Raw genomic sequence first — 144,179 nt, 5'->3', positions numbered from 1 at the left:
ACCTGTGGTATATTTCTTTGAATGCATTCTTGTTAGCCAGTATGGGCTCAGTCCTGTATTCAGGGACCATGCAGGAAGAGAAAAAGGGGTCAGGAGAGTGGAGCCTAGCTCAGTGGTAGAATGCTTGCCTGGGACACACAAGAAAACAATCCTTAGCACACACATAAATGCACACATGTGCACACACATGGACCGGCCTTATTCCCCCTGATCAGACACAGAATTGAAAATATGCCTTGCTCAAGATCATTTTGGCCCTGATAAAGATCTTTATTGAAAGCCAGCTCATGTACTCTAGCTGTTTATCACCATTTCCAGAACCCCCAAATATGTACTAATAACAAAAAAGAAGACCACAGGCCACTACGAACTTCCAAGTCTGAAGTATAAATGATTCAGCTCCATTAGCCTCAGTTTACATTCCTATGAGGTCAGCTTTACGAGAGTGTCTGTCCTCCAGCAATGGCCTATGAAACCCTGCCTCCCACAGACTGTCTAGCTGAGGGCCTCTGCTTCAGTCCTGACTGCATTCCCTGGATCACATCCTTGTTCATTAGGTGGTTCATTCACGCCTACTTATTATGTTCTAGGCTTAGTCACAGTGCTCTCTCTCTCTCTCTCTCTCTCTCTCTCTCTGTGTGTGTGCGTGTGTGTGTGTGTGTGTGTGTGTGTGTGTGTGCACATGCATGCATGGGTAGAGGCCAGATGTGGAAGTCAGGTGTTTTTTTTTTGTTTTGTTTTGTTTTGTTTTGTTTTGAGATGGGGTCTTCTCTTGAATGTGAAGCTTACCGATTCTATCAGACCAGCTGTCCAGCAAGCTCCAGGATCAGCATGCATCACTCCACCTGGCTTTTTGTGGGGAACTGGGGATCCACCTCAGGTCCTCACTCTTGCATGATAAGCATTTAGCCAACTGAGTCGTCTCCTCAGCCTAGTCAAGATTTTTTTTTTAATTAGAAGTCCAGTCTCATCTGATAATCTAAACTTCAAACGAGTGTGCTGGAGAACTCTGCTGGCCCATTTTTAAAGACCCTTCCAGCTTTTCAGTTTATAGTCATCAGACATCTCAGTTGCAGATGCTGTTTTCAGTGGTAAATACACAAAGGATTTGCTGCCCTTGAGGCATAAGCAGTTCAAGGCAGACATGGGGACAGTTCCAAAATAGTATGACAAGTACCCAAGCCCTGTTCTGTCATAAATGAAGGGGACACCAATATGGCTATCAGAGAAGATGGGCCCCAGTGGAGCAGGGCTACACCAAAGAACCCAACTTCCAGATTTCTTTTGGGAGCACATTCTTGTTTCTCTAGAGGCCACCAGAGAGAAAAAGAACAAACAGTTCTGCAGGTTTGTGGAGAGCCAGTGGCTCCTCAAATTAGCTGACCACAGGAGATCTCTATCAGAACAACTGATCTGAGGACACCTTATCTCTCTTTTTCTTATACAACATACTATTTTTTCAGCTTGCCTTTAATCAAAAGACCCCGAAGTCTTAAACATGCAGAACATATTACCTAATGATAAAAGGTTCAGATAAAACCTTAGAATCAAAAGTTCATGGGGAAGATTCCATAGCAAGTCATGTGACTTCTACAAGGCTGAGTCATCATGTAATCCTTGCCCATGGACCATGGAATAGCTGTTCTTCCTGACTTTTCATAGCTAAAACTTTCCAAACCTTCTAAGTACATTTCCACTGGGATAGAGACTTAACCTTTGAAGGAAGAGCATTGTAGCTCTCATTCTCTTGAGAGATCAAGACTGGGAGTGGGGATAGCAAAAAGCTCAGTGGTGTCCCTTCAGGCATAGCCAGGCCTGACAATGGTCACTTTTTATGCAGTGGCCACCATGCCTCAAAGGGACTAAAATGTGACAAGAGATGTGTTTAAGGATTCTTGGTATCACATCTAGAAGTCTAGACAGACATCTCCATTAAGCTGGGCCTTTCAAAGAATGGGTAATTATGCATTCTGTTGGTTTGTTAACAGAAGGTCTTGGGGGAACAAGGACTATTTCTGACATGAACTCAATGGCATAACTCTTTGACCTCCCCCCAACCCCTGAGGGTGGAGCAGCCTTACTAGGCCACAGAGGAGGGCATTGCAGCCAGTCCTGAAGAGACCTGATAAGCTAGGATCAGATGGAAGGGGAGGAGGACCTCCCCATCAGTGGACTTGGAAAGGGACAAGGAGGAGATGAAGGAGGGAGGGTGGGGTTGAGAGGGAATGAGGCAGGGGGCTATGGCTGGGATACAAAGTAAATAACCTGTTTAATATAAAAAATAAAAATTACATATAATATATATACATATATATATATACATGTATATATATGTATATATCAGAAGGAAGGTCTGGGCTCTGCTTTGTAATATGACAAAACAGTGGGCCTGACCTCAGCTTCGGTACTTGGAGATAAAGTAATCTGGTAAAAGTCTCAATAGTCACAATATCCAAAGATACAACACTGAAGAGTAAGAACATTGGTGGAAGGAGGCAAGAAACTTGTTTTTAGTGAGATTTTTCTTTTCTATAAAAAAGGACAGCAGCATTTCTGTGACATGTTATTACCCATCATGGTCCAGATGCTGTTATAAAAATGGCCACACGGACATCTGGTCGGGGAGCACAGGAAAATTAGAGGACCCATCCCAAAGGAGTGCCTGTCCTGAGGAGAGCGTGAAAGAGGAGCAGAGAGAGAAGAATGCGCTGAGAACTTTGTTGAGGCTGGGGGCGGGGGTGGAAGGTGGGGGTGGGGGATGGGCGCGGTAAAAGTTGGCCAAAGTAGAAGCTACAGAAGGGAACTCCAGGAGGCTGCATAGGCTGTTTTCCTGGATGTCCCAGCATCCCAGCCCAGGCTCCTCACCTCTGCCTTAGGCTTAGGCAGAGACTCTTGGGTTGGAAGCAACCTTTGCTCCCTGGGCGCTGGTACTGATTAAGGTGGTTGAGGTGTCCATTCAGGAAGTCCGGTGGGGACTGGCTAGGGAGAGACAGAGTTTGTTCATGTGGATGGCTGGGCACCAATAGGGAGACAAGGGGAGTATGCACCTCTCTTCCACGTTAGTAGCTTCTTCAGATAACGATTTTTTTTCTTTCTTTCTTTCTTTCTTTCTTTCTTTCTTTCTTTCTTTCTTTCTTTCTTTCTTTCTTTCTTTCTTTCTTTCTTCCTTCCTTCCTTCCTTCCTTCCTTCCTTCCTTCCTTCCTTCCTTCCTTCCTTCCTTTCTTTCTTTCTTTCTTTCTTTCTTTCTTTCCTTCTTTCTTTTTTTTGAGACAGGCCTCAAACTCCCTATGAAGCTAAGGCTGGCTTTGAACTGCTTGGAAATCCACCTCCCAAGTACTAGGATTACAGGCCCACACCGTGCTCCTCCTTCTCTGATTTTTGTTGCTTTGTTTTAAAAACGTTAGTTAAAATATGCCCCGGTGCCTGCCTCTCTTTGCGAACCCACTTAGAGGCTTTACTAGGTCTTAACCATCAGTGTGCAGCTGGGATGCAGGGGTGAGCATGGAGGATCCGCCCACCCCTCCCCTCCAAGTCGGCGTCATCGCCCCCTTCCCCTCCCATCTCCAGCCACCCAGAGCAGCAGCCCCACTCTTGCCTGGTCCTGGGACCTCGGGAGAGCTCCGCTGAGAGTACCCTGCACTCTGCTGCCCACTAGGTTCCTGGTACCTTCTCTAGACAGCGCCTGCAGCTACCCGGATCCTTTGGTAGGCAGCGCCCCTGGGACTGGAGGACGCGGCAAGCTTCACAGGTAAGGATGAACTGCCCAGACAGGAGGGCACCCCATAGCCTGGACCACTCCTGAACAAGGCGGGACCCACAGGAGGGGTATAGAAAGGCGCTGAAGAAGGGTTCCCGCTTAAGCTGCCTGTCTTCCTTTCTGAATGAGTGCTGGCCACGGCAAGGTTAATTATCAGAGGAGTGATGTTTGCATTGGAACACAAATGGAATGCTTTCTGCTTAAACAGTTCCAGAGGGGACCCTCTTTATTTTTATGATTATTAACAGATGTCATTGGAAAAGGTGTAAAAACCTTTCCTGGAAGCAAGTTTGTCTCTTTGCAAAGTTACTGTCAAAGTCAGTGCCTCTCTGTGCCTCTGTCTGCCTCATTCTTCCTCTGTCTCCCTCTCTTTCCTCTCCTCTCTGCCTGGGTAGCAAAATGAACAGCAGAAGAAGGACCCTTGGAGCAAGGAGGTAAAATGAAGTGGAAATCTGGGGCTTGCATTCAAGTACCAGTCCCTCCAGGGAGGGGTGAGTGGATTTAAAAAAAAAAATACCAAGTATTGAGAATTACCAAAACTGAGTGAGAGGCACATGGAGACTAAATTTTTCTCTTGACTCTGTGCATGCATGTGTGTGTGTGTGTGTGTGTGTGTATGTGTGTGATCTTGAGACTTTCTATAATAAGTTTTTGCAAAGCTGCAGCAACTCCCCAGCCTGATTAATCTGACTCTTTCACACTGTCTTAAATTTGGGAAGTAGTTGCTTGGGGCAGGAAGATGGTTCAACATGGAAAAGGCATGTCTCACGAGCATGAAGACCTGAGTTCAGATCCCCAGAACCCACATAGAGCCAGAGGGGACAGGAACATCCATAATTCCTACAGGAGATAGGGGGAGAACCCAGGAGACTCCATCGAAGTTTCTAGTGGGCTAGCCTGGCATATGACCACACTTAAAGTTGTCCTCTAGCTTCCTTAGGGCATCTCCACTCACATGAACCAAGGCATGCAGACTCACAGAAGGATGTTGCCTGGTATATGAACTTCCCCTCTCCCCAGCTTTATTATCCTTTCTGGCTTCTGAGCTCCCTGGGCCCCACCCCTGCTCCTCACTTTATGCCCAAGTCTATTTGTGTCTACAGAGGATTATAAAAGTCATAGCTTGCTGACTGGAGAATTGTGTTTAAGATCTGGTTCATGATTTAGAGGAGAGAATGTTAAAACCCTAGCCAAGTAAGAGAGCCAGGCTAGAGACTGCCAATCAAACGGTGCGTGGAATTTCATTTTAGAGAAGAGTCTTCCGTGTGAGAAGGCTGTGTGCACGTTTCCTTCCCACTTTTCTTGCAGATATTTTCAAACGGGAGACTGCTCAGTATGTGCTTGGCTCATCACTTGCGGAGTTGCTAGCGTGGGTCAACTCTCTCTACTGAAGAGATTGCTTTTCTTTCTGTGCCCAGTTCTCAAATATCCAACAAATGCGTTGCTTTTTAACCGTAGGATCAGACCCGGGAATTCTGATGCTAAAGCTCCTTCACCTTAGACATTATAGATGGAAAAGCTGAGGTGGGAACATTAGCAAAGACCAGCCCCAAGTTAGCAATTTACCAATCAGTACAAGTTAAACATTAAAAATATATAGGATTTCCTACAAGTAAAACCGATGTGCAATTAGAGAAATATACGGTGATTACTAAATATAATGCATTTATTAACTCTGCTGAAAATCCAACCTGAAAAATAGAGAGTAGTCAAGAGCCATGCACAGCACAGCTTACATACCAGCAAATGAAAGAGCCAGCAGAGAATTCCATTGGGGCTACCTTAGTCCCATTCACCCCACATTTGATTTACACACAGCAATGTGTTCTATAAATTGAGATGTACCTATCCTGGAAAAAAATAGCAGGAAAAAGAAAAAGAAGGGGAGGTTTTAGTTTTTATTGTGATGAGAAACAGAAGTTGTGGGTTACTGTAAAATAATCAACTGTGTGTAACTTTACCATCTTCCTTTCCCTCAAGGACTGCCAAACTTTTAAAGCAGACATTACTGTCTCCATTCCTGAAGCTGAACTCGAAAAGAGTGCTATGGTATGTGATATTTGGAATAGCAATTGGCACGTTGTCAATGAACTCTCTAACCGTTTATTCTCAGCGTAGAACTGGTGGAGAGCTTACCCTTAGTAATGGATTGTAAAGTATTTGATAAACATATGGAAATATTTGGCAGGTTCATGGCTTTCTTCCGTGTTGAAATGAATCCCAGCCCTCTTGGTGGACGGTTCGCGGTGCTGTAGGCCACGCTGGGCGTGTACCGGCACCATGGCTGTACTTTCGGAAAAACACCTGCCAGAAATGTGTCTGGCTGTGGACAGTATGATCAGGCCGCAGTTCATCAGGATGGGCTCTGGGACCTGGAGGTGGGTCTTCAAACCGCGATAAATTCCATATATGACAACTATTTAGCATACGGTGCACCAGCTGCCCCTCCCCCCTCTTCCACTCTGATTCACAGCTGAATGATGTCATCAGTGCAGCCTCCAGACTTGCTCTGGGCAGGCTTGCTTTGCCATCTAGTGGCAGCAACGTAGACAGCCCACAAGCGCCTGCTTCCCAGGACTATGAAGGGGTCTTCTGAGGAGATCACTGAGTCAGTCACTTGTGTTGCTTGAGAGAATGACTAGATCTTAGGAACTCAGTAGCCAAGGAGAACTATCAGAGACTACGGGTAAAGAAAAAAAAAAGGCTTTAAAATTATACCCAGCACGGTTGACACTGCCTTTGCTAAAAAATAATTAGATAATTTTTACTGATAATCTGTACTGTTCAGATTCTTGTATGCAGCAAAACAAGTCAATACTATCATAAATTTTTTTATGAAATTATCTTTTTATCTCTAAAATTGAACTTCTGTTATTTTTATAAATTTTATAATTGATGTTTAGGGTCTTTGAAATGAACCCACCTGTTAAAATTCAATTTGTCTACATTCTCCAACTTCATACTGCTTCTACTAGTTTCTAAACATCCAGGGAAGACAATTTTAGAAAGTGTGTTCTCATCTTCATCTATGTATTAAGTTCTTGTTTCTTTTTTTTCTCATTTATTTATTTTATTCACTTTACATCCTTGTAAAACTTTCCCTCCTCCTCTCCCAGCCCCCCTCCCTTCCATTCCACTCCTCTTTTCTGTCCCCTTTCCTCAGAAAAGGGGAGCTCCTTTTCCCATCCACTTCTGCTCATCAAGGTGCATCAGGACGGAGCATGTCCTCTTCCTCTGTGGCCTGGTAAGGCAGTCCCACTACGGGGAAGCAATCAAAAAGCTGGCAAGGGAGTACATGTTTGATGCAGTCCTCACTTCCCTTACTAGAGGACCCACCTGAAGCCTAAGCTGCCCATCTGCTACACCGTTGTAAGGCGCTTGGGTCCAGTTCATGCATGGTCCTTGGTTGGTGCTTCAGTCTCAGCAAACCCCTCTGGGCCCTGGTTGGTTGGCTCTGTCGTTTTTCTTGTGTAACTCCTGTTATTTCTGGGTCCTTTTCTCTTTTCTCCCATTATTCCCCAAGACTCCCTACACATTGACCAATGTTTGGCTATTAGTCTCAGCATCTGTTTTGAGGCACTGCCGAGTAGAGACTCTCAGAGATAACTCTGACAGGCTCAGGTCTGCAGGCTTTGCAGAGTATCATTCATAGGGTCAGGGGTTGGACTCTCCCATAGGGTGGGTCTCAGGTTGGTTGGGCATTGGTTGGGCATTCCCTCAATCTCTGCTCTATCTTTATTCCTGCACATCTTGTAGGCAGGGTGAATTTTGGGTTGAAGTTTTTGTGGTTGGATTGGTGCTCCCCTCCCTTTACTAGAAGACTAGTCTAGTTAGAGGATGTCCTCTCCAGAAAATTAGAAATAACCTTACCTCAAGACCCAGCTGTTACCTCTCCTGGGCATACCGGAAAGATGCTTCACTTTACAACTAGGGCACTTGCTCAACTATATTCATAGCAGCTTTATTTGTAATAGCCAGAATCTGCAAACAGCCTAGATGTCCCTCAGTGGAGGAATGGATAAAGAAACTGTGGCACATTTACACAATGGACTACTACTCAGCTATTAAAAACAAAGAAATCATGAAAATTTCAGGCAAATGGTGGGAACTAGAAAAGATCATCCTGAGTGAGGTAACCCAGAGGCAGAAAGATACACATGGTATATAGTCACGTGTAAGTGGATTTTAGCCATATAGTACTAGGTAAGCATACTACGAGGCATAAACACACAGAAGATAATAAGGAGGACCCAAAGGAGAATGCATAAGTCTCACTCAGAAGGGGAGAAAGAACAGACAGAGGTAATGTTTGAAGACAGGGAACAAGGTAGGAGAGGGGGTACAGAGAGTTAAGAGGGCAGACGTCAGACCTGGGGAAAGCAAGGACAGAAAGCCTGTAGAGAAAAGAGAACCTGAGGGTGGGGACATCTCTGTGACAAGCTGGAGACCTAAGTCAGGGTAGGCTCCTGGAAGGACATGAGGGGGACTAAAGCAAAGACTCCTAGTAGCAGAGACCATAAAGACTGAAGAGGACATCCTCTCAAAAGACTAGTCTTGTTTCTTTTTTAGTGGGGTGGAAGAGTGTTTCTGTGTGCCAGTATAAATGTGTTTGCGGGTGTGTGTACTCATGCGTGCTTGTGGAGACAGAGGTCAGTCTTGGATGTTGTTCCTCAAAAGCCATTGAAATGTATGTTTGTTTGTTTGTTTGTTTGTTTGTTTGGTGTGTGTGTGTGTGTGTCTTATGATGTGTTCTGCAGAGGCCCTTAGAAGCTGGAGTTACAAGCAGCTGTGAGCTGCCAGATGTGGGTGCTGGGATTGAACCCAGGTCTTTTACAAGAGCAGCAAGCATGCTTAACCACTGAGCCATCACTATAGCACCAAGTGATTTTTTTGTTTGAATTTTATTTTCCTTTATTTTTTTATTTTTATTTTTATTTTTGGGGGCAGGGTCTCAAGTCAATAGCTCTGGCTGGTCCAGATCTCTCAGAGAGCCCCCTGCCCCTACCTCTTGAGTGCTTAGATTAAAGATGTGTATCACCATACCCACCCCAGGAGCTGTTCTGTTTTTGTTTGAGTCAGATCTCTCACTAGGATCAGGGCACAGCTGGCTGGTCTCCATCTCCCCCAGCACTCAGATCACACGTGTGTATACCCAGTACTCAGCCTTTTTTAATGGGTACTGGGGACCAAACTCAGATCCTCATGCTTACACTTCGATGAGAGCTATGGTCCAAGCCCTCTGATTTTCTATTTCTGTTCTAGTAAACTGCCCAAGCCTTACAGAGTTAAAGATCACACAGAATTATTAATCTTGCCTGCCTGGAGCTCAGAAGTCTGGAGATCAGCAGGAGTTTGCTCCTGTTAAGTTCTTCTGCTTGCTTACCCTTGGCATCTTCTAGAGGCTACCGTCATCCTCAGGGTCCTCACTTCAGTCTCTGCAACCATCTCTACAGCTCTGCCCTGCCTCCTCTTTATAGGGTCCCGTGATTGCAGTGGATTCACGAGATATCCAGGCTAATGACCTCACCTGAAAACCTTCAGCTTAGGCACAGTCCTAGCATTCCTTTAACCGTGTAAGGAGTATAGTCCCAGGTCATCAGGATGAGGCTGCAGCTCACTGCAGAGACCAGGGCTTGACTACCACGGGGAATGCCCTTGATGAGAGGTGTGGGAAAAAGACTTTATAACCCCCTGCCAAAGTTTTCCTTTTGCTCTCATAGAAGAGCGGATATCTCTGTTGCCCAGGCTGGTCTGGAGCTTTTGAGCTTCAGTGAGTCTCCTACTTCCGCCTCCCCAGTAGCTGAGATTAAATGTGTGTACCCCCTCAAGCTTTCTATTGTGACCCCCCCCACATGTCACACACTCAGCTGAGACAGTCTCACCGTGCAGGCTAGCCCAGAACTGGTGATCCTCTCGCCTTTGCCTTGCAAGGGCTGAGATTACAGGTGTGCACTATCAGGCCCAGCTCCTTCAGTTTTTTTCCTTCACCTGCTGGGCAACCATGATAATAGCTTCTGCCATTTGCTGGGTGCTCACTATGGGTGCACATGTACCTACACATATGCACCGGTTTCTCACAAAAAAAAATGATGTATGCCACTATCATTCTTTAACACACGTGAAAATCACCCTGATGATCAAAGGGAAGCCTACGTCAATGTAGTTCTAAATTCCACTGTCTCTATGGTCATTAAAACCCCAGTCTCCTCTGTCCATCTTGTTCTGCCACTGTTATTTTCGCACCACCGTGACATTATCTACTTCTTGTAAATATTGCATCACTTGGTGCTCTAGCCAGTCAGTGACACCTCTAAATGACTGTGGTGGCCTACAGTGAAACTTCGTAGAGTCACCATGATTCTTCCCTGCATCCTGACAAACTCAAAAATGACGCTGTGAGTTTGTAGAGGTTTTCTCCAAAGTACATCCCATTTCCAGGATACTTCTTTATATTCTGTTATCACTGGCGAAGCTCTTCTGCTTCCCCTGTGGCCTTTGGCCTAAGCGTCTCTTCCATCTGCAGTTGTTGGGAATGCAGAGGCCAGGCAGGCCTCAGAGGCTCTGGCTGTGTCAATCCTTACCACACAGGCGAAGGAGAAAAGCAGAAGAGGAAACAAGGGCATGTCTTCACATACCCTTGTGTATAAAAGCAGGCAGTGGTATTGAGAAAGGCGGGGATCATTAATGGTTTTAAAAAAAGAACAACCAGGTTTTTTGTTGTTGTTGTTGTTTTAGGTGATTGTGCATTCACTTGTGTGCCCTGATATACTTGGTAAGGTGACATTACAGTGTCACTGATCTGATTGAATAGGCCCTAACATTAAAAAAAAAAAAAAGAAAGAAAGATTGATAGCCTGATGCCCAAGTATATCCTGTGCTATGATCATGAACGAGGCCAGCTTACTTACTCTATATTAGGCAGGTAATACTTAAGTTTAATAGTGATAAAAAAAATACACTGTAAAGCCACAGATACTCGTGGGAATGAGCAACTAGAAAAACATTGATTTGGCCATTCTTGAAGAAATATAACAAAATGAAAGGAATTGGCAAGTGAATTGGAAACTATTAAGAAATAAAAGAAATTGTAAATTAGACTCTCTAGGAACTAGTGTTTTGGGAGCCTAGCACACATGAAGCCCTGGGTTTGATCCTTGGCACCTAATGAACCCAGTGTGGTGACACATTACCTATGATCCCACCACTCAGAAGGTGGAAGAAAGAGGATCAGAAGTTCAAAGTCACCCTCCCTCAGTTTTGAGGCCAACCTGGGCTACAGGAGACCCTGTCTCAAAAGAAAAAAACGATGAGTCCTTTAACTTCGGCACATAGTTAATTTTAGAGTAGAATAAGAATTTTTAAATAACACATGTATCGCCTGTTTACCATGCTCCGAGCTGAGCGGAATCCTTTGCACACGTCACCTCGTTTAGTTCTGAAACAGCATTACTATGACTGCCACCATGCACAGGAGGAACATGAAACCCAGAGAGTTCATGAACTACCTCAGCTCATATGCCTAGCAGAAGAAAAGGTAGATAATTGCTGACCGGAACATACGCCCGTATGCACAAGTGTTCTAACCCCCCCCCGCCCCCACTTCTAAGGACAACAGGTAATAAATGGCGGTAATAGGAAGTCATCTCTTGTCACGGTGTGTGGCCATCTCTATCGGGGAACTAGGTACATCGTCCCGTGCTAGATTCCTACCCAACTCCTTCCTGCTGTCCTGACTCCAGCATCCAACCCATGATCAGTCACTGACTCCCAGTGGAGGGCAACGATGGCAGTCTCCGTTTTATCATCCAAACCTGGATTCTGAAGCCACAACCCAAGCCAGCCACCGGGAAGCTGACAGTTTTATGTCACTATTATAGTAGGAGCTAGGGAAAAGAAAGGTGTGGGCACAGACATGGGCAAGTGCTGCCTTTCCAGCGGGGACTGTGTCTTCTAGGTTAGTGAGTTTGGCTTTCTGGATGATGGGTGTGTGTAGTCCTGTCCACCAGCCTGCGGGTTGCTTCATCGATCAGAGCTATCATTTCCCTTGACATTTTACCATAAGGAAAACTTAGATTTTCCAAAAGGAAGTATTCCTAGACATCTGTCCAATTTGAAATTACAGACCAAATTAGACGGGCTAACTAAAGCAAAGGCCCTCTTATTACTGTGATTTAGAGGTCATATTACAAGGCTCTGCCCTTGTTCATGGCCAAGGATAGACACGGGCATGGCTTTTATTCCAGTGGGTGCGCTCCAGAGATACTCCCAACAGGACTGGAGAAGCGATGCCATCATATGATTCACAGTGTTGGATGTAGGCGGCATTCATACAAGCCTAGCAAACTGGCTGTCTCAGACAGGTGACACCATTTACATTATGTAAGTATAAATAAGCTGTGTTTCTTCTTTATTAAATCTCAACCACTTGATATTAGTGGCTGCTGATTCGGTAAAAGAATGGAGTCAAAATTAAGTTTGTGTCGCACACAAAGATAGAGTGGAAGCTATCTGGAGCCCAACTAAGCAATCATCACTGGAAAGATAGTCTTTGATGCCAGGGTCCCAGCTGCTTCGGTGTCGCTCAAACTTCACTGAGTCTCTAATGCATCTGGAAGTCTGGTTGCAGCATAGTTAGCCAAGACACCACAACCCTTCCATGGGAACTTCTTTTCAGATTTATTTATTTAGCTTTTTGTGTGGGAGGGTTCAGTCTGTATGTGTACCACACGCATGCCTAGTAACTGAAAAAGTCGGAAGAGGGCATCCGATCCCCTGGAACTGGAGTTATAGGTTGTTGTGATCTACCTGTGGGTTCTGGGAACTCCGCCTGGGTCCTCCAACACTTGCTCTAGCTATTGAACCATCTCTGTAGTACCTCTAGGAGACATTCTAACAGGAGCTGTGAGATAGGCTCTGATAATTAGCTTGTGTTTTGTTTTTGTTTTTGTAAGGAGTAGAGAAAGACTCATTAGCTACATTTGGGCAAGGACACTGGATTTGATTCCAAAGCAATGCACTCCTCAAACAAAAGAAGCACCGTTATTTTATTAGTGGATCCTGTAAATATTCATATCAAAAGCACTTCAGTGGCAAACGCATTACTGATCAGTTTAAGATAACAGTTTAAGAAGGAGAGATAGAAGACATGTTTTGGGGTGTGCTCAGGTTAAAGGTCATGGAGCACATGTTTGAAAAGGTAAAATGGCGGACAAGAGCTCTCCTGGGCATACTCAGCTTGCACCATAAAGACAGAAGACAGGAACATCAAGATAACTTTGTTTCTGTTTGGATTTTCACAGAAGATGGCCAACAGGAGAGCTTGCTTTTTCATTTTTTTCCCCTCTTGTTCAGCCACATCTCTTGTTGAAAACTTTGTTTCAGAAAATATTTACTTTTGATTCTGTGTATGCCAGTGTTTGTGTGGGCTGTGAGTTTGAGAGAGAGTTCAGTGTCCATGCAGGCCAAGCATGCCAGATACCTCCGGGGCTGGAGTTACAGGCGGTTGTGAGCTGCCTGAATTAAGTGTTGGCAACTGAACGTGGGTTCTCTTCGAGCACAGTATGAGCACCTAATGGCTGAGCTGTCTCTTCAGTTCCCCTTGAAGACAGAGAAAATCTTGAAGACAATCTCCAGGTTAGGTAACGATTGCACCAGAGTTACTTCTAAATAAACGTTCTCCTTCAGCATTCAGGATTCCATTAACAAGTTCCCAGGTGTCACCGTGTTGGCCCTCGGAATGCTGTCTGACGTAACGCGCCCTTCTGGTGAGCAACCATGACAGTGGCTCCAACACCATTACTGGTGGTTCAGAACATGATTATCTAAGCATCCGCGCACTGGGGAACACATGCCTACAGGTTCCTGGCTGTGTGTGTTAAAGTGTGGTTTAGAAGTGACCGACATGACTGAAAATTTCAGAAGTGTTGGCTGTGACGTTTGATTCAGATAACAGCGTTAAAAGTCAGTGGGACAAAGAAGCCAATAAATTAAACTTGAATACAATTGAATTCTCATAGCCCTCTCTTAAAAGTCTGGCCGGGAGACAAAGGGAACATGAAACTTGATATCTGAGTTCAGTAACTGGCGTGGTAAAATCTGCCTTGTCAGTTATCACCTGACAAGGCGATATTTGTATTATTATATTGTATTATAATAATATTTGTATTATTCCATCTCTCTAACCTCCAGTTAGCTTGAGAGTTGTAAGACTAAAGGCACTGGAAAACTAGCTGGGAAACAATTCCATAGGATGGGTGGAGAGTTAGCCTGGATTTTGCCCAAGAATGACTGCTACTTGGCTGTTATTGAATAGAGAATCACACGTAAAAATATGCAGAGTCTGTGTACCTTGATGTGGCTACTTGGTGACTTTCAGTCTTTGAGGTAATCATATATTAAGTGCAGAATGGATAGTTATCATAAAGGGCTTACTTTAAAAAGTAACTTTATAGAAATTTGTAGTTAGGACTGATGGCGCATGTCTATGATCCCAGTCTTTTGGTTGAAACAGAAAGTTTATGGCTTTAAAATAATTCTGGGTTACACAGTGAGACCTTTTATTGAGTATAATGTAATTTTATTTTATGTTTTTAAAGATTTATTTATTTATTTATTTATTTATTTATTTATTTATTATGTATACAATGTTCTGCCTGCATGTATGGCAGCATGTCAGAAGAGGGCATCAGGTCTCATTATAGATGGTTGTGAGCCACCATGTGGTTGCTGGGAATTGAACTCAGGACCTTTAAAAGAGCAGCCAATGTTCTTAATCTCTGAGCCATCTCTCTAGCCCCTGAATATAATTTTAAATGGGCTCAGAGGTAGTGTTTGCTTTGCATGTGCCACGATCTGCGTTCAGTTTCTGGAACCATCAAAATGTAAAAACAAATTGTATCTCAAATCTTAAAACTCTCTTGAGCTGAGCATGGTAGGGCACAACTTTCATCTCAGCATTTGGGAGGCAGAGGCAGGCAGATCTCAGTGAGTTTAAGACCAGCCTGGTCTACAGAGGGAGTTCCAGGCATCCAAGGTGGTTACAGAGAGAAACCCTGTCTCAAAAACAAGCAAGCACACAAGCTAGTAAGCAAGCAAGCAAACAGCCCCAAGGCCCGCCTTGAGAGTGTATTTAGTTCTCAGTGCCCATGTTAGGAGAGGGATTCAAAGCCACCTGTAACTTCAGCTGCAGGGGATTCTCTGATTTGAACAATGTAAAAACCATTTGCTAAACCATGCTTTTTAAGCTATTAGTTACAGATTGCCTGAACGCTAGGTTATGGATAACAGAAAGAGGTCCTGAACTGTGCTTGTAGCAGTAGCATGTGAATGTCAACCCACTAAGTGCACACATTTACATGCTTACATGTCTTTGCGCCTGGAGAAGAGGAAACAGTGCAAACAACAGAAGGCTATCCTATTACCCCTATGAGGGACCACCTGGGAATGAGAAAAACCAACTGTGATTCTTTGAATTGAAGCCAGGTGCAGAGAGCTCTTGAAGGGCGGGGTGAACTGTTCTGAGAAACAACCAGCTGTAAACTATCTACAACGAGCTGTAAACGATAGAGCAAAGTGATCTGATTTTCAGGTATAAAAACCCTGTGCTTTGCATGTTCGGGGTCGCGTCTCCTGTCTTTGGAGGGGCGACCCTATCGCGATAGCAATAAAGCCTCTTGCTTTTGTGCATCGAGCTGTGGTCTGTGAGAGTTCCTGGGAAGGGCGCCATCCTGAGCAGTGAGACTCCAGGTCTTACACCTACCTACCACACATTGGTACCTTTATATTTAATATCAGGAAAGCCTAGCCGATGAGCGCCATGATGGAAAGAGACGGAAGCGTATTACGGCCACATTCTCCGAGTGGTAAATCAAGAACCGTGCTCTGTGCTCCACAAATGCTTAAACTAATTTTCTTACCAAATTCCACTGTGAAAGCTCTGTTACGTAAATGGTGGTCCCACCCCCCACCCCCCAAAAAACCTTTATTTTTATAGGACATGTTTCTTATTTCAGCATAATGGCGGTCTGTACTGTGTATTTTCTTTTCATGGCAAAGGAGTCTGTAATGATCAGGGGGAACCCAGCGCGGCTGTGGTTACCCATCCAGGAGCTGCAAAAGATCAGGCAACGAAGCCCTAGGTTCACTCTCACCATCACCACTTCCCTCTCTGTGTGTGAATGTGTGTGTGTGTGTGTGTGTGGTGTGTCCTATGCATATATGATATCAGAGCAGGCGACCAGCAGATGGGCTCACCTCTTCCTAAACTCCATCATCGGATGCACATCTCCACACCCAGCTCCTCCGGTAAGCCCTCTCCGAACTCTAGGGAGGGTTTCCCAACCGACAGTCATATGCATTGTAGACTATGCAAATGAAGGCTATGCTCCTGCTCAGGAGCTGAGCACCCAGGGAGGAAGTGCTGGATGCCTGCTTCTGTCTCTACTCACACCGCCGGGGCAGTAAGCACCTGGAGATGCTGTGGAAGTGAGACACGCCAGCAGGGACCCACTCTCTGTCCCCCACTCTGCTGCCTGGGGAGCTAGGTGGGCAGGGGAAGAGGGAGAGAGCTCCGCGAGGAACTACTTGGCAATTTCGGATGCCTGTGACAGGTCCACTTAGCATCAGCGTAGAACAAAGATCTGTGAAAGATGGAGGCACTCTGAGGACCCAAAGCATACACGGAAAGGTAAGTAACACTTGACAACCAAGAGGCCATCAAACCACTCTTTCATTTATTTATTTTTTCTTCTTTCTATTTTCAAAGGGCGAAACAGAAGATCAAGATGAAAAACATGTTATTTTGGCTGATGGTTTTCGTCCCTGGATGGGCCCTCTCTGACGGGTCTGAAACGGAAGCAGATCTCACGTGGCACTTGAGCAGAATACCCCAGGTTGTGACGGAGAGGACTGTCCGTCTGGCCAGCCCCGCCTTCCAGGCAGACGCTGAGGCAGTGCTGGCCGCAGCGTGCGGCATCGAATGTCAGGAAGAGCTTCCAGCTCCCAGCCTCTCCCAGCTCGAAGACTCCCTTTCCTATGAGACAGTCTTCGAGAACGGCACCCGGACCCTAACCAGGGTGAAAGTTCAAGGTCTGGTCCAGGAGCCCTCTCAAAACAGCACCATAGAAGGAGCACGCCCTAGGAGGAGGAGGCAGGTGTACGGTACGGACAGCAGGTTCAGCATCCTAGACAAAAGGTTCTTGACCAATTTCCCCTTTAATACAGCGGTGAAGCTGTCCACAGGCTGCAGCGGCGCCCTCGTCTCCCCGAACCACGTGCTCACGGCCGCTCACTGCATCCACGACGGGAAGGACTACGTCAAGGGCAGTAAAAAGCTTCGGGTGGGAGTGCTGAAGATGAGAAACAAAGGAGGCCGCAAGAGACGCAGGGGCTCCAGGAAGAGCCGGAGGGAGGCGGCGGAGGGTGGTGGCCTTGGTGGTCGGGAGCATCCTCGGGACAGCGCCACCCAAAGACGGGGAAAAGAACCCAGGCGGGGCCCGAGAGCCACCCAGGGGAGGCCTTCCTTCCAGTGGACGCGCGTCAAGAGCACCCACCTCCCCAAAGGCTGGGCCAGAGGCGAGAGCGGGCAGCCGGCCCTGGACTACGACTACGCGCTCCTGGAGCTGAAGCGCGCGCACAAGCAGCAGCCCCTGGAGCTGGGGGTCAGCCCCGCCATCACCAAGCTGCCCGGAGGCCGGATCCACTTCTCGGGATTTGACAGCGACAGGGACGATCAGCTGGTCTATCGCTTTTGCAGCGTTTCCGAGGAATCCGACGACCTCCTGTACCAGTACTGCGATGCCGAGACGGGCTCCACCGGCTCCGGGATCTACCTGAGGCTCAAGGAGCCGGGCCAAAACCGCTGGAAGCGCAAGGTGGTCGCGGTCTACTCGGGCCACCAGTGGGTTGACGTGCACGGGGTCGAGAAGGACTACAACGTGGCCGTGCGCATCACTCCGCTCAAGTACGCCCAGATTTGCCTCTGGATCCACGGAAACGCAGCCAACTGCGCCTACGGCTGAGGGGAAAGTGAGGCAAGGTCCTGGGCAGACGGCATCCCAGAGGAAGCCCCCGGCTCGCTTTGTGACACCACTCACAGGCCGGGCCCCGATTTGGACTGTCAGTGGCAGGCCAGCGTTTTGGATTTTTGTTTTTGTTTTGTTTTTAACAGACTTCCTTTATTGAAATTAGGTTACCTTTAGAGAGAGGCTACATGAAATTAGGATGTTTAGGGACAGATACTGAAACCAGACGGCATTTCAGCGACAAGTCTATCCTCTTGACGTGGTGGCTAAATTTCGTTTGCGAGGAAACCGTCCGTTTACGTGGGTTTTTCTTGGTAAACCAGACACTCTTTAAGACGTCCAACCAGAACCGTAACGGCTCGCTCTGGAGAGCCCTACTCCGAGAAGAACCTAGGAGGATGTAGTTATGCGTTCAACCTGAACGGAAAACACAGTGATTTACAGGAACACGATCAGCGTCCGGGAAGGCGAGGTTTCCTTTGTGGGGCCATGCAGATGCGCGATGCAGCCATTCCATCCCCGCCCTCACTGCTTGACGCGTTTTCTCTTGGTACTTGCTTTAAGAGCCACAGGTCCAAACATATAAAAATTACAAATCAAACGAACCAGTAAGCTTTATAAACAAAACTATTAATGGTGGCTTAAAAAAAAAAACAACCCAACATCTAAAAACCGGGGAAACGCTTTGTTCTGCGCAGCGAACCAAGTTTCGAGGCATTGAAAACTGAAGACACTTTCAGAGCTTAAAGTTTTTATTTAAATCTCAGAATATGAAGTTTTCAAGGAACACCGAGAAGCCATTTCACAAGCTGCCATCCCCGGCTGGAAGCCACACCCTTCCGTGTTATACTTTCTACTGTGTGTGAGGTGCTGTACTTTTAATGTGAGAGACTTTGAAGTCTCATTCCAAAGAGAACCCACCCACCCCATCGCTGAGATAGCAAAAAAAGGTTCTGACAGTTCTCATCAGGGACCAACATGGCATCTTCATTCTGCCTCCCAAGGAGCATTAAGCAGCTAGCGTGTACCACCCTAAGGCAAAAAGCAGAGTTAGGCAGTCAGGAGCATCTCAGCAAGGAACAAGTGCCGTGAATGGCTCTCAACAGGGGTTAGGTCAGGGAATATGCTTACACACTTGATGATATAATCAAATACACTCTAAAATTTAGTAATCAAGGGCTCAATCTTTGGTCTATTTTTTTCTGTCAGTTTCTAAGGCCACATATTTTTCCTTTCGTGACACACTCAATTCACTGCCAGGGTAAAACTTTTTTTTTTTCTTTTAGACGTGTCCTAATAAAGACTACAACTTAAGAAATTATAATGTTTCCTATTTTTGTTTTCTTATAGTCTTGATTAGTATACAAAGAAGTTATCATGATGATTTTTGTAAATGGTGCTCAAAATGTCTGCCATTCTTTTGCAATGTGAGTTGTTAAAATAATTCAACATTAAAAATAAATAAATGAAATGTATGACTTACTGTGTTTGCAAACGTGCTTCAAAGGGTTTTTAGAAAGTGCTCAAAAAAAAAAAAAAAACCAAAACAGAAAGTACTCAATTAACTATCATTCAACTAAAATGTATTGTCTTTAGTGCTCATCTTCCTGAGAGGCATTTAGTCATGGCTTCCACTTGAAGAGGAACACATACCGAGAAGCGGACCCAGTTTCTTTGGGGTCGGGTAATATGTATACAGTCTCAGGGTTAGTTACTTTTCCTTGTGATAAAACACCCGACAAAAGCAACATAAGGAAAGAATGGCTTATTTTTGTTTTCTGCTTTTCTCAAAATTTGGGGCTTTCCCGAGAGGTTCAGCGTGATTAGCACATGATTCTAGAGATAATCATCACAGTTGTAAACAGTAAACGGACTGTGCTCTGTTTCACCTCATATTCATAAAGGCGGACCGAAGAGTTCCCAGCGGGCTGGCAGCCGCGTTTCCCTGAAGAGCTAGTGCAGACGTGGGGGAACAGGCATGTGTGTGCTGGTTCGTGAGCCAGGAAGGCCAGTGTGATGTTGTCTCTCTCTAAAGGCAGATCTCCTCCCTTCTATGCCATTCTTAAACTTCCAGCTTTCAAGGTCAGGATGTGCTCAGAGCCAAGATCCTATCACAAACTAGAACTGGCACTTTATCCAGCAATGGGCTGAAAAATGAAAGCTGGTATTTTGAAGACGGAGCTGAATTTAGTATTCTGCCATTGCACTTGGAACATTTACACCAGAAGGCTGTGGCTTGGGGAAGTGACACCATTGCACCCATCAAATAGCCAGTTGTGTCACTCCGTGTCATCCAGGATGTGACTGATGTGGCTCCTTAAATGGATGTCTTGAGCAGTCACTCACCCACAGATCACAGCATCCCTATACCTAAATTAAAGCTTGGTTTCAGCAGAGACACATAGGCCATCATGTGATATGAATCACCTTTCCAGGCCTAGTAACTAAATTTCTCCATTCTTAGGCTGGAGGAAACAAGGGCTCTGGCCTTCCTATTCTAAGATACTTAGAAAATTTCTTTTGTTAGAACCATCTATCATATTCAACCCGAGTCTCAGACTGGGAGTCCGTGGATTTGAGATAGTGCAGCGTTTTCCCTCAGTTAGAGGCTTCCGTGTTTGGTTAATAGTAACAATGACCTAGGGAATTACCTAAAAAATACCGTGGCCAGGGCTCCATGGAGACCCACGCTGAACTCCCAAGACGGAGTCCAGCATTCCAGATCCTACTAAGCTCTGGATTGGCATCCAGTCCTGGCCATAGGCTCTCTCACAAATGGAAGGCTCCCCTGCCTCTTGCAGCTCCCAAACATGCTCAGTAGGACTTTTGTCTTTCTTCTGGGTTAGGTGTTTTCTCCGGTTTTCCTGTCTTGTGGTTTGTTTATTTTTTTATTTTAATTTTTATTAATTACACTTTATTCACTTTGTATCCCCTGTTTTTTGTTTTTTTACCCTTTTCACGATACTTTGGTGAGGAAAGCGTTAGTGTGAACGACCACACACATAGACGGCACTCTTCATGTTTTTACAGAATGAAAATGCATTTTAGGAATAGACTTGCCCTAACACCGTATTTCTACGGATAAGAAACAAATCAAGTTTGCAAAATTCTGAAGTGTCTATAATCAGTTTCCAATAAAAGACAAAATCCAGTTTTATTCATTTCCCAGAAATCAGATGCTAGATTTTATTATTTTTTGTCTTCAGAATTCATCTTATACTTTAGGTGAGATCAATGTAGCCCAAGGAGCTTTCACTGAGTTAAATCTGAGGCTCTTGGGATGTGGAGTTAAGTTTTAGATTTTTACCTTCCCTTTAAGAGTGCGCAGTCTAGTGAGGATTGGATTTACACACCAGGAAGGCAGGAAGTACCTCACTGAAGAAGCACATTTCGAAGCAGGCTCTGCTAGAGCAGCCAGGCGGGATAAAGGGGGCCAGTTCCTGGAAGTAGTGACAACCCTGACTAGCTAGTTTATGAATGGCACACCGAAGGTGTGGGGGCAGCCTGGGGCAGACAGCTTCCGGAAGCAGTGACAGGGCCTCCCCAGGGCCTAATGCCCTTTGAGACTGCTGCCCGTTAGCGCCTCCAAGTGGTGAGCGACAGTAGGAAACGAGGCTTCCTGGTTAGACTAGAGAGTGAAAGGCTTGGAATGGAATCCTTAAAATGCTTGCACCTTGATCACCAAGAATCACTGCAGATCTTCAAGCCTGAGGAATGGTTTCAGAGGGGAACGGGGGGAAGGAAACCCTCTGGCAGCACTTTTTGGGCTGGAGTGGGTGAGTCTGAGCAGAGTTTAGCCAAAGACCCAAAAAGCGCAGAAGGAAGTGGTGATGATGAGAAGGTGGGAGAGGCCAGGGAAGGCTATACAGTGAGACTGCCTCAGGAAGAAAAGGAAGGAGGGAGGGTGGGAGGGAGGGAGGGGAGGAAGGAAAAGAGGGGGGAAGGGAGGGGCTGTGGGGCTGCTGCATCTGGAGGGGAATCTAGTATTAGAGGTTGGTTTAGCAGCAGAGCATATGACTACACAGAAGATTCTTCTTCTCAAGGGGACACTTCCTGGCTCCGTGCCTGTGCAGGGCTGTCCTCCACAAGCCTGCTTGCTGCATTATATTATAGTCACCTGTAGCACAGTCTTCTTCCAAAACGTATCTTCCTCCTCCAGCTCTGAGGGCTGCAGCAATCAGCCCCACTCTCATATTCACACAGGGTAGCGTCTCCCATCTCCACATTATTTCTTCTTGATTAAAAGATCCCTGTCGGCACACGTGGTTTATTAAACTTCTTGATCTCCGAGAAGAAACGCTCAAGGCCCCTGGCCCGTAGCAACCGTTAGCAGCACTGACGCTTGCCCTTAGTGACTTTAGCTACAGAGAGCCCTAAGAAGAGCTCCCGAAGATACGCGTTTGAATTTTGCATTAGATGCTGCAAGTGCCTGGCTGGGCACTGCCTTCCAGCTGGTTTACATCTACAGGCCAGTGTTGTATGTAGCTGTGTTATCATGTGGGACAGGTACCTACCTACATGTACTGACTTTAAAACACATACTTCTGTGGATATACTTTATTATGGAGCCTTACTACCTCCACCATTTAAATGTTTTATTATTGTTTACCATTCTTACAATGGAAAAATGAAATCTAGAGCAAACATAATTATAGCAGTTAAGACTCTACCCAGCAGGGTATCAAAGCAGATGCTGAGACTCACAGCCAAACTTTGGGCAGAGTGCAGGAAATATGAAAGAAGGGGGAGATAGAAAGACCTGGAGGGGACAGGAGCTCCACAAGGAGAGCAACAGAACCAAAAATATCTGGGCCCAGGAGTCTTTTCTGAGACTGATACTCCAACCAAGGACCATGCATGGAGATAATCTAGAACACCTGCACAGATGCAGCCCATGGCAGCTCAGTTTCTAAATGGGTTCCCTAGTAATGGGAACAGAGTCTCTCTCTGACATGAACTCAGTGGCTGGCTCTTTGCTCACCTCCCCCTGAGGGGGGGGGCAGCCTTACCAGGCCACAAAGGGAGACAAAACAGCTAGTCCTGATGAGACCTGATAGGCTAGGGTCAGAGGAAGGGGAGGAGGGGCATGGGAGGAGATGAGGGAGGGAGGTGAGATTGGGAAGGGATGGGGGAGGGGGCTACAGCTGGGGTACAAAGTGAATAAACTGTGATTTCTAAAAAAATAAATTTTAAAAAAGAAAAAAATAATTAAAATTTAAATTTTCTGTGTTTAAATTTTCTGTGCTCTGTCTACATGTCTGTGTCAGGCAGTATGCCTGATGCCAGAGAAGAGGGCCTTGGACCCTTGGAATGAGTTACAAACAGTTGTGAGCTGCTACTTTTAACTGCTGAGCCATCTTTTCAGCCCACACAGTAATTTTTAAAAGTAACAACAGCAGTATTTACTGAGTGTTACATTGTGCCAAATGTTTTCCAGTCATTACCTCATACAATATGTACACAAGTAGAAGAAGCCTCATTCCACAGAAGAGAGAAGGAAAGCTTAAACAAGTTAAGCAATTTGCCTGAGGCAACAGTGGGTGGCTGAGCTGGGAATTCCCTTCCCTGCAGTCAGACGCTCACATTCCTGCACGAGCTCCAACACCACTAAAAAAAGTAATGTGGGGACTGTGAGGGGGGCATCTGAAAAGTCACAACTAATGGTGGAGGTTAGCTCCCACCCCCCAACACACACACACACACACACACACACACACACACACACACACACACGTCTGCGCAGTAGTACATTTTTCAAGTCTTCTAGATTTAAAACAATGGTTCTCTCAGCACAGCGGGTGGCTTCCTGAGGATCCCTGAAAACCTCTCAGGGGCCTGTCAGATCAAAACTGTTCCTCTAGCACCACTGTGCATCCTTTCTCTAACACTGCGTTCATCTTCTCCTGCTGTCACACAGTGGACTTCCCCAGCCAACTGCCTGGCAACCACCTTTGTCACAGACGGAATGCGGCAGTGGAAACGGGAGCATGGCTACCTTTTGCTAAGTCTAATTTAAAAAAAAAACAAAAACAAAAAACAAAAAACAAACAAACAAACAAAAAAACCCAGGCAACTAAGAAGTACTAAGAGCCTGAAAAGTCTTCCCCAGGGAAAAGTACTCCAACTGGTTATCCAATACCAGTCAGTCCTGAAAACGTACATACAAGTAACATTATATAGAGCAAGCAAGTTATATTTAGGAATATCATGTATGTGTGTATGTATGTATGTATACATACATACATATACATATACATGTAATAACAATCAACAACAAAGAGGCTATGAATTTGAAAGAGAAAAAAGTGTGGAGGGAGGAAAGGAAAAGGAAATGATGCAATTACAACCTCAACAAAAATGATGGCAAAATAGCACTGCTCTTCCAAATATCTTTGCAGAAATTTTAATTTTCACAAAACATTATTAAGCTGGGGCAACATTTTAACACTTCTGCTGTAAAATGAATTAAGTGGAAATTTAAAATTTTCTCAGCTTTATTCTCTATATGTTAAACACTGACAGGCACGGCTCGCATAAACAAAAGATTTTACAGGTCCTCAGTACCTTTTCGGAGCCAAAGGGGCCTGAGATTAAGGAATCTGAAAACATCTGCTCTGAAAATCAGTTAAGACAGGCTTTTATAGTAAAAAATTAAGCCTGCCTGTCAGATGCAGAAATGGACTTAGAAGATCACACACCGGAGCTTTGAGAGATGAGCTAGGTATGACTGCTGTTTCTCTAAAGCCCAGACAGAAAGGCCTCCCCTTGTGTGCACAGCTCTACCTTCACACAGAGGAGTCTGAGGAATGTATCGGGATGAGCTAAGCTGCCAGCTACAGCAGGTTTAACATACAGACATACATACACCATACAAATACACACACACACACACGCATATGTGTGTGCTTGCATCAGTTTATGGGCATCATGTACACACAGGCACCCCCAGAGGCCAGGAGAGGGCAATAAATCCCCTGAAATTAAATTTGCAATTAAAGCAAAAGGTTGGTGGTTGTGAGCTCCCATGTGCGTGCTGGGAATCAAACCAGGATCTTCTGCAAAAGCAGCGAACGCTCTTAACCACTAAGCCATCTCTCCCAGCTCCATAAACAGACATTTCTTTGAAGCCCAAGGTAATTAACCACAAAGTGCCACAAAACAGGTTGTTTAAAAAATATAGAAAATGTGCATCTTCAACCTAACACCATGGTAAACCAGATGTCCCATAGAGCATATCAAACGACTTGAGTCTTCAGTACCCAGAAGACTTCACGCAGGACTTCATCTCTAGACCACTCTCTCACAAGGACATCAAGAGTCTCTGTACTCTGTATAGCCAAGATCTATTCTGCTCTTATAGTTTGCCTACTAATTTTTTTTTTTTTACCACATGAGACAGTCAACGGTGGTGGGTGGGAACATGCAAAAATTAAAATATTTTATAATATAAAAGGCATCTTTATTATATGGCAACTAAATAATATATGGTTAACTATAAAAAAAAAAAAACCAATCACCTGAAGGATTGAAAAGATTGGAAAGGGGACTGAAAAGATGGCTCTACAGTTAAGAGCACTTGCTACTCTTGCAGAGAGAGGATCCAGGTTCAATTTCCAGAACTCACATGGTGGCTCACAACCACTGGTGGCTCCAGACCCAAGAGATATGATGCCTTTTTCCTATCCCCATTGGAACCAGGCATACGCATGGAGTAAATGTTTTAAAAAATCACCTGATATGATCTGATGCTAGCTTCTGAGTACGTTCTTAAGCTATAAACCCTACGTAACCGAAGGAGATGAATTTTAAGATAGCCTCCTGACATTCTATGTGTGACGCTTAGGATCAAACCCAGGGCCTGGTCCTATTAGTGGAGTGCTTCATTACTAAGCTACACTCCAGTCCCAAGGCTAGAGGACATTTGGGGAGATTTCACAGCCACCTCGCTGTAGGCACAGTCACCCAGGTCTGTTACAGCACATCAGGAGACGTTTTATGTGATAGCAGTCTATTCAACTGTGTGTACAAATTGGGACTCAGAACTTATTCAAGTTCCATGGAATTCTCACAGTTTAAAAAAACTTTATTTACATGTTTAAAAAGTTCACCTAAAAGTAAACACATTTTTCTCAATATAGAACTTAAGGTATTTGCTAGGCATGATGGAACCCCCAGTTTAATGACGGTTCATAAAAATTGATTTGCTTAGTCATCTTATAAAATGAAACTAAAAAAAAAATTTATGTAGGATTGCCACAAATAAAATTTCTTGAGTATTTAAATTATTAAAATCTTATTTTATTTTGTGTATTTGACTGAGGGGGCAGTGGGCGGGGAGGAGCTATATGTACACATGAGTGAGTGTGTCCACAAACGTTGGCGGCTTTGGCTCTCTCTCAAGCTAGAGCTGCAGGCAGTTGTAAGCCACCCAGTGCGGTCCAAACTCGGAACCAGACCCTGATCCTCTTAAAGAGCAGTAGATACTTAACCTCTGAGCCGTCTCTCCAGTACTCTCATATTTTGTATATGTTACCTATGTCATCTGACACACCTCTTTTCCTTGAGAAGCAACCAAAGAAAGATTATGTTTGCGTTTTCTTTGTTCAAGGTGTTTATTGCATCTCAGAGGGCAGACATGCACTGGGTTTTTAAACCAAAATACAAAGAAAAGCCATTTTGAAATTGGTATTAGGTAATTTTTCCCCCATTACAGTGTAGGTTATCCCCACAGCAGATTCAGATACAACCACTTTAAAGGGTACCATACATCTATTAAATAATTTGAAAAATAGGCAAATGCCTTTCCAACCCAATATGCTTTTACAAAGAGCTGCCAAGCCACTAAACAACACTGATCAACAGTGACCTTGTATACGCATCAAAATCTTCAGCCAAGCCATCAGCACAGACAGTGTGACAACAAATTAAAAATCAAAGAATACAGTATGTACATTGAAAGATACAATTCACTGAATCAGTTTCAGTCTTAATCACAAAGGTACAACAGAAGTCACTTTGAGCTCAATCGAAGGATGGAGAAACACTAGTCTATAGAACACACAAAGAAATACCAACTGAACAGATGTACGTAAACCCACAGTGAAATAAAAATATTTGCAGTTATCTTTAAAGTACAGATGTCTCTTGGGGCACGTTCATAGTCACATAACAGCACATCTCAAATTGCATTTTCACAGACACGATAGAAACAAACTCCACTTTTCAGTGCCTTTGATCAAGAATGAATAAATAGGTCAATTTAGATGCACAACCTGCAAATATAATTAAAATATATATCTTAATATAGCAGTGATAAATATGGACTTCTCATATGATTTTTCTCATTCTCGATAAGGTAGCTTCATCAAGGAGAAGTTTTATTATGGACATTAAACTTCATATTTTTTTAAAATAAAATTTCTTAACATATACAGTGCACAAAAATAAACATTTCTCACAACAGTTGAAGTTTCTGTGATTGGAAAAATGTACTCCACACCGAAAAAGTTTTCATATATTTAAGAGTGTTTTCCTCACTAGCTGATAGTATCACATTACGCTTGTAACAGAGGTACAGAAGAGAGTTCATGGGAGGACTCGAGGGTTTGTCCAAAAGTTATAGATATATACATTGAAACCTTCAAAAACACAGACACACCTTTCCAAATGGCTCACCGCACATTAGCTGCATCACCCGTCCATGGGCAACGTCCAGAAAAGCACTAAAGGCATTGGAAACGTCCATTCATTGTTTACGCCGTACAACACACGAATAACCCGAAGAGCTACGAGGCGGAGAGTAGGGGTAACAGCTAAGGTAGTACACATTCCTAATGTTCACGGTCACAGCCGCGCTGTGTGTTCGGAAGAGAGAGTTACAAGTCAGCGCTGGGTTTGGTACTGGTGGCTCACTTTGAAACTCTGAGCGTTGATCTTATCTGAAGTTTCCAAACTCAGGTTTGTTTTTTTTTTTTTCCTATTCAGTCACAAAAATTGCAGCTGTAAGGAAAAAAAAAAGCATTTGGATTAGAAAACACAGCGCACACAACCCTCAAACATTGTATCTCCCTTACAGTTTTCTCTTTACCATGCAAAACACTGGTACACAGAAAGGGTCCAACATTAACAAAACTCACATTTACAGTGTTCTAAACTCTTTAAGAAATGCCTAAAAATTCACTCAGGAAACTTAATTCGATGTGTAGTTCCATTTTAGAAAAAACAGTATCAATGACCTTTAAAACGCTGACACTAGCAATCTTAGTCGTGACACATTTCAGTCTCAACTAAGAGCTGATCTGTAAATATGGGTGGTGACAAAAATAGATGGAAAGGCAGTGACTTCAGTGAGACACTTAGCAGTTGGACAAGTCTGGACTGGAAAAGATGGTGAGCCCTGGGGGGCCCATGCCTTCTCTCCTACCTTTTGTTTATTTTATTCACGTGCTGTTTTCTTGGAAAATTCTCTCTAGTGTCAGAGATTGGAATCTCTTCTTCATAAATTGTTTGTCTGTCTGCCCGGGGTGTGAATCCTGGAGACAGGAACTGTCTCAAGCCTCTGTGTCACTTACCAAGGCTTTTAGCATGCGATGGGAGCAAGAGTTTCTGAGTGCTCTAAGCAGTTCTCAAACCAACTGCTGAGACTGAAGTGAGGTCTTATGTGCCTACCTTGTCTTGATCCAAGAGGAACAGACAGAAGGAAAAAAAAAATCTCTTGACTGAGATGGCAGGGTATTAAAATGGTACATCAACAGTTTCATTTAAAACAGATTGTTACTACGTGGCCCAGGCTGGCCATGAATTCTTAGTCCTCCTGTTGCAACCTCCAGTGTGCTGGAGTTAAAAAGCTTGGGTCACCATCCCTGGCTACTGTTAATCTTATCTAAAAAAAAAAAAAAAAAACAAGACAGGATTCCACACATATATAAAAAAAGGCAGCATTTAATAAATGTAAGCAGTGTATGTATAATAGAAATCACACTGCACTGTGGTCCAAAGTTCCCACATTCTTACTGCTCCTCTGGCCAGAGCTTGAAAATCAGTCCATGCTCAAGGATTAGTTCTTTCAGATATAAAACAGAGCAAAAATCTGACATGGAAAATATTAAGTAAATATGTAAAGTAATGTTGAGCATATGTGTAAGCAGCTACTATGTCAGGTGCTGAGGCTGAGAGCAAGCATTCCCCACCATCCAGTTCCTCTCTCATGTTCATTGTGAACCATTTAGAAAATTAAATTTATGAAATATAAAACTAGATTGCCAGAAATTTAAAATTCAGCTTGAATAAACACAAAGGGTAGGAATCTTAAGGTTTACCTCAAGCTGAGAAATAGGACAATGGAAAGATGTGGTTACGTAGCCAAATGTATTTTTAAATGACTTCTAAATCCAGTACTGTAAATGCTGGTGTCTTATGAAGTCTAGTCATCAGGGATACAGTGGCATCTCACAGTTAATTTAGTAGCCTGGGAGACTAATGCCTCTTGGTATGATTTTTATGCTTTTCAAGATAAAAACAAATGACAGGGTTTTCTTCCCATAGTTTAACAAATTAAGATTTTAAAATTTCACTGATAAGGACTTTTGTTGTCAACTTTTGTTTTAAACATTCCATCTCTCTATCTCTCTATCTATCCATCCATTCATCTATCCATCCATCATCTATAACAGAGAAGTAACAAATCTCATACCTGGACCAGTTAAACACTGCACAAGCTCACTTTTACAAGCTCAGAGGAAAAACTCAATACCAGATACCTTAAATTGTTTACAAGAAATCCTTGATGTTAAGATCCGCTAATGGGTCCTTGGCTGGAGGTTTCTTGGGGCTCTGAGTGGCAGGTGTAGGGCTTGGAGAAAGCTAATGGGGAAAAGGCCAGTCCCAAAGAGCAGAAACAGAAAGCACAAGAGAGACAGGTGAGCGTTAGGCAGAACATATATCAGAGAAAACAAACAGAAGAACAGATGGCTAAAAGTTAATACAGCTGTTTTGTTCTACTTAATCTGGGCTGTGCTTAACTGGGGTGGAAACACACCAGAATGATGTTTGCATTTCTTGAAATTCTTTGACATCAGATTCAGCCAAGGTGAAATATGGGGACTCTGGGAGAACAGTTTGAGTTAGAAAGATGTGAGAATATACAGTAACACACACACACACACACACACACACACACACACACACACACACACACGAGAGGGTACAAGGTAAGGAAGAGAGAGAGAAAGGGAATATAGTAATTTTTTTTTTATGCAAAGAGGATTCTTACTTTGAATCATGAGAAACATCAAACTAAGAAAACAATTTTATGGCTTTTCTTATAGTAAGAGTAAGTTGCAGGAGGAAACTGTGACATAACGCTGCAGATAGTATGGTAAGAGATTAAATTATTAGCTAACTACACTAGTGCATGATATAAATTATTTTAAAAGAAACAGAGCTTTTGGGCAGTGTGTTTATCAGATGAACAAGTCATTTCCAGCCTCATGTCCTGCCCACTTAGGTTTGAAGCAAAGGCAAACACACGGATCTTATCCTGTGTGTTTATCCAATACTGTAATTACCAACTGCAGAAGAAACTTCTGGGGCCCTGCTTTTCAGGACTGGCACGAAGAGCCTTACACAGTCCACGGGCGGCCTGCCTCGAGCAATGGTTGACATCTACGTCCTGAAGCCAAGTCATCTCAAGATGAGCAGTATGAAATCTGGAACTATGGGGCAGAGTGTTTGTGTGTGTGGTTTGGGAAGGAGAGCTCCAGAAGCCAGGATCCCAAATCTGTTCCTATACCCATCCAATGGACTAAATGCATATCTACCAATCCGGTGTGTAAAACCGAGGTAACTTTTCACAGAAATGTCAGGAAAATTAATGCTAAAGCATGAATGTACTTGGCAGAAAACGAAGGCTTTATCTATGGGACAATCAACTAAAATAATTCTGAGATAGCCTAGGCACTGGTAAAAACAACAACAAAAGGCCTTCAACCAGAAAGCCATAAACGCAGGTTTGCTTATTCTATTGGCCATTTAAGCTTTCTCTTTGACAGGGGAAATATAATCTAAATATCAGGCCAGGCATGGTAGTGCACACCTTTGATCCTAGCACGTGGGAGGCAAGGGCAGATGAACCTGTTTAGGCCAACTGATCTATACAGTTAAGTTCCTGGCCAGCCAGGGCCCTACAGTATGAACTTGACACAAAAAGATACTTAAATAAATATTATAGATATTGTATACTCTTCCTTGACTTGCTTTAACATCAATTATTGATAAAATTGTATTTCATCCTATGATGTTTTACAATTTTTATTCTTCAAATCAAGTAGTAACTGGAGGTATTATAAAAAAACAATTACCTTAAATAATTAAATTATATTAAGGCTTTCTCGCACTAAGAATAATAATATTTAAACATTTTGAGTAAGACACCAGGCGTGGTGGCACACGTCTTTAATCTCAGCACTCAGAGAGGCAGAGGCAGGCAGATCTCTGTGAGTTCCAGGACAGCCTGGTCTACAAAGAAAGTCCACGACAGCCAGGGCTGCACCGAGAAACCCTGTCTCAAAACAAACAAACAAACAAACAAACAAAAAAGTATCCTATTGCTAAGACGATATAAATACCCTTTGGTACAACTGAAATGCCACAAGAGTGAAGCCATCTTCTGACATCATTAAATTCAGCTCGAACTGTTCAGTTTAGTTTTGCTCAGCAAGTTGCTACTCAAGTTATAATTTTGGGTTCTCACTCTGTCCAGGCCAGTTGCTCTGGGAGAAAAAGTTCAATGGTTCCACACATTCTTTTTTATTTTTCCAGATACTTTAAAAGAGGAATCAAGTTCTCCAACTCCAGGGTTTTTTCTGTTTGTGTTTTCTTTATTAGCCATATAATATAGGATAAACATACTAAAATCTATAGTCTTAAAGAAGCTAAACAACAAGGAGGACCCTGGGGAAGATGCTTAATCCTCATTCAGAAGGGCAAACAGGATAAACATCGGACATGGGAGGAGACAGGGAATGGGACAGGAGCCTAACATAAAGGGCCTCTGAAAGGCTCTACCCAGCAGGGTATCAAAGCAGATGCTGAGCCTCATAGCCAAACTTTGGGCAGAGTGCAGGTAATCTTATGGAAGAAGGGGAAAGACCTGGAGGGGACAGGAGCTCCACAAGGAGACCAACGGAGCCAAAAAATCTGGGCCCAGGGGATCCTGCAGAGACTGATGAATTAACCGTGGACATGCATGGGAGGACTTGGACTCCTTGTTCAGATGTAACTGATGGGCAGCTCAGTCTCCATGTGGGTTCCCTTGTAAAAGGAGCAGGGGCAGTCTCTGGCATGGACTGGGTTGGCTGTTTTTTTGATCACCTCCCACTGGCAAGGTGGCTTTATTAGGCCATAGAGAAAGAGAATCCAGACAGTCCTGATAAGCCCTGATGGACTAGGGTCAGATAGGAGAAGAGGACCTCCCCTATCAGTAGACTAGGGAAGGGACATGGTGAGGGTAGGGAAGAGGGAGGGAGGGTGGGACTGGGAGGAGATGAGGGAGGGGGCTATAGCCAGGATACAAAGTGAATGAATTATAATAAATAACAATAACAACAATAAAAAAGAATCAAGAGCCGGTGGCTTCCTGCATCGCCAGTATTAGCAGCAAAACAGCATCATGCATTTCTGTAGGTAGAGTAGGGAATTCAGCCTCCCCCAAAACAGGTTTGTCCTTCATTCTGGATTCTGCTGGATAAACTCTAAACCCTAGTACTGTCCTGAGTGATGGACATGACTTTGCTACTCATGGTTGCTTCTGGAAGGCCCCTGTACAGGTTAGGTTTTTGGTTTTTTTTGCTTTTTGATTTTTTCCTACCAACTTGATTCAAGTTGGAGTCGTCTGGGAAGAAGGAACCATCAGCTTGGTGGGCAAGCCTGTGGGGCATGTTCTTCATTAATGACTGATGTGCGAAGGCCTGAGCTACTGTGCGTAGTGCCTTCTTCAGACACGTAGCCCTGGACTGTGTAAGGAAGCAAAATGAACCAGCCATGGAGAGCAAGCCGTTAAGCAGCATCTCACCGTGGTCTCTGCCCGGTCTCCAGGCTCCTGCCCTAACCCTTCGTGATGGACTATAAACTGTAAGCTGAAACAAACCCTTTTCTCCTAGGCTCCTTTTTGGTCATGGTGTGCATCACGGCGGTAGAAAGCAAACTAGGACACTTATGCTAACAAGGCAACTCATGGAAGCTCTTCCCTATGAGCGCGATGACACGGAGTAGACGGAGGCTGGCCATACCAGAAAGGGTAATCGGTTATTATGCTGTGAGTCTTTGGGGCACATAGTAGCAAGAATGGCCTCCAGTGTGGGTGAGGGTTTGGAGACTGAGTCCAACTCATACATAATAATTCAATCATTACTGTGCAGTGGAACCTCACAATGCCACACTGAACCTCAGTGATCTCCTGCAGTAGGCAGTACTGTCACACCTGACGCTTAAGGCAGTTTCATGCCTGGATTCTGCCAGATGTTCCTGTCATCTCTCCTCCATCTAGCCGTAACTCCTTCTCTAATTTGTATCCATTCACATCAACAGAACCATAACCATAAATTTTGTACTTTACTGAATCCCGTGAGGTATCATGTGAAATCCAAGCACAGGGAAGTCATAGAGAACCTCAGGTTTGTGTGTAGGTGGTCTGAAGTGAGGGTGGCCCTAGGGAACCCAAACTTGTGTCTGGTGTTGGAAGAGAAGTTATTTTTATGGTGACTCTGGAGTTTGGAAACTCAGTGTTGTTGTCTGTCAGAAGTACTGGCTGGGTAGACCCTCCAGCCCGGAAAACTGTGACTTCTTACTTGGTTGGGTGTGGTGGTAAGCACTTGTAATCCAGCAGTTGGCAAGTGGATACAGGCAGAGAGTGGGGCCACTCTTGGCTACATAATGAATCTGACATCAGCCTGGCTGCATGAAACCATCTTAAAACAAACAAACACAGCTCCCAAACCTGAACTTGTATAATGGTGACACATGTATCAGGTACCCCAAATGAACCTTATGAATTAGGGAGAGGAGAAAGAGAAGGACTCTGAGATGGTTAGTAATTTGTCTTGGTGTCCACACTCCATACTGCTTCCACGTCCATTTTCTCCTGAAGCAACAGCTATGAGAGGGCCATTAGGTAAGATCACCTTTGAACAGACACACTGAGACAGGATAGAGAGACAGGGAAAATTACAGGTCCATGAGGCAGAAAAGGAGCCCTTCACCCTGGAGTCTGATTGAAGCAAGAATTCCAGCCCAACAAACATTTGCTGTGAAGGCTAACAGGAGAAATAACATTCCTTTCATACACAGATATTTTATGTTAAAACTAACAATGGACCATGCTTATGCCTAAACCTTGGGTACAGTTTTCTAACTATCCTGGGGAATCTCAAACAGAACTGTTAACACTGTTTACAATATGGATACCCTACCTTCTGGCCACCTGAGAACCACCCAGTGACCTAATCTCTCTAAAGGCCCTTAGCACTCTTCCAAGATAGTGTTTTCACACCTACCCAAACTGTATATCTGGCAGTGAAACGTGACAGTTTTAGAGACATCTACACCTATGCTCTAAGCTGTGGCTTTCTTTCTGAGCAGTTTTCTTTCAATCTTCCTGTTAAATCACTATTAACCATCATTCTGTTTTACACTGGCTAGTCCAGAAATATTTTTTTTTCAAGCCATAAAACCCAGTCTGGCCTGAATCCCTAAAAGCCTAGGACAACTCCTCAGGCTGCTGCTGGTGGAACACTGGAGCTGTGTCTCCTGTCTCTGTTCCTTACCACTACTAACGGCATGAAAGTTTTATGTTTAGGAGTAAATGCATGGTACCGTGAATTCTAAGGGACTGACCTGTGTGCCAGGTACAGCTGCAGCTCCAAAGGGTGGCCTCATCATGGGCTGTGCAAACATGACTGGCTGCTGAGGCATCATGGGCATGCCTGTCCCCGCAGGAGGCTACAAAGAAAGGAAGGCTTAGAGCAGGTCTGGTACCCACAAGAGCAAAACCCCACATGCACACCTTTTTCATGCTTTAGACAATTTCTGCGAAAAGCACACAGGTAGAAAGTGTAATTGATTATTTAACTTTGAACTCCAGGTGTTGAGGCTGCCAGACAGGGGAAATGTCCCTGAGCTGTGTACCAGCCTGCCTAGCCATGTGGCATTCTCACTCCGATGAGGAGCTGTGTATTCATCTCCAGTTAGAGTAATTCTTGAGGAGACAGAAGCTAATGCTCTTAAAGCGGGATGGCCCTAAAACATGCCGTGACAGAAGTGCAGAGTGAAAAGCCCCAGTCCAGAAAGGGTTGACTTTGATAAATGAGCTAAAATATATAGTAAATATCACTCCCAAAACGATGGCAACAATCAACTGTAATTTGATGGCAATATATTTATGCACATTGTAACTTCCCCATTTCCCGGCGAGGCTTGTCGAGGCCCAAAGCAGGTGATTTAAGTTGAGGTTTCCTTTTCTGTGTCTCCTGTAGGAGTGCCCGCTCATTTGAGAATTTGTGAAGATGTCAGGAATGTCAACTACAGGCTTTTGGCACAGGCCATCACTCACCATTCCAAATCCTGCTCCAGGTTGCCCAACAGATGGGGCCCCGGCACCCGGAGGAACTGAGCTGGTTGGAGGAACAGTGCCCTGCTGTACACACATGCCCACAGAACCACACAGAACAAACCGAGAGAGAGACAACATAACATGGTTTTAAAATGATAAGCTGTCATTTTGAAATGTGTGCATTTCAAGTTTGTGTGTGTGGAGATACAAAACATCCTCAGACTCCACTTCTACATTTTAAAGGCTGACTGGCCCCATAAGAGTGGTCTGAGGTATACTTTTGCAGTGTTGATCATTCTCAAGGGCTTGCAGCTTCTTAACCCCCTCTCTGCCCAAACCACACCATGAAAGAGCTGGACCTCAGTGAGCCTGCTCTTCCATCATTCTATCCTCTGATATGTAGCAGAGGGTTAGACATTGGAGCAACAGACTTTGAAAGGTAGGGGTGTCCCCAAGGGTGGAAAACTCCAAGCGGGCTTGAGAAAAGCTGCTTACTTAGTTTTGTTAAAGAATGAAAGATACAGGGATTTAAAATATAAACACGAGTATCTTTTAAACCTTACAGAAAGGATGATGGTCTTGTTTCAAGTTTAAAATTGGTGGGCTGAAAAAATATGGTCTTAAAATAAAATCTCACACAATAAAAAACAATGACCCATCTTGGTTAGGTTCCAATTGCCATGATAAACCCTACGACAAAAAGCAACTTGGGGAGGAAAGTTTACAGCTGATGGTCCAACCTGAAGTGAAGTCAGGGCAGGAACTGATGAGGAGGCCATGGAGGGGTGCTGCTCATCAGCTTGCTCTCGTGGCTTGCTCAGCCTGCTTTCCCATACCACTGAGGACCACTAGCCCAGAAGTAGCACTGTGCACCTGGCCCTTCCCATATAAATCAGCAACCAAGAAAATGCACCACGTTTTGGTCTTGTGAGGGCATTTTGTCAACTGCAATTCTATCTTTTAAAAAAAGACTGTAGTTGACAAAACTAGTGAGCACATTAACCATCCTTTTATTTTCATTACCTACTTAAGACCATCAGGAGATTTTGGCAAGAAGTATGATAAAATGATATTATAAGCCACGACAGGCAATGTGCTGGAAAATCGTTTCTGCAATTTTACAAATAAATCAGAAACATAAATACTATCATTAACTGTTTTATGCACTCACAAGGTATTCGAACATAGATTGCAATCATTATTCCCTGCAAAGTTAATGGACTTTGCATTTTACTCAATTTTGCATCTTGTTTATGTCACTTCAGCGTGAACAGAGTGTACAAACGTGAACAGTCAAGCCAGGCAGAACGCACTTGCTCTGTATACTTGAAAGCTGGCAACCTGCCCACACCACCCTGGCCTTGACGTCACGTACCGGTGGAACGCCCGCTGCCCATGTGGCTGGAGTGACTTTTGGTTGCCAGTTGGCTCCACCAGTCAACTTTTTCTCCCCAGCATTCCACTGGAGATCTCCCCTAGAGGGAAGGCGCAAAAAACAAACAGATCACAACACTGAGAAGAAAAAAAATGGCAGGTGGCTTCTTGGACTCTTTTACCTGGGTTTAGGAGTCGTCTGTTTGAACCCGGTAATGATAAAGAGTATAAATTAAATTTGCAGAGGAGTCTTACCATACTGTGTTTTTATGACAGCAAATAAAAACATTCGAATTCGAAATAAAACAAGTAAGAGTTTTGGATTCAGCAACAATAGGAATTTTATGTTACTTACAACAGAAAAATATGACAGAAAAATCCAACTAAATTCTTTATGCATAATTAAAACTCCAAATAATACATCATCAGTCTGGACACATATCTTGTTGAATTACTTGTCATTTTTAGTTAATGTATACATTTCTGTGTGTGGGTATACACATGTACTGGAGGCCAGAGGTGTCGGATTCCCTGGAGTTGGGGGTTATAGGGAGTTGTGAGCTATGTGACATGGATGCTGGGACCAGAACTCACATCTTCTATTAGAATAATCTTTGCTCTTAACCACTGAGCTCTCTCTCCAGCCCTCTATCTTCTTGAATGTAAAATGCACTGATGACAGTCTTTTCTCATTCTTAAATGGTTCAAGAGAGGGTTTCACACAACTGTATCATGCCTAAAATGTGACTTGTAATCGTATAGCTGTAACATGCATCCCAGTTTCAAACACAAAACATACATCTGAGAAGAGGATATGATGTTTATCATTCTTGTGGCCCAGAAAAGACATCTTAAAATCTGTATTAGCCAGAAATTACTGTGCTAGATCTCAAACTTAAAGCAATTAAAATACTCAAAACTACACAGTGAAAAACCCTGTCTCAAAAAACCAACTAACTAAACACTCAAAATTCCACCTTAAAACATTTCCAGAGGTAACAGTGGCAATCCTAGCCTCAAATAGAGTTTTCCTTTTCAAAGCAGAGCAATAACTTGGAGATTTCAATAGACTAAGAACAAAAAATATAGGTTGAAACAAACAAAAAACAAACACACAACTCAAATTACCTAGCTTAAAACTGGGAATTATGGGGTGGTGGTGGCAGTGTACACTTTTAATCTCAGCACTCGGGAGGCAGAGGAAGGTGGATCTTTGTGAGTTCGAGGCCAGCCTGGTCTATGGAGCTAATTTCAGGATAGCTGAAATTAGGATACAGAGTGAAAACTTGTGGGGGGGGGGAGGAGGGAACTAACATACTTCAGTGAATGAAATGTTTGACAGTCTTGAATAAACACACACAAACACATTGTCAAAAGAAGAGCAGATTAAATTGAAAAACACTTACTTTTTTGATGTGGTACCAGAAATTCCAAGATCTAAAAGTGGATAAAAGAAAAAGAATTTAAATCTTTATATTCAGCTTAAATATAACAGTTCTTGAGAAATCCAGGACTCACAGGCCTAGAAAAGTTCTACATTGTTGCCTAGCAGTGACTGTATCCAGTTGGATGAAAAAGAAACTGTGCTAGTAAACAAAGCTGGAATTTTTAGTTTTCTTCTACTTCACAACAGACTTAAGGATCATGTTTAGTATGGACTTGCCTGGAAGGTCTGGGATTGCTATCTGAAAAAGCCCTGTTAGGCTCAGGGTCTGGGAATTTGACCAGCCGACAGTTATTTCCGTGATACAAAGCTGTCTCTAATGACAGCTGATAACGACTAAATGACTAACCGGCTCACCGTGCCCAGACGGTTTACACCAGCACTGCTGATTAGCTAACTACCGCCTTCCTTCTGCAAGTCCAGACCTTGGTTAGGTGCCAGGCAGTGTGTACCACACCATCAAGGAAACACCTGTCTGGTGACACCCTAAGGGGCTTCCTTGGGCTGGAACATCTCACCCAGCTGTGTGCCCTTCTCTCCCTGCTGTGGTGGAGATCAGATGTTAGCTGAACCATGTGTGGGGCCCTGGGAGCCCCACTAGTGATCTTGGGGCTACCTGGTCTAATCATCCCCATCTCCCCTACATTCACCCCCACCCCACTGCACTTTGTTTACCAACCTGGCCAAGATGTACTGACCCTTAGCTGAATCAGGCATTATTCTAGCCTTCAGAAAGCCCCACCCTGAAGGAACCTGCACTCTAATGGTGACTCAGGTGAGAAATGAGGATGTAGCAGAAGTCAATAATAAAGGATGCTAGGAGGGGAGAATGAGGGTGAGAAGGCAGACAGGGGGCGGGGGGAGAAGGCCTCCTGGAGAAGGTGAGGCTTTCCCAAAGCTGAGCTCTCCAGGCTGTGGGAGCAGCCAGCACAAAGCCCCCAGTCAGCTGTGTAGCCGATTTGTTACATGATGATTTTTATATATATTCCTCACATTTAGTTTCTTAGCATTACGAAGTAGGCTACACATATTAACTAAAGCAAATACAGAAATCGTTACACATAATTTTGATCACTTTTAAAAAGACTGTATTTTGTTGTTGCCCCAGGATAGCCTCTTAGGTTTCAAGAATTCCTCTTGCTTCAGCCTTCCAAATAGCTGAGCTCATAGATAGGTATGTGCTACCACTCCTGGCTAGTCATCTTTATTTTTGGAAGACAGGGAAGTCTCACTTCTAAAAAGCTTATTTTCAATTAGATTACACAATTTAATCTCTACAGCGAGTAGTTACAAAGCCAACCAAATATTTATACTGATCATGTGAAGAGGCAAAAATAGGCAGGCGCTCCACGCACATGCATGCACGAATCCCTTTGTGGCAGCTGGGAATGCTATGAGGAGGTGTGGGCCTGGCTGCGGATGAGGCCTCTTGGGAAGAAGGCCTTGAGTGAGTAGCATCCAAGAGGCTTACTATTGGCATGAAGAGAATGGACAAGTTTGAGTGGACAGGTCTGCAGTGCTATCTCCGTGGGAGGTTGTGCTATCACTGGGAAGTGTATTTAAAACACCTTTTGTGAGACTCAATTTACACACCAGAAAGTCCGTCCTCACAGTGTGTATACAGTTACCATTTGTGGCACATTTTTGTTGTCACAATTGAAATCTTGTGCCTGTTAGCAGCTATTCCTTTTCCTTCCTACTTACCTAAGACCCTACAGCCTCTAATCTAGTCCCTGGCTCTTTAAATTGCCTAGCCTATACATTTCAGACCTTTATTGTATGTGTGTGGTCTTTGTACAGGACTAAATCTTTCACTTAGCCTTATATATTCATGGCATATATCATGTTGTCATATGCGCCAGTATATCACTTTTTCAGTCCAACTAATAGTTTATTATAAATAATAATTATGAAAGTGAACTACTATATATTTATATATAATATACATATTTATAATGTACATATATATGTATACACATACCACTTTTCATTAACTAGTGAATCATATGACTGTTTCCACCACGAGGCCTTTATAAATGATAATTCTAAGAACGTCTGTACATGCTTTTGTGCAGACATACATCCTCATTTACTCCATGTGCCTCAAGGTAGAACTGCCGAAAGGTATGGTTTTCTCTGTTATCATGCCAAGGACCTGCCACACTTCTTTCCACAGTAGTCATACGTGTTACAATCCCGTCAGCAGCGTCTGAATGCTTCAGTGGCCCACATCTTCACCAACATGTGTTCCAATCTGCTTTCTTCTTTATAGCCATCCTTCTGGATGGGAAGTGGTCTGTCACTGTGGCTCTCATTGGCACTAACTTGATGTTCAAGATTTTTCCACATATTTAATAGCTATTCATGTATCTTTGTCCTGAGAGATCGCTTCAAGTCCTTTTCCAGTTTCTAAGCCTACTCCTATTGTTGATTTTCAGAAGTTATTTGTACATTCTGGATGGAAGTTCCTTGTAAGAATTTGTGATTAGGAACATTTTCCTTCTGAAGCTGCCTTTTTACTTAAAAATTTTTTAGACTTTTGAATTGTATGTGTATTAGTGTCCTGCTTCCTTGTTTGTATGTGCACATGTGTACATACAAATGTGCCTGGTACTTGCAGAGGTCCTAAGAGGAAATCAGATCCACTGGAGCTAGGGCTATGGATTATTTTGAGTTGCCAAATGCATGCTGGGAACTCAACTCTGTTCTACTGCAAGAGCTACAAGAGCTCTAAACCACTAAGCCATGTCTTCAGGGCCCTTTGTGGCTGGTGTTTCAGGAACTGTGTTTAAAGGACATCACCTAACCCAAGATCACTAAGATTTACTATTAAGTTCTCTTCTGAGAGCCTGATAGTTTTATTTACTATTTATTCACTTTGAGTTGCTTTTTTTGATGCTGTAAAGAAGTTATTCTTTTTCTCTGAGCCTCTCCCATTGTTCTGGGACAAGGCTTTGAAGACGTCAGAGGCCCTGGAGCTGGAGCTGCAGCAGTTGCAAGCCGCTTGGTGTAGGTACTGGGAAAAGAAGTCAGGTCTTCTACAGGATCAGGAAGCACCCTTAACCAACGAACCAGCTCTTCAGCTCCAGAAATGCTTCTAAAGATTGTCTTTTCCCGTACTGAACGGTCTTGCCCCACTGTCAACACTGACCTGATAGCAGAAGGCTTGTTTCCAGAATCTTCCTTGTACTCTGTCTGCAGCATGGCTCATGATTATGTCAGAGCATTTGTCTCAGTTTCTGTAGCTTTGCACAAGTTTGAAACTAGAACACCAATTACTCCTTCAGATTCATTTACAGTTTTCAGGATGTCTCAGTTATTCCTCTAGTGGGTGAGCTTTTTTCTTAGCTGACATAATGGTCACAGGTGGTTGACTATGAAGGCAGTGTGCTGGACATGCGAGTTAGGTAGCACATTGCGCACTCGCCAAAACCATCATCGAGACAGTTGTTGAGGAAAAGAAATAATTATGCAAGGTCTCCAGGGAGTCACAAAGGCAGTTTTATGGATGCTCAGGTCAAGCACAAGAATGTAAATGAAATGTTCATGGGAAGAGGCACAGGGAAGTGTGGACTGCTAAGCTTTCGTTATTGTCTAATATTGTCAGACATCCATCCACAAAGGCAAACCCATATGCCTTGGTGGAAAATAAAATTCAGAGTTAAAGCAAAACCAGTGTCCACAGTAACTGTCCCTCTCCTCACATCCAGCTTTAATCTCCAGGTTTCCATACGTTCTTCTGACAGCTACGAAGCTCACTCTTTACTTTGGCAAGGCTTGCTCCTACTTGGCCCTCTCGATGTAACATAAAGCAGAATTTATTTAGTTTATGAACTTTTCACTGTTCTGTCTCGGCCCTTTGTGAGAGCCATAAGAATAGAAATTTTACCTATTGTGTTCACCAAATCATCTCTAATGCCTGGAAGAATACCTCCTGATCACTAAGTACTCATTAAGAAAAAAACAAACTCAGCTACTATAAATATGCCGCACCTAGTGTAACTGTATTTTCACATGGTTACATACTTACAAGAAATGCCTTTATATATTACTTGTATATGCCAGTGTGTGCTCCTTAATTGCCCTTTTTTTTTTTTTTTGGTTATTTAGACTAAAAGTGACGTGGGTATTTTTGCAAGACAATGGAATATCAAGTGCTTACTTTCTAAAGAAAGGCTCTGGGTGAAATGCTATTTGGAGCCCCTCTTTAAAACCAGAGACAAACGTGAAAAGATACAAAGAAAAAAGAATCTAATTCACATATGCTTCAAGCAAATAAAACTAGACTACTCACTGCCTACTAAGCTGGCCAGAGATGAGTCAAGGTCACTTCCAAGGCCTTTGCTGGCTGCCATTGCAGGACTGGGTGGGACCATTGAAACAGGTGCAGGCTGCCCAGATGGTGCCATGGTTGGCATCAGAAGATCACCTAAACCATCAAACACTGGAAATCAAACAGATCAAGTTCAGGAAATTTGAAAAAATAAAAGAGGTGGAGAAAGATAGAATGCAAAGGACAGTCTTTAATGAAACCATGGAAACACATGAAAATACATTCTTGTAAAAGAAACAACATAATTCATATAATTTGTGACTATGAACACCAAAAAGAACACGTCTACTTATGCCTACTCAAAATCCATGGAAACACTAATGAGCATGGAGAAAGACGGGGAGGAGGGCTGCATAGTGTGAAAGAAAGAGCCAGGCTGTGACTCAGACACACCCCTTACTAGCTCTGTATATCGGGAAACTGACACTTCCATTTTCTCATCTGAAAATGGGAACAGCACCAAATATATGTGTGTGTGTGTGTGTGTGTGTGTGTGTGTGTGTATATATATATATATATATATATGCACACATATACATGCCTTCACTCTAAGGACCAAGTGAGGAAATATCTTTCTAAATGTTTATTACAATGCTTCCTCTGTATAGGCACTCAATAAGTGGTAGCCATTGTTAGTCTAATTAAAAACAACCACTAAGCATTTTTGTTCTAAATGGCGGTGATGTATAGTAAACTGTAAATGATTTACCCAGAGAAATCTTAAGATGCTTATTTTATTTGCACTTTTTATTCTAAACGGTAGTGGTATGTAATAAACTGTAAATGATTTACCCAGGGAAATCTAAGATGATTACTTTATTTTTTTTTAAAGATGCTTACTTTGAAAGCAATTTGTAACTGAGAAGAGATGTAACTCCCTAGTGTCCAATGAAATCAGCATAAAAATAAATGGTGATGTCAGCATCTAGGAATATGTATCTGAGAGACACTTAATCATATTTTAGGGGAAGTTAATTTTGGTTTTCCCTTTTTTGTGGCAACGTTTGGGTCATACTTTACAGACATGTTTAAATTAGACAGGATTTTCAGGATAGAACTCAAGAGCTACCACTGGTGCCCTGATCTCCAGATGACAAATACCACTTGTTCAGTTCCTAGGATACAGAAAGACTATTCAAAACACAGGCCTGAAATTTCCACAAGATATTGCTAGTATCTTATTTACATAAAAACGTTGGGCTTGTTACACTCTTATAAGAAACTATGTAATTCTACCATGAACACTAGTACACAGTCATTCTAAGGTGGGGAACACAGCATTCAAGTCAGCACTGGCAATAGAAGCAACCAGATTGTCAGGCAGGGGATATATTTAGGGTGTTTCTGAATCACATTTAATCGCCAAAAAAAACTCACCAATTGAAAATTTGTAGGAAGGACCCAGCATGAGAAGAGTAGAATGGAAGAGAATACAAACAGAATGACAGCAGTGATGAAAGGTTAGAAGCAAAGGTAGTATCTGTGACTCAACCTCATAAAACCAGGGGCCATGCAAGCTTCAGAGGGTGCAAGCAACGGCAGGAGCGGGAGTGTGCCGGGGAGGGGGGTCCTCGCACCCAGACACTGTCCAAAGATTCACTACACAGTGTTTGTCCTCCCTTTGCCACCGCTAAACCATGTGCATGTGAGATCGTGCGAAACAGATGGTGGGTGTGGTAAGATTTCTGCTAAGGTTCAAAAAAACAGAAACAGAAAGGACAGGAGATTATTTTTACAGCTACCAAACATGTCTTGGAAATTTTGATTCGAATTATGGAAAGAGAGCCACCAACCAGGTTTAACAATATCTGCCTGTAAGGTTCCTACTATCACGCTAACCTTGGGAAGTAGATGCTATAAGGAAGAGTGTTCGAACCACCAATGCCTCACCTGATGGGTCAAAGGAGCTGCTGCTTGAAGTTGAAGGCGTTGTTCCAAAAGCTGCCTCGAAATTGGGCTGCAGCAGGTTATTCTGAGCTGGAGTCACAGGTGTTGTAGATGGGGCCATGAAAGAACCCCCAAATCCTGATGAAAAAAAAAAAAAGGTCCCAGAAGAAAGTCAGCTGAAGGTGGGGGAAAGGCCATAAAAACAGTCAGAAAACTGGAGAGGAATGGCTGTATGATTAGCAATTTGTAAAACCAGGAGGCTCGTTTTGCAAAAACCTTCTCAAGTATCATGTACGAATGACAGACCCAATCTAACCAGAAGCAAGGTAACACTTAAAACACCTCAGTACAACATACATGGTTCCTTATTGGAACCTGTGGTATCGGGATCTGCTATGACGACATACATAAAGCAAAGAAGGGTTAGAATTCAGACCAGTCTCCATCACATTGAAACTTTACAATAACAGAACATACTTAGTTGTGCACAGTGGCTCAGTAATGAATGAATTTTTTTTTTTAAATGGGCATAAAATCCTTAGCTTTCACACGTTTTTCGCCCCAAGGCGCCACAGAGGGTAGGCTGGCACTCATCTCTGTTTTCAGGTTAAGTCATGGGGAGAAATGTCCCCTTTGGTGTGTATCCCTTCCGGGCTTCTCCTTGCAGCACAGCCAGGGAGGTCGCACTGAGCAGACAACGCTGACATACTTCTATGAAGGCTTTCTCTGGTGCCCTATCACTTTCAGATCCCTCTGTAGAGCAGCCAGCACTGTCTGGCTCCGATTGTGAATGTTCCCCGTTCCTGCAAACAAGACTGTAGCCAAGCTCACAGCTCCTGTCATCACGGGCCTCTGGAAGGGATTCCATGACGTGTGTGGCTACCCGGTGCTGCTGGCCACGCTCCGCCCTCCGTGCACGCCGCTGTCCTCAGCACGTGGAACACACTCCAGTCCACTCCCAGCGTGCCTTCATCCCTACGCTCCCCAAGTTCTAACTCCAGAGATGTTTGCTAGGTTCAGGAGCTGCGTGCCTTTTCCTCCTGTCTTTTCTAGTAATATTACCACAGTGTCCAAACCAGGAAGTTAATGTTTACTGAGTGAAGGATAAGAACTTATAAAAGATTATGGTAAATTACTCAGATATCAAATTCAATATTTATTCTTTGGATTCCAGAGGCAGATCACGTCTCTCAAGCAACAGAAACAAAAGTCTAGGGTGAACATGTGTTGCTTCTATATAAAGACATGCAAATCTGCAAGGAGGTGACTGGTGATTGCTTAGTAAGACACTAGGTAATTTTCTCTTATAAAAGGCTTATAGTCTCACTACGTAGGCCAGGATAAACCTGGAACTCACTATATAGACTGTATTGACCAACTGGCAGAGATCTGCCTGCCCCTGCCTCTTGAGTACTGGGATTAAAGGCATGAACCACTAGGGTTAGAGGGTTTTTTTTTTATAACCAACTTGTTGGATATGTTTTTTTTTCTCCAAATTTAGCCATATCATTCTTTTTCACAAATAGCTTCCAAAAATACAGACATGTATTAACATTGCAACTTACAAAACCAATTTATCTTCTGTAAAGTAATTTCTATTAAACTTTGGTATTCTTTTCAACAGTAAGCAATAATATTCACGTCATGTTATCCCTATAAATCACCTCAGGTTGGTATTTAGGTAACCGTTACCTGGCCTAATTCTTAAGTTACAGATGCAACTGGAGATGGCTGCCCTTGACTCAGCTTCTTAAAATCTCACCCAGGAAAAAAACATTCTAGAGTCATAATAACAGTGGTTTGAAAGTACCACAGGTTCATCTGTTTCACCTCAGTCCAAAGCTGGAAGTGACTGTGGAAAGTCAAACTGCCCGGTAGATGCCACAGAAAGGGAAAAATGTGTGTTTGTGTGTGTTCACGCAGGGCTTACTGGCTGAGCACGGATGTGCTTCCTTCAAAGCTAAGATCACTGGCATAGGTGGATAAACAACAGTGCTCCCATTCGTTAGTGCCAGTGCTCCATTCTTTAATGCCTATTCTACAGAGGCGGACCGTGACAACAGTGGGGTGAGGCACCCTCAGGGCGAGCCACTGTTCTGAGCACTCTGCTCTGAGCGGACCCATTTGTGTCACATGCATCGCCCTCATTTGATCACTAGATCCTGCAAAACTGTCAGTGTCTACCATAGGCTTATCCAACCTTTCGCCGTGGAAAAATGATGGCATCTACAAAGTTTATACCGGGATGGTGCGACTGCGTTAACTCCCCTCCAGAAATGGAAACAGAAAACCTTCCTCGTGTTTTAAAAATAACCGTAAGATTTAAAAAAATAACTTTAAAATATAAAATATGAATATCTGTATTCACAGCAGTCTTCTTGTTGTATGTGGCCCATATAAAATACATATGAATTTATTTATTTCCTCAGAGCAGCCCAATGAGGTGCAACCCATGAGAACGCTTGCGGTCAGAGCCATTACTCTGGCTGTTTTCTTTAGTTTCACTATCCTGGGTGAACCAACCAATTTAAGAGTTTTACCTAAATCAGTGGTTCTCAACCTGTGGGTCATGACCCCTTTGGTAAGCCTCTTTCTCTAAAAATATTTATGTTATGATTCGTAACAGTAGCAAAAGTACAGTTTGAAGTAGCAATGAAAATAATTTTATGGTTGGGGTCATCGCAACATGAACTGTATTAGAGGGCAGCAGCATTACGAAGGTTGAGAAACACTGAAAATGATAGGAGATAAAGATGAAAGTGTTATGTCATTAACATTTTGGTGATGGAATTGATTATTATTTCATAAGTCTAGATCTTAATTTGAGTGAAAATAACTGGCTTTTATGTAACAATCTAAAAGAATTTACTTGTTTTATTTAGGTTTTTTTTTGTTTTCTGGTTTTATAATACATATAAAATTTCAGTACCTTTTTTTGTTTTTAAAGTTATTTTTAGCAGTTGGCCTAAAGTCTTTAAAAATAATTTCAGCATTAAACCACCATTTAGTTACTGTCTTTGACTTACATGTAAACTTACTCCTTTAAAGAACTAGCAAGAACAAAGCTGTGAGTTTGGTCCCCAGGGCCACACAGAAAGAAACCTTAGTTGATATGAGGCAAGTTGCCTCAGCCCAGTGGCCAAGATTTCTTCTGCATAGTCTAATCTGCCTGTCATGGTACATGCTCATCATCTTTCTTGTTTCTTTATAAAATAGTTTTATTATAACAAAGAATATATGACTAGAAAATTCCTCACAAAATGCAATTTTTTTTGTGGTTTCAATCTGAATATTAACCTGATCATAGCTGTGGATATGTATCTTTTACTAGACACATTTGTGTGTGTGTTTAAGACAGTTCTTGACCACGCAGCCCTGCGCACCATCTGTATAGAGCAGGCTGGCCTCAAACTAGTTTGCAAACCTGTTTCTGCTTCCTGAGTGCTGAAATTGCTCATATGCTCCACCATACCCACCTCATTTGTTAATTTTTTTAAAGTTCTTTATTTATATGGGTGATGGGCCTGGTAGCTATGGCTCTACACAGACATATACACATGTCAAACCAAAGTGCTAAGCTCTGCAAACAGCCGTAATGCTGTGTCCCAATGTTTGTTCCGTTTTATATGAACTAATCATAAAAAATGTTTTTCTGTAATTAAACAGGGAGAAGCTGGCCTCTCAAATTAAATTTTAGAAAAAATAAAAAATGTAATTTAAATTTCCTTGTATCAGGATAATGAGTGAAAAGCTGGCCAGGCTAAAAAAAAAAAATCAGATCTCTCATGACCAAAGTAACTTACAGAATTTTTTTTTTTTTTTTTCTGAGACAGGGTTTCTCTGTGTGTAACCTTGGCTTTGTAGACCAGACTGGCCTTGAACTCACAGAGATCCGCCTGTCCCTGCCTTTCCCAGTGCTGGGATCACAGGAGTGCGCCACTGCGCTCACCTACAGGAAATGTTTTGATGCAAAGCTGATCGTAAAACCCATGCAAACTTATTTGCATTAAACAGTAATTTACTTAAATAGGCAGCCCAGAGAAACATGAAAGTTTGTGTGATTATTTTTCTTACTGAAGAGTCACAGGAAAAGGTAGTGGAGGGAATGGAAGAGTAGAATCAACGACATGTTTAAAAGTGCACAGACGTTGGAAGGCTTGTCACTAATCTCCTTCCTACCTCACTTTAGTAAGATTTTGGACTGGACAGGTCAACTGAATAATTTAAGCTTGTATGTGTGTGTGTGTGTGTGACATGACCCAAAGTGAGCCTTTTGAGAACATATCTCTCTGTAGCTATGATCCTTAGCTCTCCAGGGAAGCCACAGATCCTGTGGGGTCCCCTAGGCTCAAAACTCTTGGTTCTATCACCAGCCTCTGACTTGACAACAAATGGGGATGCTTTCTTATCCCAAGATCCCTGGCTCTGCTCTAGGTCCTAATGTTCTAGACTCTTGTGGAAACAGTATCTCAGGTTGTGGCCTTGGAGGGCTCAGTGAGGCACAGCAGACTAAAAACCCTGGAGTAGACAGTGTGGCCTTGTGGCCAGCCTCCTTAGTGAGCCTGAACAGTTTCTATGACAGACATGGGCAATGGCAGGTCAGCAGATGTCCAAGAAAGGCTTCTTAGAATTCTTCAGATAGTGAGCACACTTGATTTTAGCCATAACTTCAAAGCCAAAGATTTATAATCAATTATCTCATTTAAAAACCAGCAGGATCGTTTTCACCAAGGCGCCTGGAAACGATGCTATTTCTGTGGCCTGTTAAAATCTTACTGCAGATTAAAAAACCCGAATGTGCTGGTTTAGTAAGAGGTTGAAAGTGTCTGGCCAAGTTGAAGTTGCTGTGAAATGCATCAGGGCTGAGAGGAAAGCCAGGCAAGCTGGCAGGCTTTGTCTCCAGTCAACAGTGGTGGGTGGTGTCAAGCACACACCTCATGCTACAGTTAAGCTTCCAGACAACAAAGCAACATCAAAGTGTGGCTCTGGTTCTTTGTAGCAGTCACTGGGACAGGAGTTGGCAAATCAAACAAAGTATCATATTGGGTCAAGTAGCCAGAGAGGATGCAAAACTACCCTTGCTGGAGAGACAGAAGCCACCAGACAGAACTACTGATTGAAGGGATGTGAACAGTGGGGGCTGCCTCTGTCTCCTTCTGTTCCTGGGGAAAAGATGTGACCACAAGGGAAACTCCAGCACTGATGATGGGGGTGGGGGAGCTCCATAGGACCCACCGTCACTCATCACATGTCCCAGAACGCTGACGTGTTTAGTACTCCTCCTGGTGAGGAGACCCTGCTTACACTGCTTTTAGTTGTGAACATGGCTACACTTGGTCAAAACCAGTTGGTCACTCCTTACGGCCGCTGTGGATGCTGGGGTTTTCAAACAAAGGAATTCTAGATGGGGGGCTTCCTTATGCTTGGGCCACTCACATTAACCCGGAGGACCAAACTTCATCCCCTGGGGTACACTGAAAACCGCACCTGAGTGTCAAGAGGCCCCTGCCAGACCACTGCTGTGCTGCCCTCAAGCAGAAGCCAAGTGAGGTCAGCATGCTGTGTGAGCTCCTCAGCTAAGCTGGGGCTCAGCCTTCCGCTGGGGTCTTCCGACTGGCCACGTTCTGAGTCTGATGTTGTCTCCACCCAAAAGAAGACTCATGGTTCACTTTAACGGTATCCGAGTCCTTGAACTGTTCTTTTAATCAGTCCCTATTACCTTAGCAATGAGCAGTGATACCTGTAAACTGTACCCATCTGTTTCCTAGAAGGGTGTGTGTTTTCAGAAAGAAAAATAATCAGCTTTTCAAAAAGTCCATGACACGTGTCACAACATTTCAATGAAACAGGAGATATCTATAACGGTTTCTTCTATGGTAATTCACACATTACAAAATCCACTGTCAAATATCACAGTATAGTTTACCACAGATTCCTTCCAAGTAATATGAGTAGTCATTCTATGACAGAATTGGTATACAAAGCATATTACCTTTTTGGCAAATTAAAAACAAACATAATTTAGAGTAAGACTGGAAGTATCAACATGGGTGGCTTAACAGACACAAAACTGTGGGTTTGAGACTAATAAACTTCCATTATTTAATGCCATATCCTTTAATTTCAGGCCTTGAGAGGAAAATTCAAAGATAGACTTTGCAATTCATGTAGTATCTATTACTTACAAACTATATCCAAACTTAACTTTTACAAAATGCCATTTTAATGGAAACAGTTACCAGCTAGTAGATCTGCCGATGCTGATGAACTAGAAACAGCCTGTGGTGCTGGCTGGGTTTCAGAAGCACTACTTCCAAACGCATCTATCCGTTATCCGTCATGCAGCAAGAAAGTGAGAAGGTCAAACAGTGAGTAACCAACCAGAGACATGCACAGACATGACATTCTGTATGGTGAGCCTGCCTCCTACAGCTCCGTAAAATGACTAGCTGAGCTATACCATGCTCTAATCAGGCTGTTTTAATTTATATTCTCAGGCAAGAGTGTTAATATATAGCTCGTGTTTGCTCTGGGAGCCTCCCCAAGAGCAGGGTTTGCAGGCGTGTGCCACAATGCTCCTCTCAGGAGAGTTCTAGAATGGCTAAGAATTAGCGCCTCATTGTAAGATTAAGAGATAAACTTTTTAAAGGGAACAAATGTTTCAAACTAAATTTCATCATTTATCAAAAACAGGATTGAGATTTTTAAACGTTTTAAACAAAGGTAAAAGAGAATCTCATCTCCCATGTGAGCTTCTAAACATTTAATGTGCCCGATGAAGCAGCTGCTGCAGCAGCAGCTCTCCCTGTACCTACATGTCTGGGTTAAGTCTGGGCACCTTTAGGGGGTCAACAGCTGTGACTTCTGTGTACCCTCATATATCTAGTATACGAGCAGGTACCAGGATGTTCCAGTGACAGTAGATAATAAATATGGATTCAGTTTGCAAAGACGATATTTTAGCCCAAAGACACTCACTTTTATGGGTACTCATGATTCATTTCAGACCTTTCCTGCTAACAAAGAACTTTAGATTTGTCAACTGATACAATCAGTATATCTTTCTGTTTTTAAATACTGCATAAAGAAGAGAAGAGAATACATTTAAACCAGAACATCATCTCCAAGTTCTCCGAAAAGGTTTCTTTAAAAACATCAAATTCAATATACTGTGTATATTGACATCTGACTGGCTTATTTTTAATTCTGAATTAACGACTTCATGTTTACATTGCTTTAAAGAACTTAGGAATGTTCATGTAACCAGCAGGTCAGGATCTTTGAGGAAATAGTAAGGAGAAATTCTGATCAGGTGATTAAAAATTAGGCTAAACACAAAGACTTCACATGAAAAATGCTCTGGTTTTTGTTAGGCCATGCATTGAAAGCTGTGATGAACGAGGATGAAGGTGATGATGGTAGAAGAAATGGAAACGCTATGTACAAATGAAGTTTACATGTAAGGAACGAAAGCAACATGAGAGTCAAAAGCAGCAAAACGAATCAGAATGAAAGAGGAGCGTCCACTCAGAAAAAAAAAAAAAGCCCAGATGGCCAAGTGTAGAGGACAGATACGCACCCCCAAAAAGGTCTATCACCCCTGAGGACTCCACCTTTGCAGGAGAGGCAGTGGTTGCAGGAGATGGCGCTGCAAATGCGTCCACTGCAGTGAAGAACAGAGGAACACGCCAGTCACAGTCAGCACAGGGAAACCCAGAGCCCCGGCAACGGCCCCAAGATTTCACAGTTACAGGAAGACGGTGGGAAAAATCTTACCAGTTAAGGAAAGCAAATGAAAACAGACCCTTCGATATTGGAGGATTTTGTAGGAAATGGAATTGCTTCTTTCCCAACCTTAGTTTTGAAATATCAACCCTTACCAGTTGGTAAAGAATGGGATTCTTTTCTTAGGTGAACTCTGAGTCTTAAAGCACATAAGATGAACCTATAAGGTGTTGGATTGTCTTTCCCTGACATGAGCCTCCCACACGGCCCTCCAGAGACAGCTGTGAAGGCTTGACCTTGGCCATGCACTCACCAGATAAGAGGTCAGCAGTGAGAGAACTCTCGGGCACCGGAGAAGCCCCTCGTGGTGGAGAGGAGAAAGCATCTTCCAAAAGTAAAAGAAACCCAAACCAAGTAAGTAGCAGAAAGGTGAAATCAGAGTCACACGTCTAACAAATGCATTATCACGGCAACTATAAAGGGCTTGACCAAGGACAGGGCTTGACCAAGGACAGGGCTTGACCAAGGACAGGGCTTGACCAAGGACAGGGCTTGACCAAGGACACATCCACGCAAACAGTTGAAGAAAACGGTTGCTTTGCTTTACCTGTGCCAAACAGGTCTATGCTAGGAGCCGCGTCTGGCTTAGGTGCTGCAGCAACTTCAGGAGCAGAATCAAACAAATCTAAGACCAAGAACACACAGGCCTTCACTCAAGTCTGAAAAGTCAAGCCTGTCACAGCATCGCTTGACAGTTCTCTGGACGAGCACTTAGAGGAACTCTGGGTGAAGTAGCCAATGGTTTCTAGAGAACCACTTGACTACAGGTTTCATGCAGGGGAGCCTTGTGTGCATCACAGGACGAGGTTCAAGCCACCAGGTGGGAGAAATTCAGTAACAACAATGACAAATTACCACCAAAGATATCTAGAGCGGGAGGAGCGGCGGCGGCGGTGGCGGCAGCAGCGGAGGTGGTGGCAGTGGTGGCGGCTGCGGCAGCGGCGGCGGTGGTGGTGGCAGCAGTGGTTGCCACAGCGGTGGGAGCAGGAGAAGGAGCGGTTGCGGGAACTGGAGGGGCTGTGCTAGCTGTAGGGGTGACTACAGGAGCGCTGCTCTCGGGCGGCTTCATGGCAAAGAGGTCCAGCTCAGGAGCAGCCTCTGCACTACCTTCGGATGGGGCAAAGGGGTCTTTTGGAAAGGAAAAGTGGAGACACACACAGCATCAGTGAGGAAAGAGCAAGAGACAGAATCGTAACTACAGGTAAGAAGACACTTCACACACATCACATACTAGCTAGGCCTCCACCGCATGGGTTTAATTACTACTATCTTAACTGTAATCTGGATGTTTTTCTAAAGAAAGAAAGAAAAAGAAAGTACAATCGGTACTACAAGTTGAGTCTGAAATATTTCGTGGGATGCTGTGAGATTACCCTACAGTTTTGGTCCAGGGGTCATTATTTTTTGTACCCTTACCCAATCTAACGAATTTGGTGGCTCTGAAAGTTCATTAAAACATGCCAATATATTTGAACTCAATATCATAAAGGAATGCATTAGAGGGGGGAAAACATTAAGAGAGCATACTTGCATTGATAAAAATTGTCAATCTTGAGGAATTGCCAATTTTGATAAGTATGCACACCATTGTCTTAATGTTTTAAGGGTTGGCATTATTTATTCAGTTATGATGAATGACAAGGTTACATTAATAATGAAATAAAATTAGAAAAACACATGGCCACATCTAACTATGCAGGTTTCACATCAGGACAGAAAGACGACATACTGGCTCCTGTGAACCCACCATTTCCTGAGCATGCATCAAGAGCCGCAGCGACTGGGGTGGGGGTAGCTGGTGCGGCGGCCCCTTCGGACGCTGCAGGGGCCTCCCCAGGAGAAGCTGCAAAGGCATCTTGGGTGCAGTTTTAAAAATAACAGAAATGAAAGGAATAAAAAGAGAAGAAAATATAGTAAAAGAACTGAGTTAAGCTGTGAAGAAAGCTCCCTTATACAACACGAATGTCTTCATGCACTGTTGGTAATCACAAAACAATTACTCTTTGCGTCCCCCACAAACCCCCCCCCCCCGTTAGCTAACACATGGAGAGTGGTACGTGGATACCACGGAAGGCCGCAGTGACCCAACAAGATTCTCATTGTATAAGGGCTCTAAAAAGCATGTTTTATGCATCACCAGAAATTAACGGATGCAAATGTCAAAACACAAAATAACTTTACTACGCAATCTAAGACATTAAACTTTCATGCCCAGATAATATTCTTCCTTGCTGCGTTTTTCTTATACCTCTGACTGTTGGCTTCCAGAAAATTCCAATGTCTTCTCTGTATGCAAATAATATTACACAGATAATGGCTATGTAAACAAATGTTCCAAACTTAAAATTAGTCTAGTACAGACAAAAAGAAATCATAGTGTTAACATGAGAGGTTTGATAAGTATTCAGAAAAAAAGTCTTCGCTAACCTTAGAAAAAATCATCAGGTATAAAAGAGTAAAAGAAACAAACAGTTAACCAAATTAGGGCATGATGCTTAGTGTCTTTATTTCTACTTACATTTACTGTTTTCAAATATTATTATATTTTCTAGTTATTTGGAAAGTGATCCATTTCCAACAGATGAAAAATATAGTTTCATGTTTTAAGACTACAAGTGCATTATTTATAGAAAGAACCTCATTAACATACAAGTTGTCCCAGCTCATAAAAATCTGTTTTGCGTTTTCTTTTTACAATGCTAGGGGCGGGACCCAGAGCCTTGCACACTATGTTCCCGGCCGTAAATATACACTGATGGCTGAGAGATGCAAAGCCTTCCCAGCGCGTGGCCACCAGCAAACCATATCCATTATGGAGCTAAAGTCTTCAGAGAATGGGATCAACCTAGTTGTACCTGCCACTTCTCATCCCAAAGTCTGACTTCCTGTACTGTTTACTGTGTGTCCTAGAACACTGGCCCTTAGTCACCAAGAGGAACTGGTCAAACATGCTTGAGGAACATAACACACACACTACTGCTGCCTTCTCCGAGATTCATTTAATGCATTAAGCTTGAGGAAGTCCTGTGGTCAAGGTTCTTGTTTTTCAGTTGAACGCAGTAAGGTATAAAAAAATTTAATTAACACCTTGAGTCCTTGTGTTGTGTGGAATAAAACAAAAATAACATTACAAGAGCCTTATTTGTGTTAAAAGTGGGTTTTTTTTGGTAAGAAAAACAGCATTAGGGCACATTCTAATTTGATCTGATCACTTCTCTTAGCTATTCCTGAGGGAATAGCTGATGGGGGGTGGGGAGCCATGTGAATGAAAGGAAGAATGAAAACCATTCAAAGGACAGTGCAGACCTACTTCCCAGACACTAGAGGGCTGTGAGCAGCGTGAAAACCCTAGAGTGGACAGGAGGCAGCCGGTGGGAAGGTGGAAGTGCTCCCAACATTCTGCCATAGTTCAGGGATCTTTCTTCCCATTCCTATATACCCATAACTGAGGTCAGAGGCTTTGGGAATCACAACCCTCCCCCACCCCCCCAAAAGACACATTTTTGAAAATTATTAAGTTTAACTTCTGTAACTATTTCAGATAGTGCCTTTCATTACCTCCACTCTGTAAGGAGAGAACCAAAGTTCAGAGATTTCGAGTGCTCTACATAGACCACAAAAAATTGATGCAAAGGAATATACAACTTTTAATGTACACATAACTCAAAGCATCTTGTTGCACATGAGAATATGTGTAAATTGTATTTTTCAGTTGAACAAAAACTGCGTGCCCTGGGTTATTCGATCCAGGGCACGTAGCCAGTAAATGGCCGAGTCAGGATTTGGTCCATTACTATGTGCTGGAGCTTTTCGTGTTCAGTGACGGAACAGTCACAAGCCATGGCCCCTCTGCTGCACCTCTCACAGCTTCTACGATGAACGCATGAGTACCAAGGCCCCATCAGGCTCTTTGGGTTATCACGCATGCACAAGAAAAACCTATACTAACCGTGACACTGTGGGAGAAGTTTCCTTCTCCCCTGTCAGCCACACATCTCTTCTCAATGCTGCTCTTGTTAGTTAAGGCTAAACATCAGGGACTTAGCTTTTGACTCCCATCAAAATGTTTCTAAAAGAAACATGCTGCTGCCCATGTTATAAATGTCTCTCAAACTCTCACCAAAACTTTCCCCAAAGACATGAATGTGGGAAAGTTTTGTTTTGTTTTTTAGAGATGGACCTCCACTTCCACCACGTGGGTGCCAGGAATAAGACTCAGGTCATCAGGCTCAGCAGCACGTATCTTCACCATGAGCCATCTCACCAGCCTCCAACTAGGATATTTGAATAGAGCAATGCTGTCATTTCTCAGTTATCTGTTCCTTATATAAAATCTTAAAGCACAACCTGTCTTATAATTCTGCTCTATATGACCACAGGAAGCAGGTTCTATTTCTTAAAAGTTTGCCTAAGAAATAAATTTAAATTTTAGATGCATGAAATGTCATAGCCCTACTTCTAGAGAAAAATATTGCTATAAGCATTACATACAATGAGAGTATGTTTTACATCTTTGAGATGAAGTCTTGCTATACAGCTCAGGCTGGCCCAGACTTACTGCATAGCTCTGGTTTGCCTCAAACCTCAAACCTCTGGGTTGCTATTCTTCCCCATGAGCCTCCTGAGTGTGACCACCACTTGTGACATGAGGGTATATTTTAAAGTTATTTAAAAAAGTATGGCTGGTACCTTTACTCGAGTTCAAATTCTTACCCATCTTAGAGATCTAAAATATTTTAAGGTGACCAAAAAAATGGCCACAGAGATTTAAGCTTAGTATTTACTTAAGTCAAAGCTCTAAATGATCTGTTATAAACCTAGAAAAAGCATGAAACAAATTAGGGAGTAAATTACTGAAGCCTATAAAAGAGGCAGTGGTGTACAAAGACACCCAACTGTGTTAGACAGAGCTTTTCCAGCTGTCTGAGGCCAGGAGACAGTTCACAGGGCTAAGCAGAGAAATAAAATACAGGATGAGACTTACAGAGGGCCTCATCTTCACTCTTGTCCCTGCCAGATGACAGAGGGGACAGTGGTGACAACACAGGGCACCTGATGTTTCTTTCTGTGACTCTGTAGTGCCCTGTCATAAGACTTGTATTTAAAGGTAACAATAATGCCACCATGACAGTATTTTTCTGCTTGACAGACACCAATCACAGACAGCATAATGGCTCAAACAATACTTCAAAGAAACATCATCTGGAGCTTTATTAGCCCAGAAAGTTAAGAGGGAAGCAAGGCAAACTTGCTTGACGTTTGAGATGTAACCCAGCTCCTTTCATATGGACTGAAAAAATAAAATAAAATCTCTAACTCACAATGATTACAGAAATGCTTCAGCACAAAACTGCTGTCTGATCCATTCCTATTTTCCACTGACCTTGCTTGAGAAACCATCAGACTCAGTGCCAGCAGTGGCGTTGGAGAGAGGGAAGGGGGAAGGAGTTAATTTTATAAATTTAAGCTAAAACTTTTTTTTTTTAAAAGAACATTAAAAGATTGGGGCAACAGTGACAAAGAACATTCTGCTTTTGAGTGGGCTCCTGCCGGTGAGACCCTGAAGAGTCTTCAATTTTCTCTTCTCTGCTTTTTAAGAAACAAGTTTCTCATTGTTGGGGTAAACACACAGCAAGGTGACAGACAATTTCTTTTGGTGAAACTGCAGCAGGAATGCTTTGTCTAGCTAACACTACTTGTCTTGGACAACTTCAGAGCTCAGGGTGCTTCACACAGCAGAGTGGTATGTGACTGTGTAAATGTTTGTCCCAGGGGAATGTATTGATTCCACCACTGCCTGCCAAAATTCTCCTGGCTTTACCATCACTTGCTTCCTTCAATTTCTTTACAATATTTTCAAAATACCCTGGGAAATAAGCTATATGGTAATGAGGAAACGTGAGACTATAATGAGTCTAACAACCCCTGGATGTGTGTATGTGGTCCAAACCCTTCTCTGAGGTTGCACAGTGGTTCTGCCCAGATGTGCATATGTAGATGAACTGGCTTCTCATGCTCACTGTGTCTGGCCCTATTGCAGGGCCTTTCACTGGTTCAGAACTGGCATCTACATAGAAAGCAATCCTTCCCAAAACTGACCTGCACCTGTTTTTAATCAGCATGCCAAATGCTGCTTCAAATGGCCTCTCAAAGTTTCAAAGTCAAGAGGATCCTACATTTTACCTGGACATGACAATCAAAGTAGGTATAGTCAACTCATTGTTGAGCCATCCAAATTTTATATCATATATATACATGTATGTATGTATATATATATATGTGTGTGTATGAAATTATTTAGGCTAAGATTGCTCTCACATGGCCTTCAAATGTTCCCTGGGCTAGTTTTAGTCTGGCCCCAAAGCCACACCTAAATATGTCAGAAGCCTGGGATCAGTCAAACAGGCTCTGCAGGGAGGACACGTGTGGGCCAGAGTCTGGCAGCAACTCAGCTCTTAAGATCCAGTGGGCTCAAAGTGCCACAGCTTCTGCTCTAAAAGCGCCAGAATTACAGGGAGAGAAGCTGATGAGTTTAGCACAGTCAGGCACATATGAGCTAACACTGGAAAAGTACTTACACTCTGCCATGTTGTTAACAAAGTATGAGGCAATTCAAACGCCTCAATTTCAGGTGCGTGAACCATCTTCAAAGGAAATGAAGGAGTAGTAGTGTGACAGACAGACTAACCTCCAAAGAGATCCACTTCTGTAGTGACAGCCGTCACAGTTGTGGTGCTTGAGGCAGAAGCTGAAGCAGTTTCAGTGGTTGTAGTGGGAGGGGAAGGTTCTGGTGCAAATGGGTCTGAAATCGGTGCTTCAGAGGGAACAGAGGAAAGTGCAGCCAACGAATCTGTATTTCACCAGAGACAGAGCAAAGGGGAGAGAAAGGAGGAAAGGACAAGAGATAGACCAGACTCCTAAAAGCCACAGGAAGACAGCTGCAGACGTCTCTCACAGGAGGAGTTCAAAGACAAAGCTTTACTCACCCTCTCCCAACAGGTCTACCGATGTCCAGGTGGCGGCAGCGTATGAAGAAACAAGAGTTGGAGCTGAAACATCTGACTGTGCCACTGTGCAGGCAGAGCGAGGCCCAGGCCTACCTGAGCTTTCTGCACCCTCCCAGACCATTTTTTCATTAGAGCACAAATGCATTCACAACTCTCACCATGGACCTTTGAAGCAGGAAGGAACCCCAGGCAGTCTCCAGACCAAGCTATTCATGTTACAGATGGAAAAATGGAGGGCGAGGGAGACTACTTAGTAACTTAAATAACTCGGAAAAACACAGTCTATATCCAGAAAGAACATTTCGCCTTCATTATCCTCTGTGTACCTATTCCACTGGCTGTGACTGATGCCATTAATCTATAATGAGCAGAATTTTGTTGACTATTCTTTTCATCTTTCCCACTCTCCATCTTTGAGACTGGGCTTGCTACATAGCCCATGTCCCTGCTGCTTTCTTACACAACTCAGAACCACCTGTCTACAGGTGGCACTGACAACAGCGGCTCTCCCACATCAATCATTTACCAAGAAAGTGTCCCACAGTCTTGCCCACAGGACAGTCTGATGGAGGCAGTACTTTAATTCAAGTTTGTGTCAAGGTGACAGAACCAACCATCACGGCAGCTCTTTCTCAATAACAAGGTCAATGATTAGTCTTGAAACCATGGCTTGTAAAGGATTAAAACACAGACACAAATTCAAGCAGGAAAATTCCATCCATTTATAAGGGAAACGTAGTCAAAGGCCTTTTTTTTTGTATTAAAAAAATGGCTAGAAAAATGTCCACTGTAACAAACAGAAGTTAAATCTTATAACAAAGAAACTGACATTCTTCAGCGAACTGCAACTGGATTGTTTCAAGTTACTGTGAAGATTAAGTGTGCTTCGCTCACTTCAAAGGCTCACCCATCCCTGGAGCACTTCCAACGTCCCACAGGAAAGCTAGAACTAAGAACTTCAAAGCGCCTGCAAACCCTCCATGGCAGGTATGTAGATGCAGCACACCCCAGATTCTCTTAACAAAGCAGGAAGTAGATCACAATACCCACCTGTGTTAAAGCTAAACAGTCCACGTGGAAAATATTAGTGCATTACCTCATAATGTTATTTTTCAAATGCATGTTGGTTATCAATTTAAGTTTTAATACAGCCCTAGCAACAATCCTGTACTTCTCGAAAAGCAGAAATTTTATGTTAAAGTATTTATAAGAAGGGACTATGTGCTTTCTCAGGCCTTAGATTCACAGACTCAAAACCACCCACTTACTTGTGCTTCTAAAACACAGGTTTATTATAAATAAGGGAAAATATTCTTTCTTTTATGAAGGCAAAGGTAGGAATTTCAAAACGTCTCTGTGTTTTTTTTCTATCAATGGGCTTGTTATCAGTCTGATTAAAAACTAGATTTATATGTAAATTTAGACTAGATTTGTTAAAATATGAATTTGCTAAAATTTGGTTGTTTTATACTAATATAAAAATATTATCATGAAGATGTGTCTCCTGAAATGGAGATGTGTCAACAGCTGTTTCCCGACGAAGAATTCATGGACTTCCATCTTTGCATATTGAAATCCTTTCACTAAAGGTCTGATAAGAATGGTCAAGTAAGCTACAGAGTTCATATTTTACTCTCTAGTTACATAAAATTCAACTACTACAATATTCAAAAGCACATGATGGGACTTGATGTTAGGAAACAAGACTAGTAAACTGTACGCTTTACTTAGCCAAATGAGGGAGCTGCATCCACAACCAAACACCCTCAGCTCCAGCAGTTAAGGCTAAAGCGAGGGCTACTTTCCCGTGTCTTTCCAGAAGTCGCTCACACTTTATGAGTTCTACTATTTTTCTTAGAAATTGAGAATTACTCATCAATAACCCTTCCCCTTCAGCTCATTACTACTCGATGCTTTAGTCCTGTGTGTCTGAGATTCAGATGCTGTCTAACCAGGCAGGCAGGCAGGCAGGCAGGCAGGCAGGCAGGCAGGCAGGCAGGCAGGCAGGCAGGCCGGCCGGCCTACCGAAAGGCCTTCCCAGCTTACTACAGTCTTTGCAAAGATTATGAAATGTGCTCCATCTAGTGGTGGAAGGTTAGAAAAAAATAAATCACCTCAAGGGCAATGGTGACCGTCACCAAATGGTTCTAGCACTAAAAAGCATGAATGTAATATTGAGATCCTATAGAAACCAGGAAACTAGAAAGAGGCCATTGGGATTACAGTGTGATGTAGGCAATATAAAGTGAAGGGGGAACACTGGAGATGTAAAGCAGGGGAAGGGAAGATGAGAGGACAGGTGGAGGGTTAACCTAAAAAGCCATATGGAAACCTATTATCTTGTAGCCAAATTTAAAATATATGATTCACTTTAAAAAAGGAGTTTTAGGAAAAACAACCTGGATGGCTGACAAAAGCTGCTACTACTAAAAGCTGAGGGCCCTTAAACAAAACCCCCAGTGCCAGGGTGGAATGGCCCCTGACAAGAGTTAGTCAAGGAGCTCACAGAGGCCTGCCAAGCAATACAGATTGAGGCAATTCCTCTTGGGTCTCCACCAATATTAGACAATACTGAAGACACAATGTACTTTGGTTATATGACAAAGAAATCACGCTGGAAGTGAGCTGTAAAATTCCTCCCTGCTGGCTCGATCTCATAGCCCTGGAAGGTGCTATTATCAGCTGCTGAAGGAGAAAAACCACCACTAGACTTACCCACACAGTATACCAGGAAAGATGTAACCAATTGTGCAATGGTGGTACTACTGTTACGAGGGTAATCAACGGCCTCTGACTGAACTTCAGGCTTACTCCACAGAAGGGAATCTATGCCTGGTACTGTAAATCTCATCAAAAAACACACGCCAGAGAAGAGCATGGGCCTTAGAAGAGCATGAATACTGTTATTTAGTTGAAGTGCTATAGATTTAAGTTACCTTATAAATATTTATGTTTTTACCCAAAGACAAACACTATTTCAGCCTTAATGAGAAAATCCTCTCTCTCCAGTGAATGGCGGTCAATGCACAGACTCATGACTATACAAAGTACTGAGAATAAGTAACAGATGAGTACTTAGCGTGTAACATGGTACTTATTCTGTTCCTTTTTTTAAGGCTCGGGGAACACTGTGGAAAAGGGCGTGAAAAGAATGTAGAAGCTAGAAGACACAGAAAAGGGTTTTGAAATGTAAAAACCTTAGTTATCAGGCAACACCCATTCACAAACTCCACACCACCTGGGAATGCCCATACTGGGTCTCTATAAGAATAAATCCCTTAACAGGGAGGCACTGGAGGAGGGGTGCAGGAAGCCCTACTCCTCAATGCTGAACCATCTGCTTCCTGATAGAGACAGGAGATGGGGAGTCATTGCTTTTAGTCATGTACCCTCTGGTGACCTCACCAGACTCCAATGCACCGTTCCAATCCAATACCCACACAGATGGCACCCATTAAACTAAATGAGTCACAAAGCAAAACCAACAGCATGAATCTGGGAAAAGGACTATTTGTGATGGGGGGGGGGTCACTGGCAGGAATGCGGTGCTAGTTAGTGTTTTTGTCAACTTGACACAAACTGGGGCTATCTCGGAAAAGGGAGCCTCAACTGAGAAAATGCATCCATCAGACCAGACGACAGACAAACATATGGACATTTTCTATTCCTTTACAAAGGTGATTTTCCATGCCTTTGTGTATACCACACAAATCTTTAACGTTTTCTCTACAGGTCTTTGTGGTAAAACACTTCTCATTATAATATTTCAGAGTCTGATTAATGATTGATGTAGGAGGGCCCAGCCCACTGTAGGTGTGTCAGCCATGGGCAAATGGTCCTGGCTGGCTTAAGAAAGCAGGCTGATCAAGCCAGCAAGCAGTGTTCCCCCCTGGCTTTCTGCTTCCAGGTTCCTGTCTTGAGTTCCTGCCCCCGACTGTGAGGCAAGCTGAAGTAAACTCTTTCCTCCCCAAGTTGCTTTTGGGCCTGGTGTTCTAATCACAGCAATAAAAAGCAAACTAAGACATATAAGAAAAAGGTAAGAATGAGGTTGGGGTTGGAACATATTATACATTGTCAGTTTATCAGACTATACAACATACAACGTATTTAGTTGTCAAGAACAGAATTAAAGAAAAAGTATGAATGCATACTGACTTAAATGCATGACAGAATTAAAAATAACACATTAATGTAATAATATCCAAAAATCTTTTTCATATAACCCAATAAATTTAAACTAAAACTAAATTTTAAATTATAAATTCTTATTAAAGTTTTTATAAATTTTGTGGCTGAGAAAATTTGACTTGAAGGTATAGATCTTAAAGTTATCAAGAGGAAAATACATTACCTTGTGTGAATGAAAAGAAATCATTAGCAAACAAAGTATTTAAAACATAAAGCTGAGAAAAGTGCTCTGAGGAAGAAAGTTTTTCTGAGGGCTCTTTAGCAACAGTTTCTTCTCTCAATTGAAAGGCAAGAAAGCTAGAATTTAAGGAGCAAACTTATTTAAATATTTTATCACCGTGCCTTGAACAACTGACTCAGTCTAGGAGAACATATGTTTAAAATGTTCACATTTCTAGCTGTGGACTTTAGTTCTGAGCTGCTATTTTTTTGTTATTTGTGTTAACAAAACCTGGGTAGTAAAATGAAGATATTTCAGAGACCCAAGGATGGGTAGGCTCAGGACAGGATGGGCAACCGTAGCTGTACCGGAGGGCGAGAGCCCTTCCTGCCTCAATGTTCTGCCTTCTGCCGCCTGATTCCCACAGGAGTCAGACAACCCTCCACTGGGTTCTCATACACTGGGATTCCCCACTGCAGTCAGCGTGGTTAGGATTTCTTTGCAATAACACAGCTAATGTGCCACAGCCCCCACATTCCTAGAGAGAAAGCTCCCCCCACCAGGATGTACTTCTGACTTTAATTGGCTCACCCAGTGACTACTTATCTAGGGCAAAGTAACTTCGTTTGACTTTGTTACTTACTGTTAATTAAGGGCACTGATTCTAAAATGTTATACTAAATTACAGATCTTGTCCCACAGCAACAGAAATACTTTCTGCCCAAGAGCAAAGGTAACCTAAAGGTCATGAGTTTCACTGCCTCACTGGATAACAACGGCTTTGTGTGGAGCCTAGCCAACTCAGTCTAACGTTCCTATGCAAATGTTTATCAATATCCAGTTCCTCAAATACCCCAAACCAGTCTCATCATCTGTTTTTCTTTTTTCAATTACTCAGCACTTCACCATGCTGCCTTCACAGTTGTGTCCTATCTTAAACTCTCTGAAAATTTTACTGACAGTTTGCTGTTGTACAATGTAGCATTCACAAACGATGCTGTATCTTTGAGAATCATGAAGAAATCACTTTTTATTTTTGTTTGTTTTTGAGAAAGAGTGTCTCTGTGTAGCCTTGGCTGTCTTGTACTCACTTTGTAGACCAGGCTAACCTCGAACTCACAGAGATCCACCTGCCTCCCTGAGTGCTAGGATTATAGGTGTGTGCCACTGTGGCCAGCTATGAAGAAATTAATTTTACTTTAAGTGTTTTTAATAAAATGTTTATGAAAAACTGTTTGTTTGTTTGTTTTTTCCTGAGGCCTGTAAATCTACTGGAACTGAAATGCCTAGCTGTTTCCTCTCAGCCAATCAGTATAGAATTAACCTTTTCTGATAGAAACAAGAGTACACAGTAGATTTGGATTCCATGAAGTCAGATCCAATGTCAACAACTCCACCAACCCAAGCCTTATACTTGACTAAACCAAATTGTTAATGCTCCTTGGAGTAACCTCATAAATTCATGGAAGTGACTAACCTCCAAAGGTATCCATTTCTAGAAAATGATTACTAAAAACAAGATTTTAGAAACACATAAAAATATTTCTTTTGTTTCAACTTTAGATAGTATATGGCTATTTGAACTTTTAAACTGCATTATGTAAAATTTCTGTGTCTTTCACACAGAAAATGTATTTGATCAGCTGAGGCCACCTGGAGCAACTTCCCCACCCTATTTCTAATGCCACTGTTGCCAGCCAAAATGGACATGTGGTAATTACAGCTCACGTTAAAACAAGCACACAAAATGCACCACGAGCCACAGTCCTGCTTGCCTCACTCACCTCCCCATGCAGTGGCTCCGCCCGTCGCTGCCGCTGGGACAGGTGCCGCTGCGCCGGCTGCCGCGGCTCCAGAGAAGTCTGGCTGAAGATCAAGGAGGTCGCTTGATGGCTTAGCAGTGCTAGAAGGAAAGCCTCACAGTCAGACTCTGAGATATTATAACGCGAAGCGTTTCACAGCAAAGACTTGTGCAGGAAATATCCGATATTGGTGTGCTATTACACAGAGGTTTGGAAAACCACTTTTGTAAGGAGTCGATGACTGGGCTTTGAGGGGCAGGTGGGCTCCGTCACTCCTCAACTCTACCATTATAGCCAGAGTAAGACAATGAGAATACAGAAGAAAGAAACAAATCACCATGCTCAATCTCAACAAAACTTTATTTACAAAAATAGGTGGTGAAATGTGTAAAACCCTATAGGGCTCTAAGTACCATAACCTTGGGGTTATCTTTTTTTCTAGTTTTTTTTTTTTTAATGTAGAAAAAGCTGTCTTAAGAATCCATAAATCAAATAATATTAAAATGAATAAGTTAATTTCTTCCCCCCCCAAACTAGATGATAATGCATCAGATTTTCCTTTTGATGGGCTCACCTTAGTTTGAGTAAGCTTCTCAAAATTTATTTATCTGTGCAATTCCCAAACAGAAGCCTAGGTTTTCTGTTCAAAGAACACCAAGTGTCTTGGAATCTTATTCAAAGGGCAAACGTTCAGGCTTAGCCCACAGTTACTTTATCAGAATCTCTAAGAGCTCTCCAAGGACTCCCAACTATATTTAGATCTGAGAAGCACAGACTACAAGCTCTCCGGCCTCAGAGGCCCGGGCTCCCCATCTGTCTTCAAAGACAGCGGCTTTCTCTTTATCCTTTTATATGGTAGATGAAGAGAGGAGTCTGCTGCTTTCTAACACCTGAAGATACTGCGTGCTTCAGGATAAGAGTCACAACTAGATTAAATAATAGAAAAGGGAAATATACTTATTATTATAAGCTTTACTGGGGGCATGTGTGGGGTCCAGGGCTTGACCTTAGCACCACACAATAAAAAAACAAATAAGAAAGAGCGTGACCAACTTTTTCATAAGAAACAGTTTATTTTGGTGTGCTAACAGAAAGCACTTGGTTTTACCAAGGATATACGAAGCAGAAGCAAGCAAATGAAGCACATGGTAAACATGGGAGCAATATGTATATTCATAACTGCCAAAAACTGATGCCTCTAAAAAAAAAAAAAACGTGGAAGCCTTTGGGTAGACTGCAGTCATAGACACTCTAAAACGTGGCTTTAATACTTTCAGAGTGAAAGAAAGAGCCGACCCCAAAATATTATTTGTGGAAGCCCTCACTGGCTGGTGACTCATTTTAGGTAGTTCTGAGACCTTGGTCATTCCTGTTTCCTGCGTGACAGGACAGGCAGGTGTATCAAAGGTGATTAGGAACACTCCACTGGCCTCTTCCCACCAACTGAATAGTGTTCCTTCCATGACCAACCAATCAGCTTGTAACTGTGAGGTTAACTCAACTGACAAGGTTGGCCCCCTAACTTGTTACGTCATCTTGGAGCTTGAACTCACCATCTGCTGGCCTCAGTTTGCTGAGTGCCGGACCACAGGCTTGTACCTCCACACTCGTACTGGTTTTCAAGCACTCTGAAACACCTTCTAAGTCTCTCACAGGAAGAACTGATTTTTAAAAAACTCTGCGTGTATCATCCAGCCTCAGAAGGACCCGCAGTAGGCGAGCCCTCCTTCCAGATGTCTCCCTAAACTTCTGAGCGACAGCATAGGTCTCCCTAGGAATTTAAGCCACTATCAGAGCTCAAAAGACCTTACTTTACACTGCAAAAAATAGCTCCGAGTCACACAGTTTGAAGACTGGACTTCATCTGGTGAAACTGTTTGGCATCAGTACCACAGAGACCTGACAGGCTAGGGTCAGATGGAAGGGGAAGAGGGACCTCCCCTATCAGTAGACTGGGGGAAGGGCATGAGAGGGGAAAAAGGAGGGAGGGCAGGACTGGGAGGGGACAGGGGAGAGGGCTGCAGCTGGGATACAAAGTGAATAAATTGTAGTAAATAAAAATGAATAAATAAAAACTCAACCAAAACCGAATCAAAATATTCATGGCTAGTTGGTGACGTGCTCATTGACTCACCTGACTGGGACAGCCGCAGATGCTGTTGCAAATAAGTCAACCGGTGGGGATGTGTCGATAGTTTTAGCTGGTGTAGAATTAGGAGATGTAACAGTTGTGACTGGAGAAGACTGAAAGTGAAGACAACAACACAGTCATCAACACAGGCACATCAAATACACCGCGCAGTGGGGCTTTGGCCTGTAGACCCATGCCCTTCTAAGCGTCTGTCTAAGGCTACAACTCCTCACAGGAGAAAAAGCTCCAATCGAAACTAAGAACTATAATAATCTATGGTCCAAATGCACTTCCAGATTGAACAGCTAAATATAAATTACATGAAATTTTCCTAAAATATCTGGTCTAACATTACAGTGACTCCTAGTTGTCCATTTAAAAATGAAGCTAAACATATTTCCTAAACTTAAAATTATTAGGACTCTAGCTGTCACAAAGGATCAATGGTAAAAACTGCTACAAAACCAGTATACTTTTTCCTTCTCATCTTAATATACTTCATATCTTCTCAGACAACTTCAACACCTGGACATTTAAGTTAAATACTTCACGTTTGGTAGAGGATAATTCACAGGTAATAGTCAAGTCTAGGGGGCTGGAGAGATGGCTCAGAGGTTAAGAACACTGGCTGTTCTTCCAAAGGTCCTGAGTTCAATTCCCAGAAACCACATGGTGCCTCACAACCATGTATAATGAGATTTGGTGCCTTCTTCTGGTGCACAGGCACACATGCAGGTATGATGCTGTATAAATAATAAATAAATCTTTTTTTAAGAAATTCAAGTCTATAACCTGAGGCTATGATAATATCTCCTCATGCTGTGAAATAAAATTTTTAAAGGAGAAATAAAATATTAACCTTTGGGCTGAGAAGATGGTTCAGTTGGTAAAGTGCTTTCTAAGAGAACACAGGAGCCTAAGTTCTAGCCACAACCACCTACACACAAAGCCAAGCGCTACAGCATGTGTGTGCAGCATCAACACTGTGTGGGGAAGAAGCAGAGATGTGTGGAATACACACACATACAGACACACACAGATCTTGTTTCCTATGATTTTTAAAGAGTTAGTAATAGTTAATATATTAGAGAATTAAAGACTTTGTGTCGCTATTCTAATTCTACTTTCTCTGGTATATTTAAATTTATAATAAACAAAATGTATGAAGATCAGGAGCAAGCAAAGGCTATCTACCACCTGACTTCAACTACAACGGCTTTAAAAAGTCACAAGAATCATTTTAAAACAAAGGGTGGATGAGAAAGTATGGGAAATCCTGCTATTTCAAGAACGTCCAGGATTTACTCATGCCGCAAAATAACTAATCACGAAATTAAAGTTCAGTAGACACGTAGCTGCCAAGTGTTGAGGACCATGAAGAAATAAATGCAGAAGCCACAGGGAAAATCACAACTAAATTCTCCCTCTGCTACAAAAAGGTCAAGGCTTCCCAACAGAGCACCAAAGTTCACCAAGGGATTCGGAAAACACTAGCTATACTGCTAAGGGTATGTTATCTACATTGGCCATTGACTGCTCTAAGAAAAAAAAAAAGATTTCAATTTTTAATTAACACATGTAAATAAACAGAAAAAGTAATGGCATGTAAAGTGGCAGGGAGAAAGTAAGGACTCTATGTATACTACTAATGTGAATGCAGAAACGAAGGTGGCAAAGGCCTGTAGCAAATGCCTTGTAGCAAGAGCCTTTAATGTAATGTGAGAACCAATAAACTGATTAATATACAAGACAAAACATCAGAACATTTTTATTTGGCTAGAATGTCAAGAGACTGTCCCTAAAGGAAGTCCCGATTCGGCCACACTAAGGGTCAAAAACTGAACATTCTCACACAAGCAACATGGTTTTAACAGTTTGCTTCTGTATCAGAAAAATCGAAAAGATTTTTTTCTTAAATTTTTTTTTCTAGGCCCTGTGGGGATCTAAACAGCCAGCCAGGCACAGGCAGTCACATGCTATTTGGGAGTCACTGGCACAGTCATAATGACATCCCCGAGTGTCAGTAATGGCAGCAATTACATAATGGAGATCCATCAAAGAGAAAGCACACCTACCACACCTCTGCCTGCAAAACGCAATGGCAGATGTGCACTGCAGGCCCATGAGAGCACATGCTCTTGTCAGGGAAAACCTTAATCCTGTCTTTCCATCGGCTTAGAAAGAGGGATTGATGAAGAAATTACTGAGATTACTTCAGCAGGCACGCTTGGGGCAATGACACCTAAGAACATTATTTTTTAACATCATTAAAATACACATAACACCTTGTACATGACCTATGTATAGATTCGCAACATGTGAACAGCACTTTTAATTAGCAAAACACTATGCAGATATGTATGTTTTTAGCTGTCACATATGTACAGGAAAATCTCACCTATTTAAAAACTCAGGTTCTAAGAGAAAGCTAAATCACATAAAAATATAACAATCTTTTCTCAAAAAAATGTAGATCAAGTGGTCAATCTGTTTTACTCCTAGACACACACCCGAAATAAATTGAAGGTGGAGTCTCAAACAGATATTTTTTTACACATATTTTAAAAAGACTTATTTGTTTTTATTTATTTGTATGCTTGTGCTCCTGATTTGTCTGCGAGTGCCATGTGCCTGCAGTGCCTACAGAGGCAGAGGAGGGTGTCAGATTCCCTTGCAACTGGAATTACCGGAGGCTGTGAGCCACTTGTGGTTGCTGGGAACTGAATCTGGGTCCTCTGCAAGAACAGCGCCTGCTCTTAAGCACTGAGCCATTTCTCCAGCCCCCCTAACAGACATTTCACATTATACTTTATGTCAGTACTGTTTGGTATATTGAAAATCTGAGTGTCTTTCAAATACCCATTGGAGGAAAAAAATGAACAAACTGGTGTGTGTGTGTGTAAAAGAATGTTATTCAACCTTAAAAAGAAAATTTTGTCCAATAAGGCTAGGCTGAGCCCTGAAGACACATTAAGTGAAATAAATGAATTATAAAAGGACAGAGTGTCTAGATGCACTCAGACGAGGTATCAAATTTATAGATGTGGAAAGAACAGTGGCTTCTAGGAACTGAGGTCAGGAGGCATTACTATTTCATGACTCTGGACTTCCATTTTTGGAAGATTAGAAAGGTCCCCAGCCTGTGTGGTATGACTGCTACATTTCAGTGTGAATACACTTGGTGCTACGAGCTTTATGCTAAACAACAAAACATGTGAAATGAAAACAACCCAAGAAACAAACCAACTTACTTTACTTAATGGAGAGGGAGCACCAGATCTGAAAGGAAAACAAGAGAATGAACTGCACGCACCCGAGTACATGTCCATCAAATCAGAATATTTTCATGGAGTTCTTTACAGCAACAGAGAAGCTTAGAACACTTGTCTTTTACTCAACTATGTCCACTTCCCAATATTTCCGCTGACCTAATACTCAAAATCATTTTCTCTCAAGTCATTATTATTGCTTATGTCCACCAAAGCGCATGGCTCAAATTTCAATTTCTAAACATTACCCAAGGTTTGTGAAAAAGCACACCATACAAACTTTCAAAAACCAATACCTGTTTATTATTTTTAGAAGCCCCGGGAAGCTCAAAAAGTCATATATTGCAATTCATTTAAATTTCAACTCTTAGGTATAAAGGGAGAAGCCCTAGAGAAAATTTGACAGGATCCCCGTGAGCCATGTGAGTGAGCCAAGCACGATCACACTCCTGCTTGTATGTGTTATTTTTTACGCCTGTGATGAAAACTCTTCAGGAAAACTGTTCTCATACAATTGCCCTAACTAGTGGGAGTTTGAAAAAGATGAGCAAAAGTTGCTCATTCCTGAGGGACTGTTAAGGAAGTAAACAGTCTTTAAAGTTAGCACCAACTCTAGCACACCTCAAGGACAGCCACACTTCTGAAACATCTGCCTGAATAGCTCACACTTCCCTCATCCGGGGTGGCATAAAATGAATGGTAAGACAAAATGAAGGCAAACGTTACTTCAGTAAGACACTGCAGTCACGGTCCGCTGTAAGGACGGCTTCCACCCAGCTCCAGGGTGAATACTAAAGTTAGTAACTGGGATTTTATCCAATGCTATCCAAATTCCATCTATTTCCATGCCTGCTGCTACTACCTCATGCATGCCTGTAAGTCCCCTTTTCAAAGGTTCTATTAAAGTGAAGCGATTCGGCGTTTTAGCATCTGCAGAACGGGATTTAGGAACCTAAGAATCTAGTATACCATAAGGGTGAAATCTCATGAATCTCTTTTTCCACTTACATAATTTCCTTCATACTTGTGGAAATGGAAGAAAATTAAATATATTATGTGAAAAATAAATAAAGAAAAAAATTAAAACCTAAAAATAATGTTTATTTGGCAAAAACAAAGAAACCACAAACACCCTTTGATACGGTTACTTTCTGAAAACGAATTACTTTTTCTCTCGGTCAAGTTTCAGAACCATTTCTTTATATTATTGACATGACAAGGCAAACTATTACAAGAGAGAGAGAGGAGAGGGGGAAATAAGCAAGAACTCCTGAAATATTTGCCAGCTGATACACAGATATTGTTAGCAGCTTTCTACCTCACAGCAAGCGCAGCTGCGAGAATGCTGCCCTCTGCTGTTAAACGACTCAACCTCAGGCTGTGTGAATGAAAACCATAATCACAAGCATCCTTTACTAAACCCCACAGGACACTCTTACTAGTCATGTTTGTAGCTGCCCCATAGACTAAACAGACAAGCGAGAGTGGATTGTCACTCCTGAGCCATCAGGACGCCTGCTGTATTACACTCCTACTGTCTCTCATTACCTTCTTCATTGCTGGGTGCTGCGTTCTTCAAGGTGAAAGCACAAATCCTACTATTTCATTACCTGAGAACTTTACATAAAATCTGGTATATTGGGGACTTTATTTAAAAATTTAAGTAGGGATGTATTTATGTATTCATTTTATTGGTTCATCAATAAACCAATTGTCTTAAGAAATTATCCTGGGCCAGATGAGCTAGCTCCGTGGATTAAAGGTGCTTCCTAACGATGGCTCCCAGTCTGATCTCCTGGACCCACGTGGCAGATGGAGAGAGGAAATTCTTGTAAGCAGTCAGTCCTCTTACCCTGTCCCATATACACAAATAAATCAATAATATGTAATAAAAACTATCTGATGTGGAACTAAGCTGTCAAAAAGAGTGGCCACTGTTCCCACTTCCTCTGTCTGGCCTTTGCCATGACATATTCACAGGTGTTTCTATGGGGCAATTAATCACTGCTTAAACCCTGCTCCAAGCCTGTCTGCTACCCAGAGCTTATCCCTGGTCCACATTCAGCTCTGCCCTAAAGAAAACACATGTGGCTGGCACATTTGTTCCTCTCCTACAGTTCACACATTGCTGCTCCTTGCATAGTTCTTGCTTGATATCCTATCCTACATGTTTGCCACTGGCACTTAAGAGAGAAAATGTTACAACCTTTTACACATAGACAACAGCATTTCTTGCCAACCAATACTCATTTTTATAATCTCACATACGGAGTCCTGGCTGGATTTTTGTCGACTTGACACACGATACAATGATCTTGGAAGAGGTAGCTCAACTGTGAAAACAGCTCCACCCAGGTCTATAGGGCATTTTCGTCATTTACAGTTGGGGTAGGAGGGCCCAGTCTATTGTGGGTGGTCCTGGATGGAATAACAAAGCAGGCCGAGCCGGTCAGCTGTGTCCTTCCAGGTTCTCTGCTTGCATTCCTGCCTCCAGGTTCCTGCCTGCTTGACTTCTTCCCTCACTGACTGACTGTGAGGTGTAAAGTGAAATAAACCCTTTCCTTCCTAAATTGATTTGCCAGGCCTTACAGACATCCATAACATAATGGATCAAGCTGGGGAAGCTAAGGCAATACTGATAATCTGAAATGAGAATGAATATTACTTATATTGTAATCTAAGCAAATACTCTAAAACGTTATAAACAGGCCTACTGGCTTTTTCTATGAACATAGCAAATGCTAATGTCTCTTTCAAGAAAGAAATAACAAGCTGTCAAAAGAGGAAATAGTTATTTACATGACCCACAGCAATAATTCCTATGTAATATAAATGCTATCCAGGAAAACACAGAGACATATAAGCCTATCAATATCTTACAAACAATTTTAATTACAAAAGACACCCAGGGTTTCCTAAATGCACAGCTCAACATTTAGTATGCCACATGAGAAATAAAATTAATTTCACTCTTTTGTGCTATGGAATCATAAAAGGAAGAATACTCAAAGGTAGGCCATACTATATTGCACATTATTTAATACATGTCAGTGGGCATGAAGTACTAAAAATAGATGGCATGCATGCCTATCATAGCAGCCTTTTTGTTTTACTTTGCTGTTTAAGATAAGGTTTCTGTTAGTCCTGGAACTTACTTTGTAGAGCAGGCTGGATGGGAACTCAGAGGTCTGCTTGCCTTTGCCTCCAGAGTAGGGGGACTACAGGTGTCTGCCACCACTACCCAGTTTAGGGTTATCACAGCAGACATTTGCAAATGCACATACACTGACACAGTGTCGGGACAGCTCTGTGTTAGTACAGAATGGCAAAGAAAGTATTTTTCAAACCATCTATGATCCTTCTAAAGTTGTCCTGGTCTTCTGCAGTGTACCAGCAGAAAAAAATCTTTTGCTTATTTATCAAATAAAAATACATTTTCTAAAGAAGGCTATTTGTACACCTAAGAGATACTGTTAATTATGTTCCAACAAGACCCAAAAAAAGCAAAACCATTCATGCCAGTCACCTTGGGACAACAACAACAGAACCATAGGTACGTGAGGTGGTCACTGATCAGTTTCCAAATTTCCCAACCTCAAATACAGAATATGAAGTGGTTTTGTTTGCATTTTTAGTAATGCAAAAAAGTCACTTAGCAGAGTACTCACCCTTCACTTAAGTTCCATGTAAGCACAAACACACAAAGAAGAAAGGAGTTAACTATTAAAGCTTGCTTTCTCTTAAAGTCAGAATAAGCAAAAGACAAATTGAAAAGAGTCTGACAAGCAGAAAAAAAAGAGCTAGAAAACGTTATCCCAAGTTGAATGAACTTGGCTACGGACTCCGGAGTTTTAGTTCCTGCTTGTAAAAATGCCTACTCGTCATCTTCCTCAGTGGCACAGTGGCCGGCTACACAGGGGCAAGCCAGAGTCAATGCTTGGCTAAAGGTCCTGTGGTTGAGGAAGAAGGCATTGGAAGGTTTAGGAAGGAACATGGGGATCTTGGCAGTGCTGGGCCGGAGAAAGCAAAGGTCTGGAGAAACAGCCTGCAGGACACACACAGCCCTCAGCAGGGAGAGACAGACTCTGGGGAAACGTGCACATGCAAGGTCCTGCAACAGGCACGTTTCTCAGCTTCCAATACAGGGTGGCCCCAGAAACATATGACAGTAGGCGTCTAGAATTGTGGGAATCTCACATCAAAATCTGGTCAACCACAGCTACACTGGAGCACAGCCTGGCTTGAAAACAGCCCAGGGAGGTCGTGTTATCCATCACTCAGGCCGTGTGGTCAAAAGCCTGAAAAACTTCCCTACTGAAAATGTAAAAGTATACCATATACTATATATAAAACTACACTAAACTAACTTGGTAAAAGACAGAAGAATCAGTACACAGGTAATGAAATAACTAGCAAAAATATAACACCATGACATAAGCTTAGGTTCTGAGAGAACTGTCAGAGAGAGAGAGAGAGAGAATAAGAGTTTCATTTTCACAGCTCTGTCAGTAGCAAAAAGAAAAACAACCAACCAAATCCAAATCTATGGCAAGCTTGCGGGCCTGCAACACTCAGTTCTTGAGCTAGCTGATGAATTAAGTGAACTCCATCTGAAGCTAGTGACAGATTACAAGCTGACTATGTAGCGGGGCTTGCATTAAGTGTTCAGATAATAAAGTATCAAATAGTCCCTGCCATTTAGAATCAGAAACTCTCGTGCAATTTCATAGGTGGATAACTGGCCACAATACAAGGAAGCTCATGACTAAGGAAGACTTCATAAGAAGGCCAAGATGCAGAGGGTCCTCCCAGGAGGTGTAGGATATGCGGAAGTGGGAGAAGGGTGGGTCCAAGGCTGCAGAAATTCAGTGAAAACAAAGAACAAAGGCCGGAAGGTGGAAGACCCTGTGAACAGACAAGACTGATGTCTGCTACAGAGGTAGGGGAAGAAAGGAACCTGGGCATTCTTTTGCACACAGTGAAAACAAAACAAAACAAAACAAAATACAGCCAAAAACTAAGCACCCAAGCACAAAGGCAACAAAACAAGCGAAAGCTGCAGGGCTCACCGCCCACCAGCTACTCCCTCTATGGAAGGATTCTGGAGTACAACGTCAGCAGCATGCTGTGCCTAAGGCTTAAGGGAGGTGTGCCCCGGGAACTACACTGAACGCTTGTCTTTTCTCACACTGCAGTTGGGACCCTCTTGGTATTCAAGGATGCTTGTGAAATTCCACTTGTTTGAGCCACAACCAACCACAACAGCTTTGACTTCTAGAGTCCCATGTCTGTAAACCAGCCAATCCAGACAACCTGCTGTGGACCACTGACTCCTCTGCTGCATGAGCTGCGCGTAGGCTGTCTGCATAGGTCGGATGTCATGCCAGAAGGAGGGGTAGGGGTTTTAAGGGAACCCAGGAGACTGTCAGCTAAACACACCCTGAAAGCACACTGGAGGGAGTCGTTACCCCTGAGACATCTCATTCCCATGAAGAACCAACCACTTGGTATTTTTTCATCTTATTTAAGGTATACAAGCAATGCGTACTTGTTTCCAGGTTTCTTTCCTTCTAAGGTATTTAGATGCTGTTCAAGGGTCTCCATAAGACTGCTGGGAGCCTACAATAAGAAATGAAAGTAAATGTCTGTGTTGTTCTTTTTCAAGGCAAGCACACTTTAACAACCCTGTGGCCCTGTGTGGTGGATGTCTACGTAAGCATCCCGATCAGACTTACCTCCACCGCCCGCCCACTGATGTTACAGCATGGCTTCAGTAAAGGCTGTTTCCTAGCTCAGACGGGTGTCTGCCAAGATACTGCTTAGATGGACTAAGGACAAGTTCGCTACTGCTTCACACGGAACCACAGTGAGAAAGGAACGGGCACTTATTTGCATCCAAATCCAGAACATATGTGCCAACTATTAATTTACAGAAATTTGAAAATACAGTAAAAACCCATTTACGCATGCCTGGTTCAAATATTAGGAAATATCATCAACACATTTAGCAAAAGGGTTCAGTGGCAATAAGAGCATAACCTTAATATAGAATAGCAATCAAGATTTTCCAATTATTTATTTAATTTAAATAATATGAAATATAATAGAATATTGTATATAAACATTTTATATATTTTAATCCTTAAAAATTCATCAATTTCCTATCAGTAAAATTTCAGACAATAAAAATGGTATTTTATTGTACATTCTTCAAAGAGGAGATAATGGTCTCTACAAATATTTGTCTAATCTATTATTGGAGCATTAGAAATTAAATTTGCTTTTTCTTTTAACACAAAGTAGAACTCAACAGGATAGATATTCCGAGAAAAGCAATTAATGTTGAAACATCTGCATATATTCATAGGTATATTCTGATACTTATTTTTTAATGGAAAATTAATTTTGAAGGACTTCACACTAACTGTACTAACTGCTCAAGTACAAAAACATTTATAAGAAATTCATATAATCTATATTCTACCTTAATTTAACCACATTAAATAAGGTTCTTAGAAAAGTTTTAAAATTTTTGAATGCTTAGGTGTTTAGCATTAATTTTCATTTTTGGTAGACTCAAACATATATAGTAGCCTTTCACATATAGAGTAGACTCTCAACATATATATGATCCTTATATATAATTACATGATTATAATGCAAATTATGTATAAAATATTAACTATATATAAAAATCAGTAAGTGAATAAACGACTTGATCTAAATTATAAAAGTTGGATAAAAACAGATACCCCTATCAGCACTAACAAACCTTAGACTTCAGAGTAAAAAATGTTGCCAAAGGATATCTAATAAGTCTAGAATAGGAAACAAATTAGAATGTCAAATATAGTTTATGTGAGGACAGATTTACTCAACAATTTCCAGCAAACTCCAGCTGAGAATGAACTACAAGTTTAAAAAAAAAAATGAATTTTTAAGGTGGTTAATGGAAACTTTGTTCTATACGTTAGGTTCTATATTGTAAAAAAAAAATGCTCATTAAATAAATGTGCATTGTAACTTTAAACAGAAAATATAGCTGCCTTAAACCTTCATAAATTTGTATCTGATAACGTCACATTCTTGCTGTCAATATGTGACTGCTGACGGTGAAGATGGCAAAAGGAGCATGAGAATAAATTCACATTTCTTCATATTTTCATATAAATTATGGTGGAAGCACATATTAAGTCATGGAATCCCTCTTTGGTCATAAGATCTGTGCTCTCTGCATGTAAATGCAGAGTCTTTAATTGTAAATTAAATGCACTGTATATAAAGTATAATTTTTTTGCTGGGTTCAAATCAAAACTATTTATAATTTTAAAAAATGCTGAAGAAAACATGGGATAGCAACAACTCCATGGGACCCATAGTCCCCAGCCTGTCACTGCTGTGACTGAAACAAAACAGAATGATTGCTTGTAGCTTCATTCTTCCTGGGCAATTTCTATTCCTCACCCTCTTTCTGAAGACAGTATCTCACTATGTAGCCCTGGCTGGCCTCGAACTCACAGAGAGCCACCTGCCTCTGCTGCTTGAGTGCTGGATTGCAGGTGTGTGCCACTATACCTGGCCGGATAATTTTTTCTTTCTTTTTTGGGGGGACAGGCTAGGGGCGGGTGTTGAAACAGGGTTTCTTTGTGTAGCCTTGGCTGTCCTGGGCTAATTAATAGACCAGGCTGCCCTTGAATTCACAGCGATCTGCCTACTTCTGCCTCCCTGAGTGCTGGGATTACAGGCGTGAGCCACCATTCCCGGCTAGGAAATTTTTTAATAAGTGAAAAAGCTGAACACTGAAGTAGAGATAACAAGAGCTGGAAGACATCAAGAGGGTAACAAAACTGAAAAAAGTCCTTTGCTAGGAATGTCCAGGAGCACATGACACACGCCTTCCTCTTTGGACAGTGACGCCTGTCACACAGTAGGTAAAATGTAACAATGGCCTCTGAACTCTAAAGCAGGCATTTTCAGAATGCTTCTGCTGGGTGAGAAAAACAAGGAACACTGATAGTCAGTGATATCTTTGTTTTCTCATTTAAAAAAAAATAGCCATTTGGATAAGGTTGATCAGATGAACTGGAATTGGCCTGTGACAGGTGACAGGTAATAATAAATGTGTCACGGAGTCATCAACGACGATGTAATCTGTATAACGAGCAGTTTTCAGGCCAACCAAAATGTCCATCAAAACCTAAGAGCTTTTTCATAAATGGGGTTTAAAATCTGAAACACACACACTCCAAACAGGAAAAACTATCATGAGAATTATTTTGTTGAAATGAATTCATAACTTCTTGTGATATCCAGAATAAATTTAAAAAAAAAGCATCCATCTACTGTTTATATGCTATAGGTCATTAACCCAAGTTAAAAAGAAAAACCCACAAAGATAACTGAGATCTGGGATGAGATCTCAGAAACCACTCCAAGTGCTCAGAAAAAAAATATTTTAGTTGGGAGACGGCTGGAGTCCATGCAAGAGGAACAGCAAACAGCTCTAGAAAGCTCATGGAATGTGGCCTACTATTCAGCAGAGCCCCGACGACAGCTACATGTCCTGAGGACTTCATGCTGTTATGGAGCAAAGCTCTGCTTGTTATAATTGTGAACCTCATAATCCTAAAATATGAATTGTGTGAAAATTCTAAGGGGGCTTCCAGCCACTCACTGGGCAGCATCACTGGCACTTGTAATTAACAATGCTTCATCTCTTTCAGGCATGGTTGCTGGAGCAGATTAATGATTTAATCACTGCCCTTGAAAAAAACCTAGAGATAGAGATTGTGAGCCATGACCGCCACCCTTAGAAAGAATCTGGAAGAAATAGATGGTTTAGCAAGGTTAGGTAAAGATGTTTCTGTTAGTGGCTCTGATGTAGAAAATGTCAGAGGACAACTGTAAGTTGAGAAGAGTCCTGTCTTAATGGTAAAGTCAGGGACTTTTAAGGTTGATAAGCAGTACACTAGCCCAAGGTAGGATTGCCTGACATGACCCTCTAAACTGGGCCAGTGACTGAGAGGGCAACTGATTTCCTTATATTTGTTTTGCCCTCAGCTTCCCGTTATGATTTAATAAAAACTATTCATGAGGAGATGCACACCTTAAAGGTTTAAAGTAGAGATGGCTGATCGTTTTATATAAAAGTTTAGATTTGTGATTCTTTTAAGATTTCTGTAAGATTACTTTTTAAGACAACTGGTTCTCTCTCGTAACTGCAAACTGCAGCCTGCCAGTAAAGAAAAAGTCGACTGAGAAATTACCTTGCTTGCTCACCTTGCTAATATATAAACAGATTGCTTAGTTGCAAATGCATATGGATTCTTGGGAATAGCTTGTTTTTCACATTTGTTTTAAACCCACAATACGTAAAACATTTGGTCATGTGAAGGTATTGGGGAAAAGTTTTTCTAACGTATGCTCATTGTAATCATTCACCTTAAGAAAAATAGAAATGTAACCACGTCGTGATTTTTGTGCTGCTAGAAAGTTTTTTGCTGGGATACATATACTACGGGGAAAAGAATAAAAGTGTGGTCTGCAGCTCACTCTTCGGGGTTTGTTCCATCCATCAACTGTACATATGTGTATATGCAGAGTAGCTGCTGAGGTCGGGATCCACTTCCATCCACCTAACATGTGACTGTGTGTGAATGTGTATGTATGTGTGCATGCATGTAAGTGTATGTGTGTATGTGTAAAGTAAGAGAAGCTTGAAAGAAGGAGCTTGTTGGAACCTACATGCTGGAGTCGTCTGTCTTACTTCAGCATCAAGAGTAAGTACTGAAGTTTGTGCTACTCTTTGGCTCACAAGAAAAACAAGATGGAACATTCTGGATTCTAATGCCTCTATCTTAGAACAGCTTTCTATTCAGCTTCCCAAGTCCTGATACATACACAGTACATCATTAAAAATGCCTATAGAACTTCTTGAGCGATTTCAAAGACTGCAACAAATATTACGGTATTGTTAAAAATGAAACCCAAGTATGTGGCCCTTTTTTCAGTGATCTGCTATCATTTTCAAAACTGAAAACCAACAAGGTATTTATATACGCCCTTGACTCTCTCATAGTGTCTAGACTGCGTAACGGGAGGCACGTGAAGGCCTGTTCTCACCTGTCAGGCTCCCCTGAACTAAACAGCTGGTTTGCACAGTGAGGGTTGTCTATAGTGTAAAAGAAAATTTGCTATTTCTAAAAATTACTCTTTGAGCTAAATATGCAATGTCCATCTTTTAAGAACATATTATATATCTGGAATACTTAGAAAAGTGCAATGTAATTTTTTGCTGTAGATGAAAAAAATGAAAACACACATTTTCTAATGATGTTACCAAGAAAAGTTTATCTCAACGAAGAGATTTTTGAACTAATATTTCATGTATAATTAATAGTTACCCATGCTAAAAAATATCAGCATCTTATTCAGGTACACAATTCAGTAGATCACATTAAGAGGAGTAGAGATATTTTAAACTCATATCTCACCTATGAGTGGGGGCTAGCATCCCCCAAACTAAAGAATACACTGCCACCATGTTCTGAATTATTCACTGAATTTTACTTGTATGAATTCTCGATATTTTATGGTTTAGTAACGTAAAAAAAGAAAGTCTTCAACTCTCTTAATCTTCAGTAAAAAGTAATATTTACATTTTCTCTTAAAAATAAATATTTCAAGAAATTATAAAGATGGCAAATTAATCACACACAACATGATATTATTTAAAGTGGAGAGTGTGGCCAGAGAGATCTCTCAGTGGTTGAGAGTACTTGCTGCTCTTACAGAAGACCCTGGTTTAGTTCCAGAAACCACACTGTGAGGTACAATTGACTGCAGCTCCAATTTCAGGGCATCCAACGCCCTCTTCTGGTCTCAGCGGGTACTGCACTCATGAACAAACCCTGCATGCATGTGGTACACACATAACTCATGCAGGCTCGCTCTCACTCTCACTCACACTCACACACACACACACACACTAATAACAGTAATAAAAACCCTTTCAAAAGAAGTGGGGGATTTCATTCTTTCCTATTATAATAACCAAGTTTAAAAAGATACAACGTTCATGTAACTCATGACTACTGTGTAAGAAAGCAGATCTGCATTCTCTCACTAACCCCTGCAATGCTGCTACTAGTAAAAGGACCTGTGTGAGGCCGAGTACCACCACAGGGCGTTTAAAACGCACCAGCTCCTGTCAATCACACTTAAGACCATTTACAGCTCAGCGTCTATATCCCGTCTAAGGTGCACCTGACAGCTGACATGGCTGATAAGGAATCCCAGCTCTCACTGTCATTAAAACATGGGGCCCAGAAAAAAAAATCAGTCCTCTATCACCTCTACGTAAAAACATCTATATAGAAAGTCCTCCTCTCCGTGGGGCGGGCAGCAAGGGGAAATGCAAAGCCCTGTCACCAGGGTTTCTCTCTTCTGTGGTGTCCTTCAAGTCATGCAGAGAACAGGAGATGCTCTGACCATCAGAAGTCCTTTCTCAAGCCCCACCTCTGTCGCAGACACATTCACAGCTGTCACTGGTTCAAGTTCAGTGAGGCGGCAATGAGCCCCATTCTGCCCACTGAATTCTGGGGGAATGGTTATTTATCTCAGTCTTTTGTTGAGGGTATAACATAGCTTAAGGGCAGAAAAATTTCCCTTTTATCCCCAGAAACATAATAATTAGAAAAAAATAAGTATGGTTGAATAATTCCTGAGAAATTAGCTGACTCAGACTCAAAATCTATTAAGTATTTACAAAGTTACCCACTTGTGGCATATTTTGTATCAGTATTACTGGTATATTGTCTACTGAAGGCCCTTGAGACACTTACCTGAGTGAGGTCGGGAATGTCGCCTTTATCAATGCCAACTTGCTGTTGATTAAAAAAACAGAACAAAACAAAATTACTAAACTGGGTTTTTATGAATGTTTTTTGGCATTTAATGTAAGTTTGCTCACAGGATTTGTTAAAATTACAGCTTATTCTTGGTGTAAAGTAACTGTGTATCCACTTTAAGCAAATGCACTTTATGTAGTTCCCCACTCAATATAATAAGGTAATAATCTCATTATTATAGTTACTTATGGCAGCTTTGCAGAATTTTACTAGAATCCAAAAATAAATGAAAATATTCTGAGGCATAAATTTTAAACGTACCCTTTATGTTGAACAGAAGATAAGAAATTATGAAACCATCCAAACAAAATTTAAATTATTTCCACCCCCTGAGTCCTTGTGGAATAGTTATTTGTCTTAATATTCTGTTCAGGGTGTAACATTTATCCTCTCTTTCCCTGACAGAATCACTTTGCCAGTTTCTTACACATTCTTCTAGAGCAGTGGTCTCAACCCGTGTGTCAAAACCCCTCTAGGATCAACATATCAGATACTCAACATATCATACACTTTATTTTGATTCATAACAGTATCAAAATTACAGTTATGAAGTACTAAAAAAGTAATTTTACGGTTGGGGGTCACCACACCATGAAAAACTGTATTGAAGGGTGGCAGCATTAAGAAGGTTGAGACCCACTGCTCTAGAGTTTATATATAACCTATATAACCAAGGAAAAGAGAAATTATTGTAGTATTTTGCTTTCTTCCACCAATAACAGCTTATCTAGATTTTATTTTTCTTTTCTTTAAAAAATAAAAATAAAAACATTTTATCTAAATTAATTCACAAGTAAAAACATCACACAGCTGGCTTTAGGAAGCCACCCTTATGCTAACTAAACGACTCAGGTAACTTGTATACACTTAGAATGGCCACTGCAGAGCAATGGAGCTAAGCTTACAGCTTTATACTTTCACTCTCAATCACATTTTTATTCACTTTTCCACCCCACACATGCACACGCACATACCCACACCCCACAATAATGACTCACGTGTCCCCCCCCGCCTCATTCTGTCCTTTCCTGACACCTAACGTTGCTTTCTCTTGGTTTCCCTTCTAACTGTTACACTATACCCATACTTACAACTGTTTATGTACTTATACACGTATATGTAACACAGTCTGGATCCACATAGGAAAGGAAGCTGTAGCTTTTATCTTTCTGCGTTTGGGTCACCTCACTTAATAGACTAACTTCCAAGTCTGCCCACTTTCCTGAAATTTCATGACTGAATTCGTTCTGTGTGTGTGTGTGTGTGTGTGTGTGTGTGTGTGTGTGTAGTATTGTAGTGATCTGGAAAGCTCACTAACGCTTTCTAAGTAGGTAACACACATTCTTAGTTCACTGCTTCACTTCTGCGGCACCAGGATTCTGACACAGGGCCTCACACAAACCACACTACACCCTATCACTGAGGGATGTACTTGACTTCAGTAACATTTTAAAAATGACATTCTGCAAGCCTTGCTTAGCCTCTTCAGGAAAGTGGTTCTAACTACAGATTAACCATCAGGTAGGAGCCCATATGATGTGTGAGTGCTGCCTGAGACACCACTAAGGTCCTTTACTCCTACTGAAGATTTCAGTATTGACTGATCATAATCAAATCATTTTTTTCTACCTTTGGTGTGCCTAAATGATAAAAAACACTATGTAAGTATGAAAGAGAACTATATAAATGATTACAGTTATCCCACTGCACTTCAGATGCTCATTCTAGTAAAACAGCTTCATAAAATTAGTAACCCCTCTATAAAAAGTCTTATAAATGTTCACAAAATACATTTATTGTCCAGTGTTTTAAAGACAGACTCTTAAAACTGACATCTCTTCTTCACCGGCATAAATTTGACTTGTGCTAACATGAGGCAGCAGGAGACACATAAACAAACGTGTGTAAAAACCCCAAGAACTATGACAGCAATCCTTTTCTCCTAACTGTTGGGGCCAGCAATGACGCAATCTTCTGCTCAGAGTCCCTGGACATAAATAATCCTTCACAGAGAAAACTGAGCAATAATTTTCCCTAGATTATACTAATAACTGTGGATAAACCAAGGTATTAAAAAAAAACCCATACAGAATGTAAACAATAAACCCAAGTAGCACAAAAACTTCAGGCAACTATATCCTTCTAATAATAAAGAAATACAAACGTGTCATGAATCTCCCATGTACTACAGGCTTCGCTATTAAGTCTGGAGTGTCGTTCACTGCACCTAGGCTCTAACACTAAGTCAGTCAACTCACACACCATCCCACTAGACGGCTACATTAATGTCATCAATTCCAGTATCAGCACGAGTCAAGTACTGGATTTCATAAGAGAAGAAAAGCTCCGGTTCAAAGATAATCTCAAGAACGCCAACTGTGTTTTACAGTTGTTATGATTAACATCCGTAAGGAACAATGTGTAAGCCTATAAAATAATTTATACTTTAGCCTCTTAATTATGTTTAAGTCATTGACAGAGTGAGGAAGATGAGGATTCATGATTTATACTTTATAAACAACAACAAAAAACGTTTTTCGAAAGGAAAACGTAGGGTTCATAATACAGAACTTTCTCACAATAAAGCGGCAACAACAAAACAGTCATTAGGTGGAATGGAGGCCTGGGCCATCTTGTAGAACAGCGATGATGTCGTAACCGTGGACATTTCATTTGAGTGAATCCTGCGAGGCAGGAGCGTGGAGAGCTACTTTGACCGGCAAGCTGGGAGGAGTGACTGTATGATTTCTTCTCATACTAATAAATATGGACATGTGCTAGATGTCTTGTCAGACCAGACATTATGCTGCACACTAGTTCTGGTTACCTTAGCAACAAAGCTTGGACCACTCACCTCTGCGACCTTGAGAAATTCGGACACTCGCGTCATTCTAGTCAGAAATCGCTTGTAAATTTCCAGCGCATCTTTACATTGTCCTTTCTTCATCTCAAAGAACTTTTCTGGAAGAGATAAGGGATAAGCAATTTGAAAATAGAATTCTATTTTACTCAAAGCTTTTGTTAGAGTTACCACTTAAAGCTTAGGGCCTGAATCAAAGCATAGGCAGGAAAACATTAAAAGGAGCACATCAACAGAGGAAATCTGAGTAGCTGAAGAAAGGCATACAGTTCATCTGTCTCACTTGAAGCAATTTCAGTAACAAAGGAACTGAGATAGAAGCAGACAGGAACCACAGTAATGTACCAAACTCATGACCACTGTGCATCAGTGTTTGCTTTTAAAACTGGTCTTAAAAACAACCAGAACTCAAAATCTATGGCTACATTCTAACAACTTCCTTATTCTTTTCTTTCCTCTCTCCTGGCCTTACTTCCTTCCCCTTAATCCCCCCCCCACTCTCATATAAAGCAATAATCAATACATTATAAACCAACCACTTATAAGTCTTCCAGAACTGAAGAATTCTTTATAATTTCTGCTTATATAAGTTGATGCTTAGTTTGGTTCATAAATCATCTGTCAAGGATCACAGCGTAGTTTTGAATTATAAAGTGGGGAACTCATAAAGCCATTTGGCTCAGCAAACCCTACATGACTGTCTGCTGTGTGATCTCAGTTTTTCCCTCAACATTACTGAGAGATAGCATCACTTTCTTGTTCTCTTTTGTTATCCTCCCCTCCAACCAAGTCTAGAATTCAGCTGTTAAGGTCTTCTGCTTTAATTATAGTATGACAACATGTTTCTTTTCTTTTTTTTTTTTTCCACACACACATATACACACTCAAAAGGAAAACAGTTCTCTCTCAAGAGTTTTTAACAGCCAGTCATCAACTCATTCTGTCAAATGGCAGTGAGGTAAAGGACCGTTTACAGTAGAGACAGAATGACTGACAGCTGGGCATCTGCTCTATAAATGTCTCTTTAAATCTGCATATGGTTGAAGTCACGCTATGTCTATACTCTCTCAAAGTAGAATACTTCATTTCACTCAGCTTATAATTTTACTACCTCAAGAGTATTTTTGACTTTCTTATGAAAAGTCTGAAAATATATAATTAGGTAAAGAACTAATTACCCAAGGTAACTACTCATTACCTTCTGTTGACAGCCTTTGGTAATTTGACTTTTAACACAGACCTCCCCTACAGGGCATTTAAGTCAAGCAAAAGGATCAAGGAAACAAACACATGCTGTTTTCTTCAGGCCGAGATTTAGCAAGATGAGTACTCTTCTTTTTTAAAAGGTCAGCTGGCAAGCCAAGCATGCTCCTGTACATGGTGCCTTCCCATGCTTGGTCATGTAAGCAAACCTAGTTAAACTCAGAGGGCCATCAGAAGGAGACATGAGGGTAGGATCCTGCTTGTTGGGGAGAAGGGATCCATGGGGTAAAAATACACTATATGCACGTATGAAGTTGTCGAAGAATAAATTAAGAATATTTTCAAAGGTCAACTCTGAAGGCCATTTCTTATCTACCCTGTTTTCTAATGCTGCTGACACCATCATGCTGTTACAATGAATGAAAACCTTTTGTAGTATAAAATATGGAAAATTAGGATTTATTCTGAAAAATTGTACTTCTTCCTATCTTCTCTTTACTCTTCAGACCATTTTGTTCAAATTTCTTAAATTACTTCTCTTCACGATCATCTGTTATTTCTTCCTATCAGATCTTTAGAAGCAACATGAGAAACTAAATCAATCTGAGTAATACCAATTTTCCCTTTGAACTAATACACCAACAGTTAAGCAATTTTTTTTGTCTCTTGTGTATTTTTTTCTTTTCATGGTGAGTTGGGATTTAATAACAAAGACCTACGATTACTCTCTCTCCAGGCTGTAATCTCATAGCTGTTTCTTTTAATAGTGTAACAGCAATGACACAGAAAGGCAATGCACAGCATCTTACTGCAGCACCAAGTCCATGAGGCTCCTTCATTCCCTGGAGTCAGAGGAAGGGTCCAGATAAAATCCTATTTCTATGAAAGGGAACCTCTTTTGTTCCCTACTAAAGATAACATCTTGTTTTTTGTTTTTTTTTTTTCCTGTATCTGAAATGATCAAATTTGACATCTGTAAAACTGTGATCCAATGTTTCAGCACTGACTTTTCAAATCTGGAGATTCCCAAGGAGACTGTAAGTAGTTCTTTAGTCAGTAAACATGACACCTCACTTGGATGTCAGAGTCTCACTGTGACAATCAAAGGATTGCAAGTTTTATAGCATCTGCCGTGGCTAGCTTTTTATGTCACCTTGACACAAGCTACAATCATCTGAGAGGAGGGAACCTTAATTAAGAAAATAGCCTAAGTTAAATCAGGCTATTTAAGATGGCGCTGTAGGCAAGCCTGGAGGGCATTTTCTTAGTGATTGATGTGGGAGAGCCTGGTCCATCTTGGATAGTGCTACTGCTGGACTGGGGGTCCTAGGGTCTGAAAGTAAGCAGGCTGAGCAAGCCAGAAGTGTCAAGCCAGGAAGCAGCACACTTCCAGCTTGTCTGCATCAATCAGCACCAGCTTCCAGGTTCCTGCCCTGTCTGCCTGTGAGAATAAGCTGTGATATGGAAGTGTAAGGGAAATAAGCCTTTCCCTCCTCCACCTGCTTTTGGTCATGGTGTTTCATTACAGCAATAGAAACCTGAACTAAGATAGCACCCAAATTGTTTCCAGTTTACACATAAGCACTGGGTCACCAAGTCCTTGATTTCAAACAACGCACATTTCCCTAAGGCTCACTCCTGTAAGCAAAACACATACTTGCTTCAAAACAGTCAGGATCCCAATCTTGTCTTGTATGCCTACCTGCTAGTTAGACAATGCTAATGAAGGTAGAACTAAGAAAAGAAGGAATATGCTTGAACTGCTTCTGAAAAATCCTTAACACAAAAAGTACACACACACAACACACACACACACACACACACACACACACACACACACACACTGCCTTTAGCTAGTAAGCTAGCATTTTCAAATCAAAATGGCTCAAACAGCTATTAAACTACCTTCTCCACGCCACTATGTATGAAAACAACACAACACACAGTAAAGTAGGATAGCAGCTAAGCAGCTGTCAGGAAGGACAGAAGTGGGGAGAATTACATGGCTGAACTTGTCTGATTGCTAAGCGAACCGCAGGCACCAAATCCATCACTCTTAATGCCGACATGGAAATAATGCTAAGCAAGAAAAGATGAGAAAGTACAAGATGTCACTGCTGACAGGCTGCAGAGTCCAGGAAGATGAGCAACAAGGACAACAGCGTGGTACAGTTTGAAAAGACCAACGGTGAAAGAAGAGAGACTGGTAGCAACAGGCTCAAGAGCTCAGTTTCAGAGACTACGCGGGTCAGGGAAGAACGCAGTATCTGGAATTACGCAGCTGGAAACAGTAAGAACTGCAAAGCTGACATCCACGAGAACAGTCAGAACTGAAAGGATCCATTTGTGGCTCCTCTAACAGGCACCAGGGCCTGAAGTAAGCCTTAGGAAAAAGCTCAAGGAAGAGTAAGGGTGACCTGTAAAAAGATTTACAGGAAAATCTGTATGTCTGCTTTAACGGTAACATCTCTCACCTGAAATGACAATCATGTCGTTTTAAACTTCATATTTAGGGCTCACTCCTCCCCCAAAGCAATGTGCTTAATGTGAGTGACTGGCCCCGCCCACCAGACTCAGCTCTGCACATCAGCTAGAGCCAGAAGGTAACCCTGAAGCCGGAGCTGTCTTCCTGCCTTTCTGCTATTGTTCAGTCTATGGCTTCTGACAGGCAGAAGCCGAATCGGAGATTACCCGCCTGCAGCATCCCGATACCCACTGCCCAGCTTCCTGGATTTAGAGGAGCAATGATTAAAGCAACAGCCACGTGATCCTTAATCCTGGATTACAGCTTAAAGTGTCCATTTCCCAGCTTTCCTGGGGCTGGGAGGAAGCTGGGCTGGAGGCGGTTTCTTATTTGTAAAGTAACCTGAACTGGCGGCCTCAGAAAAGCAGATCCTGTAAACACAGGAGCTTAAGTCCAGGAGCGCCCTTTAGGAGACAGAGCCCTGAGCTAGTTTCTAGAGGATCCTAGTACTTAGAGAAGCACCCAACATGCTACAGCAAAGTCCCCTCTAGTTAGAAAATGTAAAGCAGTTTCTGTTTTTCTTTCTTTCTCCTTCTTTCCTTCTCTTTCCTTCCCTCTCTCCCTTCCTCCCTCCTATCTTTCCCTTCCTTCCTTCCTTCCTTCCTTCCTTCCTTCCTTCCTTCCTTCCTTCCTTCCTTCCTTCCTTCCTTCCTTCTCTTTTCTTTTTCTCTATTCTGAAGACTCATTTTTTTGTTACTTGAAGAGAACTCCAAGAAGCACATTCTTAAACCGTCACACAGCGGATATGGGATCAGGTATTTAACCTGGTTAGAACTGCAGATGACAGGCCACAGGAAGCTGGGATCCTTGCAGACTGTGCTAAGCTTCCTACGCTTTTCCAGAATGAAGCTTATCAAGCCATGGGCTAGTCCAGCATAGTGGGAACAAAGCCAACATAAAGGCAGAGTAAGCTCCCGCTCCCACTCGGGAAAACAAACAGGTTAGACTTGAGGCAAAGTTAAACTGTGGCTCTCCAAGACTGTGTCGTGTCGGCCAATGCTTCCTGGAGAAATATGATTCTCCTCACACACAGTCCTCCTGCTTCTATCACCCATGCCCTGCCAACCGTTTCACGACCCAAACTGTGATTCAGAATCCAGTAATTCTTGCCTATCAAGGGTAAGATCCCAGTGTCTAAAGCAGACAAAACCAGTCTGTTCAGACAGGGGCCTTATTTGCTTGAACCTCCCGAGCCTGCTCTTTTTAGCTGTCTTTCTGCGGGAATGCCATGGCTTCACAGGGAACATGGTAACGCTGTTATGGAGACCTTCCTCACCTACTCTGCAGTTAAGCAATTTAAGATTAGCCAGGCTGACTTCCAGCTCTGATACCGCGTGGCTGCAAGCCTAAGAATTTTGGACTGAAGCTTTCTGAGAGACAGATGCACATAGAGTCTGATTTCAGGGGGGAGAATATGCATGTCAAGAGAAGGTTAAGATCTCCCAACTTTTGCAGACTGGACATCTGCCAGATAAAAATACAAGATACCTAATGTAGTTAACAGCTACACACAAACAAAAGTACACTTTATTAGAAGTATTTCAAGACTTATTAATTCTAAAAATGTATTCATATTAGGTGCTGGAGAGATGGCTCAGTGGTTAAGAGCACTTGTTGCTCTTCTAGAATACCCAGGTTTAATTCCCAACACCCACATGGTGGATCGTGATTCTCTGTAACTCCAGCTCTAGAGAGACTCAATACTCTCTTCCGACCTTGTGGGCACTGCACATGATGCACAGACACACAGGTAGGCAAAACACCCACACACGTAAATGAAACTTTAGAAAGTGCGTTGATCTGAAATAGAAATCTAACTGGTACCCTGTTATTCCCCCCCCCATGCCCATGCTTTGAATTCATTGATTATAATTAATAACAAATTAGAAAATTGCAATGGAATTCTAAAGCTTCTGGGCAGGAAAGAAAGTACAGTAAATCAGATTTGAAATATGGTCATCAATTTATCAACTTGGGTAAACATGCCAAAGGCTGGGGATTGAAGTATGGAGTATCCAGATGTGGCTCTAATACAGAGGTTACCAAAATGAACTACTCTGGCTAGTAGGAACATACCTCCCAAGAGCTTACTGAGAATGCAGATTTAATTATATTTTTTTATTAATTAGTTTATTCACTTTGTATCCCAGCTGTAGCCCCCTTCCTCATTCCCTCCTAGTCCCATCCTCCCTCCTTCATCTCCTCCCACACCCCTCTCCAAATCAAATGATAGGGGAGGTCCTCCTTCCTTTCCATCTGACCCTAGCCTATCAGGCCTCATCAGGACTAGCTGCACTGTTTTACTCTGTGGCCTGGTAAGGCTGTTCCCCCATCAGGGGAAGGTGATCAAAGAGCCAGCAACTGAGTTCATGACAGAGATAGTCTCTGTTCCCCTTACTAGGGAACCCACTTGGATACTGAGCTGCCATGGGCTACATCTGTGCAGGGGTTCTAGGTTATCTCCACGAATGGGGACTCTGAGTTCTAACGAGGGCTCTGTACATTCTTGAGCAGTCCTTAAACTCTGCTAAACATACTTTATCCTCGTCGTCAGTACGTCAGTACACTGACTGCTACAGAGTGAATAGGCACAGCTAGGAACGGGGCACACCAGGACATTAAAACACATGCAAATGCATTTAACACAAACAAAACCATGAAAGTAGGTTTGGAGCATTTTGGCAAAAATGAACGGATAACGTAGAGCTTTTCCTCACTCTTCTTACCACCAGGCATGAAGGATCCATAGTAAACCACTTCTGGCTGAAGACTGGGTTAGTTACAGTTGACAAGCCTGTGATGTCACATCACTTCACCACCCAAAGGTCACAACCGGTGTTTCTGGTGACTCTGATATCTACAGAATCACTGTTCAGGTGTCACACAACTGGTACATTGCCCTAAGTCCCCTGTGTTCTGCTTTTTCATTCCACTCTCCACTAATCAGCAGGGACCTTTTTTTACTGTTTCCTTGGTTTTAATTTTCTACAATGACACACATCAATGACAGGAATCAGGGATGATGCACTGTTTTCAGAGTGGACTGTTGTTTTGACTTTTATCACCTGATGTCATTGTAGGTGGTGCTCTCCATATGCTTATTTCACATTTGTATGTTTTTGCTGGTAAGGCATCTTTTTAAAACCCTTGCCTCAAATTTTGTTTGACTGATGCTATGTAGCACTTTCCTTCAAGACAAAACTGTCCATCTTGGAGGGAGGCTCCTTAAGACGCAGGATATTCTGACAGATGGGAAAGTACTCCATTCTACTGGAAGCTCATTAAGCTCAGGAAGTAAGCAACTGAAAGACTTCAGGAAGTCCCTGAAACTGACCCGATTCACTACCCTCAGCATATCTAAGTAGTAAGGACTGCTGAAAAACACTCAAACAAGCTGAGCTGCTGGAAGAGGCAGAGACCAACTACGCTGCTCGGAAAATACACTCCTCAACCTGTTGATCCACCTGCAGGCTGTATACTGTGCTCCAGTTTATAGAGTTCCTGGACTGTTATCCACAGTGGGGCAGGTTTTGGTGATACAGCTGTTTTCGAGTCATTTCTGTTCCGGTAAGTCTCCCCAGTAAAACTCACTGGTCCGTAAAGTTTAGCTATATGTAGACTTTGCTCTGCCATTGGTTCCCGATCTGGGGTATTTATTATTATTATTATTTTTTTTTGGGTGTGTGTGTGTGTGTGTGTGTGTGTGTGTCTGCCCACAGAGGCCAGAAGAGTGTATTAGATTCCCTGGAGCTGGAGTTATAGGTGGTTATGAGCTGCATGATATGCACGTTGGGAACAAACTATGATCTTCTGCAAGAACAGCATATGCTCTTAACCTGAGCTTTTTATTTCAGCAGCCCCACGAAAGAGAATTTATAGAGTTATAGGTGGTTATGAGCTGCATGATATGCACGTTGGGAACAAACTATGATCTTCTGCAAGAACAGCATATGCTCTTAACCTGAGCTTTTTATTTCAGCAGCCCCACGAAAAAGAATGCAGAATTCTAGGGTGGTGAAATTTCCCTCTCAACAGTTTATTTCACTCTAGTCCCTGCTGTCTGCCTGGCTTCTGAGATCTTGCACATAATTCTTATTTTTGCATTTTAATAGGTACGATGATTTCCCCCTCTTGATTCTTCTAAGATGCCCCCCCCCCTTTTTTTTTAGTTTCTAGAGTTCAAAAATTATAAGTACTGTAGTCTGGGGGACATTTATCATAGGTGATGTTCTCTGAGCATTCAAGATATGTGTTTTGGTATCAGACACTAATTTGGTAAAGTATGTTCTTCACTAGTTTATATTTTTAGCCCAATTTTATCAGATGTAACTGAGTTTATTAGGATGAAAGCCAACCATACGGTAAAGGGCAGCTGTGCTCCCACCCCTTACCCCCTTCCAGAACATACAAAGAACCTGTTTGAGCTCCCAGAAGCAAAACAAAAGTGTGGCCTGGTCACATGCTAACACTTGTCTGCAGTCTGCCTCCAGCAATGTGTCAGTCAGGTCGTCCTCCTTCTGCCCCAGCTCCCGTGGCAGTTTTCACTTGAGAGTCTCTACTGGTGAGCCAGGATTTACCGTGCATATCCCCCACTGCCTCTCAAACTGCAGGGCTGGGCAGAGGTTTGCCCCGTGCCTAACCTCTCTTGTAAACACAGAGAGAGTCAGTTTTCTAGCCTGCTCAGTTCTTTACATGTTAGGACAGGGGTGACTTCTAAGCTCTTTACACACAGAACTGGGAAGTAGGGTTTGGCTTCTTCACCCAGACTTTTAAGGAATGCTGACTTGAAGATGCTGCTGCCCTGGTGGATTAATATGACTCAATGTTCCACTTTCTTGAATAGAAGCTTTATGACCAGGAATCAGATCCAGTGAATGTGTAGAATGACCTGTGGGCATTTCTTGAGTTTCCTGAAAAGGAAACTGACACTAGCAAAGTTCCAAACTTTGCTGACCCCTGTGAAGACACTGGAATAACAATTCTTTCATCCTGGGTAAGAATGTTTTAGAGGTTAACAGTGGTTATTGTAAACTTAATAAAGCAACGAGCCCTACTCACAGAGATCCAAGTATGCCCTCTTTCCACACAGGAGAATCAGCGTGACTCTGGCACCTAGGAGGTGGCTAATGAAGTACAAAATGCATTTATTTCTACCCCAATGAGAAGAACCATCAGGAGTCCACCATCAATAGGCAGAGGTGCCAGTTTTACAACCACTGTCTCATTTCAAAGGCATCAACCTGTGTGGGTGTCACAATCCCATAGGACATTGCTCTGATGACATCAGGATGATGGTTCTTACTGGGAATGAACTTCAGATATCAGAGATATCTTGATAAGAGACATAAATGAGAAAGAGGAAAACAGAGTCTCTGAAAGTTCCTGAACATGCCACCTTAATAAGGTTTCTGAGCCACCAAAGGTCCAGGTAATTTGGAGAACTCTTCATGTCAAAGGTACATTTTGCAGTTGGAAATCCTTGTGACTAAAACAGTCCACACTCTGCTAAGCTGCTCTGATTTTTTTCGAAACACACAGAACATGTGTGTGTGCTGCTGTAAGGAGAGCATCCTTCACGGCGACAGGAAAGATCAGAGCCCAGGCCACAGAAAGTTCTACAACTGCTCCAAACGTAAGCTGCCGGAGCCTTGGTTCCAGAAGAATCTAAAGGTACCCAAGGATTTTCACGTTGTGAAATCCCTCTATCATGCTCCAGCACAGGCCCCTAGTGCATGACAAAAGAGTCATGCTCTTTTCAGTAGCAGATGTCCTTTAGAGGAGTGGTTGGCTTACTTCTAGGGAGCAAGACCCTGATCAAAGAGAATCGAGTGGTACTCAGACACACAGGGTACTGTGGAATCTACCAAGTTGTACAGTTGGACAAATACAAAGATATTCCTAGATATGTATCAGTCAAGCAAGTCATGAACAGGCAGACATGAACAGGTAGAGTGAACAAAAGACTCGTTTCCAGAGCACCAAGTCTCTCTTGTGCATAGCCATTTCTCTCATTTATCCTTTAAATCCTATCTGTGGCCTCTGAGAATTCCTCAAGGAAGGAGAAGAAAATTCCAGTTTGGTACTAGCTGGAAGTAACATAGTGAACAGTATCTCTGCAAAGGGGTGACCTGAACAGGAAAATGAAACTTTCGTAGTAGATCAAGCCTTTGGTAGTACACTCCCCACCTTCCCTCTTGTAGCAAGGCTTAGGGGAGATCCTCAAACTGTGGGTAGCAGATGGGCTGGGTGATAGGGACTTTGCAAAATTAAGCTGAAGCATTGATTACAAGGACATTGGGATAGATCTGCTTAAAGGGAGATGATGGACCTTTCAAAATACATAAATATCACAATTCGATTTTTCCCATGTTGAAATCAAGAGGCGCACACTACCAACAAGCTTTTAGTTATGAGAAGGATGAGAGAACACTGTAGGAGTGGCAATGACATCAGAATGGAGACTGAACAGGCCAAATAGCACAGGATTCCCCCTTAGTCATCACTGCTGGTCCTCAGTGGGACAGGACTTTTTAGGAGGCCTACCCAGATATGCATTTATCCTCTGGCCATGGTGCTCTGCCTGCACCATCAGCAGGAGCTGCTCAGTGGCACGCATCTCACACAACACTGCTTTTACTGAGGTACTTCAGTGCTCAAGAAGTGAGACAACAGAATCTGTCAGCCGCAGGACAACACCGACCGCCCAAATGTTTCACAGCAGTGTCACTTACCAAGTAAGTTAATGACGCCATCATTGTAGCAAGCAAAAAGTTTGATAAGATCTTTGAAAAGAAGCATAAATGCAGCATTTATGACACCATTTGTTAGTTCATTTGGATGCACCTAGAAAAAACAAGCATTTAACTTTAGCTGTACATCATCAAGTTAGCATTTTTCTCAAACCATATTAAAATGTCTCAAATGGCCGCTGAAAATGTTGGGTAACTTTTAGTAAACCTAGCAATACCAAAGGACTGGTTGCATATGCTTCAGTTGTCTAAGTTAGAACCCTTAGTAAGGAAGAGGAAAGCTAAAAAGAGTTAAATAAATAGAGAGAAGAAAACGTTAAGATTAGATATCCAATAAAGATCTATCGAAAACCAGTGTGATGGTTTGCAATTCCTACTTAAAATTTCACAAGAGTTAGTTGTTATGTTAGGGACCAATTATAGCCTAAGTCACAGAATCTCAACAAAGACTTTAAGCTAGGGGTATTTGAGGAAAGTGCTTTAGACATCTATCAAATTACAGAGGAGCTGACAATGAGAGCTCAGAACTTTCCTACATGTCAAAATATTTTATTTTCACGAGTCAGGACCTATTAACTGTCATTTATGAGTTAATTATACATTGACAAGGAGTGATAAGAAGAGGGAACTCCCATATGGCGTTGACCTAGTTTCCCCCAAATGTAATGAAGAGCTCTCAGAACTATAGTTAATCATGCCACAGCCAGGACACTGACTGCGTTCTGAGCTCCCTGGGTTTACTGGTATAGACTTGGTTGTATTTAGTCCTATACAAATTTATCACACACATGTATCTGTCACCACAATCAAATTCAGGTATGTTTTTTTTTTTAAATTATCGTTTATGGTGTGTGACTACTTTGCCTGCATGTATGCCTGAGCACTACTGGCATGCCTGGTGCTTGGGGAGGTCAGAAGAGGGCATCCGAACCCTGGGGAACTGGAGCTACAGATGGCTGTGAGCTGCCATGTGGGTGTGGGGATTTGAACTCAGTTCTCTATAAGAGCAGCTAGTTTCTTAAACACCAAGCCATCTCTCCAGCCCCAACAGGTATGCTTTTTTTTCTTCTTCTTCTTTAAAACAAATAATACTGACTGACTTTACCACAAAAGACCTGATATGTATGACAACACAAACTCTTCCCTCTGGTGGACAGGGTCTGTAAGTAGTCCACGTCAGATGGTTTCTGACAGGAAAGCACAGTTATTTAGCTACCTGAGGTACATCTTGTGCCTATATGTCACCCTATAAGCACAGCAGGCCATTGTTGTGCTCAGGACAGAAGGCCCTAAGAATGCTGTGCTCATCTTTTTCTGACCTTAGGAAACAGTCTGTAAACTCTGGAAAAATCTGGGAGCCTAAGAGACTAAATGAACTATTCCTGCACTTCATCTACATGAGGACACTCTACAGGTGACCCCGAGGCAACCTCTGACCTGCAGCCCCTTCAAAGGTCCAATTATACAGGAAGTATTCTGAGAGACACGTACGTCAAACTCCAGCAGTGCGTCGATCTGCCCCTGCAGGATTGGCATGCTCTTCAGGAGCTTTTCAGGAACCATTGTCCTCATTACCCCGTCAGCCCTGTAACACCACAAACAGAAGCACACATCCTTGTGAACACCGAAAATACAGGGCTACATCTTTGTTCTGAGCTGTGTCCCTCATTTGTTTTTAAACCTCCTGAGATCACTTTCAGGCATGAAGAGCTTGTAATGGTTTGCCTAGGTCCTCTGGAGCAGCACATGCACTTAAATTAATGGTTCTCAACCTATGGGTTCTGACCCCTTGTGGGCCAAAAGACCCTTTTAGATTGGTTGCATATCAGAAACCCTGCACATCAGATATTTATAGTATGGTTACTTTTTCATAAGTTTATTTTTTTATTATTATTATTATTTTTAGAAATTTTGTATGCATTGCTGTTTGGCTTGCACACTTATTTGTTGGGTCCCTGGAATTGGAGTTACAAAGAGTTGTAAGATGCCATGTGGGTGCTAGGACTTGAACCCCATCCCCTGGAAGAGTGCTCTTGACTGTCCGGCCATCTCTCCAGGCTCTACATTATGATTCTTAACAGTAGCAAAATTAGTTATCAAGTAGCAATGAAAATAATTTTAAGGTTGGGGCCACCACAGCATGAAGAACTTCATTAAAGTGTCACAGCATTAGGAAGGTTGAGAAACACTACCTTAAATGCTGAGCTACCTCTCCAGCCCCTCTATAGATTCTGAAAACTAAAATAATAAACCTTTACAATGTTTTACCATTACATTTACTTAGGAACAGACAGAACGTCTGCATGTACTTCCGGCTGAATACTTTGGCTCAAATTAAATCATCATTTAGAGGTAAATAAATGGCAAATGTGATTAAAATTCAATTTTTCTGCTTCGTTGAGGCTTTTTTAATCAGTAATTGATTTCAATAATTAAATTATGGTATGCATATTTCCTAGGAAAGTATTACCTCTCAAAACTTAATCACCACATATACTGTTCATTTTCACCTCAATTAAAATTCAAGTAAATAACTCCTCTTATCTACCACCACTATACACTGAAATGAATCTTCTCAATTCTCTCAAGTTATTTAAAGATATTTTACACTAAGAATTTTGAGTCAGTTTTAACAAATAAAATATCGCACCACATAATTCCTGAGCAGCAAATCAGCTTTTTATGCTTGAACACACAAAGTACCATACACTCCAGTGTAGCTTCATCCTACTGACTTACTGTTTCTTCAGGTGAATGTGAACGGCCTTCCAGGATCAGTGCTGGCTGGCATACGAGCTTAGTTAAATAAACCATGTACGCCTGGAGGATTTACCGTGCTTAAGTAAATAAGAAGAAGAGCGAGAGCCATACCCTTTCTTCACTCTGGCAAAGTCAAACGCCATCTGTCTGTACGAGAAAGCCTTTTCGTTCAAGTACCTACTGTAACGCCTTATGAATGTAGACATATCGTAACCTGAAAAGAGGGAGAGGAGACGGAGTCTTCAACACAATGCCTTCAATTGTACACTTTACAGACTAGTAATTATTCTATAGCTCCTCCAAATAGACAGGGATTGTCATGACTGCCCCTAAGACGAAACATGTGACAGTAAGCCTCATTTACCATGCTTCCTGCAAGCCGAGATTCTCCCATACGGGACACTCTGGCCATTCAATATGGTGATTATACTATCCTCCATGGAATGTCTTTAAAAACAATTTCCCTTGCTTTTGTGTTTACTGTTACAAACAACAGCCTCTTTCATACATAACACACACAGCCATTTTACATGTGTCTATCTAGCCTCACATGTAGGTAGTAGCAAGCAAATATGACAAATGAACCAGAGGTAACAGCTCAAGCTGCATTAACCTACACATTTATTTATTTTTTTAATATTTATTTTTTTATTTTTTAATTTATTTTAAAATTTATTACAATTTATTTATTTCGTACCCAAGCTGCAGGCCCCTCCCTTGTCCCCTCCCAATTTCACCCTCCCTCCCTCTTCTCCTCCCATGCACCTCCCCTAGTCCACTGATAGGGGAGGTCAAATATACAACAAGGACATTTGCTCAACCATGTTCATAGCACCGTTATTCATAATAGTCAGAACCTGGAAACAACCCAGATGCCCCTCAATTGAGGAATGGATACAAAAATTGTGGTACATTTACACAATGGAATACTACTCAGCAATTCAAAACAAGGAAATCATGAAATTTTCAGGCAAATGGTGGGAACAAGAAAAGATCATCCTGAATGAGCTATCCCAGAAGCAGACAGACATGGTATATACTCACTCATAAGGGAATATTAGACATACAATATAGGATAATCATACTAAAATCTGTATATCTAAAGAAGCTAAGCAAGAAGGAGGACCCTGGGTACTCAATCCTCAATTCAGAAAGGCAAATGGGATAGACATAGGAAAAGGGAGAAGACAGGGGACAAGACAGGAGCCTACCACTGAGGACCTCTGAAAGACTCTACCCAGCAGGGTATCAAAGCAGATGCTGAGACTCATAGCCAAACTTTGGGCAGAGTGCAGGAAATATGAAAGAAGGGGGAGATAGAAAGACCTGGAGGGGACAGGAGCTCCACAAGGAGAGCAACATAACCAAAAAATCTGGGCCCAGGGGTGTTTTCTGAGACTGATACTCCAACCAAGATAACCTAAAACCTAAAACCCCTGCACAGATGTAGCCCATGGAGATAACCTAAAACCCCTGTACAGATGTAGCCCATGGCAGCTCAGTGTCCAAGAGAGTTTCCTAGTAAGGGGAAGAGGGACTATCTCTGTCATGAACTCAGTTGCTGGCTCTTTGATCACCTTCCCCTGATGGGGAACAGCCTTACCAGGCCACAGAGTAAGACAATGCAGCCAGTCCTGAGGAGACCTGATAAACTACAAAAACATTTCTTTATGAGGGGAATCCTTTTCTTTTTAATTTGGTTGACAACATTTACTTCTCTCATCACCTGAATCTTTATAAACAAACCGTGAGACTCACTCCCAATTCACTTTTCAAAGTGCACACTCCAAGTGACAAAATAAAATTAATAATACATATTATAAGCTGGGAGTGGTGGTACACACCTGTAATACCAGCACTCTTGGAGGCAGAGGCAGGTGGATCTCTGTGAGTTCGAGGCCAGCTGGACTACAAAGCGAGTCTAGGATAGGCAGGGCTACACAGAAACCCTGTCTTAAAAAAGCAAAATTTATAAAAAAAAAGAATTAATATATTTTATATGCTTCAAATTTCAACAGTTAAATAGTTAATTTAATAGTTACTTTCACAAATAAGCAATGGAACTGTCAGTAACAATAACTTTGGATTATTGGCAACCCTAGATTTACAAATTCTCACCGTGGGATCCACTTTTATCTAGAAAGTTGCTGAGGTTGAATAGCGTATTTCTGGAGGCCAAATACTGAATAAATCTCTGAAAAACAGAAATTAGAGTTAAACATTTATACTTGTACATTATACCTTTAAACAATTTCTGATGCTAAAGTAGTATTTTATTTATTTATTTTTATAAATTTTTATTGTGTTTGCTTAGTTATGAAATGTCCTATGCTAATAACTTTCTCTAAGGGAGAAATCATTTTTAAAACTCCAGAGAAATATTTATTGAATAACGATTCAATTCTGTGACCAAAAACAGTGAAAATTCAATAGGCTTCACTAAGGAATTCCATACAAAAGAAGTAACTTAATTTTATCAATATTTTTCAAAAGGAAACATTCCATTAAAGCAATCTTCATTCCAAGTCACGAAAATACTTTTTATGAAAAAAAAAAAACAGACCTCCTGATCCTTTCTCTTAACATCTTTATCAGCTAATACATTCATTTAAAATATATACATTTAAATGGCGCTGTGCCACTGAGACATGGTCCAATTCAAAATGCATTTTTAAAAGACAGCTAAATCCAAGGTTGAAATTATACTCAGAATGACTGTGAAACACGTATTTCTTCTTTTCCTCCTCACGAGCAGGCCTTAAATTACCAACATATTCTGCTACCCAAGCTTCTACCAAGAAATAGTTGTGTGTTTGGTTACCTCATTTCCATGCACCATGAGATGGTGTGTGGTCACTAAAGCTTTAAATACCACCACCCAGCTACTGTTCGTCGCCCGCTCAAAGAGGGTGTCGGCCATCTGAGGGATATTGACATTGGTCTCATTGGTAGCCTGGATCAAATCTGTAAAAACAGAAGACATCCAGTAACTACTTTATGAACAATTCACCTTAAACTTTAAACATTTAAAGCTCATTACTACAGCATGCCTTCAAAATTACATAGACAAGAGTTAATTGAAAAAAAATTATACTGTAGCATTCTTACATACGAACACATTAAATATATATTTATTTAACCAGTATATTTATTTATTCTTGAACTTTTTAAAAAAATGAATTCTCTCCTGTATTTGTGCTGGTTAATTTTTTTTTTTCAACTTGACACAAACTCAGCTCATGTGGGAAAAGAAAACATCAGCTGAGAAAATGTCTCCATGAGACTGGAGACTGGCCTGTAGGAAAGTCTCAAGGGCCTTTTTTTTTTTTTTTTTTTTTTTTTTTGATTCATGACTGATGAGGGAGGAGAATCCAAACCACTGTAGGTAGCACTGTCCCTCGGCAGGCAAATTTGACAAGCAAGCCAGTGAGCGAACAGCACTCCTCTGCGTCAGATTCTGAATCCAGCTCCCGCCTGGGGTTCCTGCTCTGCCTTCCTTTCATGGTGGACTATGACCTGTAGGCTGAAATAAACCCTTGCATCCCAAAGTCACTTTCGATCGTGGTATTTTATCACAGCAATGCAAAAGCAAACTAGGGAAGTGTTCTTGTCTGGTTTTGCTTTGTTTTCTGTTTGTTTTTCTATTTGCTGGTACAGAGGCTATTTTTTTAATGACAAAAACACTAAGCTTTCTGTCACAATGTCTCAAACATGCAAATACCAATCTAATTCATTGTTTGGAGAAAAAAAAAACCAAGTGTATTTTTGCAACATAGTATCTAAAAGTATATTTCACTTGGATCATAACTTTAAAGCATGCTAAGAAATACACTATTGTGTGATTAGCAGAAGCACAAATAGCGACTGAGCAAAGGATTCCACTATATTCATCCACTACATTCATACAGCTCTCAGAGAGCACGATGCAGTGTTTGGTTATGATACAGCCTTAGATAGTAACATAGAAATGCTATTAATACAGTTCGCTATCCACATCCTCACATTAATACAACCCAAGGTGAATGGGATAGTTTACATAGCAGAGAACAGGAATGTCCAGAGCTCAGGAAAAAAAAAAATGTTTAGTGTTGCAATTTAGCTGGGGCAACCAAAGATCATATCGTTTTTGATGTGTCTCCAGACCCTGTTCTATTAGCAAACGAATAGAAGAATTTGTTTCTAGAAGAATCTAGTTTCAAGCATATGGTAATCCCATGATACAATCTTAGATACAAACATAGAGATTTCTTTTTATTTTCAAAGACCTGTTGATATGTTTGGGTGAAGCATAGTCTGTATACATTTTGTTCGACAGGCATTCGCTGTGTGCAAGACTTGGAGAAGCACTGTACAGGAAACAGACCACTTCTACTCTTTTGCAGCTCCTGGTGTGGTAGGTCTGTATCTAACGTGAACAGCCCAACAGAAACAGTGGCCTCCAGTTTTGATAAAGAGGGAAGTTTTAGGAGCTACATCTGGAAAGGAAAAGAATTACAACAAAGGAAAATATTGCGGAAAAATACGTTGACAGGATAGGGATAATGGCTGGAACTTCAAAATGATGTGAACTAGCAATTACACCTTAGTCTATTCATAATTCAGAACAATTGTTAATATCCCCAAATTTAGGTGCTGAGAGCTTTTCTTGGGTGATTGGTTTAAAAATCTTATTTGCAAAATGGAGAAATGTGCAGATGGGTGAGTGTGGATTTTTGAGTGAAGAGCAGGGTAGGTTTGTCTCTACGTTTGCATCAGAGTTTCCTGGGAAATAAGGTACCACTGGGTTGTCTGCAGGGTGTGTGTGTGTGTGTGTGTGTGTGTCTGTCTGTCTGTCTGTCTGTAGCTGTGTGTCTGTTTTTTTTTTTTTTTTTTTGTCTGTGTTTATTTGTGTCTGTGTCTGTGTGAGGACAGTGCACAGGAATGCAGACACCTGTGGAGGCCAAAGTTGTCGAATGCCCTCGAGCTGGAGTTACAGGTGGTTGTGAGCTAATCAACATGGGTGACAGGAATCTAATTAGGGCTCTCTTTAAGAGCAGTATGTGCTCTTAACCACTTAACCATCTCTCCAGTCTGAGAAGGAGTTTAAAATATTTATTTCTGTTATCTTTAATTACATGTGAGTGTGGTGCCCCAGTGGCTAAAGGCATCAGATCTTCTCCAAGCTTGAGTTATGGGTGGTTGTAAGCCACCTGACATGAGTGCTGGGAACTGAACTCAGGGCTTCTGGAAAAGTAGTATACAGTCTTAACTGGTAAGCCATTGGCCCTGCCCAAGGAGAAACATTTAAATGCACACGCAGCACGGATCCTTCAGAATTATACATTTCTGAAGAGTTGTGGTGGCATGGGGGGTTATAATAGGAGGACAGGTGTGTGTGTGTGTTGCTTAGGTTGTTTATGGCCCAGGAGGAGCCACATATAACTTCACTGAAGAGTTGGATTACATCTTAGAGGTGGGGGGAGTGGTGGCTTCTAGCAGGCAAATACCAAGATGATTTAGCTTTCACAAGCCCCCACATTAGTCTGTGACAACTAAGAACTATGTCCAAGGCACACACAGGCATCCAGGACGAGTGTGGTGGAACTGAATTAATGCAGTTAATGCACTGAGAATGCAGTGAAGATTGGAAGAGAGAGAAGGAGCAGAAAGAAGTCGGCAGATAAAACTGACTGGACTCGCAGGTAGAGGAACGGATGTTAGAGGAAAACAGAAAAGACTTCCCCAGCAATTTCACATCCCGCTCTGGGGACCAGTAAGTGCTATTTACTGAAAGTGGAGGAAAACTGTTTTGAAAGAATATATATATACATATATATATGTATATATGTATATATTGTATATAAATATGCAATTTTATAACTATAACCTTGAAATAGCTGTTGGACATCTATGTTGGAATGTGTGATGAGGGACTGGGAATAGACTCTATCTTAAGCTTAACAGGAACATTTGGCCTAGATACAAATTGGGAGTCACTGGTGATAAGAGCTGAAACTACAAATAAAAGATGTAACTCACAGAACATGAAAAAAAAAAAAAAAGGAAAATTAAATGAGTAAATAAAAATAAAATCTAAAGAAATCTTAGACTGTTATTTAGTATCTTCAAAAAAGTTCCAGAAGCAGTTAGAGGTCATCAGAGTCAAAAACAGAGAGTGCCACTGAGCTTACCATCCAGCAGACTAAAGCATTGACTAGCTGCTGTGCCTGGCAACGACGCTGGTGAAGTCAGGCCTACTGGAGTGAACACGGAAAGGGAAGGGCCAGGGAGAAAACCTTTTATTCTGAAAAAATGGAAATCTCAGGCTGAGGCCACATAGAAAAATCCAGAAAGAGATCACGTTGATAATACAGAGTACATGTAACTGACAGACTGAAACCCTCCGAAACCATGAGCAAAGCCAAATCCTCCTTAGGTCGTTTCTGCTTTTCTTATGAATCACATCGGCATGAGAGTAATGAATGCTACTTTGTGTGTCTGTGTGTGTGCAGGGGTGGCTGCTATGGCGCACAGGCTGGCCTCTTACTTTTGGACTCAAGGGTCCTCCTGCCTCAGCTTCCTAGTAGCCAGAACCACAGGTGTGCACCACTTCACCTGGCTATTATACTCATCTTTCCATTTTCGGTGTCAGGCTGGCAAGCTACGGCTTCCTAGGAGAATCTGGCCTGTTCTGTTTTTTGTGAACCTTTGCTGGGACACAGCCAAGCTGGGCTATGTGTCATCTGAGTTTACTTTCACACTCCAATGACAGACGCGAACAGTTCTATCATTCAACTCAATTCAGTGGTCCTCAAAGCCTCTCTGATACTGTGTAGGAAACACCTGGTGCCGTATGTCTTCATGTGGGAAGCGCGCATGAGCTGTTGGTCTTTTTTACAAAGCAATGATGCTTGAGGAAAAGCAATTGATTGAAGTGTTTCTCTCTGATCCACCCATTTAGCCGAAGTTTAAGAGACTTCAGACCACAACGATCAGATTCCCCGCTCAGTAGTAGTTACTATCACAAAAATAAGAGAAGGGAACCAGCACGATGCCTCAGTGCTTTCGAATGACACTTCCTACCAAGCCTGACAACTGAATTTGATCACCAGATCCCACGTGACTCCTGCAAACTGTCCTCTGAGCTCTGTTCTTGACATTTATTTTAATTTGGAAAATAATCATTTTCCCTAAAAACAAAGAGGAGATATTACTGTAAGTTCCTCAAATTTAATTTTTTTTTCTTTTTGTTTTTGTGAAACAGAATCTCACTACGTAGCCCTGGCTGGACTGGAACTTGCTATGTAGACCAAGCTGCCCTCAATTCACAGGGATTTAACTGCCTCTGCCTCCCAAGAGCTGTGATTAAAAGTGTGCACCACAACATCTACTTCTTTTTTTATTTCTTTATTTTTTCTTTATTCTTAGTTACATTTTATTAATAACTCTGTATCCTAGCTGTATCCTGCTCCCTCATTCCCTCCCAATCCCACCCTTCTTCCCTCATCTCCTCCCTGCCCCTTTCTAAGTCCACTGTTTGGGGAGGACCTCCTCCCCTTTCATCTGACCCTAGCTTATCAGGTATCTTCAGGACTGGCTGACTGAGGGAGGGAGGGCTTGGGAGGGAATGAGGGAGCGGGATACAGCTGGGATATAAAGTTAATAAAATGTAACTAATAATAAAAAATAAAATAAAAACTACAAAAGATAAAAATTTAAAAAAATTCCTCCTCTGTGGCCTAGCAGGGCTGCTCCTCCTTTGGTGGGTGGGGAGTTCAAAGAGCCAGCCATTGAGTTCACTTCAAAAATAGTCCCTGTTCCCCTTACTAGGGTACCCACTTGGTTACTGAGCTACCACGGGCTACATCCAAGCAGAGATTCCCGGTTATATCCATACATGGTCCTTGATAGAAGAAACAGTCTCATATAAGACCCCTGTGCCCAGATATATTTGGTCCTTGTGAAGCTCCTATCCTCTCCAGGTCTTATTAACTCCCTCTTCTTTCATATGACTCGCTGCACCCTGCTGAAGGTTTGGTTATGAGTCTCAGTATCTGCTTTGATACATTGCTAGGTAGAGTCTTTCAGAGGTACTCTGTGGTAGGCTCCTGTCCTGTTACTTGTTTTCTCCTACATCCAATGTTCATCCCATTTGTCTTTCTAAGTGAGGATTGATCATCTTACCCTGGGTCGTCTTTCTTGCTAATCTTCTTTAGGTATACAGATTTCATTGTTTATCATATTTTATAAGTCTAAATAAGTGAGTATATACCATGTGTGTCTTTCTCCTTCTGGGATACCTCACTCTGAATGATCTTTTCTAGATCCCACCATTTGCCTGCAAATTTCATGATTTCCTCATTTTTAATTGCTGAGTAGTATTCCATTGTGTAAAAATACCACAATTTCTCTATCCATTCCTCCATTGATGGACATCTGGGTTGTTTTCAGGTTCTGGGTATTACAAATAAAGCTGCTACAAACATGGTTAAGCAAATGTCCTTATTGTGTACTTGAGCAACTTTTGGATATATGTCTAGGAGTGGTATAGCTGGGTCTCGAGGAAGCGCTATTCCTAATTGTCTGAGAAAGCACCAGATTGATTTCCAAAGTGGTTGTACCATCTACTTCTTCTTCTTTTTTTTTTTTTTTGTGTGTGATTTCCTTGTTTTTATACCATCTACTTCTAATGTCAAAAAAAAAAAAACCAAAAAAACAAAACTATATTGAGTTCATCAATAATTTAAGAGTTACAGAAATCCTGAAGGCAGTCACAGACTGTGATGTTGTGTCCCTAGAACTACCTGGCTGTTGGCTGTCACACGCTTTATTTTAAAATGCCTTTTAGAGGTAATACTGTCAATCTATGCTCTCGTTATCAGATGATTGGTTTCTGTTCTATTTCCACATTAAATAAATTATTTCCATTTAAATAATTTAAAAAAAATTAAGAAAAATCAAGTTATAACAACAAACATGCAAAAAAAAAAAGTTATTTGAAGACTGAGTACTCTATGTGTTATAATCTTGAAAGGTCCAGAATTCAATTTTAGCTAAGAACTGAACTTTGAAAATTTCAACTGATATTTCAAATTCTAAAATTCTTTCTCCTCTTCTCCCTCCATGGCTGTCCCTCAGCAACTACAGCCTGCTTCCAGGCACTATCGTCTGTATGCATCTGTATTTATAAATTTTACATAGAGTCAGGCCATTTCCTCGAAGACGGTTTGCGTTCTTTTCACCCGAGTAATCACACTGAGACGTTCCCACGTTGCTGCTGCGTGAAGAGTCTCTGCTGCCGCACTGCTGCGTGGTTCGTTATAACACCGAAGCACCTGTATCTATTACCTTTTTCTCAATGATCGGTTTTTAACATTACACTCGAAGCTGCTACGAGCCTCTCTGTGTAATTGCGTGTATGTGTTGAGTGGGTATATAGTTTTACTTCCCTTGTGAAATTAAGTCGTGAGTAGATGAATTGGGTTGTTTTCTGATACTTAACTTTAGGAAATTACTTCTAAAAGATTTGATCAGAGGTAAATTTCCACTGGAGGTTGACGCGCACTCTATCCCAGGACATCCCAGCCAAGGCTTGACACAGTCTTTTTGCACACCTCCCCCACCATTTGAAGGCTATGCTGTATCTCGTGGTAGATTCTGTTTGCATTTAACTATCAATTTCTCTTAATATTTTTTAGGTTTTTAAACTGCTTCAGGCAGGAGAGTAAAGACTCTTCATTACTCTATGCTGTCACAAAATAGAAGTGTCTCTCTCGTGGCTATTTTCAACAACTAAAAATTTGTCTCAGGAAATTTCTTTGAGGTAAGTTAATTTACCAGCAAGAAAGAAAATATGTAAATGAGAAAACAAACATAACTCCTTAGAACTGTAAACATTTATCCTCTGAAATGATAAAGTAGCTACAAGCCTGAACTGTTTTTCAGACTCATGGTTACTTCCCACTTCCAGGTCTCCGTGACACAGGCAGCCACTTGGACCATATGCAGAGTGGCCCCCTGTGATCCCTTGCTTGGAGTGTCCCATAATTGCTTTTCTGGATTACCTCCAGTGTGAGTAGATGTTATTTGTGGGAAAGTAACTGCCCATAGCTCTTCTTCCGATCCTCCCTGGGGCCTCCCGCTGTCCACTGAATGAGCCCAAACATTTCAAGTGTAAATCTCATACCTTATACTTACATCCCCAGGCCTTTACTTACGCTTGCACTGTAAGTATAAGGTTTGTAGTTATACTTTACCTTGAGAACACAGCCTTTCATTAGAAGGCTCAGCCACCTTACTAATCTTTTCTATACCAAAAATTGTGTTCCATCAAAATTGTTCTGAAAACTGTTTCATGCTGTTCTTACTGCCTAGACTGTCCCTGTCATCACTGTACTGAGAGTTCATCTGGGATCAATCTGAAACAGGCTGCCCCCATGAAGTTTTGACATTGCCCTCGATGAAAAGGGAGGGCATACATACAGTGAAAGGGGCCAGACATCTAGTTTGCAGCTAGGCTTTACAACTTATGGACAAGCTAATGTGACGCCTGTATAGGTCTGGTTTTGCGCCTAGCCATGGGGATAATATTAACTATTTTACAGAACAGACACTGTCATTTATGCTAATCACTACCTTAACACACCTCGACTGCGGTCCTTATTACACAGAATTGTAATTGTTGCTTCACATATGTATCTCTAGCTCCACATCCAACAAGAAAGAATGCAGTCCTATGGGAATACCTTGATACCTAACATTGGCCATCATACAAAAAGACAGTTATTTGAGATGGCTATACCTAGCTTATTATCTGTCCCAATCTGAAACAATTTCAGACAGGCACTGTGTGTGCCTGCAATCACAGCACTCGGGGATCTAAGGAAGGAGGGTGGCCAGATCAATCTGAGCCTGTGTTACAGGGAAAGACTATGTCTCAAATACTACTACTATTAGAAATTATTATTTTTATACAAGAATTAGTGGTAGGTATTAAAGGCAAATTTCTTTCACTAGCTCTTACTGGATAAAACAGAATCAAATCAGACAGGATGAGTTACTTTCTGTCATTGCTGCATATACGTCAATCAGCCTAAATTTAGAAAGATGTCTTCTATTCCATTAAAAAAAATCTCAAGGGGCTGATAAGATGGCTCAGCCCCTTGGGTAAAGATACTTGCCACCAAGCGGGAGGACCTGAGTTCTATTCCCGGAGCCACATGACAGAAGGAGAGAACTAACTTCCTCAGGTTGTTTTGTGATCTCCACACATGTATCTTGGCATACATGGCCCTCCCCCAACATGGACAGGTAGACACAGACATGCATACACATATGAGATAGATGGATAAAGTAAAAAATATTCTTTACATTTGTTTGATTTTTATTAAACCCACTAGGACAAATTTCCACTCACTGAAAACAAGAATGGAGAACAGGATTGGTCTTCTTTATAACACCATCATCTTCTAAACCTAAACTCTCTCACATGAATGAGAAGCCACACATCAAAGCCCAACGACAGATGAATTATCAAACTATAAATATTTCATCACCTAAAACAGTTCAGAATATTTGTTCTGAGTTGTAACTAACATATATTCAAACACTTAACTGTAGTTTTTTTAAAGTTACTCATTTTTGTCCCCCTTCCCATCTTTCTCTACTGTCTGTTACAGTTTGCATATTTATGTCCCACTCAAGAGGGCTGGAGAGATGGCTCAATGGTTAAGAGCACTGGGTGCTCTTCCAGAAGACCTGGGTTCAATTCCCAGCACCCACATAGTCATTCACATCTGGAATTCCAGTTTCAGGGCTTCTGACACCCTCACACAGACATACATTCAGGCAAACACCAATGATCACAAAATAAAAATAAATTATGTCCCACTCAAAACGTACAAGCGGAAACTATCATCCCAACTGTAACTGTATTTGAAGGTATGGCCTTTGTGTGGTGATTAAGTCATAAGCATGGAGCCTTGAAAAAATGAGTTAGTGTGCTTGCAGAAGACACCCAAGAGAGCCTAACAGAATGTAATGCGAGGCAGTCTGACATCAGAGACGCAAGTAAGCTTGCCTCTCACCATGATAACCTCTCACTGGCCATGCTAACTTCTGGTCTGCAGAGTGCTAAATATATTTGTTGTTTATAATCCAACCAGTATACTTTTTTAAATGCATACCATGTGCCAGCTGTTGGTTAATTAGCCAGCTAGATGCAGAGCAGTGCAAAAGAAGCTTCTATCTGGCTTCAAAGAGCTTACGGCTGAATGGAGAACACAGGTGAACTAAATACACAGCACACAGAAGCAGTGTGATAGGAAACATAGGAGGCCTGGATCGAGATGCAGGTAGATTTGGACAGGTGACACTGTTCAAAGGGGAAAGGCCTCCCCTGGGAAATGACATTCTGAAAGACCTAGATGCAGTAAAGAAGCCAAACATTTGGTGATTTTGGAAAGGGATGCTCCAGGGAAGGGAAACAGCAGATGCAAAGGCCCTTTGGTCCAGATGAGCTGACAGGCTCAGGACTAAACAAGCTGGGGATGGAGACCAGTGAAGGTGGGGAGAGGTGCAATAAGAACTGACTGTGCGCTTGACAACACAGGGAAGCAGCTCGCCACACTGTTCCGAGCATCTGGGGAAGGTTCAAGAGGGTTCTGACATGGGCGGTGCCATGTTCCTGTCTACATTTTGAAGGATTATTGTATAAAGTCTGGAATGCACAGGCTGAGTGGAGGAAATGGACCCACAGAGACAGGCATACTTTGGGTGAGAGGTGAGGGTAAGCTTGCCTCAGGGTGCAGTGGGACAGAATCAGGAAGCACAAGGAAGGACTGCAGACATTTCACAGGGCGAGTCAAGAGGATCGGTTGGTGGATGTGACTGGGGCAGGGGAAGAGGAATGGAGAAGGACAAGGTCACAGTGCCTGAGAAGCAAGATATACTGTGTCCAGTGTGCTCTCTGGGGACAAGGGGAGAGAAGGACTGTGGGAGCTGGCACTGAGCTCTTGTTTCTCCCTCCGCCTACTTCCACTGACTGTACTGTCTTCTCTCTACCTCACTCCCGACCTTGGGTTGTGGCCCTGTGCCCTGTGCAATGCTGTACTGCAATCCAAAGACCTATGGTCTGCAGAGCATCCAGTCAACTTCTCAGTAGAGTGCTCGCATTCAAAGAACAAGCAATAAATACCCGCTACAGTGAGCACAGGCCAGCTTGGGGTAGGCATTACGAGCTTCTCAAGGTTAACGTGATGAATTACTAACCAAGTGCAACAGGGGGCATGCTGCAATAGGGCTCCTGCATACAGCTCCCAGACATGAGACTGCAGAGAGCCAACACGAGTGCCCAACTGCCTGCATGCCTCAAACCGTGGGCTACACACGAGGGTAAGTCACCTCAGAGTGAGAAGTTGGGAGGGGAACTGTCTAGGTGTCCAATACCATCGATCCCCAGGGGTCCAGAAAGGTGTACTTAAAAAAATTTACAAGTTTAACTTTCTGCTGTCTAGGATTTGAACACGACTACTTGTGTCACTAACCATGTAACCCTAAACATGTCATTGGGTTTCTGTGTGGTGGAGATGATCATTACGCAGGCCCACCTAGCACAAATTATATTTCTTTGATAGCTTATCCTCTTCTGGGTGTTTTCTTACTTGCTATACGATTTTAAGAATTCTGCTTTGTGATAATACTTGGTAGGAGCATAATTTCTAAGGCCAAGCAAAGAAGTAGATAATACTGTCGAGGAAGCAGATGGCCAAGCAAAGCAGGACACCTGTGTTCAGGACATTCTAGACTCGCAGGCCAGCCTCTAGATGGCAAGAGTGCTGGAAAGATGGCTTTGGCTAATGTGGTTGCTAGGGAGATTCTAGCTTCTGAAGCTTTGGTTTCCAATTTTCCTGCTACGGTCGCATGATGATCCAGTCCTCAAGTCTATCAAGTAAATTAACACGAACACCATTTATATGGCAGCCATGGAGGTTTGTATGCTATGGAAACTTGGGAGAAACATAAGCTTTAAAATCATTATCATCGTCATTACTACCTACCTATAAATTATCACCTAAACAATATTTTAAGGACCTTCAGAGAATAATTTGTCATGATGACAGATTTACCATAGCCTAGTACTGAGCAGCCTGTGTGTCCCTGTGTTCTAGTCACAGCCATCACTTCCTACAGCATTCTCAGAGAAGAGTCAACTCCTCAGCTCTTTCTGTTCAGTCCTTCCTCACATAGCCCTTGGGGCCATAAGGGAAAACAGTGCTGCATACACTGGACTCAGACGGCAGACGCCCAGCATGGGTTCTCAGTTCTAGTCAGGATTCCCACCCACATGTGCGAAACTTATGCTTCCTAAAATAAAACAGGAGTTAGGAATAGCAACTACAGCCGCAGCATCTGGGATTCTCTCTCTCTCCTCTCAGATCATATAGGCACCTGAATACTTTGCCATTTTCCACATCAAGTGTTAAGTATTACCTACCACCCTCCACTCATGCTCCTCTCCTAGGCAAGAGGTTCTGAAGCCTCTCTGGCAGGACCTCACCTCTGGTCTTTTTCTGGCTCCATTGCTTCTATACGTTGGAAATTCTTTTTCCTTTCTAGGGAAGCACATCCAAAGAGGACTCAAGTCTTGTTTTCTTTCTGGAATATCATGGAACATAACCATGGTTCTTAATACAACTGTGTTGTTTACTGAATAATTTCAGCAAAGAGAGAAACAGATTATGTAGGTAGACAGACAAAAATATTTAGGTATTTTCTCTAAGAATGCCATATTTCCTGGGAAAAAGGGAAAACACGGAAGGGAAAACTGGAAAAGGATTTTACAGTTCTTTAGAAACACTGAAGAGCGCTATCTGGTCATGGCAGCACAAGCCTATAGTTTTGGCCACAAAGGAGGCCATGTTGAAGGATCACAAGTTCAAGGTCAGCCTTCCTGTCTTAAAGATTCAAAGTTATAAAAGGGCCAGGGAAAGAGCTTACATGTACAAAACTTGTCTAAAATGATGCAAAGCCCTAGGTTCAACCTAAAGTTTTGGAAATAAGGGGAGAGGGAAGGGAAATTGTTTAGAGAAGTTAAGATCATTTGTAGATGAACCAATGTGGGAGAGTAAATAATGGTCAGAAATGTCGAGATCAAATGTGGCACCAGCAGAAAGGGCCCTCTGCCCTTCAAGTCCTCTTACCAGGCTCTGAGAACACACAGCAACCAACCTTCTCTCTTCTATCCAACAGTCAGAAACACAAATCAAGTTCCTAGTTCCATTACAGCTTACAAGATTACAGAGGCCTTTCTGATGCTTCCCAATGGGATGCTGAATCCACAGCCTCAAGGCACTGAAGCAACAGCAGTTTTTATGTACTCTGGGGACAACTGTGATTAATGCAGACTCAGGCAAGATGACTAGATTACTAGATACATAACTAGTTTTTGTTAACTTGACACAAACTTAAGCCACCTAGGAAGAAAGAACCTCAAATGAGAAACTGCCTGTAAAAGACTTGGGAACTTGGGGGGAAGGCATTTTTCTTGATTAATAGTTGATGTTGAACCCCTGCATAAGTAAGCAAGCCAGCAAGGAGTGTTCCTTCTTCAGTTCCTGCCTTGGCTTCCCTCCACGATGGGCTGTAACCTATTAGACAGACAGACCCTTTTCCACCCAAGTTGGTTTCTGTCAATGTTTTGTCACAGCAACATAGAAGCAAACTAGGACACTGGAGAACTTAAATATGAACCAGAGCAATGCTATAGATGGTTTCTATCATGAAGGGACCAGGATTCCTAAATTACTGCTTCTGTCTAGACAGCCTACCTTTGCCACAGGGCCCAGTTTCTCATGGCACTAGAACCAAATACCCCAGTGGCACAAATGGCCATTCCTCACGTGCCTAAGCCATGAAGGGAAGATGCTGAGAAGGAAACAAATGAGGGTTAACTCAGATTGATAGGGAGTAAAGAGAAGACAAAGCAAAGATCTGGAATGGCAAGCAGTATACCTGAAAGAAGAAAACCGAAAGAACCAGCTTCTCTAAGAGAAAACTCTCAGCCTGGTTTTAAGATGCTGTTTTGCCTACAGGAGGTGGTCCTGGGTATGGCTGAGGTGGCAGAGGCCAAGGGACATGAAGGTAACTGGGCCTTAGAGTTCTTAGCACTTGAACTACATGAGCCTTTCAGCAAGGGCAGGTTCAACTGCCACCTGTCCAGTGCACCAAGGATTCGGATGGCACTGACACTTCAGATAATGTCTGTATGCCCTTCCCTAGAATGTGACAGCCTAAAGCAGTTCCTAAAAGTCAACCAGTCATAATAGAGATGTTACTTGCCAAACTGGGAGCCACTAATGAACTAGGTCACTTCGCCCATGTCTATGCCAAGGCCTTAGTCAAAGAGATCTAAGACAGAATCAAACTAATGCAGTGGTGAAAATGAAGGCACCGCTGACCAGCCCCTTCCAAGGATGATCCTTGTCAAGGGGAGGGATGAACCAGACAGACTTTTTATCCCAGAGCAAGATGCTTCAGACCTCAGATCTCTACCATCTTCTGCCTGATAATGCTGACCAGCTCTGAGGGCCCCTCCCAGTTTGGTGATGTGTCCTCCTAATGGTACAGACCCTCCTATGGTGGATACCTTTGCCAAATAGTGTCTGAGGAATGAGCTGACACTGTGCCTCCTTTGTCACTCACTGCTGGGGACAGTAGCCAGCTGATACTCAAGAGCCAAAGGACAAGCAAGTCTACTCCTGGCAAAGTCCTCCAGGGTTCTTTCTTTCTTTTAGAACGTTCACAGATGACTCCAGATATTTTCTTTAGACATCCAGCCATCAGAGGAATTCCAGTAGATCACTGTAATTCAGGGCCACCAGCTTCCAAGGTGGTCCTTCTATCTTACAGGTAGCAATCTGTCCTAAAATAATTGGGTGATCGTCCGTGACAAGCACTTCAGGATGTTTCTAACGCTTACCCAACACTACCCACGCCTTTGTTAAAGGTCACTGCAGAAAACAAAACAAAACCGAAACACTGTTCTAGACAGAAGTGATGTCTAAATTTAAAAAACCCCAATGTTCATAACTGGCCGCACAAAATTACACATCGTGTGTGTGTGTGTGTGTGTGTGTGTGTGTGTGTGTGTGTATGTATGTATGTATACATATTTGCAACAAGTTACACTAAATCAAATATAACCAAGTATGCACTGACAATGCTTAATTTACTCAGTCATTAACAGCTCTTCATAAGGAGGGCATCCCCTTGCTGTTCTTTATGGCTCTTAAGCATTTTAAAAATCACCCAATTAAATATATTTACAAAACCTTCTGGATCACACAGCTAATTTATGTCAAAGAGAAAGACAAATCTTTCACAATAATGTCTGAACACATGTGTGACTAAAACAATCCTACTACAGCTCCCTGCTCCAATTCACACGCTCCGTGTTTAAAACTTTATCCTCATTAGCAACGATACAGACAGCTTCTAGAAGGAGCAAGCAATGTTTAAAAGTTTCAAACTTTCTGCCTGGAAATTTCCTGCTAGTTGGATGACTTCTCATCTTTTGACCTTTACTTCCCTTGATTCAAACACTAGGTGGGAAAATCGGCAGAGTTATGTTCCACCAAGAACTCTAGTGATCCAGTTCCTGTTCCCACAGTCCTCGGTTAAGCGCCCTGCACTGGCTGGTTTTATGTCAACCTGACACAGGCTAGAGTTAGTGGAGAGGAGGGAGCCTTAACTGAGACAATGTCTCCATAAGATGGGCTGTAGGCAAGCCTGTAGGGCATCTTATTAATTAGTGATTGGTATGAGGAGGCCCAGCCCACTGACTACCACCCCTGGGCTGATAGCCCTGCGTTCTGTAAGAAAGAACCCAGAGCAAGCAAGAGCAACAAGCCAATCAGAAGTACCCTTCCTTGGCCTCTGCACTAGCTCCTGCCCTGTTTGAATTCCTATCCTGAATTACTTCAACAATGGATTATGATGTGAAAGTATAAGCCAAATAAACCCTTTCCTTTCCAGTTATTTGTAGTCATGGGTTCATTGTTTCATCACATCAATAGTAACCCTCAACTAGAACATGCCCCTACCATGTTCAGCCTCATAAATAGGATGCTTCAGGATCTACAACACCGTGCTAGCTTGTCTCCCTTCTTAAGTCTCCTCATCTATGCTCTCTGAAAGTTATATACAACATTGCAAGCGCTTTCTTAAATTCTCCAGTATGAAGTACTGAACACTGTTCTCAGCCTTGGTGAAATTGGATCTCTGACTGTGGGTGATGTCACCCCTGGGAACCTGGTCCTGGGTGCTAGAAGAAAGCAGGCTGAGCAAGCCCATAAGCAGTGCTCCTCCACAGTCCCTCCAGCCTTGCCTGAGCTCCTGCCTTAACTTACCCCAGTGAGGGAGTGTGACTGGAGAGCTTTAAGATGAAATAAAGCCTTTGTTCCCCAAGCTGCCTCTGGTCAAGGTGTTTGTCACAGTTACAGATACAGAACAAGGACACACCACCCCTAGTCCTGGTCCCACCATGTTAAGCACTTAAAATCTGTGCACTTCACACTAAAGATGGGAGTTCTTCCTGATCAGCAAAATTCCGGAGAAAGAGGGAATATGGAATAAACATTCTTTTGACAGAATCAGAATAAATGCCCCATTTTCTCCTTGGGGTACCTAAAATAGTTATTCCAACTTTTGGAGCTTGAGTCATTATTTCTTAAAAATCAGAAGCAGCTTAGTTGCACATTAGCACTAATTACAGTCATGAGAAAGCCGAGCTCTGCTACCCCACCCGGTGAGGGAGAAAATCACGACAATTATTCCAGAGATCTGTGCCTCCTCAGAAGATAACCAACACGTGGCAACAAGGGAGGCTGTGCTATGTTGGCAGAGAGCTTCAGTTCCCATTAAAATTCCACACTCCTTTGCTGCTTTAAGGCCTGTGCAGGAGAAAAAAAATAAGCAAAGCCCATCCCTTGGTGTTTAAACAAGGCAAGAGCTATGGCTGCGTGCCACAGGGCCAGCACTGATGCTTCGAGTGAAGTTAATCTTATGGACTGGAACATACTTTATGCCAATAGCTGTGTGGCGGTACCCTCAGAACATGACTGATGTCCACGGAAAAACCCCTTCATGCAACCCACAGGTACAGAGGTCCCACACTAGACCAAGGGCACAGGCTCCCTTTTCACTGGAATGAATGATGCTTTCAAATAGAGTTGGAGGTACTGGGGACCATGTCTGCTATGTGTTACATGGTGCAAGGAGAGAGAATCAAGGAACTCATCGACGCCTGCATTTTCAGAAAGCATCCACTGCACTGCTATTGCAAAGCAGTGGTCCATCGCGATGAGGACTCAAGCCTCATTTCGGCACATTTAGGCTGCTGAACACCCTGGCAGACCCTCTCAATCCTGTGGGGCAGAACTCAACTGTGGGGTCTTTTCTTCCTTTTTCTCATCCACACTGACCCACATTTGTGAACACCTTCAAGTCTTCAACTTCAAATTTTCCTCAGAAAAGGGGAGGTCCCTTTCCCATCCACCCTAGCTCATCAAACTGCACCAGGACTGAGCATGCCCTGTTTCCCTATGGCCTAGCAAGGCAACCCACCAGGGGAAGTGATCAAAAGCCTGGCAAGTGAGTCCCTGTCCAATGCAGTCCCCATTTCCCTTACTAGAGGACCCACATGAAGCGTAAGCTGCCCATCTGCTACATCTTTGAAGGGAGTCTAGGTCTAGTCCGTGTGTGGTCCTTGCTTGCTGCTTCAGTTGCAGCAAGCTCCTCTGGGTCCTGGTTAGTTAGCTCTGTTGGTCAGGGTAGGCTCCTGGGAGGATATGGAGGGGGGGCACTCAAGCAGAGACTGCTAGTAGCAGAAGTCATAGAGACTGAACAGGGCAACCTCTCACTAGGCTAGTCTCCTGGTAGAGGGAGGAGAACACCAAGCCACTCACAAAAACTTCGACCCAAAATTTACCCTGCCTACAAGATGAAGATAGAGGAGATAGAGCAGGGTTTGAGGGCCTTTGGGGGGAATGTTTATGTAAAACTGTAACTCGTTAATAAGATATGTTTTTTTTTTTAATGGATTTAAAGGATGGACACAATGCAAGTCTTAACATGGCAAGCTTAAAGTCGTAAGCCAGGTATTCTGCACCCTTTAAGCCTTGCTGTGAACTCTGTGGCTTGTTGATGACTGTTGTTAACGCTGTAGAGCGAGGGAATTAGGGGAACTGTGGTAAAGCAGCACCCTTTTCAAACGAAAATACACTCACCAAGTGAGTTTAGTGGCTCTTGTGTAATAGGAAGACGATGCAAAAAATTGTTTCAAGAGAAAGCATGCAGCAAATTATGAAGTATCTTTTAGTGACTAATGAGAACGTCCCACATGAACAACATGTGCTCAAAGCATGCCTGAAGTTCACCTGAGATGGGAACTCCAAAACTGAACTGTCACCACTCTGCACTCATGACCTCATGATACTTACCTCTGCGTTTTCTTTCTACATATTTGGGGTTTGTTTGTTTGTTTGTTTACATATTTTCTCTTTCTCCCTCTTCATCTTAAGCTCATCTCAGAGCAGGGAAAAGATGCTCCCTGGAAATCAAGGGGATAGTCAGTGCCAAGGTAGAGAGAGGCATGTCTGACACTTCGGAATAAGAAGGGGACAGTGTGCTGGGAACCCACATGAGCTGGAGAAGCAAAGACCCTACTCATCCTTGAAGGCCAGGATAAGGCCCCACAGTTTTGGCTGAAGGAATGGGGGAAAGAACTACCTAGTTGTTATGTTGAGAACACACTGGTGGGCATACCTGGCAACGAGGAAGAACACAAGCAGAATCAGGCTTCTGGTCCAGCAAACCTTAATGAGACAGAGGTGGCCAGGCCTGTGACAGACAGAGCCAACAAGTTTTCCTGAGTGAAAAATATAATAGGAGACAGAGCAAAGAGTACTGAAAGACTTCAGCATTTACAGCTGTGCAAGAGGATATGCTAACGTGGTTGATGACTGAACTGGGGATGGTAGAGAGGGAGGATAATAGTGTCTGAGGCAGCGAAGACAAGTAGTTCTGTGGTCTCGTGTGTGTGTGTGTGTGTGTGTGTGTGTGTGTGTGTAATGTTATCAACCTTCTCTTTATATTGGAATGCTGAGTCCTAAAACATGAGACTGTAGTGCAGCTCTCCTTGTGCCAACAAATGCCTTAAAGACTTCATGTTTTGATCGCTTACCAAATTACAGAAGCATAAATGTTTTAAGAACACCAAAGCCTAGTATAATATACTTTGGCCTTCAATTAAAAAAATGTTTATTGTGATAATGACAGATGAGCCCAATGGCATTTTCTTGTGTTCAGTATGGCAACAAATGGTAGAGTGCTCAAAAAACAAACAAACAAAAAACTAAACACAAAACAAGCCCTCAAAATGTAAACTTCAAAATAATTTAAAGATAAATATTTTTGATAGCTTAGGGAACATTCTCCAGGTAGGACAGGCTTCCCTACTCTAAAACTGCTGTACAGGTATTAGAGAAAGCAGAGGAGAAAAGAATGAGGCCAGACAGTTAGAATTACTAAGGGATCCTTGACATCACTCCTCAACTACTACAGACGGCTGTGTGTGGCAGCATTTGTCTCTAATTCCAGCACTCAGGCAGTGGGATTTCTATGGGTTCGAGACCAGCCTGATATACTTAAGAAGGAAGTTCCAGGCTACTCAGGGCTATGAAAGCAAACGCAACAAAGGACTAGATGATCACACTCCAGTTCCCACGTGACATCTTTGCCTCCAGGCCTCCCATTTTTCCCTTGAGTCCCTTCATGTTCTTTCTTTGCTGTCTTAGTCTAATTTCACATTTAGTACTCTACCTCTGGGGGATGGTAAAAAGTTTTATCTAGTTTTCTGTTTTGTTTTGACCATTCATTTCATCTTTTCTTTTGACTTAATTTCTCGTTTACTTTTTTCTCGTTTCATATTTTAAAATATTTCAACTGATCTTAATTCCTTCCTATTACGCCCCATCAGTTGAAATAATCTTTTCAGTTATTTTCACTATCAAAACGCTCTCAAGTTTGAAACAGGAGGATAAAGGGGGAAATCATAAGTTGAGGGCTTCCCTACTGATTATGGCCATGAAAGCAGTATTTTGACATACTTTTCCTGATCAGTGCCGTTACTGATGAGTCTCCTCTGAGGAAGGAAGAACCCTGGGGTTCAGAGAGACACTTTTCTGAAGCTGCTCTCCCTTGGCAGGACTCTGAGAGCCTTGTGCTCGCAGCCACCTAGCTGGAGAGACTAGACCCGAAGTGTTTCAGACCTCAAAGTTAGCTGGGAAGTGCTTGTTACAAGGTTTGTAGGTCTCAGAGAACACAGCACGGCTCAGTTGCACATTAATAATGAAGTGCCTGATTCTACTCAAGCCACAGATCCATCAAACAAGGTTTCTGTCTGGTTGGTTGCAAACACCCAATACCTCTCGGAAAAGAGAAGGCTGTCCACTTTAAACCCCCACGTTTCAAAACAGGAAGGGCAGAGGGACAGAAGGCTCCCTCCTTCCAGTAAGCAGTTTCTATGTGTCTTCAACCTTATCTCTTCTGCCATACGCATAAAAGGAAACAACGGTGATTTGGGACAGTTTGGCTCCCATATATAACTAGCAGCCTAGAAACAGGTGTTAAATTACTACTGGAAAAAGCATTAATATTTCCAAGAACCTTCATGTTACATAAAAATCACTCATGTTATAATACCATTTAAAATAAAACCAAAATATTATATGTGTGTCTGTAAATAAAATGAGTCAGATCGTGATTGAAAGAGATTGCTAATGTTCATGTATTTTCAGCTCTAACATTCTACTAATAATAATCTTTGGACTTTCAACATTAAAAGTTTAACTAAAAACTAATAGTCTTAAGTCAAAGATAATGTTTGCCTTTTCTCACACTTTTAAACTGAGACTAAGTGCAACAATTTTAAGAAATAAAATTTAAAAATACCAAAATGAGTGCTGGAAAAAACGGTGCAGTGCTTAAAAGCATTTACTGCTTTTACAGAGGGCTGAGTTTGGTTTTCCAGCATCCATGTTGGGTAGCTTACTAGCAGTTATAACTCTAGCTCCAGGGGACCTAATGCCCCCTGCTGGCCTGCATGTGCACCTGCATACAAGTGCACATACCCATACAAAGGCACAAAAATACACATAATTAAAAATAAAACTCTTTCTAAAAACCACAAAAAGTGTATAAAATAGAATTTTTATTTACACAATTAAGATACACTTATAGCTGTGACCTCCCCAAAGTTATATTGCTTTTGCTCAATTAGTGTATCAGGTTATCAATTTTTAAACAAAACCACACTTACTGGCTAATTTTACATTTCTTAAATGTAAAATTTTCTTAAATGATTCAAAAGCTTTCTAGAATGTCTTCAACCCAAATGTGTATCAGTGTTTTTTCCACTGTTTATCTATTATGCTGTTGTATAATTTCTCCTCAGCTTTGCCTTTGTTGGTACCTCAAACAGTCAAAGTTATTCAGGTATATTTCCCTATAAACATACACAATGTAAATACTGAGACTCATTGTAACCACCGATCTCTTTAAAATTATTTTTCACTATTAGGTCAGCTAATTTTTTTCAAATATTTGTCAAGTCTTTCTGAATATCAATGTTTCAGTGCTTAACTCAAACTTGTGTATCTGATGTCCCTCCATTTAATTTCTATCTATAACTGGGCAACGATATAAAATGAGAACTCTGTACATCAGTCCTAATAATAAGGCCACTTTGTGGTTTGCTCTTCTTCTTGTCCACGTCTTAAACATTTCAACAATCAATCACCTCCATTTTTCTTAAATAACCGATCATTCTTGTATTAAGAACCTATTTGAAAAGTTTTAAATAATACCTAAAAAAGCAAGTCTAAAACCACACAACTGAGCCTTAGTAATCTATCCTGATTGAGCAAACAATAATGCACAATCCAGGTTCCTTCTTTTATTTGATTTCAGGAGACGATTTAAAATGGCATGTTATATTTATATCCTAATATTTAGCACTAACTTATATCACTGGACAAAAACAGTAGAGGTTTAATTGCCTTATTCTCCTTTCATCTCATCTATAACAACAACACACCCTATCATTTCTCAAGCAAACACTGTAGAAAGGCCCAGAGCAGCTGAAACCAGGCTGTTCTTTAAAATTTAACAAATTCACTACTGCTTGCTGCACATCAGCCTTTTCCTTTAACAAGAATATTTTGTAGAATGATTTGGTTTGTTGTCACTGGTTTTAACAAACATATTCCTTTCACTGTTACCATAACCCCATGATGCCTTAGAAAAGCGAAGACAGAGACCCCCCCCCAAAAAAAAAAATTCAATTTTATCTGGCCAAGATCAGAGCCAGAGGCAACAGAGTCAGGATTAGCCTTGGTTATCTGATGACAGATCATTGCTCTTTCTAAAGCTGTATGCTTTACACCTCCCACTGTCACTGTTTAAGAGTGTGTTGAAATAATTGCCTTGTATAAACCTACAAAGGACATACTGATGAGGAGTGAATGGGCTCAGGGGCAGTTATCTGATTTCATGTTTTCACCTCCTGTTACCCAGTAAGTGTTATAGGGGTTTCTCTCTGTAACGAAGTAGCTCCTGAAATGCCTTGAGATCTCACCTATTTTGACCCTTCAAACAATCGCAAGGTTATCTTACCTGTTTTTGTTTTGTGTTATTACTTCTTCAACATTGGACAGATAAGCTAGGGGTGTCATGAAAAGGCAGGAAAAGAAACATGAGTCTTGCAACAGAACCCGTGAAGAAATTCTGAGCTCTCCCCTCCCTCAGCAGTGGTGGGCCTCTGATGAGCTCTGTTAATTTCCTGTGACATTGTTCTCTCCTTCATAAACTTGGGATAAGGACACTGATCTCACAGGGGCTTTCTGAGGAAGACCTCAGCTGTGCTTCTATAAACCACACCCAGTCAATGCTCACGTAAGCCCCATCTCTAGAAAGACTTTTTTTTTTTCTTCATCTAAGTTTTATGGAAAAAGAGAGAGTGCCAATGTATTTTACATTAAAAAGCCAATCAATACAAACCTTAAATCTGGAAGGAAATTCTATCGATGTAGGTACCTAAGATTCAGTTCAAGAAAAACATCTAGCACTATTCACATTTGAAGGTGATAGAGTAATATTAGACTTGGTCGTCCTCCTCCCCACCCTGCAAAGAAAGCTTAAATCTTAAATGTAAAACTCAAAACATCTTTTTCCTGTCTCAAAATAACTTCATCTCTGTTAATGCTTAAAAGATAAAATAAGTAACTGTCACCTTTGGAGTAATGTCTCTTTAGGAGTTAACTATGACTGATGTGTTAGTTGACAGACGAGCTCATTACTAACTTAAAATCACAGGACCACTAGCAGATTGATCCTGGGCTCTGAGCCATCCATGCTGACTATAAATGCTAGGCATCTTTGCAAATTCAGTGAGTAATGTATCTTACACATTTAGCATAAAAAAAATTGCCTAGATTAGGGGTGCCACCTTGGTTTCAGCTTACATGTCAACCATGATTAAGAGTGAAAATCCAAATCATTGTATACATGTAAAGTCTGAGGCCAAACCAAATTACACAACGAAGAACACTAACATCAACCAGTCATGTGTGCTAAGGACAGGCAACTAGTATCTGCCCAGTAGTCATCCATTTCCAGAATCATCTACCCTCTGAAAAGTACTCACATCAGCCAGTTCACTGTACATCTGAAGAACTGTCAGGGTGAGGGCAGTGAGAACTCCAGAGATACCACAGACATGAGAGAAGTATTTCCAGTTCCTTTTCTATGGACATGGTAGGCTCAATGTCCTATACTCACAATCCATTTATTCTCTTGCACTCACAGCTAAGCACTACCCTCTAACTTTGCTGAGGCCACTGGCTGAGTTCTTGGCAATGAAACACATAGGGATAGTACCTATGTCTAGTCCCTTCTCTTAGACTATTCCCTTTTCTGTTTTCTTTGCTAGCTGGATTTCAGTGGAGGACTCTAGACAAGAGACTGAAATGTGCCATCCAAAGCAGACTGCAACAGGATCAAGAAGGAAAATTTGCATCTGGCCCTTAGCTCTTGGGACTGATCCCAAGAAGGTAGTTCTAGCTGAGCTTGATAATCATGGTGTGTTAGTTACATTTTGTCAACTTAACACAAGCTGAGGACATCTGGGAAGAGGGATCCTCAGATGAGAAAACTGTCTCCGTAAGACTGACCTGTAGGCAAGTCCTGATAAAAGAGCGATGTGGGAGGACCCAGCCTATTGTGGGTAGGGCCACTCTTGGGCAGGGAGACTTGGGTTGTATAAAAAGCCAAGTTGAGCTACCCATGAGGAGCAAACCAGGATGCAGCATTCCTCCATGGCTTCTGCTTCCTGGTTTCAGCCTTGAGCTCCTGCCCTGACTTTTCTTCATGATGGACTATAAGAGGTTAAGATGAAATAAACCCTTTCATCTCCAGATTGCTTTTGGTCATGGTATTTGTCACAGCAACAGAAAGTAAACTAGAACACAGAGTGTCGTGCCATGGACATGGAGCGACTTGAGATAAGAAATCAATTGTTCTCTACAATTTTTGCCAAACTCTAACTAGAGGAAGAAAGCTATGTAAGGCTGCAATGATCCCAAAGCACACGTCCAGACTCACTGAGGAAGGTAGTCTGCAAGAATGATACTTGATTCAAGATTTTATGTGGAAAAATAGACAGAAACAGGAGGTGGGAGGGAAATCCTAAATAAGCATCATGCTCCATCCATGCCTTTCCTCACACTGGCTGTAAGGATCAAAACGGTCCTCCTGTTGCCCAAACTAGTTTGATCTATATTCCTGTAACACAGAAACAAGACAGCCATCATTGACAGGGATACAAAGTAGAAAATACAAGTTCTTCAATCCACAGATAACACGCTTGCATGTAGTCTTCTAGAAATACCTTATCAGTGGCACATGCATACATTAGAAATTCATGTTTTAATTTCCATGACAAATATACCTTAAATTCTTGTTTTCTGAGGATTTTCAGTATGTTTTTGAAGACATTACTGATTTCAATAAAGTACTAAGGAATACATAATGCTGTAAAAAAACATCCATGAATGCTTCATTTTTTTTCTATTTTTTAAAGATAAAACCTATAGAAGTCCAATTACTAGGTCAAAGGGTTTTCAAGGGTTTCAACTGATACTGACAATGTCCTCCCAAATATTTAGATTGATTTCTATTTCCACCCACAGAGCACTCAGCTCATGCTCTTTTTTTTTTTCCACTTGAGCAATCAAGGCTGAGCTGAAGTGAAGAGACACTTCTCTCAATGCACACCACTAGGTTGTACAACTGTGAGTACAACTTACATATCAAATCAACAGCTCAATGAGGTATGTGTGTGAGAGGCAGAGGGAGAAAGACAGAGATCTCCTTGTACCATAATGGCACAGATATACTAAGATATACACAAATATACTGTACCCTATAAAATCACAACATACTATGAAAAAGATAGATAAAAATTAAAAGCCTCGTTTGGAAAAGGGTGATAACAAGCAAGCATATCCGGAGCAGCAGGGTGATACAAAGGTTAAATAGCTGGCTGAGCCTACCCACTACTGAAGCTTCAAAGTAGGCCACCGTGGACCCTTCCCTAGGCACACCCGTGCTCATACAAGGGCTGAAGGAACAGAAACACTGCACGTCAACACATTTAAGGAAGAGGTCATAAAAACATGAACACTGTGAAACCTTGATGGGGTAAGGGAAACAGAACACAACAAAACTACATTAAGCCATAGTCTATTGAATTACCTAGCTAGAGCTAGAACAGCTGCCAGCTGCAGGCTCTGATACTAACCAGGGTAATCACGGGTTGCAGCTGAGGTTCTCTGGCATCAATCTAACAATCAGAATGAAGCCAGCAAAGCAGGGACACGCCGCAGCAGTTGCTCGAGACCAGTAGCGAGAACTACCAATATCAACACACAGAGAATGTGTGATTTTTGCCTCCGGGATTTCACTTTCTTAACTGTAAAAACCAGGAGTCTGGAGGTGGCTAAGATTCTCTCTCTCTCCAACCCCCAGGCGAAGGTGCATCAGCTCAGAGGACAGGTTGTACACATCTAACCTCTTACACTGCCAGCCTTCCAGCAGCTGTCAGCTTCAACTTCCTCAGGCCTGCCTTCTCCACGTGAGAGGCTCTCCAGTGAGTGGTGGCAAGCAGCCTTGTCTACACCTCACCCACATGAGTTCCTTTGATCCTTCACGTCTGGCCTTAAACACCATCAGTGCACTGCACCTCCACTGTGGTCTTTCTTTCCCTGCTAAACCTTAATGCCTTTTGATTCACTGGTAATTAGTTCTTTCACTTTCTGTCTCCCCTACTATGCTGCCAGCTCTCCGGATGCCAAGGGCTATATGTTATTCTCCATGGAATCCCTGCCTCCTAGAACAATTCCTGGCATTTGGTAAATATTTATTAAATGAATAAATAATGATACTGTGCTACATAAGCATTCAAAGCCTCAAGACTGAAAGTAACTTCCAATTTCTCCAACTAGGTCATTGAAAACCAAATAAACAGGCTGACATTTATCGCTCTCTTTGCAAAGGTAAAAAGAATACTATTTTAAGTTAAATTTGTCTACTTTTCCTCATTGATTTTATAAGCCTAAGCCACGCTTATCTTTCTTATCTTTCTTCTTCTTTTTTCTTTCCTTTTCTTTTCCTTTTGCAGTGCTGGTGAGCAAATCCAGCAACAAATACATGTCAGCCATGGATGCATGTCAGCCACAGATACATGCAAGTCATGGATACATGCCAGGTACATGCTTCATTGCCATCTTCCAGTGACTGTCATCATTTTAGTGAAGAATATTATTAAATACAGAATAGTATACTTTTAGTAAACCGAGAGTTGGTGGCCACTTTGAAATTATGTTTTTAATTTTTTGAATTTTTCAACCCATGTACAAAATATCAATTAGTGAATTATAAAATATTCATGGAAGAGTAACGGTCCTCAACCATAGCTCACTGAAAACAAAGAAAATGAAAGTACAATTACACAGAATGCTGAAAATTTTTCTGTAATATTAATTCCTGATTATTGAACATCTAACCATGAGAGAAATACACCAAAGGAAGTACATACACTTCAAATGCACTGCCAAAAGATTATAACCATAATTAAGAGTTAATGCTTTTCCAGTTTACAAATCCTGCCATTATATGCTTCTTGTCAGTTATAATTTCACCCAACCATTTTCTTTGAAGTACTGGTTTTTGGTTCTTTGAGACAGAGTCTCTCTATGGAGCTCACAGCAGCCTCCTTGAATTCATTATCCTCCTACCTTTGCCTCCAGAACACTTGGATTATGGCATGCCCATGCCCAACTGTCAAAATGTAATTTTACCATATCCCAAGAATGTAAATGTAAAGAGGCTAACAAGGACTATGCATTAATTGTTTACATTAAGCAATTCAATGCTCTTTTAACTGATTTTCTGAAGTATTCTGGTTTTGATTGACTTTATAGTCTTTTAACTAATAGAATTCAACTCCTTGTTCTTCTGAGAGTTATCAGGTAAAAGCAAGATCTTTATAAAGCAAGTGTACGGAAAAAGGCCTAAAGTTGGGAAGAATGAAGTATGAGATAAAAGAAAGTCATATTTATCTTCCCGATATTTAAATTCCCAAACCAGTCTCACCCTGTGTTTGGTGTCAGAGTTACTTCAAGGAAGCTCTAACCTAAGCACTGGGAGAAACCCACACAGAAGCCCACTACAGTTCTGATACACGCAGGGAGCCATCTAAACCCTGAGCAGTCATCCCCAGGACGAGTGTTTGAAACAAGATTTTAAAATACACAAACAACATGTGCATAAGACTAAAAGTAATCCATGTATGGTGAGTTGAGTGAATTAAAACACAGTTCAAGAGTGAACCTCGGGGGAGGGGAACGGAGTGAGAACAAGCGGAAAGCCGGTGGGCCCCATTCCTAGGACACTGGTGGACTGTCAGCAAAAGACATTCTTCCACCCACTTGGCTTCCTTATAAGATAAGGAAAGCAACCCCCAGTCTCAAAACAGAGAGGTTTAAGAAATCTGTAAGACAGAGTAACAGTGTAACTGTAACACTGAAGTGTAGGAAAGCATGTGCTAAACCGCTATGACTTACAGGTGCCACAGTTTAACCGCCTCACGGCCAACACGTGACCAGTCTTCTGGGACTGAGGAACAAAGGGCCCCACGCAAAGTGCCCAGGTTCTGGTGCTTTACCCTTAGTAAAAACAGCACCCGCCAAAGAAGGCCTCTTAGCAAAGGGAAACCATTAAAGTTCCACATTAAGCCTACAGTCAAAGTGGACGAAAGAGAACCCTCTGGGCATGTGTAACCACGGCTTTCTCCTTTCTCAAGCTTGTCATTGAAATGTACGCTACAACGCAGCACACCAATATCTCAGGCCCTAAAGGCCAAATAGCTCCAATTTCATAACTTTTCACATTCAGCAAAGGCCTACAACACACTGCATACTAACACTCAGGTATAATCTTGGAAAACAGTGTTATAATAACAATATTTCGATAGCTGAACGTACATACTTCAGGGTATACGGTATAAAGACTATAAGGTTAATTTCTACCACCAAAGAGTTACAAAAGCAATTTTAGTTTTCTGAGCTTTTTTAATTTTTAGGTGTAGGTGAAAATTGTGAACCCAGACCTTCATCAGATGGGATGGCAGAAATCAATCCAGAATGCGACACTTGTGGGACTTTCATGAAGCCCAAATTCTATCTACCTAACACCAGGTTCCCTGAGAGTCTCACTGATGGAGACCTAGACAGCATGATCCCAGATGCTAAAACTATAAAATATCTGACAAAACTCCATGAGTGAGGGTCAGGCTCAGGCTAAACTCGAAGCAGAGCCTCATGTAACAGACCCATGTAAAATAGAGGCTAAAACTAATTTGACTAAAGGAAGAAAGCTGGGTGTGGTGATGCATGCCTTTAATCCCAGAGCTCAGGGAGGCGGAGGCAGGCAAATTGCTGTGAGTCCCAGGTCAGCCTGGTCTACAAAGTGAGTCCAGGACAACCAAGGCTACACAGAAAAATCCTGTCTCAAAGAAAGCCAATGGATCCAAAAAGATGAGTAAGGAACATGTGCTATCCCCAAATGAACAGATCTGAAAAACTTAAAAAAAAAATAAAGTTATAACTGAGGGTATATAAAAGCAGTAAGACACAGCTAAAGAGAGAATAAATCAACTAGGTAACATACAGAAAGCAAAGCGTGCTGAACAGCAAAGTACTGGAGCTATGAAAGGTATGTTTAGACAGGCAAGGAAGTGTAACATACATACTTGAGTGTCAGAGAAAGAAAAAGAATGGGTGTAGGCAACAATCAATGACAATTCAAAGTCTGAGAATTTCTAGAATTGGTGAGAGATGCTAATTCTCAGTTCAGGAAACCTAATGCAGCCCAAATCGGGCAGACAGTAGGGAAGCCACATACCAACATATGCTATAGAAGGTCATGACAAATAAGATTTTTTAAAGCAGCCATAAACAGGTGATTATCTAAAAGCAGGTGGATAAAGGAATTCTTATGAACAACAATGGAAGCCAAATGAGTGAAATATTTGCACACGGAAATGGTCATCCTAGAATTAAGACTAGCTTTCAAAACCATAAAGGAAATAAAGGGTTTTTTGTTTGTTTGTTTGTTTTTTAAGACCAAAACATAATTCTCTAGAGGGCAGCCTACTGAAGAAACTTCAGAAGGTTACAGTTCAAGAAAACCCTGGAAATAAAGGAATGGTGAGCAAAGCAGTCTAGACAAGGTGGTGATGACCAAACCTACAGTGTCTTTACCACCTACAATAGCTAATGAGGTTAAAACTGCAGTAGCACTAACCCCTGGACAATAATAGCACACAACTCACAAGTCTTAAAAGTTACCTAAATTTCTTTTATTACAAAAAAAACACTACCAACCAACTTCGAAGTCTAACTACTAAATTAAGGATAGTCCAGGAAAGACTAAACAATAGAATATAGAGCTTCCAAACTGCAGAAAGAGGAAAGTTAGAACTGACAGAAAAGGAAGGAGCTAAAACAAGCATAGAGAAGTGACAGCAGTTAAACAGTGGTGAGAGCGGCAGTCATGGTTCCTGTGCTAATGGCCAGCAGCAGTAGAGGTGGATAAACAAACACACTCTCTCCAGCTGTCCCCAGGCTTCCAATAGAAGCCTCAGCACCAAGACCTCAGCACTGATGGTACTAGGACCTTACTACGACTGCATATTTGTGTGTCAGAGATCCCTCTCAGATTATAAGCTTGGTCAGCTGAGTGAACAATGATGGGCACCCAACTGGAATTCCAATAGGTCAAGCCCGAATTCAAGACAAAGCCGAGGGACATCCCAAGAGGGTGACACATGGCGTGTGCTCTCTTTGTGATCACTATTTCAAAGAGAGTTGGCAGTAGAAAATAAAGCGTGGCCGACAGGCTGGGCTGCTGGAAGAATCCATAGCGTCCTGAGACAATGCACGGTGGTTTCCTGGTTTCGTTGGCTCAAATGAAGATGCTTGAGAACAGATAGAATGTGAGTTTAACGATACTGATGACAGGGAGAATGACTCCCATTTAAATGAGGACACTTACAATTTAAATAAAAGTGCTTACCAAAGGAGAACAGTCAAGTGATCGGACCAAAAGGCAAAACAACACAGCAGGTGAGGAATTTGTCCGTCTCTCCAGGGTTAGAGATAGCACATTACACAACCTTTTCTAACGCAGGTCCACCTTAACCGTGTGTAAAAAAGAAACTTTATTACGCAAGGGAGAGGTGTCCGCACACGCATAGGACAGCAGGACAACAAAGAGCAGGCTTAAAGGGTGCACTTTCACCCTCCGGCCCCAAGGCAGAGTCCACTTTTACAGGTCAGAGTATAACCGACACCAGGGCAGAAGAGTTCCCAAGTGACCACCCACATTACACAAACTCCTCAAAGAAAGCACAACACAAGTAAACAGGTTTCTAGACAAAGAAAAAGGAATTTACAAGAGAAAAGAAATAAGAGTAAATATTTTAAAGGCAAAAAGTGTGGCTTTCCAAATGAGTTAAATCCACTATGATTATATTTGAAGACTGTCCAAACATGCTGGCTCAGGGGCTGAGTCACCAAAATACAGCTCTGTAGTGGAGGCAACGGTGGCCTTCAAGGAACAGGGTCCTGTGTCACCTCTGACCTTCCTTACTAAGTTGCAGAAACCAAGATAAGCCCTGAAGAACACCCTAGCCTATCCGCAGCCCACGTGGGAGAGGGAAGTGAGATTTTAAAGGATCTCTGTGGAAAGCTAAAAGAAAGATACAATAACCTTTATACAGAAAAAAACACAGAGAAGTATTTATCAGCCATTACGTGAATGTTAAAATGACTGCAGCAATGTGCTAAAATTCCAGATTTTATTATAAAAGTGCTACATGTCAATACTGCAAGTAAAATATATTATATGGTCTTCCATTTTCAAGTCACTAGAAAAGTATATATGAATCAGTTTTTTGTTTTTTTTTTTTTAGATTAGGAATATAGCTTTGTGATTCAGGATGTGCTAAGCATCTATGAGACTCTAGGTCCGACCTTTAGAACTAACAACAAGAATTTTAAAAATCATTAAAAACAAACCAAACCAAACCAAAACAAAACCTTCCTATCCCAATCAGCCTGTTCCATGATTTTTACTCCATTTCTAAAAAACACACTCCTTCCTATTACCCAAAACTTTTTAATTCTTTACAACTAAATTTATTTTAAAGCTTGGAAATCAAAGTATGACACACTGAAACTAACCAGACCCAAAGTCTCCACATCTCAGTGAATTATAGCTAATGTTCTTTGTAACTCCTCTGCAAAGAATCTCCTCTCCTAGCAGCCTTCTTGGTCTCTTTTCTCCCCTCCTGGAATGCTAAGAACAGTGCAGCCCATTAGGATTTGTGATACACATGGTTGTCAGATTAAAGGATTTTCAGATACGTAGTTTCCCTATCTCTTATCCACTGTCCAAAAAGTGATATAGTATGTTTTAAAACATCTTCACAATAGGACTAGGTCTTCTGACAAAATCTAGAAGGCAGAATACACCTGGATATAGGATATAATAGAGTGTGTCCTGACAATGCCAAGTAGTTAAGTCAAAATAACTCATCAAAGGGAAATATCCCACAGCCAGTTCCTATACTCACACTGAGAGTTACACACTGTATTCAGTACCTTTCATATATGATCCTGCCTAATTTAACTCAGCAATCTTCACATCTTTCAGTATGTAAAAGAACACATTTGCTACAAATACAGTATCCATTGTAATAGTGCAGGTTACACTATTCTTTTCTTCTTTTGAGTTTTAGTCTTTTGAGACAGGGTCTGATGTACACCTCCCCCCTTGGCCTTGCTATGTAGTCCAGGATGACCTTGAAGTGTTCCTCCTGCTTCTACCTCCTAATGCTGCAAATACAATGTACCACCACACCTGGCTCAGACTGCACTTCTCTAAGCCAAAATATATTTTAGATATACTAAGCATGTAAATATATAGTAACGTAAGTTAGTAACACTAGTTTTGGAGTTTAAGGGGAAAAGAGAATGATTAATAAAACTCTAGTATCTTTTAAACAGATTCAGGACTTGAATGACTTGCTTCTTATGTAGGATGAACTCATTATAAAAAATCTTCAAGAATAATAAGTGAAAGAAAAATTAGATTGCTGGTAGGCAAATGGGCTTTCCATTAGCTTTGGCTTAATATTACTAGTGACACACTGCGTTTGAACTGTGATTATTTTAGTCCAGGTACTTTGGCACATACAGAAATCATCCATCAGCACCAACCATGCAAATGAATCTTACACCAGGGATATGATGCATTCTGAACTCCCCTGCAGATGTTACTCTGGACCAACTGTATTTTTTATTAAACCTAAGCGCAGTACTTGGTTAAATATTCAGTGCATACTAGGTTTTTGGTTTTGTTTTTTTTACTTGATTATTTAACTATGGTTTGTTTTTAGGCTAACCACAAGACAGAGGAGGAAAAGCCACTGCCATGTAACACACGTAAGCAAACAGCTGAACAGCTCTTCTGTCTTGGGCATTCTATATGCTACCAAATACACACAAGAAGCTACACAGGAAGTAAGGTGAGGCTGCATATGTGAGCCAAGAAAACTAGTTATGCCCAGAAAACTGGTTAAGTCTTTAACCTCAATGTGCAGATGGGACAGTATCATTACCGGACAGCAGGGACTAGAGTGACAGTTTTTTATGACAAGCTAAAATATACAATAAAATATAATCTTTATTTAGATTACTAAAATTTACAGTATCTTTAACACTTAATACACAGCTACTGACTATGTGGATGGTTTTGTGGATTGGTTTCTCCCTTCAAGAAATCTATTTTTGGAAAACAGAAAATCTGGGCTAGGACTATAACAGGGTGGTAGAGTGCTAGCCTAGCATGCACAAGGCTCTGGGTTCAAGAACTAGTGCTATACATAAACAAAAACAACAACGACAAAAAAAAAACACGGAAAAACCCAAGCTACTGACCTTCTCTACCAGCACATTTTCCCCATGTGAGAGTTTTCCCCCAAATGTTGATGACTCATCTCTTCAAACATGCAAATCATCTATTAAATAATATTACATAAATCACCATAATCAGCAATAATAATTTTTGGTTATCTTAATCCAAAAATATTAGTTTTAAGTCAGTATTCTGATAGTGAATATTTATTTCATGAAGATTCTGAGGCCAACCAATTAATCCAATATTTTAGAAAAATCACATAATCTAAACTCTACTCATTATTTCCCAACTGAAACTCCAAACTAAAAAGGTGCAAACCAAATCAAACTAAAAATACATTTTTTTTATTTTTCCTTCAAACTGCCAGGTGCTCTTCTTCCTAATCAACAGTTAACGCTGTTAACTAAAGCAACTACTATTTGGATGGTTCCATGTCTACAGACAAACTTAGGTAATGTATTCTCCTCTCTTGAAAACAAGATTAATGCACTTTTACAACTGGCATGTTACTTTACTACCGAGAGAGTCTGCTGCTTTTTAAAGGAGTTTCATGGAGGATTCCGAGCATATAACACAACCTAAACAAGCACAGTCTTCAGAGGTCAGATCTTGTTAAGGTTTTAAAGTGACAGAATTAAGAATTTTTCAAGTAGAGAGACTACAATGTGTGAGTTGTGAGCAAGGAAGGTGTTTTGGAGATGAGACGAGTTAGGCCACATCTGCTTCTCCCTTTCACAACAGAGCATGTCTCTAACCAGAGATGGAGGTTAAATGTGGTGGTTAAAAGGAATGCGCATTTTGTCACCCCAGCTGAAAAGCTCAGCACAAGAACGCATAACACACAATTATTCAAATAATTCAAAGTCAGTTCCTATTTCAGCTTATTTCTTTTAACATGGAATCTTCTACCATGATCCATATCCTCTGAAGTACCCTACTTACTAACACAGGATGGGGTACTCGAAATACCCTACTTTCAAACCCTTGAAGAGATGTTTCCAGATCTATAAGGATAATGGTAACTAATTATATTCGGGAAACCCAGTCTTTTTCTGAATGACATCTACCTGAAATGATCAAATCCGAGAATGCTCTCTGACATTCATTGACTTACTGATCTATTATGGAAGAAGCAAATATATATAACCAGTTTTTGTCATGAGCATTTTCTAGGTTGACCACTGAATTGTGAGTCAGCCTTCCAGAGTTGGGGAAACTCATGGAAAGATGGCTAAATGATTCAGGGTGCTGCAGCAAAATGAGCTGGTCATGAATTCGTAATTTGTAATCCTGTTGGGTGTCCTGGCCCTGGTAACCTCTCTTACCTGGTACTCTCAATGCGTAACACATGATACTGTAATCAATAAATTTCGTTAAACATTCCCTCAGGAAAGAAATAATAATGTCTTTCCCTCAGATAAACTTCTAGACAGGAAAGTCTTCAATGCTTTGTGACAGCTCTGTCAAAGCCCAGTTGCTAGCTCCCTCAAGCTTTGCTCACGCAAAGGACAGGGCTGGAGCTGACTGTAATGGTGGGGATGCCATTTTCTCAGCAACACAAGAGACAGAAGAAGAACTGAAGTAAGAAAAAAAAAAAGCAGCAACAAAATAAAACCAACAAACAAAAAATGAGGCCAAGGGAGTGAAATGGAATATGAGCATAGGCAAAAGTGTTGTCTCTCATGCCAACACTGACATTTCGCAACAAATACCATCAAAGGGCAGAAAGACTCTGAGCAGGTCAGACAGATTGAGAGAAAATGCAGACTACTGTTTGTGGTAGCCTTAGGAGATACCTCACAGCAGGTGAAAGTCATTTCTAAGTATCACTTCCCCCTCCAGAAGCAAAAGGTTTACTATGCAAACTGCACGGAAAACTTCAGAAATACATAGATCCACACCAGAATAAAGCTCTCTCCATGTGAAAATATCACATATTAAACGTTTTCACCTAAAAAAAATGTACTATCTCTAATGAGAAAGTACATCCATTTTGTGACCTGAACAGTTATCCCACTCAGCATTTTCTGAGAACAGGACAAAGGAAGTGTGCCAAGATGTTCAGAATGAAATCACCATTATCTGTGAAGTGGGATCTGCTCATTCAAGAGCGTGGATGTATTTCGGTTCAGTTCGGTGTAGTGACATATGACACACACACTCCCCCACGCTCACACACAAATCCTCAGTAGCAGCACGGGGAAAAGGCAGGGTTTTACAATTCTCCAAAATGCACTTAAGAAATTACAGTGACAAGTGTGGCCATCCATGAATCTCCCCACCCCCACTCCCTCCATTCTGACCATGTTCAACCCCTCGTTTCCCTTAACCTAACAGAGGGTGGAGGAAAAAAAAATGATTAAAAGAACCTAGCCCAAATGTACATTTATATTTGTGTGTCTGTCTGTCTGCCTGTCTGTGTTTCCTCCTCTAAGATCTTGGAGGTCATTAGAAGGAAAAAATGGCTTGATAGACAAGGTTTCCGGGCCTACGCAAAGGGACATCTCCATGGCCAGAGACTGGAGAGACAGTTCCCGAGGCTTCAAGCAGTTATTACCGACAGCCAAGGCCATGACGCCGCCTTTTGAGGCCCCTATGCCATGCGCACGTCCCACTTATATAAAAGGATGCTTACAGTCCAGGTGCTTCTTCTTGGGGCCCATCACCTCATGAGTAGTGGCTTTGCAGACCGCTCTCGCCACAGCAGAGCCAGTCACGCTGTACTGCGCGGCGGCGATCCTATCCGTGAGCGTTTGGCCCGACATCTTCACCGGCCGCGTCTACCACCTCCTCTTCTGCAGGAAATAAGAGGAGACAGTCCCGCTTTCACCCGCACCGCCCGGGCTGGAGCGCCCCGGCCCTTGCCTGCTCCTGCCGCACGGCGGCTCTCTCCTCTGCCGACCCCGCCCTGGCACCACCTCTGGGGACCAGCGACGCGCCAAGCCCCGCTGGTCCATCGCGGTCCAGGGCTGTCAGCCGCCCCCCCAAGGTAGTCCCTGCATCGTGCCACTATCCAGTTTCCCCACACCTGAAGCGGCCGCCACCTCCCGGCCTCGCCCCCTGTCAATCAGCACTACCCGGGCAACCCTACCCCACCGTGAGGGACCAGAGCGCGTCCGGACTCATCCGGACGCCGCGCCCAGAAGCGCGCACCTTCCGCTGCCGGGAGCCGCAGCGTGTGCCTAAAGCAGCCCCGCAGGGCCGCGGCCACCTCCCTTCTGTCCTGGGGGTGCGGCGGCATCAGCGACTCGCCCTTCATCCCCGAGAGCAGGGCCGCCAAGAACCGCGCCGCGCCTCACCCTTCTCCGCCTAGAGCTCGGAGGGCCGGCCAGCCCGGGCTCCTCCCGGCCGCTAGCTGTCACCCGGCCGCCTCTGCCCTTCTCCGCGACCTGGGATTATCCCTCGGATCCCCGGGCCCCGCAGCAGGGGAGGGCACCCGCGCGGCCCAGCGTACTCACCCCGCCCCAGGAACACCGCAGCGCGGACGCCGCGCGGGGTTGCTGGCTGCAGCCGCGCGCGCAGCCCCGGACTCCCCGGGCCACGATGCCTGCAAGCCCCGGCCCGGCCCCTGCCTCAGCTCCAGCGATGCCCGCGGTCCCCGCGCCGGTCCCCGCCCGCCGCCCGCCGCCTCCGCCAGCGCCGCCGCGTCTCTCTAGCGCTCGGCGCTGCGTCCCCATCCCCGCCCCCACCTCGGCTGGAGCGCCCGCGACGAGTCAGGTGACGGCAGCCGACGAACCCGGGCCGGCCCTCTGCGGAACGCCGGCGGGGCCCCCTCCCCGCCGCTCCGGCTCGCCGGCCCCCGAGGCGCCGCGGCGGCTTCAAACACGAGGAGGGCCGCGCGCGAGCATCCCCGGCCGGCGGCGGCGGTGGAGGTGGAGGATCTGGGGATGGGGAGGGGAGGGACGGCAGGGGCGCCGCCGCTCCGCAGCTCGCCTTCTCGCGCGCGCCCGCCCGCCGCGTCCCCCTCCGCGCGCGCGCCGCGTCTCCGTGCGGACCTGGAGCGCGCGCGCGCGCCGCGCACACCTGCGGGGCAGCTGCGGGCTGCTCCCGGATCGCCGCGGGCGTGGGCCTGGAGAGAGGGAGGGCCGTGAAGGCCGGGGCCAGGGCGGAGGCGAGCGCTGCCAGCGGAACCCGGCCCCTTCTCTCCACCAGCACGTCTGTGGCCGACGGAGGCCGGGGCCCAGATGGGCAGGGCCATCCGAAATGTTAGATTCTGTGGCCACGCGACCCGTTACCTATGTGCCCTCAGCTTCTTTCGGCTGCCCAACTTGTCTCCCCTTGTTACAACAAGGGGGGCAGAGTAATTCTAGCTGCTTTAGTCTTAAAGCGATACTGAGGTATGAGGTAGAGACACATAGCAGAATCGCAGATTAAGCCCGACTGTGCTTGCGCCCATAAAATGTAATTTCTGCCATTTAAATATGTTGGAACGTCTTATGTCGTTTGAATGTCGAGCGTTCCTTGCATGGGGTTGGAATCGGTTAACGATTTCGTGAGTTGACATTTGCAAAGGTCATTATCTTAACTCTTCTTTTAAATTCTCGTAGTTAGGGTCAGAATTCCCCTTAACATGTTTCCCGTCTTTATACAGGTGACCTCTGGTCAGCCCCCAAGGACATATATACCTACTAAGATACATCAGGGTTCTGCCTTGTCGTGCATTTTCACTTGGATCTGTGTTCAATAGGCAGTCATGACTTCCTGACAGCTGGAGCTGATCCCAGCAGCAATGAGAAGCCCTGTGACTAATGAAAGCCCGAGACCACTACTATGAAGTTCCATATACTATTATGACTACATGACCCCACAGTCCTGGGCTAGGTATTTAGCCAACAGACAGAAATAAGAACACATTTTTATCTTTAAACTTTTACTCAAAATTTGTAGCAGCTCTATCTAATAGCCCCAAACTGGAAGAAACCAGGCTACTAGTAAACAGCTAGAGAAAATATGGTAATCCATACAACAGAATACTACTTGACAATAACGAGACAGAAACGAGCGGTGTGGATGAATCTCAAATAATGCTTTATGAGAGTGGCCCAACCATCAGAAACTTTATTTACTATTTTGATCAGTTTAGGTAACAGACTAAAAACTGCATAATTGCAAGACAAAAGTATACAACAGGTGCCAAGGGTCAGGAGGGGACTGACTTCAGAGGGCCAGAAAGAGACAATTTAGGGTGATGGAAAAGTTTTATATCACGACTAAGGTGGTCATTACCCAATAGAATGAATCTGAACACTTTGGTAAAATTTACTGCATGTAAATGATAGCTCAGGCCATCTGCTATGGAAAGAGCTGGGGTCGTCACACTGGTACTAGCTGAGGTAGACGTCCTAGTATGGACATTAACGGGAAGAAAGCGTCACATCGCATAACCGTGAAACTCATCAACGATCAGCGCCACTTGTTTAACACGCTAGGGACAGGACGGGCAAACAGGGCGGTGCAACAGGAAGCCCAGAATGACAGCTGGGTTCGGCAGTTTCTCCTTTACAATTGCTACGGTAAGTAGACAGCAAACTATTGATGGTACGCATGATTCAAAAGTAGCCCCAACTCACTCTAATTCTTGTATAATATAAAGTACTTTACTACCCAGCAGTGGTGGAATGTGTTTTTTTAAAGGTAGAATACTTTCCACGATAGACAATGTTCAACGCTATAAAGCAGGTTCAGTGCATTCAGGAGTTACAATCCTGCAAATTGTGGGGTTTTCTCCCACAGGAGAGTCAAAAATCATTAGCAGATACAAATCTGAAAAAAAAATCACTAAATTAAATAGCATTCTCAAAGTACCCATGGATTTAATGTTCTCATAAAGAAACATTTAAAATTACTTTGAACTAAATGGTGATAAAAATAAATGCAATGTATCAAAATGTGTTGTCTGTAGAAACAGCACTGACTACAAGAAAGTGTATAATATTAAAATGCTTATATTATCGACGCAGCTGGACATGATGGAGGGTGAAAAGTCAGAGCTCACTTCTGGGTTTGAAAACCTACCCAAACCCACCAATTCCTGACCATGAAAACCCACCAATACCTGCGCTTGCCTCAAACTCAGAACTTGAACTCCCACCAATCCCCACCCTGGAAATCTCCACCCTGGAAAATTCCACCCTAGATAAACCTTCTCATTTCCCTGTTGCTTCTAGCCCTGTAAAGCATTCAAATATATAAGCCTTTCCTAATAAATCTCTTATGTGAGGATTTTTGTTCGGTATGAGTCTGTGCTATCCTTTGGCTTCTGACTGCCAGGATACCTTCCCCCTCAGAGCTGCGACAGTTCATTGGTGAAGCCTTTGCCCTCACAGCTGTAACACTTACACATGGTGGCATATGCCTGTAATCCCAGTAACTGAAGCAGGAGGATTGCAACAAATTTGAAGCCAGCTATTTTGAAAATATCAGGCCAGCTAGACCTATGTAGCAAGACCCTGTCTAAACTAAGCAAACAAGTAACAAACAAAAATAAAAAGGAAAAAAAAAACTATTAACCACCAATCTTAAGGAAAAAATAAATTTATCTTGTATGACAAAACTTTTATTCACCCCAGATATGAAACCCATGACATTCCGAAGAACAGATACCACCAAAGTTCAACTTATTGGATTAGCTCAGTCGATGGAGCATGAGACTCTTAATCTCGGGGTTCCAGCTTCATGTTGGGAGCCAGTTGTACCCAAGCTTTTTGGCCACCTTTTTGAGTTCCCACATCTACAACCCTTCTCCACCCTAGTCTCTTTCAGTCTCCTAACACCAAGTAGTTGAGAAGGAAGGTTAGAGGGGAACAAGGTTGTAGACTCCTTTAAGCTACTTCCTGCTGAATAGGTGTATCGTGATGCTTGGAACAAGTCTAATCAGAGTTATCTCCAACCAGCAAACAGCAATCCAGCAATAACACAAGCAACAACAGAAACCAGCAGCAGCAAGGGGAGCAGCAGCCACCCCGTGCTCTCACATTTACACCCTCTCAAGGTTCTCCAGAATTCCAAAGTAAACTATCTGCAGCTGGCAAAAATCGCATCCCTCCGAGAGCACAAGACAAGTCATAGTTAGCAGCCATCGAGAATCTGAAGCGGCCCCATATCCTACACCTGGATTTAAAACAAAAACAGTTACATAACATAACTGGGTTTTAAAAGAAACTTAAATTCTCACAGGGGGTTACTGTAGTAGTTTAAATAAGAATAGCCCTCACAGGCTCCTGTATTTGAATGCTTAGTCATCAGTGAGTGGCACCACTTGAAAATGATTAGAGGGCCCTGTTGGAGGAAGGGCTTTGAGGTTTCAAAAGCCCACTCCAGGCCCACTCTTTATGTCTGGGCTTTTCCCTCTTTCTCACTCTGTGTGTCCTTCTCTGTCTTCCACCCTCCCCGCTCTGCCCGTGATCAGGACGTAGTTCTCAACTCCACTTCAGAGTCTGCCTGTATGCTGCCGTGCTGCCTGCCACGACGATAATGGACTAAACCTCTGAAACTGTAAGCCAGCCCCCCAATTAAATGCTTTCTCTTATAATGGTTGCCTTGGTCATGCTGTCTCTTCATAGCAATAGCACACTGGCTAAGACAGTTACTTATACGAATATGGATGAGAACTTACTTACAGGAGCAGAAATGATTCAAATACAATTGTATCATCAAGGGCAGGATGGGTAACAGGTTACAAGAGCTGAGACAATGCCCCTCTCCCTGCCAGGATGGATGTTATACAACAGTTCAACAGAGCAGAAGGAAGCAAATAATATTTAAAAATCAGTCTGTGTGTTTGAAAAGAAAATGAATGAGGGAGAGAAGCACTGGGAAAAGAGAAGAAAAGGGGATGGGTCAGGGCTAGCTACCTTCTCCTTGTTAGGAGTTGTAGCTTTTGTCTCCAAATTGGATTGAAACATTCCCCCCTAGGCCAGGTGGGAGGCTCTTAAAGACTTGAGAAGTAAAAGAAAGTTCTAAGTTTCTGGAACTAAGAAATCTCACAAAGCTCAGGAAGTTCCTGAAATTTACAAGAACCCCAAGGTTATTGAAACAAGAACAATTGCCGGCAGAACTCTGAACAAGTGGTGCAGTGCAGCTTCAGTGATGCACAATATGTGAGTGGGAGGATGGTCTTTTCAGAGATGCATGTGCTTTGAGTCACAGTAGCTATTGTCAATACTACTACAAATAATCCAATAAACTCATTGGTTCAGTAAACTGGATTTCAGTGGAATAATTTCTTTGGTCTGTCATTAGTGCCTTATCTGGGGTGAATACATGTTTACTGAAGTCACCGTGAGAAGTGTCACACAATAGGAATAAAAGGGAGATAGATGCTATGAACATTAAAAGGATAACAAAGTGCTACAAGAAGTATTACGCTAGATAGTTAGGGAACTTATGAAAAATACTGGTTCTCAAACAGTCCAGTGGTGGTATGCAATCTTATGTGTCATCGAGAGGTTTTGAACAAGTAACTTGTTTGCGATAATGACTAAGATAATGCCATGAGTTGAATGATTTATCTTTCAAAAATATATTAGCATGGTTTCAAGGTCAGTCTTAAAGTTACAGCCCTGAGAGGACAGGCTTCCCTAATGGAAGTGTTACAGCTCTGAGGGGGAAGCTTTCCCCAAAGCTAGTGTTACAGCTCTGAAGGAAAAGCTATCCTGGCAGTCTAGAGCCAGGGAATACCACAAAGACACACCTCACAACAAACATCACACAAGAGATTTATTGGGAGAAACACAAACGGATGGTTGCCTCTGCTCAGGTGAGAAGTAACAGAGAACTGAGAAGGAGGCAGGCTTATAAAGGTTTCTTGGGAGAGAAGTTTTCCAGGGTAGAGATTTCCAGGGTGGGGATTGCTGGGATTTCAAGCCAAACCTAGGGATTGCTGGGATTTGGGGCTCAGGGGTATGTTGGTTTTCAATATCAGGGACTGGTGAAGTTTTGAACTCAAGGATTTGGGGGTTTGGGTAGGTTTTCAAACCCAGAATTGGGCTTGGACCTTTTGCCCTATGAAAGGAAAAGTATTGGCTCGGGACCCTCAAGACCAAGTTCTCAGCACAAAGGAGATGTATTTGGCCCAGAGGGACAGAGGGAAGGGAACAAGAGACAAACACAGGAGACAGGATGAGGGAGAAGGGGAAAGGAGCAAGAGAGACTGAGGGAGGGGTATTTATCCAGGAAGACAAAGGACTGTCTCTGGATAGAGAGGAGGCAGCCCATAAGTAAACAGTGGTTTATAAAGGTAAAAGAGGAAATCCCATAGCATTATGAAGCATTTAGTTTTAGTTGGTTATATTAAATAGGTGAGCCAAAGGGGGTTTTGATAGCTGGACCTTGGTAGACAGCCTCACCCTACAAGCCATATACCAGTGTAAAGTTATATACTGTGCTCAAGGAAGTATGAGAAGGGGCTCTAGCCAGCCCAAGCATAGCAAACATGCCTCTGGCAGACCTTGCCCTCTCCCTATAATCCCTGCCTTGCTAAAAGCTTTTAGCTCATGTTCTTAAAGCTAGCCACAAAGGTTTATTCCCCTATTTGGCCACTTCCTTTCAAGGTCCAGTTATCAATGTATTAAAGTTCAGTAATCAAAAGCCCCCCCTTTTATTAAAGTCATTTAAGTTTGTATTTATATAGTTCTTCCATAGTATCTTCAAAACTTTGGTTTATGTTGGCACTAAATCTGGAGTCCATCTATGACTCTTTGTTCCAAGCAGGGCTCCAATTTTATTTTATTTATTTTTTTAAATTTTATTTTATTTTATTAATTACACTTTAT

General features: G+C 42.2%; 2 protein-coding genes across 16 annotated transcripts; one reads left to right on the top strand and one right to left on the bottom strand.

Annotated features, from left to right (window-relative positions):
• Nucleotides 1-3,580: 3,580 nt before the first annotated feature.
• On the top strand, nt 3,581-19,254 carry Prss35 (serine protease 35). The gene is made up of 2 exons (XM_021639659.2): nt 3,581-3,749; nt 16,522-19,254. Exon 2 carries the CDS (start codon nt 16,541-16,543, stop codon nt 17,774-17,776), a length of 1,236 nt encoding a protein of 411 aa, XP_021495334.1. The 5' UTR covers nt 3,581-3,749; nt 16,522-16,540; the 3' UTR covers nt 17,777-19,254.
• Nucleotides 19,255-26,372: 7,118 nt separating this feature from the next.
• Snap91 (synaptosome associated protein 91) lies at nt 26,373-138,234 on the bottom strand. Of its 15 annotated transcripts, none has more exons than XM_060384645.1 (29): nt 138,096-138,234; nt 137,042-137,201; nt 101,591-101,733; nt 100,888-100,963; nt 98,881-98,983; nt 97,501-97,594; nt 95,992-96,103; nt 85,528-85,634; nt 82,608-82,649; nt 76,313-76,383; nt 70,747-70,774; nt 67,499-67,608; nt 65,347-65,465; nt 59,194-59,208; nt 58,896-59,057; nt 53,955-54,062; nt 53,063-53,335; nt 52,755-52,832; nt 52,461-52,532; nt 52,002-52,085; nt 50,662-50,745; nt 44,426-44,560; nt 42,497-42,646; nt 38,165-38,195; nt 36,760-36,859; nt 35,385-35,468; nt 34,670-34,774; nt 29,539-29,641; nt 26,373-27,778 (listed from the first exon to the last, which is right to left on the bottom strand). In XM_060384645.1, the coding sequence occupies exons 2-28, from the start codon at nt 137,169-137,171 to the stop codon at nt 29,549-29,551; spliced, it is 2,709 nt and encodes a 902-aa protein (XP_060240628.1). In that variant the 5' UTR covers nt 137,172-137,201; nt 138,096-138,234; the 3' UTR covers nt 26,373-27,778; nt 29,539-29,548. The 15 variants fall into 15 exon arrangements, with proteins under 15 accessions (XP_060240628.1, XP_021495346.1, XP_060240630.1 ...); XM_021639671.2 differs by lacking the exon at nt 138,096-138,234 and adding an exon at nt 137,865-138,003; XM_060384647.1 differs by lacking the exon at nt 138,096-138,234 and adding an exon at nt 137,865-138,003 and having other exon boundaries at nt 35,385-35,465.
• Between the last annotated feature and the right edge of the window lie 5,945 nt (nt 138,235-144,179).

This window comes from Meriones unguiculatus, chromosome 6 (genome assembly GCF_030254825.1).
Source record: "Meriones unguiculatus strain TT.TT164.6M chromosome 6, Bangor_MerUng_6.1, whole genome shotgun sequence".
Lineage (NCBI taxonomy): Eukaryota > Metazoa > Chordata > Mammalia > Rodentia > Muridae > Meriones > Meriones unguiculatus.
The sequence above is the reverse complement of the archived record's forward strand: the minus strand, read 5'-3'. Positions and strand labels throughout refer to the sequence as shown.

Bases quoted from the DNA above. Each gene is read 5' to 3' on its own strand.
- Snap91 (XM_060384645.1), bottom strand. From the start codon at position 137,171: ATGTCGGGCCAAACGCTCACGGATAGGATCGCCGCCGCGCAGTACAGC. The intron at 52,833-53,062 runs GTAATTTGTCAT...TCTTGGTCTTAG, and splicing joins CGCTCTAGATATCTTTGGTG to ATTTGTTTGATTCTGCTCCT. The intron at 29,642-34,669 runs GTCAGTCCCTTA...TTTCCCCATTAG, and splicing joins CAGCTGTACCTGGCACACAG to CTTTCTCCAAGCCCTACACC.
- Prss35 (XM_021639659.2), top strand. From the start codon at position 16,541: ATGAAAAACATGTTATTTTGGCTGATGGTTTTCGTCCCTGGATGGGCC.